This window comes from Grus americana, chromosome 11, assembly GCF_028858705.1.
Source record: "Grus americana isolate bGruAme1 chromosome 11, bGruAme1.mat, whole genome shotgun sequence".
NCBI lineage: Eukaryota > Metazoa > Chordata > Aves > Gruiformes > Gruidae > Grus > Grus americana.
Genome location: NC_072862.1, coordinates 8,353,441 through 8,475,336, shown reverse-complemented (window position 1 = coordinate 8,475,336; position 121,896 = coordinate 8,353,441). Strand labels below are relative to the sequence as shown.

Below are 121,896 nucleotides of genomic sequence, written 5' to 3'. Positions count from 1 at the left end.
CAGTGGTACTGAGCAATAACTGGCCCAGTGCTTCGAAGGCTGAAAATGTTGGAGCAGCACTGTGTCCGCTTCAGTGCGCTGGGAGGAAGCAGAGAGAGACACTTGCTGGCCTCAGGATGTCCCCACCTCATGTCGTGACAGAGGAATCATTGAAAGTTAAAGGAAAGTCCGCTACTCATTAACAAAAGGACTTCACTGAAATTTCCCCACAGCTTTTAAATAGGCAAGAAACACATCTTAATAAGCAAGAAGTAAAATAAAACCAAAAACCAAACCCTCCCTAAAACTTTAATTGCTGGTCTATAACTCTGGAACTGCCAGTCTCACTTTTAACGGGTCTGCTGTAGAGCTGGATTGTCAGCTACTGAAGATATTAGTTTATAATTACAATGCTGGCAGTTCCTTAATTATAGGCACCGCTACAAAATCATTCACCACTGCAATTGTTTGGCTTTCTGATGGGGAGCATGAGTAATTATTTTTCTTCAGGATCTTCAAGTAAAATATTTCTGGAAAGGATACGGTCATCATGTCAGTCTGCCGGCGGGTGGAACGTACCGTGTTGGTGCGATGCACGGCGTGAGTGCTCAGCAGGTGACTCTGCAGGCAAAACGGCTTCCAGAAATAAAAGATCGGGGTGAGGTTTTCGGCCACCCAGGCTGATGGCGGAGTAGGATATGACATGGTAAACGCTGGGGTTGCTCTCTCCCCTCGGCTGCTGGAAAGCTGGGGTGGCTGTGCTGATGGCAGGGAGGTAATAGTGCTGTCCAAGAGCCCGGTTCCCATCTCATGTGAACCCCCACCTCTTTATCTCTTATTTTGCTGCAAAAAAAATATGGAGTGCCATCAATAGAGGAGCTTTTTTTTAATCTGTTCGATGCTTTGTCTAAAGGATCATCAGCAGAATTGCACGCTGACTTCAGTGGCCAGATCCTGGCACATGAAGCCCCGGGGAGCGTGGCTGGGCTGGGGAGGGGCTGCCGAGGGAGGTCCCATCCTGCAACGCTGCTCAGCTCTGTGACAGAGCCCAGCTTGCCCCATGGCCACAAGGACCCAGGGCAACGGCACAATGGCTGGCAAGGGAACGTCAATTGGACAGCAAGGAATAAAAATTTCCCAATGGGAACGGTTAAGCGTTGGAACTGGGGCCCAGAGAGGCTGTGGGACCTCCATTTCTGGGGACCCTCAGATATTCGGGTCCAGGCTCCAAACATCACCTAAATCTGAAGCTGGCCCTGCTCTGAGCAGGAGGTTGGACTAAAGACCTCCAGAGATCCTTCACAGCCTAAATCACTGCATGATCCTGTATGGCCAGTTCAGGTACCTTACCTTTACCTGCGAGCTAAGAAAAGGCAAAGAGAAGCAGGTGACCTGGTGTGCAGGAGGGGACAGGAGGGACGTGCAGCATCCACGCGGTGCACCCACGCATGCCAGGTCCCTTGCGTGCACGCCAGGAGCTGCTCTGCTACGGAGCCCCAGGAACAGAGACACCTCAGAGCGATTCGTGATTCAGTGTCTGTCTGGCTTGAGCATACCGTCCAAGGAGCTTTACAGCATTTTAGCGAACACACGCAACCTGCTCCTGTTGGCACTCGCTGGGAATTGCTGCTGAAATTAATGAGCAGGAGAAAGACCAGGTGCTGAACCCGTCCCGCTGCAGCTGACACGGCTAATCGCAGGCACAGCAACAGGCAGGTAGCAATTTGGAGATAACACAACTGGGAATCTTTCTTGTCTCATTTGCACTGACGTATCCATGTAATCAGTTCATTTTGGTCGGTTACTATTATTTCTCTGTGAAATTGCTGCTCTCTGCTCTGTGTGCCTGGTCTCTTCCCCCGCCGTTCCCCTGAGAGATGAGTAATTGTAAAGCAAATGAGCGGAGGAAGTTTGACAATGGATAATAACAGGACAATGCGAAATAGCAAGGTAACCGAACTTTCCAGTGCTTCCTCAAGTGTCAAGACAAATAATAACGAGTATTTACTCCTCCACTGTGGCTCTGTGTTTGTATCTCTGGCAGAGGCGTGGGAGTGGAAGAAGCGGAGGGGGCTCTGGGCTGGCTCGATCGAGAAGCTGCGATAGCGATGGGTGTGAGGCTTTGAGCCACGGTCGGAGAAAATGTGAACCACTGAGATGTGTGTGTTGATTTAATCGGTTTAAGTTTCCAGAAGTGCTTTTGTACAGCGTACCTGGCAGTCTGCAAGGTTTCCAGTTGCAGGGATGTGTATGTATGTGTGCACATACGTGCACATACAGAGGCTAAAGATCTAGTCTGGGAGACAATAAGGCAGGGAGAATCAGCTCACACTTAATTTTCTTTGCTTTTCCTTTCTTTTTTGCTTCTTTTTTCTTATTTCAGTTCTTCTAAGAAAATAAATCCACTGGCTTGCATGTCTTATGTGGTCATTCCCTGCAGGCAATGTAGTGGTTTAATGCTACAGCCATTCTTTGAGCACTCTGTCCTGAGGATTTTTTATATTTTAGTTGTTTCTCCCTATGGAGCTGTGTCCCACGGTTTCCTTTTGCCTTCAGCCAGGCTTGGTTTGCAGCTGGCTGCACGCAGGTTACAAGGTTTTTGAAGTCCTCTGCTTGCTACTTGCATTAGCAGGAGAAAGTAAATATTCCCACTGCTCTTTAGCAATTCTCATCCTCAGGCGCTGTTAATGGCATAAACCATCAATCAGCTGGCAGCGGGCTATAGCGGGAATTGGCACACTTGAAAAACCCATGACATCGGATTAAAAAGCATCCACAGGCCAAGTAAACACTGGTGAAGCCCAGGCCTGTGGGAGTGGGGAGCAGGCAGCTCCGCGCAGACCCCGCGGTCCCTCGCTGCGTCGCCAGGGCTGGGCTTGCACAGCGTGGCCTTTCTCTGGTCCTGCGGTTGAAACTGGAAATGCTGCGCTGCCAAACAACCCGTTTGCTTTCCTTAGGATTTTGCCCTCAAACCACGCCGTGATGTTGTTCTTTCTCACTTGATATTTTTGTTTTATCTGAGTGGTTTTGCGATGTCCCTGCATGTTTTCAGCACAGCCCCTTTCCCAGATCACAGGAGCAATGTTGTTTCCCTCTTAAGACTTGCCACCTTTCTGTCCCCAAAGAGAAGGGCTTGTTGGGTGCTAGCTGCAGCTGTTATATGGTGTCTGGTGAATCAGCATCATCTGAGAGGACTGAAATACAGGCAAACCGGTTTGCTTTATTGCATATTGTATTATTTGGTGTAGGATGGTATAGGTATATCAGCGTTAGCTCATGCACTTGTAGGACTGGAGTCTGGGTTTAGTTCTGTCAAGCTTAGGATAGAGACATTTCTCTGTCTGCATCTTGAGAGATGTGGCAGTGGAACACAAATCCCCATTTTACATCTCTTTATATTAAATAAATATGCTGGCTATTTACTGTATTGGAGCAAGGAGATTACATGGGTTTTTTTTTCCTCGCGTGCCCTGGTTTCCTTTGTCACTGCTTGGTGTACTTAGTACAGCGGCTGGCAGGTTTGATGGGTTAGGCAGCAAGGAGGAGAAAGGGAGAGAACCTAAGCACACGTTAAATACAAATATAATCTGTCTATTCAAAGAGGGATTTGCTGTCTCTTACAGCAGCCTCCTGAATGACTACGACTGAAAAGTCAAACCCAAACACACCCCAAATACGCGGCTCTGCTCCCCCAGCTCTTCGGCACGGCCGTTACACCCAGGCAGGTCCTGCAGAGTGCTGCCCGTGCGGCCAGCCCGGCTCCCCGTCCCGCCTCGCTGCCACCCGCTGCCCCACGAACACAAGCAAAGGGACCCACGGGCATTGCCAGAGCCCACTCAATGTACGGGAAGAAATCTTCCCTTGGCTCTGCTGGATGTTACAGGGCTGGTCCTGGGGATTTGTTCTCTCCATCAATGTGCCAAGGAGTGCTGGGAAGAACCTGCTTTTGCATATGAGAAACAGAGTGAATATGTGCCCCTGACAGGATGAGTCCTCACATGCAGAGGTGTCTCATTCTTTCAGTGAATCCCACTGCTGTTACATACCACCAAATCCTTTTGATGCTCACATTTTATTTGACCGTGGCCCAGGTCTCCCAGGGAAGGTTTCTCTCATCAAGTCCATCGGTTTGCCTTCAATCATTTCTCAGGTCACCTCAACAAAATGTCACGCGGGTATGTCAGAAGGGCAGAGATCTCACACAGCTCTGCAAACTTTGAAAAATAACCAGCCACCCCAGGGAAAAGCTCCAGCGTAACCTGTCTCCCAACACCAGGGCATCTGCGGATGTCCAGTCAGTAGTGGATGCTCACGCTACAGATGTTCCCACTGAGGTTTTGCACCTTGCTGGGTACTGGGGACACTAATGACATGGATGGCAGGGGTGGTGGCCCCAGTGCTCCATGGCCCTTCCCGTCTCCAGCAGTCACTGTAACAGAGCGAAGCAGAATTTATCCGAAAGCTTTCTCTGAATTCATGCAGAATAATTCAAAAGATACTGATGCTAACAGGCACTAAAAAAGAAATCAAGACATTAATTATTTTTTTTCCAGGTTTCCTGTCAAATAAGTTAAAACATCTCCCCCTTCAAATTCCACCACGTTGTAAAAGTTTTCTGAATGTAACTGTGAGAAGCTGCTCTGGACAGTGGTGGTTGTTTCCATGTGTTGTGTCTGAACTTGTCTCTAGTGCTTGGTAAGCAACCAAATGCTTTTGGTTTCAGCTTTGAAGCTTAGTGCTATTTAGGAGTTTTTTCAGCAACAATATAACGCTTTAGGGAAAATATTTTGTTTGGAATAGGAACTAATACATGGGGATTTTGGTGCAAGTTCAATGTAAAGATGAATCTCACTTAGGTTGCTATAAGGAGATTCAAGTGCAATAATGCTTTATGTAAGAGTCATTGGAAAGGTGGCTGCAGACAGCTTGCCCTGCCAACTCGTAAATTATATGTTGTTTTTTGTTCCAAAAGGGCTGCTACTGGGGCCTATTTGTTGCCTGCAGTACACTGTTATTTCCAGCATGTACTTATGATGAAACTGTTTGTTGTTGACAAGAGCACGATCCTTTCCTCCTTGGAGATAAACCATCATTTTAAATTCTCTCAGTGGTGACTTTTTCATTGCAAGCAAACTGGCAAAGCATAAAAAAAGCTTGTTTAGTTGGTTTGGGTTTTATTTTTCCTTAATGTGAGAACAATTTTAAAATGCATGTGTCTGGGCTGCTGTCTATTTTAAGAATTCTCACGCAGTATAACGCTTTCAGCAAGCTTTTGCCAAGTTTCTCACCGTGATGCTGCAAATTCTGAGCATCCTGGTATGGAACGATCCTGAAACTGATCTCGCCTTGACCTCGGGCTGCCGGGGCCGGGTGTGCTGGAGGCAGGAGAGCCTTACACGCCAGATCCGGGGTGCTTGGCCCCTGCCGCAAGCACTGTCAGACTGCTCTTCGCATCCCTGCGTGGAAGAGGCAGCTTGGAGGGGTTTAGTAACTGGCTGCTCTTTAACATCAGTAGGAAAACGAAGTATTCATGTCATGAGCGTTGCAAAGCGCAAAGGTTTTGGCATTGCGCCCTTTACTCCTTGGCAGTGTTTTATGTATTTTTGGGCGGTTTAGTAGAGGCTTCAGGTGAGGCACTGAAAACCAAGCACAGGGGGTGAGCAGAGAAAACCCTCTGTGCTTTTTAACCACTCCAGACACGGGTGGGGCTGTCTGCACACGGAAAATTGAAACCTTTTTAAAAAAAAAAAAAAAAAAAAAAAAAAGGTTTCAAAAGGACTCGCAGCGCCGGGAAGCGATGAAAACACAAACACCCAGGCCGCCACCCGGGCCCTGAGCCCGCCCCGCCCGCAGCAGGGCCCAGCCCGCCCGCGGGGCCACCGTGCTCTGCTGCCCCCTGGCGCCCGGCCCGCAGCGCCGCGCCCGCTCCGGCCCCGGCGGGAGGGGGAGAGCCGCGCCCGGGGTGCCGCGGAGCGGGGAAGGTGCGTTCTGTGCCCGGCGGAAGGGAGGGGAATCGGGAGTGAGCGGTGTGCCGCTGGGGTGGGAGCGGGATGCTCCCTAACTCATCCTGCCTCTGCTGCGCCTCAGTGGTTGGTTGTCCGCGCAGCGATGAATCGTTTCGGGTGCGGGTTTCAGAGCTGTCGGTAAAGCCCACGGGGCGAAGCCTTGGGTGCTGGAAGGCAGCACAGCACCTCGCTGGCAGCTCCAGCTTGCCCGGCTCCCGGGAGCTGCCATAGTTTGTGTAATCCAGACGTGTGGTCCTACACAAAAGCTACACGAAACGCAAATGTATCAAATGGAGAAAAACAAGTTTGCTTCGGAGTTCCTTCCTCGTGGGTTCCTCAATTAATACCAGCTCCTGCCATTCCGCCAGCACCGACAGCGACTGCCCAACACAACCAGCTCTCTGCTTCCGGCGAGGACAGACTTAGAGCTCCTCCTTCTATGAAACAAGCCCTTCATCCTTTCATCCTGCAGAGAGACTGTCAGGCCCCTCATCCTTCCCTTCCGGACTGTTAACCTGGCACAGAGCATGCCATACTGCATCCCTGGCTTTAGGATTACTCTTGGAATACCTGGGAAGCTCCTCCATACGAGGATGCCGAGACTCCTCGGCAGGGATGCACCGGGTCCCAGCCCCAGCATCCCATTCCCCCGGTGCCTTTGCCGTGTAACCGAGCAGCCTCACGCAGCGATGCTGTGCCAGCTCCTGCTGGCTTCCTGCCCACTGCCAGCAGGCAGGTGAATCCCGCCAGGCCAGGGTGAACAACACGGGGTTTTGCGGGCACACTTGCGGTGCGAGCTCTGCTCAGGACACTCTGCTCTGAGCCTGGCTTTGCCTCCTGGCTGCTGCCCAGGACATGGGGGCAGGAACAGCCCTTTTGTTCTGCCTTTGCACAGTGCCTAGCAACACGTGGGCCCTGGGCTACCAGCGGAGCTTCCAGGGACTTCTGCAACACAGATAATAACATTTATTAAAATAGACTGGGGAAACGAAGGTAAGCCAGGAACACATCTGACAATCAGGATAAAGCATGAAAGGCAGAGCACTTCCCTAGTGCTAACTTGCTTTCCCTGGGGTCTGGTGTGTATTTATATTTTAAGTGGTTCACACACTAGTATAGTATTTCCCTAATGCACATATTCTAGAAAACAAAAATCACACAAGTTCCCAGAGCAAAACTAACAGTCCTTGCCTGTATTTCTGAATTTTTTAATTTTTTTTTTTAAACTTACCAAAAAAGGAGAACCTTCCGAGACCTGAGAAAAGAAGTGGGGAAACGGATGGTACAAGTCAGCTGTGACAGCTGGAAAACTTACATGGCAAGTTATCTACAATAATTCATAATTTCTGTCTCGTCAATCTTTGGGATATATTTTTCGCAATTTTCTTTGCTGGCAACAGCTGTCCTCAAATTACCATGGTTTCAGAGATATCCATCACTTGGCAGTGTGTCACCATGACCTTCTTTCTCCTCCTTCCATCCCTCCATGGAGCTCACTAAATCTCTCTTTCTGCCCAAGTTACCAATTTTATCCGACATTCCACTCTCCCTCTACTGCTCTCTTGTTTGGAGAGGACAGAAAAACAAGTTCTGGCATAGAAAATGTCAGCCTATCACTTCAGCACCTCTCTTTCTGCTTGTATTTTTGCATCCATATGACAATGGCATTAAGATGGAGGGAGCATTTAGGCATGTAATAATCTTTCAGCTCAAATAGGGACAAAGCAAATCCTAAGAACACGAAAGATTCCTTATTTAAGTAGTGTGGTTATTGAGATCTTGAGTTTATATATGTACAGATTTTTCTGTGTGTACGTTTAGAGTCAATGCAGGTAAGCAGCATCACAGCAGGACAGCTTTCCAGGCAGGGATGAAACAGTGACTATCATCTGTGCCTTGGAAATGTGACACAAAACTTCAGCAGAAGAATAAAGGAGATGCAGATACCTATTTTCAATACATGCATAGCAGAATCAAACCTGGACCTTGTGGCTTTGTAACAGAGCAGGTTAAATGATGTCTGGCATTAGCATTTAATTTGGCTTTGTTTCTCTTTTGGTACAAATCTAATGTTCAAGAGGTTAGAGGTATAAATATTGAAAAAAACAGGAGCAAAGATTTTGGATGTGCAACTGAGGTTGCACCTGCAATGCATGGATGTCACTTTTTTTGGTTGTTCTCCAAGGTGATACGGTGACATCACCCTCTTGCTGTCACACTGTGCTAAGGCAACTTGATTTCTAGGGCAGCAATTTCTTTTCAAGATTGCATCACTGTAATTCAAACTAGAATATACTCCTTACTTTGCGTGCGTTTGCATTGCTTCTCTTCTGTAGTTTTGTTTCTGCCTGTTTTCCTTACCAAAGGGATGGACTCACACATTGGTCAGGTTTCAGGTCAGCTTCTCTATGGAGCAGTGAAATTCTGGGATAAGATACTTGAGTGATCGAAGTAAAATTCCAAAGTACCAGGTAAAACAAAGATTAGAAAAATTTGAGGTTTTCATGACAATGCTGTTAGATACCATTTTTAGCTGGTAAATGTCATCCACCTCTGCACCAAAATACAATCCAGGTAGCTCATGGAGGGCCTTTCAATCACAAAAAAATGTTACTATGCTTTAAAAGTGTCTTGAGACTTTGTCATTTATGATCTTCATAATTCATACGTTCATGAAAGTGACTCCTCCCTGATTTGGCAACAATTTAGTATTGCTGCTTTACAAAATATTTTACTATTCACTGTTGTTAGGAGGGGAAAAACACAGAACAGTAAATACTTTTTGAGAGGGTATTTTTCGTATTAAATCCGTTTTGTTTGCTCACAACCCCCCCCAGTCTGCAAAATTTGTAGTGCAAGAGAAGCACTGCAAGTCTGCACAGGCTCTATCAGGCAGACCTGAGCTTCCCCTGTGTTCTGAGTTGACCAGCTGTGAACTGGAAGATTTTTGACAGCTTATTATTCCAGGGCTGCACTGAGCTACTGAAGTTGTATGACTTCTCGTTCAGCTGGCTTGCCTTTAGCAAACCTGGAATGCGAGCAAAACAAGCTCAGATATGTCTGTTCAGCCCAACACACACAGATCCACACTCACTGAGAGTGAGAATTATTCGGCATTTAGACTATAAAAGTCCAAAGTCACAATCTTGGAAATCCCCCTCAGCTGTCACCTAGTTTGAGGATGAGGCTCTATTCTGTATACCATCATTATTTTACTTCAACCACGTATGCTTATAACTCAGTCTGAGCGAGATCAAAAATGTGTTCCTTTACCCAAACCCCTGGAAGGCTTGATTTAACACGTTTTCAGAAAACGTGGCTAACAGGTTAATAATAATACAGGTTAATATTAAAAGTATCTGAGATTTTTTAACATTATGATTGCCGCTCTACTGCTTTGGTTTGTCATCATAAGAAAGGAAGGGTTCCACCATTTGTTTCAGGAACTATGATGTATTTCTTTATAGTCAATTGACAGATAAAATCCAGAAGCAGGTTACAAATGGTATCAGGATTAGATTCCTGGTTCTACAAGAACAAAGCTTTTACATTGCAGTTTTAAACGTGTCATTTCAAAATGTGACTTCTGATGTGGTTGTACAGAGCACAGACTAGCGAGGCTCAGATCACTGCAGTTCTTTGCATCACCTTATGAAAAAAAAAACCCAACAAAAAATCATACTATATTAGCTTTTACACCCCTTGACAAGCATTAATTCTATAGAAGTAATTTGTTTGATATGAAACTAGCAAATTCTAGTCTAGTCACAGGTAAGTTCTAAAATGGCAGCTACTTTGAAAAATTAAGACCCTACTTACTTCAGTTTTAGGTCCCATCTGGACTAGGGTATGGGAGCTGGGACTCATGCAAAGATGCAATGCCCTCAGTCCAACATCAAGTAAGAAAAGGAGCCCTTACTATTAGGCTCAATGCCTACTACAAAATTAAGAAACTCTTTGTAAACACCTTTTATTGGCAATGGTTTGCAAACACCTTAGTTTGCAAGTACTATGCAGAAGCTTCATCCTTTGTAAAACAAAATATATTTCTTGTCACAGATGTCAAAGTTTGTGGATTAACACAAAGTGTCTGTCTGCACAGATCTGGAACTGATTTCCCCTGAAGCATAAGCAGAACAAATATTTTTGTATAAAAATTCACAGAAGCAGTAGAAAACTATTTTTCGGCGCTCTCTTACTGTTGGTTTCAACATAAAGTGAAGATACTTGGGCATTCTTTAAAAGTATAGTCAGTCTTCATCTTACATCTACTGTTTGGTCTCTGTTTCCATCTGAGTTTCCTGAGATTCTTCAGCTTCTGAAAGTTTTTCATCATCTAAAATTCAGTATTACTGTTAGTCAAACATGCTTGGTTATATTTACAGACTATATTGCAGCGCTGTGTCCCACTTAAATGTTTCATGTTGATTGCCTAAAATGTGTAGTTGAATATCTCATTATACAAAATGCTATGTTCAAACAAAAAAAAAAATCCTTCAAAGTTTTCAAAGCTGTTATCTGTAACAGCAATTACCAGAAACATGGGGTAAATCCTATAGTATCAATTCAAGCACACAGTACTGGATTGCTTCAAATTACATGCCTTCTCTTTGCCTATTAATGGTTTATTTCAAACTGAAGCTGTGCCTTCCACTAAAAAGTTACTTCCTTCAAAAATCCTAAAGGCTGAAAGGTAATCTATACATTCATATGAAAATGTATTTTAGAGACTAATACTTAAGCAAGTCTTAGTAACACATAATAACAATAACCTTCTGCTAAAGTGCACCTTGGATTAACAGTTCATTCTTCTTAAGAAGATCTAGATGGTCTTAGAGAATGAAAGTCTGCTCTTATAGCCATCTATGTATGTTAATCAGGTCATGCTCAAAGGCTATACCAATTATTCTGTCTTTGAAAGACATGACAAATATCCAGAAAATAACATTTAAAACAATACTATCCATATTAGAGTATAGAAAGTAAGTGCTGATTTGAAAATATTAAGTATTTGTATCACAAAAGATGAGTGTGACTAAATTCCTGAATTTAGCTCGTGTATGACAGTTTTAGTCCCTGCTCTATTACAGACTCACTGTCTGAACAGACAAGTCATTTAGCTTTCCTGTATTCCAATTTTAGTAAAGCCTCAAATGATGCCATGTTCAAAACTACTGAAACTGGAATCATACAAATAAGTTTGGAAACAAGAATACTTGTCTGTAAAAAATACTTTCTCTGTTTAAAAAAAACCCAGCACAACACAATCTCAAATTGCTACTCTCCATCCCCACATTTGTAAGAAGTCTGTTGCCTACAGATTAATCTGAAGCTAGTCAGGAAACAACATAGTGGCTAGCTTGTAAAAGAAAAAAATTCTGAGCAGTCTCAGGACTACTACTAGGAAAAAAAATGCTGCTGATGCAAGAGGTCACCAACCTCAGTTGCACATAGCTAGCCCACTGCTGGAAGCTGTGATTCCTTTTGATCCCCTAAAACCCGACCCAGTTATATACATTTCCTAAGAACACCACTTACTTTCCAGGGTTTGCTGAAGCTCATGGATGGTGCTCAGGAGAACATGAAACTGCTTTCTTCTCAGCTCCAACTGGAACGATAAATATTTTAGGAAAAGGAGAGCACATACAGCCAAACAACCCACAGCAGATTCTCTGTTAATTATGTTCCTAATAAATCATTATGTAACAATCTCTATGAAAAACCTACCTTATCTTCAACATTTTCTTTAATGTGAGAAAGATGTTGCAGTTCTTTTCCCAAGGCTTCTAGCTGCCTGAAAAGAAATTATCATAGTATTTTTTAAAAGTTCTTTAAAATTCTTAGTTCAAATCTATTTTTCAAGTGGAGGAAAAAAACCCATTACATAAACAGCGTAGGTAAACAAAGCATAACACATGAAATGACATAGACATAAATGTTAAACTTTATGACATAAACTTGTAATTTCAGGACTTTTACAGAAAACAAGGCCTCTAAGCCTGAATACAGTTGTATACTCGGCATTTGGACTGTAACAATTCAGTCCTGCCACAAACATGTTATTTACTTGACATTACAATTAAAGTTAAATAAGTGGGTTACATTAAACACCCACGGCATTTTCATAGGCTTCACTACTTCACAGATTTCTTTATGTTTACATGAGTAGATTAAATAAAAACATAGCATCAGCATGGAGAAAATATTTGATAAACCTGCATACCCAAGATACAAACACAAGAATTCCCAGACACAACAACAGACCAAACACATAGTACCTTATCTCTGACAATGGCCTTATCAGAGTACTGGATAACACATGGAACAACATGATATAGATTATGTCCCAGCACACAGAATTTAGCACTGTGATCAATATAAATACTCATTTCCTTCTCAAATGTCAGTTTTTATTTTAATTGATTGCCCCGGTATTAAGAGATAAAGGAAACATGGAACACCCTATAATCTTCATCATTATTCATATCCTTTTGAAATATTTCATCTTTCAACACCTCTTCAGGATCTTTGTGCAAGCATTTGATTGTTTTCTATTCTCACTTAGACCCACCATGGACCACCACAATCCTTTTTGAGGTAGGGCAAAGAGTAACAGGTATCATAATGTACACTAGTTTTCAAACAAGGATGGAGCATGAACTGTTATACTCGAACTTTCAGTTTGCCCCTTCTACTTCTCCTCTAATGCGTACCATAGTTTATGCTCCATGTAATAAGAACAGTCTGTTTCTTTAAAAGTGAAGTGGATTGAGGCTGACCATCCCTGATTAATTAGCAGGCAGAGCCATATCAGGGTCAGCAAGGGAACAGAAGGGTTTTTTTCTGAAGCACTGACAGCTGCTGCAACTAATCTGGGCAGGGAACTGCAAAAAGGCCAAGTACCTCACAATGGCTGGGAAAAAGGTCTGTTTAGTGCTACCTGAGCGTGTTGCCTTCTTTTGAGCCAGTATGCTTGGCACCTTGAAGGGAATGCCTGAAAGAGGGTTGGGTGTGACATTATCCCTTCCTATAATGGAAACAGGCTGACAGCTTATAGGCTCATACAGTGATTTTGCTAGTATTTGGTTTCTAGTTTCTGAAAGACTTCTGTTTGGCCAAATCTTGCTGTTTATAGTGTGCTGTCAGGTATAAGCAGACTGTCAGACGACATGCATTTTTTTTCTAGTAACATGCTAGCTACATCTGGAATTTTACTTTTACTTTCCACTCCAGAGAATCTTTGCCTAGCCTTCTCATTTTTGTATCTCCTTTTCAAAGACTCAGTGTCATTTCTTGGTCCTCTTAACAGCTCTTCTGATACTGCATCTAATTACACTGTGGACACTGCCATTTAGTAGTTCAGCTTCTGTCACTTCCTGAATTGGCTCCTGTGCATTATTTGTGACTAAACCAATAACAGCTTCTCTTCTTCTGTGCTGTATGACTAGTTGTTCCAAGAAACAGTGTCTTAAAAGCAAAAAGTATTTTTCTAACTTTGTCCTGTTGTCCCATACGACCTGTGACAGCTATAAACGTTAACTCTTGCAATAAACCAGTGGTCGGGCACTGGAACAGGCTCCCCAGGGAAGTGGTCACAGCACCGAGCTTGACTGAGTTCAAGAAGCGTCTGGATAATGCTCTCAGTCATATGGTCTGATTTGGCTGGTCCTGTGCGGAGCCAGGAGTTGGACTTGATAATCCTTATGGGTCCCTTCCAACTCAGGACATTCTATGATTCCATGACATTTCTCCTCACAAGAATGCTAAAGTGTTTTTAGTGATTAAGAGTTCCATGAAAAGCATGATGTTGTTAGTGAGGCTTCCTCCATTCTGATTTAAGGGTGATCCTTCTTGGTTCATAGTACAATTTTCTGTATACTTTCCTCAAACTGGAAAGAAAGGAAGCCTTGTAATTAAAACATGGGATGAAAACTTCACCTAGTTCCTATATTTAAAGTCTATTCACTTGGAGAGGCTAGTACAGCTAAAATACCTATGAACCAAGCTCCCTTTAGAAATGCTCTATTCTGTTACTGTGTCCTATTTCCCCACCTGTAAAATGGGGGATCATACTCTGCTATAGTTCAAGTCTGTGTCTTTGACTACAGACAGGAAGGTCTAAAGACAAAAGGGCATATGCTGTAGCTGTTCTTCAAGTGGAGGAACACACTGGTATTTCTAACTGTAATATATTCTCCTAAAGAGATGATAAAATTGTTTAAGAAAACAAAAAATGCCAAATTTACTAGCTGTAACTTACTCCCATTTCTAGCTTTGCTCAAGAAACTTATGCTTGGATGTGTTAAGTGAAATTAGAACCACCCCTCCAAACCTGAACAACCTGGAATTCTCTAAGAAAAAAAAAAAAAGTATTATCATTTAGTTGTTTCCATTCTTAATCAATTGACTTAACTGAAAACCTTCACTTTTGATAATTCTCTCATTTGGTAAATGGTACATGCTGACTAATGAAGTAAGAAATAGCTAAGCCTCACGAGAATTGCCTGTAATAAACAAAGTTGTGGTAATGAAATCAAGGTACAAACCCCAAACATACAAGAGAGAAAGGTGTGAAATATTCTCAGTGGCTTATAGCTATAAAAATGCTATTATTAGGGTAATATAATCAAAAATCTTCCTTTTGCTATAAAAGACCATGGAATGTGAAAAGACAGCCTCCCTCTGCAATTTCCCTGAAAGCAAGCAACAAGATAGGCAGACACAAGCTGCATTTAAACAACAGTAGCCCCATGCTACATCTTTAATTAGGCTGGGAAGAACAAACTCATAGATGAAATGACTCCTGGAATGTTTCTGTGGCTTGACAGAAGTTAAAAATATTATCTCCCCACAGCTGCCCAAAATGACCCAAAAGCACAATGATCCAAATCCAACAATGACACAAGCGATACTGTAAATTACATGTAAGACAAGTTGGACAACAACTAGGTCTAACCTGCATGTCAGGGCAGGTTATATTGTGGTATACAACGTAGTAATTTATAACCGGGCATGCAGGAACAACTACTACAAGGAGAACATAAAAAAAACCCTAAAAGCTTTCTCCTGCTTTCTCTCATTCCACCTTACTTGCTTGTGTGCTATCTATTTTACATGACTACTGAATCCCTTGCTGGCACACTTTACAGCAGTTCCCCACTATCTCTCTTTTCTGAGCAATTCATCCCTGGTAAACTGACATTAGATGCGCATTTACATCTGAGTTCACTTATTCACCTTAACAATGGGAAAATTTCAAATGCAAAACAATTAGCAATGCTTCTGAACCCATACAAATGGAGATTAATCAAAGCAAGCTGATAAGGGCATAATTTTAAAAACAAAGCCAAGTTGTTCTTGTGTCAAAAGAAAAATGAGGAAAGGTCAAATGAAACCAAGGAAATGTCAAATCAGGTGACTTCTAGCTTACTGGCTTATAAATTAATGTAGTCTCCTACTTACTTCAATGTTTCATGTCTGTCTGGATGGTGTTGTATGACTTTGGCCAATGCATCGTATTCTGAAAGAAATTTAAATAGTCAGTCTAAATAATTCTGAAAGTATAGATTCAAGAACCACAAATCATGTACCACAGAACAGTACAGATTCTTTCTCCTTCTTGAAAAAACATTTTAACATTTTTCAAATTTGTACACAACACCTTACATGTATAAAAACGTGCCTGCAAATATCCATATTAAAAAAAATGTATATAATTTGTACCATGCTATAACATTTCAAAGTAGATGATTACATCAAAAGAGATTTTAAATAAACTTGAATATGACTGTAGGCCATTATCTACTCAAACTTATTCAGTACTAGTGATTTGTAAAGCATGAGGCCAGAAAACATGACCTTTAGATAGCTCTGCACTGCTGCACCCTTGGTCTTCTGTGTATGATTCATAAGCTTTGGTTTTAGATACAATCTAATGTATATGTACAGAAAATGGTGCTGATAAGATGTTACACATAAACATTTAAGATTTTTAGAAAAAGCTACCTGAGAAAAAACAGGTGTCTGGGGTTTTTTTTTTTGAACTGTATTACACATTAAGGACAATATTATGGTTGTACAGGCAACTAACATAGCCGTTTCCTGACAGTAAGATTGTACATATGCCAACTAGCTCATTCACATGGAAAAGTCTGTGTTGCAGGCTGGACAGAACATATCAAAAAGCAAACACTTCAGACCTATGTTTGTGAAGATGTAAGAACTCTAAATTTCTACTGGCTCCAGTTTTTTGAATTTCCAATTGAGTCTAAAATTATCCACAAAATTGATCAAATGGTTGTATTTAAAACCTTTCCTCTGTTATACTTTTGAACGTTGTCTTTTTGTATTTCATTTATCAAAACCCACCCAAATCCTTACTTCTCCTCAACTGCTAATCTTTTGATAAGACGGTGTTACAGGGAAATGCTTTAAATTTCAATTGAAATCATCAGCACATACTTTCAAGAGTAGGAAAAAATTAGCCCTCTCATACCAGGTATTCAGTAAGGACACAGAGTTGTTGGGTATGTAACCGGAACCACTGTCTCTACGTATGCCAAGACATTACCTTCCCTTAAGAGCAGAAGGAATATACTTGCATACTCTCCAGTGCTGGGTGTAAGTCTATTCAATTCTTGTCTCGCTGTTAATTATTTGCTTTAGTTCTTCTCAAGTCACCTGAATTGGGATGTGATGCTTTTGGGGTTTTTCTTTGGCCTGAAAACCTCTCTGAACCACTGTTTTAGGTTTTCCTGATGTTGCATGGCATTGAGATCTACTGGTTCAATCTTGCCTGCTGCAACCGCTAAAAACTTTCAGTGGTGGGTGTGGAACCCACCAGACTAAATATAGCATTCATGATGCCAGCATAGTCCCTTGCAATTCCAAAAATTTGGAATCTATTTTCCGTACAACATATTTTAAGAGGTAACAAAATAATGAAACCAAACAGTATAAATACAGATATTGCTCCTTACCCTGGCGATTTTTTCGAATCCTTTTTGCTTGCAGGATTTGTTTTTTGCATTCAGAAATCTTCTCATGTGCTGCAGTTATACTATTTTCTTAAAAAAAAAACAAAAAAAACCCCCAGAGTTATATTGAAATCAAACAATGCATGTAAACAAGCCACTGCTAAATCATAAAAACATAAAGAGTTGCTTGTGACATGGTGGCCTGCTAGCTCCATCAGTTTCAAAACTACATACACTTCAATAGGTTAAAAAAGCTTTTATTTGTATGTATTTTATATACCGTAAGATGCTTACAACATCTGTAAGAGTGCTATATATTAAGAAGAAAAAAAACCCAACCAAAACTCAAACTACTTATCATATGTATGCTCACCAGAACTGGTTCAAGCTTGCTCATAAGAGAAATCGTCAAACAGAAACCAGTAATATTTTCTCATCTTTACCTATATCCTTATAGATTTTTTCATAATTTTCCATTTCTCTCAGGTTCATATCATACACCAGAAGAGTTTTTCCCATTGAAAATTCACACTGTGATAAAGTACTCAGCATTCGTTGGTACTGGCTGTAACTGAAAAAGACAAGATATTTATTCTTAAGCAGCATAAAAATACCCCCTACCTTTACAAAACAAGAAAACAAAACCTGATGTGGCTTAAGGAACAGGTAAATAACAATTAGTAAAGAAATAAAATATTTAAAAGACTCAATGTATAATTTTTTGAAAGTGCAGCTAGAAACACTGCACCCATTAATTCTACCATCATGTCCTTAAAGGTACAAAGTGAGTGTTAAAGCAATGGGCAGCTTGATCCAGGGTTATAACCTCTCCATCTAAGGCTGGCTCTGTGATCATCGAGATAAGTATTTTAATACTGCAGTGCTTCTCTGTACACACAATCATTATATTGTGCCCTCCAGGAATTTATATCAAGTACTACTACGCACCCCACAGCAAAACACCTTGTTGTTGCTCATTCCTTACCACTTTAGCCTGTTTTTTAAAAGAAAAGAACTGCAGCAACAGAAGTACCAGCAGTACTACAGAAGAGAACCCTTCCCTAACAGAACAAATGCACAACTGCTAGCTAAAATGTTTGAGCCGTGATCCCCTTATAATAGCGGGACTCCTGGACGGATCACACAGCAGCATGACAATCCTGAGGGCGTTCGAGTGGCGCTGGCAGATCTCATGATACAGCCTACAGCCTTCAGTAATTTCTGACCCATCTCTAGTCCTCCTACCACAATGCTTGGCATTTGTACTGGAAATGCCCCAGAGCAACACTGAAAAGCAGATGTATACATTTTGACGTGGATCTTTTCAAAATGGATCAAGCCCAATTTTCCACTGAAATGCAAGCTAATCAGTTCAAAGACTAAAACCAAAACACAACAGAAAACAAATACCCTTCTTCTTGAGATCCGGAATTACACCACTTAATGAAACTCTTCACCAACAAATTGATCCGCCTGTCGTCACCAGCACCATCACCATCGATCAGAAGTCGCTTGCGGATAACTTCATCTGAGGAAAAACTCCTGTTTAATGGCAGCTGCATCCCAGAGCCGAGTGCGGGTTTCACCCCAGGCCTTCAGGGAACGATTCCCAGGGCTAAACCGGGAGGATCTGTTACACAGGAGGCGTCCCAGGGCCCCGGGCCGGAGCGCGGGGCTGAGGGACCCTGGGGCCCGGGCGGAGAAGGCCTGGGGGCGGGGGGCGCCCAAGGCCCGGGCGTGCCCCGGCATGAAGGTCCCGGGAGCGGGGCTGCGGGGTCGGGGCCAGGATGGAGGCCCGTCTGCGGGGTGAGAGGCCGGGGATCGGGCTCGGGGGGGCCGCGGGGCGAGGCCTAAGGCCGGGGAGCTCTTCCCCGGAGGGCGGCCCGGCGCTGAGGGGAGCCGAGCGGGGCGGGCCGGGCAGGGGTCGGGGCGCGGGGCAGCGGGCGCGGGAAGAAGGGAGGGAGGAAGGAGGGAGGGAGGTCTCACCGTCGGTCACGGCCCCCATGGCGGCGAGTGCCGGAGCCGGCGGGGCGGCGGCAGCAGCGAGTGAGGTCAGCTTCCCACAATGCAGCCGGCGAGAGCGGCGGCCATGGAGGGGGAGGCGGCAGCGGCGGCGGCTGGGGCCTGAGCCGGCTGGCGGCGGACGCGCGGCCCGGCGGCGGCTGCGGTGGGGAGGGCCGGCGGGCGAGGCCTGCGCCCCGTGTGGAACCGGCCCCCTGGCGAGGGGCGGCCCCGCCAGGTGAGGGGCCGACGGGGGAGGGAAGCGGCGGTCCCCGCGCCCGCAGCCAGGCTCCACCTCCCCGCCCCCGCCACCGCGCCCCCGGCCCCGCCGCCCCCCGCCCGGGCCGCCCCGCCATGCCCCCGGCACATGCTCCTTCGCTCTCGACGCGCCACGGCGGGGAGGCCGCTGGGCCGGGGTGCGCCTGGGCCACCCTCCCGCCACGCTCCTGCCTTAGAGCGTCCTCCCGGGGCCACCGTCACCATTGCCCTTGGTGGCCCCATCCTCCCCTCGCAGGGCTCCCTGGCCTCGGCCCTGTGAGGGCGGTGGCGACGGCACAGGGGAGCAGGCGGATGGTCCCTCCATGGTGCCCAGCACCGAGGCGACGATGCCATGAGGGCGGTGGGATGCACCGCAGTGGCTGGCCGGTCCCTGTGGCTGGAGGGAGCAGGAGTGCTGGCCCCTCGGTGCCCGCTCCTGGCTGGGGTGCAGATGTGCCCATGGCACAGGTGTGAGGGACCCAGACTGGCCTCCTGCGGGCCACCTTTGGGCTCATCCCCACTTGATGCTGGAAAGACAAGCAGCAGCGCCTGGGGTGTGCAAAAAATCATGATTCTGATAAGTTTCCTGCAGAGTTTGGCTATCGCAAGTGGATAGGAACAAACGTTGTTTCTTCCTACCCTGAAAAACTAAGCTGGCACTGGAAAAAAAGGCTAGAAGTGTCTGGAGAAAAGAGATATTAAGGTGTTGCTGGTAACAAGTGTTGAATTTCAGGCTTTTGGTCCGCAGACTTTGACACGTGGGCAGAGCTAAAGCTGGCAGTGTTATTGTAGTACATGTATTGGTGCATGCGACATGTGGCCAGGGCCTGACACCTTCATATCCCCTCTTCATTTTGGTTTGGACACTGAAGTAGTTTGTTGGGGTAGTAGAGAAAATCAGGGTAAGAAAAGAACAAAGCAGGTGTGTGCTGTAATCTGTGCTTTCCTGGTTTTAGAGCTGTGAGTGATTAGGAGGTGCTTTTTTGTTCTGGATAGCGGCATTTAACAGCTATTTATGGATTTGTAGATTGTTTCAAGCCAGTACTTTGTCTTCAGTAGGCAACTGGTCAGATTCTTTGGAAGGTGCTATTGGGAAGGCCTTGCAGGGAGCAGTCGTTAAAACTCCACCTGAACTTTTGAGAATAAAGAATTTCCAACATAGAAAACCTGGATAAGTGATTTCTGTTCTTGAAATTTTTATGTATTATTATATGATTTGTGAGTGATATAATTTTATGTGAAAACCTAACTCTGTATTCAGTTATGCAAAGTTTGGGCCAAAGAACAGACCATGAATTCATAAGCTATGTATGCGCTATTAAAAACCCTCACTTTTGTGAGCTCTGAATTTGTTGCCATTTAATATAGGTGGTTTGACAAAAACCTTTGGTTTTTCTAAGGCTTTGGTCACTGTGATACAGCCCTAGTGTTTTGGCACAGGGTGAGAAGACGACCTAGCTGAACTTCTCTGCACAAATTTTATACAGTGCGATTTGTTGCTGCCTTTCCCTCTTTACCCACTGATTGCCTCTTGCAAGTCTTAAGCATCTTGAAGCATCCAGTCGTATAAAGACTTAAAATTTTTCCTGCCCTTTTCTGAGCTCTTTCCATTTTCTGAGCCCTTTCCATTTCTACCACAGAGAGAAGTTGATCTGAACTGAAGACTATTGTAGGTGAAAATCCGCAATTTGTTTAGTCACATTAGAATACTTTTGTGTTATTTTCTGTCATTTAATCCAATATAATCATTTCTCACTTTTTGTTCAGCATTCCAGTATTGGTCAGATAGTCTTATTAAACTCTCCACAATGACAAATAGATAGTCCTTGAGTAATTAATTTAGAATACAGCAGTCCGTATTATTAGTTAATAATATTTAATGACTTTTGTGCTGTTCTTGTCTTCATATGTGTTACTAATTACAAGATTCTTACAAATTCTCTGTTCTGGGTCTTAGACTCATAAGAACAATTTAGAGAACAAAGCCATTATTTTTCTTTTTAAGACAGGCCTTTCAGGCATCATCAATGTTCATTAACTTTTCTCTTTTAGAATGGGAAGTAGAACTTCGTAAATATATCATCAAGCATCTCACTAAGGCTAGGTATTGATGTACTGTTCTCTTTTGCCATTTTAAACATCCACAAGACATTTTTGCCGAGGAAGTCAGTCCCAGCTTGCTAGGTTTCTATACACACTTGAGTATTCACAGTGTCTTGTCTCGATTTTCTCCATTTCCAAGTAAAGCTCTTCAATTTGTAAGTATGAGACAACCCTTGTTTCACACGTATGGAGTGTGTGTTGCACTGAGCTGTGTACAAGCATGTTTTTCCCATTAATTCAGTGTCATGTATGATGTAGATCTTCTGGAGTGGGGTCGACCTACTCTAATTTATTTGTCCTTCACCAGTTCGTGTATTCTGTGCAGATTCTGTCTGCTATAGTCTTTTATATAATCCTTCAGCTGACTGGCAGAAATATGGGTAGCATTGGACCTTCCTTAAGGCATCAGTGTTGGAGATTCGTGCAATAGGAAAAAATGTCCTGCACAGGGTATAGCACCTTACTCCGTGCCAGTTCTTTTGGAATAAGTACCTGTGCCTGCAAGCTTTCCACCAAGCTAAATGTGGTGTCGTTTCCCCTCTTTCCTTGAGTTCCTTTATGTGTGCCATATGGTAAGACCCTGAAGCAGGTTATACATAATAATTTATTGCACACCTGTCCTTGTCAAAAGTGTTAAATGATCCTCTGTAATGCTTCCAGGTGACTCTGGATACAAGAAGTATAAGTTAGGTAAGTTTAGTACTGCAAGATGTTACATGTGTGTGGAACTGGCTCAGATTTCTCATCAGTATCCTTTCTTTGCTGAAAAAGGGCTTTTAAGTACACCAGATTTTTATTTTTTTTATTGGGGAAATCTGTTAATGTTGATTTTCTTTCCTGAAAAAGAAAAAAAAAATCTATGAAAGGCAAAGTTTAAATTTACTTTATACCTCCTTCCCTTTTCTTTAACTGTTTTTATATATTTTTTTTCAACTGCAGAAAAAGTTAAAGGGGAAGAAGCTTTTTATAGTATTCCAGGCTGTAATGAGCTATGATTTTTAGAGCTAAGAAAACAGCTTTAACTATTGATGAGGTGGATTTTAAATATTTTTCCTAAGCCGCCCTAATAATTTATGAGATGGTTTTAGATTCCAGGTTTTCTTCATGTTGAATAACTTCTAAATCAGACTGTTGTGTGGCACTAAATCTTACAGAGATCTAAGTATAGTAGGTCAGAAACTACAAGGTATTTTTATCCAGTCCAACCTATATTCCTGTCAGAAAGCCATACCAAATTTATTTAGTGAGACCTATTTTCTGTAAGCCTATGTTTAGCATTACTTTTTACCACTGTCTTTTACTTCTTTGTTGATTGTGTACCATGATTTTGTGCAAGACAGATAGCAAGCTAACCTATTGGTGTCACCGTGTTTTCTGATTTTAAATTATGTTAGAATGTTATATTTTCTTTTCAGTCTTCTTTAGCCTGAAAACTAGCACCAGTGTTTCAAAAGCTTGTCATCTCATTCTGTAAAAATTCTTAGACACTGGCTGTCTAGTTCTGCAGATATTAAAATATTCACTTTTGGCAGATAAACCTGATTTTTTTCAATCCAGTGATTGGGATAAAAAAGTAGTAGGCTTGCTTTCTTTCTTTTTTTTCTTTTTTTTTTTTTTTAAGATACTGAGCAATGTGGTTCTTAGCCTTGTAAAAAGCTTTCCTAACATGGACCCTTGTGTTTCTGCAGAGCTAGCACATTTTCACAGAATTACAACATAACAAGAGAAGGGAGAGTGAAAATACTTGTTGCAACTGTAGTGACAATAACAATAATTTTAAAATGCAACATTTTATTATCTGAACAGTAATCAATTTTGCTGTCTACTGCCTGTGTTACCAAGATTGATTAAATGTACTGTTAATACCGTACTTTAAAAAGCAGGCTCCTATCAGATAATAATGTAACCACAAGTTGTGGGCCACAGGATTGTTTTTATTTCTTATTTTTCACTTTGTAACTGAAAGCAGCATGTAAAATTCCAGAATTTTTGACAGAAGCAGTTTGAAAAATACAAGTACTGGAAATGCTGTGTTTGTTATAAAGACATTTCATTACTACCACTTTTCTTGTGAAGGGAGACAAAAGCTTATCTTAGTAATTTAAAAAAAAATAGTGCTGTATGGCCCTTTTAAATAACTTTTTCCTAAGTAAGGGCTCTGTCTCTTGGTTAATCTAGATTGTACAGGTAACACTCTGATATTGCCCTTTTTCAGATATCTTCAGAGGAATTATGTAACAGCTTTCTGCATTTCATATCTGGATCCTACTGAATATTTATGAAGTTTGAAGATCAATTATTGTATATTTTAAGGTGATCTGTCACTAATTTATTAAAGCTTGTCAAACTCAAGTTGAAACTACATGATACTGGAAATTTAGGTATTCAGTGTAGAAAACTGAGTTTACAGGTGCGGGGATGCACCCAGCAAATAAAAGCATGCTTTGCATGCATGTCGAAAGGTGCTTTAATTGAGGCAGTGGAATTATGAGAAGTTGGAAGCAGTACACTGGGTCCTGATACCTATTCCCAGTGACTTGGTAGGTTCCCATTCGGCAAGAAAGTCAAGGCTTTTTAGCAGGTTTCTCATGAAACTCAGTGTCGTGGAACTGCTGCAGGATGCATTAGGTGGTTAGATTTTTCCTTTAATCTAGAAATCGTTAATGCAGTAGACTTCAGCTGGCTATGCGATGCCTCGGAGATCCCATGTAGTGTCTGCATTCTGTGATTTAAAATGACTGTTGGGTAATTTAATGGTGGCATTTCTTGTTTTGTATATTTTGTAAGGAAGCAGACATTTCTTCTTTTGGAATTGTTTTTGGCAGGATTAGTCAGTTGTCTAGTAGCCTCTTAGTTTGTTGGCAGGATGTTTTCAGTGTGGATTTCTTTATTTTTCTAAAAAAAAAAGCATATTTTTATTTTTCCTTCCCCAATCCTTCAATTCATGGGTTTGGTAGCATTGACATTGTGTCCTGAAGATCGTCAGTGGCATACCAGACCTTTCAGAGGAAGAGCTGGATGCTGAATGAAGTTTTAACACTGACTGAGAAGAATAATTCGTCTTTGTTGGCATCGGGCCAAATGGTAAATGTTTGTATTTAACTGTGGCTTGAAACATTGGATAAACAATAAGAGAGTTGTGAATATCATATTTACCCATATCATGTTTAAATAAATAACTGTTAGTGCTACCGAGGAAATTTTGCACAAAGATTACAAGGGAAAACAGGCATTTCCTCCTTTGGAAAGCAGCTCTTGTCCGACTTCAGATCGGTGTTTTCTGAATCACGTGGCCAAATGCTTTGACTTGGCTAGGAAAGCTGAATCAGAGCTATTGCGCAGCTTCTGAGTCAGCTTTTCAAAGTTTAATAAAAGTTGGTTGGTTGGATTTATTATTGTTTTTAAAAGAGGTCCAAATCTGTAAAAGAAGACCTAGAAATTTTACAAGGCTTTGAGCTTGGCCTCGTCACGGAGAGATGTTGGAAGAAATGCTTCTATCTCAGAAGATGAGGAAAGAGAGTATCAGGTCTATATAGATAAACATATGTTTCTCATTTTAAATTGGGTTTATATTTTGCTTTGGATTATTTTATGGTTTATTTTCTTTTAATAGAGTAACTCTGTCAGTGGGTAGTGTTTAAGCACAGCTACAATTTACAGTTCCCATAAAACATGATACACTGAAGCATGTTCTCACCTCTGATTTCTGAGCGAAGTACAAGCCTGAGCAGTGAAACAGAAATAATCGGAGGCATGGTCGCACGCTTTGGTGATGCCTGCTCACTTTTATGTTTTAATATGTCGTATGTTGAAGGAAAACACTGAGTCGGCCAAATGTGTCTTCTAAACTATTGCTTCAGTTGCCATCAAAGCAGATGGTTTAAACAACTGTTTCAAGAGGTGTATGAGGAGAAGGTAACTGGTCTTTTCCAGCAGAGACTAAGGTCCAGAAGGGGCAGATCCAGGTTATGGCATTCCCTGACGTTTCTCAGGCTGGTTGTACCAACAGAAGGTTGGTCTGGCTGAGGCCAGGTGGGTCGTGTTTCCATGAAGGCGGAGGGGGCCAAATGCTTTAGTAGTTGCTGGTGTTTCATTAAAATTATACTAACCAGAGCAGCTTGAAGAACATGATGAATCTGCACATTTTCTATGCAGTAGCCGAAGTAGGAATGTGCTTAAATTCTGCCTATATCCAGGGCTAAGCACCTTTCTCTAGGGAGCATTTTGGATTCACGCTCTCTTGAAATTAGGATCATAAGCCCTTTCTTTCAAAAAGAGAGCAAAGGTCAATCTTTGCTTTCAAAACCCAGGAGGTGGCAATGGTTCTGGTTCCTTTTTCGTCATTAGCAGAGCTGTTATCCGCTAGACTGCTCACCACATGTGTGGGAGACTTCAACCCAGCTATCCTCCTTCCTGAGGGGATTAATGCCCATAATTCTTTCCATCAGAGTGAATTTTGTAATCACCAGGCTGTTGACTAGTATGAGGTGGTGTTGCTGTCAGAAAGATAGACTAAACACAACGGTATAGCCCAACGCAGAAGATATTAGATGACTGAGGACTAACGCATTTAAGGAAATAATCCATAAAAGCAAACTAGTAGTTTCAGAAGTGCAAAAGAAAAATGTGCAAGTGTGGCAAAGATTACATTTGAACTGAAGATCAGATTCTGTTCAAAGTTGTATGAGTCCCTTCCTGCTGATTTCTGAATTTTATGTGCAAGCAGGGATAGAATTTGGACTTGAAAAGTATAGGCAAACAGAAAAAAAACAAATTGTGGGATAAAATAATCTGCTTCATAAACTATTGTGGTGAGTTGCAAAAGGTAAATAGAAAAATTAATGTCAAACATTGGTAAATATTGGACAAAAAATATGTTTCATATCAAGTGTGTGTATATACGTGTGTATTTATATATACATATAAATTTTCAGTTGAGATATGAAACTGGTTATATGTGTGCCCAGAACATTAAGCCCAAAATGTTATTAGTCTTAATAGTATTTACAAAACTCCCAAGGTAACTTGTCTTGTAATAATGTTTTAGTAGAGACTTGGTATAAACAAACATTCACCTTTGCTTGTTGTTGGGGGTTTTTTTTGCAAAATGTTAGTGCAGAATGCTTGAAACCCATGAGGCATTCCTTTTTGGTCCTCTGCCTTTTGCCTTTATTTTAATAAAAAAAATTAAATGTTGATTATACATGGAGAAAATTGAACTAATAAAAGAGGCAAGGCAGATAAATTGGATTTTATAACTTAAATGAATAAAGATTGGCTTGTAAGAGATGAGAGTAGAACAAAGCCATTCTAATAATAAGTATGCACCTGTGATTTTGTGGTTCATTGTAAATAATTTCACTTCAGTTTCATTCCAGTGTCGCTTTGGCAGTTATGGTTTGGTGGGTTTTTTTTCATATTTGAGATCTTCTTGTGGTTTTGGGGGGGGGGGGTGTATATGTAAAGTTAGGATGGTGTTGAACAATAACATATCCTGGAATAAAATTGTGTGCATGTATATTAAAACCTTTTTTTTTTTTAAATGTCATGAATTTGAAATTTAATCTTGAAAGTACCGAAACTGCACTTGAGCTGCAGCCACTTTGCCACGATTGGAATAGGAGGATATTTTCAGCCAGGTTTTCTAGTGAAGCTTTTCTTTCCTGTTGTTACATGAAAGACTTGCACAAACAGGAGCAACTGCCTGTAACTGTTGTTTATGTCATCAAACAAATGGAAGGAAATGGCTCAAGAGCTACTGTTTTCAAATGTATATGTTAAAGAAGTCTGTCCTGGTCTCGCAAGCTCTGGAAGGGATTTTGAACTTTACTAGTCCTCTCAAATGTTGGTGTAGACTTGTAATACGATGATAATACTGGTAACAAGTTTCCTAATGACTGTATTATTCTTATAAAATCTTCTTTATTTGTAAGTGCCACTTTATAGAGCCTGTTCCCCATTGTGTCTTTTCAGGACTGGCCTACTAAATTTGGCAAAGACAACCATTTTGCAATCTACATTTTCTTCTCTTTCTGCTAGTATCAGTGAGTATAATTGCTATTCTGCATCTTTTTTTCTGGTGGTGGTTCTCCTAGTTGCTCTTCTGTGTAAAGGGATGCTATCAGAATGTGTTGCTCGCTTGAAGAGGCCTTTTAAAATTATTCGGCAAGTATAGTTGTCTTTAAATAAGCAGTTGTTCTCTGTTGGCTTTTGTGCAGGTGATTGGTATCTTTTAAGCAGCTGCAATACTGTCATTGCTTGGGGAAAAATAATTAACGAATAGTCCTGGCACAAGACAGCTTCTAGTAGGTGTGGGTAGGGTAGAGGACTGTTTGTTGTGGTCAAGAAAAGTATTATAGCAATTCCTGTCAAAATGTGATTTTATTTTTTTTTTGACAAAGCTATAGAAATAGGAACATATTACATTAACTGGGTGTCACTGTAGTTAAGGAAGAATGATTTCTCCTAATCCAGTTGTCAGCAGGGCCCAGACTTTGCTAGGGTCCATTATCCTTTTTGTTAAGAAAGGAGGAAAGAGTCATTGGAAATTCAATGATCGTTTTTGCCAAAAATCATCTGATGTCAACTCAAAGATCTTCCCAGGCAAGTGTCTTCGTCAAGAGACACTGATATAGTTGTCTGTTGTTATCAGGGAGTTTAAAGTCTAAGAGTAGAATTTTCTTTAGAAATATAAATACTTCAAAACCAGAAAATGTAACTGTTGAGAGTTTATGCAGATAAATGTAATATTGGAGGATATATAAAAGAAAAAACTCACTTTTATGTGGTCATACTTTGTGAAGATTTGACACTTTCAGATTAATTTTTTACATTTTTTTTCCTTTCCATTTGGCAAGCATCTTTCTATGTTTCTAGTGCTTCACCAGCTCTTCTTTGTGCACCGTCTCTGATATCAACAGGAATGTGTGTAGTTTTGCTGCAGAGCAATGGGGCCAACCTCCTTTTTATGTCTGTGCTCACACCATAATAATGACATTTTATTATCTCAGGGACACGACTTGAATTTTTACAGTGATAGGAATATCACATGTACTTTTGCTTGGTTTATTTGTAACTACAAAACACTAAAATGGAAGGAGTGCCGAGCTTCCTAAACTTTGTTAGATAAAAAAAATACGTACACTATTAAGGATCCTGAGTTTTTGAAAGTCGGACTGTTCAGTCTCCTTTAGTTTTGAAATGAAGTTTGAATTAACTGCACACAGGCAGGATAACAGGATCTGTATTGAATGAAATTAGGTAAGAGGAAGTGTGGAGGCGCCAGTGCAATTGCTTAAAGGTCTGAAAAACGTGATGCATAAACAAGTGCCAAAAGAAGGCAATTCCTTAAGAGGAGACTGAGAGAATGAGAAAACAGATCTGTTGAGGAGCATTGCAAAGCGAGGGGGCAGGTAGGGGAAGAAATAGATCAAATTGCAACAATGATGATTCTGGATGGACAAACACGGTTTTCTAGTGGAAGTATTGAAAGGTTGGAGTAATCAGCTGGCAGGACAATGGCACTTCCATTGCCTGAGGTCTTTAAGAATAGGTTCGATTACCTGTATTGTTCCCACCAGATAGTTTAGTTATAGTGCCCTGGGGCTGCGTGACAGACTGTCTGACCTTTGGAGGTTCCTTCCATCCCTCCTTTGGTTAACTACACACTGCACAGGTTTTAGTAACATCAGAGTACAAGACTGATGCACGCTGAAACCCTTTTTCCACCTCTGTGACCTGTTTAGCAGTTCTGTTTCAACTGGAATTTATTAGATCTGTAAGAAAGGCTATGGTAGTTGTCAACTAAAAGTTATGTTTTTCAATGGGTCTGGGGTTTTGGGTGGTGTTTCTTGCATTTCATCCTCCAGGACAATGCTATAGTGAATACCTGTCCTCCTCCTGTTTAAATACGCTTCTCTGCTGTAATGTTGCATCCAGGTCAGATATAGAATTGTTATTCTACTTGGGAAAGCTCAGAGGATTCGTGGAGTGCCTTGTGGGGAGGAGGTGTGGCCTGAGTGTGGATCTGAATGAGCAGTTTTTCCAGCTCACCCTATGCATGCACGAGGTAGAAATTGGTGATTTCCATAGACTACAACTTGACATTTGGTTCATATGTAGGTTCAACAGCAAGCTTTGTAATCCCACTTATTTTATCTGTGAATATGTATCCCCTTAGGAAAAATTAATTTCTTAGTGGGACTAGCAGTAAGAGGAGGTATACCGTGTGACCTGGAGGTTGCATATCTATTACAATGATAAATGTGAGAAGAAATCGTGTGTTCTTACAATGCTTCATTACAAGTCTTCTTGACCATGAGCAGAAGAGTGAGGAAACTGGAGAATTAGTTTCTTCACTAGACATTATTAGCCATAGCTAATAAATGATTTTAATAACTAAAGAGTATGCTAGCACTTACACAGCTGTGGCTTCATATCAGTCTATGGTTTGCAGAGAGAAGGTAACTGGTACTGGGAATATGTTAAAATGCAAATTACTGTATTCTCCAGGTAAATAGCCACCAAAAAATCCTTCCTTTTATTCAGTTGAGGACCGTCTAGAGGTTGTTTGATTGATGCTTGACTATTGAGTGCCCTATTAATAGCTACGTAAGTAGCAGTAGTTAGAAAAAACCATTATTTTAATATAGTATAATAAATAGCTGTGAACTAATATAGTATATAAATATGTGTCAAATTTACAGTGTGTAAGAAATGTTGTTGGCCTGAGTGGGCTTTTGTAGATATTTAAGCCACTAGTATATTTGGGTCAGTGTGAATGTATTTCTTAAAATGAAAATGGTTTTTAAATTAAGTTTTAAATTAAGTTTCATGCCACTAGAAAGACATTTTTGCTCTCATTAGTATCACTGATGTCATTAATGTTAAAGCTTTGTCAGCATTTTTACACAGGTAGTCTTTGAAAGGTGACTGCTGCATCTTCCGCTAATGATGAAGTTTTGTATTTGGTTTCTTAGCATGGCCTAGCATGTTTCTTAGCAAACAATCTGAAACAAAGGATTTCCTTGAAAAGCAGTGTAGTGGTACTTTACATATATTTTCCCCACGTGTACAACTTGAGTGTTCGTAACAAAATGCAATTGCAGTTTTCAGAGAAAAGCAGGGAGGTGTGGGACAAATGCTCGTTAGTCAGAAGGCATGTTAAGAAGAGAAACCCAAACAATTTAATTTTTTAAGCTAGTCGTAGCTTTCTAGAATGTGAGTTCTTGGGTTTTTTTGAATGGGATTAACATTTCTCTCATTGCTCTAACATTTTTCTCCTTGTTACCAATACTGTGTTTCCTGTGAGGCAGTGTACTCTGTCTCTAGATGGCAGTCACTGGTAGGCAAAGGGAAGGATCATTCTGAGTTGCTTGGCTTGGACCCTGCAAGTCTCTGCACTAGTTGGCTTCTCTACTTGGAATTTTTATGGTGTTGCACAGCAATAAAAGTGTCACCTCAGCTTCTCCCCCTTCCAAACTGCAGCAGAGATACTATGAAGAAAGGAAAAAAGAAAAAAAAAGGGGCAAAGTAAGAGAAACTGAGAATATGTTGCAGTGAAACATTCACAAAGAGAGCTTTAGTAATGCTGACAATAGTGAAGAGATTTCTTTTATATCAGCAAGACTTTGTCCTAGATTAACAAAAATAAATTTGTTTATAATGGAAGAAATACCAGTTTCTCACTAAATTCTGTTTCAAAGAGTAAAATAGATTGACCAAGATGCAGCCAGGGATAATGGGAGTGGAGGGATGTGTGATTGTAATCTTATTTAATTGAATAAGGATTTTCTCACAGTCTCATGGGCACATGTTATTAGAGAAATAGTTCTCTTTTTGCTTAAGACATTGTGTCTTTTGCCTCCCCATCCTCCTTTGGCAGTGTCCATCCTCTCTTAGTTCCAAACTCCTTCCCATCATGTTATAGGTAATTTCTTTCCTTCATACTTGTTAGCAATCTGTCTCTTGACTCTCCCCTCTGTCTCATCTCTTTAAAGGAGGATGGGCTTTGAGTTTTTTCTCTCCCTTTCTTTGAATAGGTGTTGTTTGCCTTCCTAACTCGTCACTACTAAACAGTTTGATATACCATTGCAGTTAGAAAAGGCAGCAGCACTCAAGCAAAGGAATGACAGTTTCTCAGCCCTTGCTGTGTAGGGATGATTGCACCTCATGAGATGAATACTGCTTGATAAGAAAGCTATTGTTATAATAAATACAGTTCAAAACCAGGAATTAATCTATATGCTTTATTGATCTCTGGTTTCAAACGCAGTGCCAAATTACAGTCTTGTTTACGTATGTGCAAATCCCAAGAAACTCTTTGGAAAGGGCTGGAGTCATTCTGGATTTACAGAGGTATACTTAAGATCAAGTTTTGGCCTTCAGTTTCAATAATAAGAAAATGATTTACTGTTACATTGCATGTTGCATTAACTACCAGCATTAGCAAAGGGACTGTGATCCTGTAAGCTCTTTGCAAATGTTCTGCAGGACATTTTGCCACTAAAAAAGAGTAACTGAGAATCAGAAGATCTTGATTTTTGCTTAATACCATCCTAGCAACAAGCTTTTAATTTCTTAATGCACTAGTTTAACTGGAAAACTACTGATTTTTTTTGAAAGGAAAGGTTCTTTAATTGCAGAAGAATGAAAAAAGTGACCAAAGCTTTAATTAGTTCTTTATTTTTACATGTTTATAATGAAAAATACCATTGACATTTTCTGCCAAGTTTTACAACACACAATCAAGTGCATTTCCAGAGCCGGTTTGAGAAATGTGGACTATCTATCGTTTGTGAGGGAAAGCTTTCTGAGAGTTAGCAGTCATTTAGTACAGTTTTCTGTGTGAAGTTCATGTTCAAGACAAGATAGAGATAATTCTGGTATTATGTCAAGACTATATATTAGGATGACAGGTATCACAGTCCCTGATAGATTGCGCAGTACAGAGATAATGAAGAGTGATGCTTTCTGTTCCCAACCCTGCCTTGGGCCCGGTAGGTAACTGTGGGCAAATCACTCCTCCTTCCTCAATTTCTCTGGCTGTAAAAATGATGATAATGATGTGGATTATTTTGCGTTTCGTTTTGAGATCTAAAAAGAATACATAGAACTGAACCGGTAGGAACATGATGGGAAATGTAAGGTGGTAAAATAAGCATCTGTATTACAGACAGCTTTGTACTGGCAACTGATTATGAAATTATTGATTCTACTGTTCTTTCCTGTTGCGGGTAGTACTATGTACTTGTTCACAGGATTGTAGGAAAAAAAAGTCTTGCTGTTTCTTATGCTATCCCATCTTTCAGCTTCTTATTCAGAATTTACCATAAGGTTATTCTGCTTTTATTCTTGCCCATTCCCATCCCCATGAGGGACAGTTAAAGCTGTAGTTAATGGAGGGTAAGGACAGCAAAGGTCTGTCTGTCTTTCTTTTCTCTATCTCCTCCCTTTCTATCTCTCTGTCTCTCTTTGGCCATTGAAAATGTAGGTCATATTGCATCACCATAAAATGGAACAGTCAGAAAGGTGTTTGAAAAATGCTGACATCCTTAGCCTGGGGTGCATGGCAGTGTCCTTTGTTTACATTGAGAATAGTGGTGTACCTGTGTAAGAACCAGCATCTCTGTTAAGGTTAGTGATATGGTACCTAAATTATGAATCAGATTTTAAGATGACTTTCATCTGCCTGCAGTAATTTAAAATTAGACAGATAAAATGCAACCACTCACAATAATGATATACATGAGGAGCTAATTTGAAATCTTTAATCTGCAATAACCGTGACGGTGTAGTTTGAATAATATTACCTTTAACAGAGAAGCTCGGTAATAAATTTTGCAAATCTTGTTAATCATGTACTCTGCATTGTCTTGCTTAGCTGTGCCTTTCTGTCTTGAAAAGTATGTTTCTATTAGGCATTTGTATATTATTTTTAACATTACTGCTTTACTTCATGCACCCTTTTAAATGAGCCAGTCAGGATTTTATTTATTTAAAAAAATGGAAATCCTGATGTCCAGTGTCTTATTGCTTGCAACCAGTCTTTTATTGTTTGTGTTTCTGATGTAATACAAGTTGTAATTCGTATGAAATATTCCTATGGCATAAAATGCAGAACATATCTTTTTCTTCTCTACAGATGTATATAAATACCATTTTAAAAGAAATTTAGAAATATAATTTCAACTGTCCTTATTTATCTTAGCTTGCTACAGTAAGCTAATGTGTTTTATGGATTGAACTTTCAAACGGTGGTATAAATCATACTGCAAGATGCAGATGTTTTGAAATACAAGACAAGATACTTGCTTATAGAATAACGTTCATTATTTTTGAAACCAAGTGGTTTTTAACCTTTCTGTTCTATGCTTTGTGTGGTTGTACTTAAAGGATTGAAGTGCAATATGCAAAGGCTTCTTATGACTGTTAGTCTTACTGCTAAAGAAGACTTCTAAGTTAAAAGAGAAATTGTTGGAAGATAAAACTAAAATTAGTGACAACGTGGTTTGTTGAGGAAAATAATGAATGCAAATCTGTTCCTGTTGCCATTAAACAAAGGAAAATGACAGTAGTCAAAGTTAAGACCCCTCAAGTGCACTTTGCTGTGCGTAATTATTTTGCAATTTTTATCAATTTATTTAGAATAATCCAACAGGTGGTGTTGCTTCTCCATTGACTAAGATATTAGTTATTTAGTAACTAAGATATTAGTTTTTAACTTTGACCCTTCTCATTATCTATGAAAATACCTATGCATGTTTGAAGTAGTTTCAGAATAAGTTGTATCATTATTATATTTTGCACCAAATATTCTGTTGCATTTATGTTTGCACAAATAACAGTAAATATTTAGGTAATTCTGAGAAATATTTTATATTGATATACATAGGAACTATATGAAATCTTGAGATGCTGCAATTTTGCAATTGTTATTTACAGAAGTTTGGTATCTAATCTCTATTTGAAGCATGCGGCGGGTACTTATTTTTTAATCTGTGAAGAGGTAAAGAATTGTTTCTCCTGAGGGGCATAGAAGGGCCAATTATGTAATTGGTAGAGCTCAGTTCTTACACCATTTGACCCCCTGAGATTCTGTAGTTGGTGGGTCCTGAGTCAGTCTCCAGCACAAATGAGATAATTGCTCTGATTTACTCTTCCTAGCAGCCTCTAGCCTTCTGCTGCCCAGCTTGTGTTCCTGCAACACACACCTCCTGCACCCATTTTTCCAAGGGGCAGAATAAGACCTCATTAGGTTATCCCCATAAAGAAAATGTCTAAATGAAGCCCAGTATTGGGGTAATCATACCTAGCACGTCCAAATCTTTGTTTATATAAATCTAGACATTGTATTTCATCATAAATTTGGGTGTTTAGTAGATAACAAAGGAGAAAGAATGTTCCAAAATTTAGACGCGTTCTTCGGTGCCTGTTTCTGACAGCTGAAAAGAAAAAGAGTTAAAGGAGTTTGGTTAGCTGAGGCATTAGTTTTGATACTTTCAAAAGTTAAGGGTGCTTTATCACATGCATTTACATTTCCTTTATTTTAATGAATTGCTTTGCACATACAATTTTCATGTAAGTATGTTTCCCTTAAATGGATAATACACATTAGTCATCATAACTGTGCCTTTATTATATACGTCTGCATAGACACAATTTTGACTGGGATACAGCTTTTGCTCTGCCAGGCTGTGGTTTCCTGTCTTGCCTATCAGTAACTCCTCAAAGTATTAAATAGCAATTGCAACCAAGTTTCTTTGGTAGTTGGGCATGGACAATGACAGAATGCTAAGTCTGCTTTGTTGGTTTGACAATGCAGGCCTTTTTCCATTTTCTTGGATTACCGCTTTGACTATTTTTGTCATCTTTCCATCTTTCGATAGCTCTCCCTTTTCCAGGGTACCAAAGTGCTTACCTTCTGGAGAGAGATCCTCCTGGTTTACTCTCAATCATCCCATCCCTTCTTTGCATTACTCTTTGCTGACAGTTGTGGCTGTAATTGAACTGCTGTAAATTCTCAACAAGAATCATTCCTGTTCTTTGCCACCCATTATCCAGAGAAATACTTCTCTTTAAAGGGTCGTTAAGCTGTCACTTTACTCTTTTGAAACTTACTCTCTTAACTTCCTTCAAACTCAACTCCAGATGTAATCCCTACAGCAAAATTTGCAGGTGGTGACATAGTGTGCTCTGATCTCACATATCTAGGAATAAAATTTTTGCTGTTTCTTCCTTCACCCTCATCTGGTCCCTTTTTTGTACTTACCATTTACTTACTGCCCTGTTCCTAGTTTTTTAAGTATTTGGAGAAGTCTTCTGTTTTATAGATATTTTGTTTTCATTTTTGCATGAAGCAATGGAACTCATTTTTAATGTAACTCATAACATTTACATGAGGATGAAAGAAAGGGCATTTTCCATGTAGAGCTCCCATATCCCCTGAAGAAACTGGGGTAGAGATGGAGTGAGTTACTTCCACACCAGGGAGGACATATGCTTGAAGGGATTGGGACTTTGAGACTAAACATTGAACGATCTTCTGTAAAGGTGACTGTCCGTATATGTTCAGAGTCTCCTGTCCTAAGCAGATGGAGGGAAAAATATATTTTTGACAAACACTGCATTGCTTTTTCCAGTGAGCGGCAGCAAGAGTTGAAGAGAAAGCTTTATACTGTAGTATTCAATGAGATTTGTATATGTAACCAGGAAATACAATGTTTTCTGAGACTTCTACTAGCGTAGAAATTTGTTAACAATCATTTTTATTAACCGTAGAGCAGAACAATGACTGCAGAGGAAAGAGAGAAAATAATACTGGGCTTGCTCTTAAGTGTTGTTCACTGAAGACAAGAATATTCTGGATTTTATGGAGTAACTATAATTAAGCTCGGATGTGCTTCTTAGGATCAAGTATGTCATTGAGCAGAGTAAAGCTTAGAAATAGTAAATATATCTGTAGGTGATCTCAGTCAAGATAGTGTCAGCTGCTAAGCTGCAGTTTAAAAGTAAAAAAATAAAAGGGGGTTTATCCTCAGTGCATAAGAAGAATTTAAAGACATGAACTCAGTTTGCAGACAGCTTCCAGGAGGAGCAGCAGAAGCCAGGAAAAGCTTCGTTCTGCACCTTCCGCTGGGGCAGAGCCCTACAGCCTGTGGGACGGCTTGGATGCCCTCTTGGACTGCATTCCTCTTGTCTGGACTTTAATCCTTGGAGGGGAAAAAAATAGTTTTCTCTGAAGTGTCATCTGGTCCCCATGCAAGATTGGCTTATTTATATCTATCTTCATGACTTTTTAGTAGATGTAAAAAAATCACCAGTTTAATTTCAAAGCACTTACAGTAAAGATCAAATAACTGATTTTTATAACCTGTGCACAAGGCTGAGTGAATTTTTTTTAAGTTTTAACAGGACTTTGTTTTAGGTTTAACCAATTAGGCATTGGTTTATGCTAAACCAAAGCAAACCGTGCTTAAATTTGGTTTATATAAACAATAAGTTTGTAAGCATTAAATGAAAGGATTTTAAAAACCTGAGCTTGAGATGATAGAATTTCCTTTTGTGGGAAAGGCCTCAATCTGTGCATCTCTATTTTTTGTTAAATTCTTCATCAGCGATACAGTAATAGTCACTAATGACTATTACGTGAGGGATCATTTTTAGCTATCCGCGTTCTATGACATGGTGGTAAAAATGTCAATGACTGCGTAGTGAGAGGCCCTCTTGTTGGAGTCGTGCTATATTCTAGAAAAATCCTGTGTAGAAAATCCAGCGCTGTTGTGTTACCAGCTTGTGATACAGACACAACCGTCTGCTTGGAAATCTGGTCAGTAATAGTCGATGTAAGTGCAGTAACTGGGCTGAAGATTGAGATTTCATCCAATGCATACCTTTCTGGTAATGTCAGGCTGCCATTTAAAGAGCTGCTCTGTACATAAGAGTTCATAACAGCTCCCTGCTTACCTTTCAATTTTAAATCCATTGCAGAAACTGTATTTGTGAAATTGATAAAATACTGCGTATTAGTTTTTAAATAGATACATTTATAGTTATGAAAGGGAGATAAGGTTTTAAATATCTTACTGCTGTATTCTTTTTGTTGTCTTTCAGAATTAATCAGGTACAAGTTAGAAAAAGCTTCCAAAATCTGAACAGATGAAGATCAATTGATAAACCAACCCAGCGATTCACCATACTTTCAAGGTACTGTGACATGCTTACCCAAATATTTTCCTTAAGCATAATATTCACATACTTTAGATGTGAGAAGCGTGGAGAACAGGATATTAGCAGGGTTGCAAAGCAAGGCTGAAGTGTTACCAGATGCAGTGGGAAGACTTTTTTTAAAAAATGCAGGTGTTTAATATATGTTTCAGTGGGAAATAAGGTGACCTTAACCATCAACCTAAAGGGAGTTCAATGCATGGAATGGTCAAACTTAAAAAGATAAAAGTAAGTTGGATTATATATCTCAGTCACTTAGATGAAGTGATTTGGACAAGTAAGATGTGGCAGATGGGCATATAATCTTAATTTATTTATTATATCTTAGAAGATGTTAAACTTCTTTTTCCGAATAATTATTTTTGTCTATTTCCACGTTTCCATGATCGTTTAAAGCGTTTGAAGGCTGTTAGGCTCTGGTATATACCATATTTGTTATCTTACAAGTTCAGAAAGTAGAATTGTAAACTGAGGCAAAGACTGTGCAGTTGCCTAACACAGTGGGGTTCTTCTCCGTGACTGGCGTTCCTGGCAGAACGTTAGGAAAAAGAGAAAATTATGATAATAAATGGAAAATTTGGCTAAAAAGCTGCTAGTGCAGAGTATTTTATCAAGTACTGCTAATTGATTGAAATAATATGTTTCTTTCTCTGTTTCCTTTACATTTATCTCTACTCTTTGTTATCACATGCATTTCACCGTTTTGTATATTTTTGCTTCACATCACGAAAGAAAAGACTTCACTTTCAGTTTGCATTTTTCTTATGCACAGACTTGAAGAATCCAGTCTGTTACAGCCTGGCTAGTATTTGCTGTGCAAATCATCTTTTAATATATCTTAAAATAGATTGCAGAAGAAAAGGCCATTACGGTTAGCATGGAGCTGGTCTGCAGAACTTATTTAAGTGGCAGAGTTAATCTGGGCTCAAGAAGAGCAAGGAATGTTTGTTATGGTGTGGCTCTTGCAATTGGAAACTGTAATATTGGAGGTTTCTATAACAAAATGCTTCCCCTGGATTTTCCAGCAGCCTGAGAAGTGGCTATATTAGTGAACTCAGAGTGCCTGGGGTTGCAAACTAAAATTGGCATTGTTCTGATCTCTTTCCTTGCTCCTTGTCACTAAATAGGGCCACAACAGCTATCAGTCTTTCATATAATCATAGGAAAGTCCAGATTGGAAGAATCCTCTGGACATGATCTGGTCCAGCCTTCTGTTGAAAGCAGGTTATCTGAGGCCTGGTCAAGCCATGTGTTAAGTACTTCCAGCAAAGGACAGTCCACCATTTCTCTGGGAAACCTGTTCCAATATTTAGTTGTTCTTGGAGTGAATATTTTTTTCTTGTATCCAGACAGAACTTCTGAAGCAACTTGTGCCTGTTGCCTCTTGCCCTGTCACTGTGTTTCTTGTGAAGAGAGTACCTCCATCTTCTCTATAACTATCTTCCTTACTGGAAGACTGTGATTACGTCCCATCTGAACCTTCTCTTCTTTAGGCCAAAGAAACACAATTCTTTCTCATTTCTTCAGTAAGTTTTCCAACCTTCTAATCACTTTGGTGGCCCTCTCCTGGACCCTGTCCAGTTTTTTTTAACGTGTCTTGAACTGGCCCAGTGTTCTAGCCTGTCACGGTCTCTGTACATAGCGACCATTCTTTCCAGTGTATCTACCTGTCTTCCAAGTTTCGTGTTATATGCAGACTCGGTGAGGATGCATTTACTCCTATCATCCAGATCATTTTAAAAGGTGTTGAATAGGATTGAGCCCAGTGTCGACCCCCAAGGAACTCCGTGTGTGACTGATTGCTAGTTTGATTTTGAGCCATTACCACCCTTTGAGCACAGCAGTTCAGCCAGTTTGCCACCAATCTCATGGTCCACATCCATGACCTTTCAAACTAACTCCCTTAGCACCCTTGCATGCATCGTGTCAAGTCCCATAGACCTGTCCATGTCCAATTTGTATGCTATTTTGTTGCTAACGTGCTAAGCGCGTGGTCAGTGCAGGCAACACCAGCAAGCAGCAATCAGATGTGAGCAGAATGGTATAAATTTAAATTTCCTTGTGCCAGGCTTCTCAGGATCCTTGATTTGATGTTAATCAGTATGTCAAACTTCTGAGGGTACGAGGACTCGGGGAGCTTCACATCATAGATGGGCATCATTGTGGTCTCAAGGAACTCGAGTCCTGTGGGCTGTGCTTGGACCCAGAGTCTTCTGCCTCAATGAATTGCCAAGGAGCCAAGTAGACAAGCTGGCAAGAAACGAGGCAGAGTTATGAAACCTTGCGTGGTAGTTAGGTTCCATCGGAAAATCATTGATATCAGACTGTTCCCATTAAGTGCTTTGATTTCAACAAATGGAAATTCAGTGCTAATGTTTTGTTACAATTGACCTGAATAACTGTGTATTTTAGTCATTCTAAATTGTAATATCGTATTCTCTGTGTATAAATGAGAATTTAAAAGGTCAAACCCATTTCTGATTCCTCTGATTAAAATGATTCATCTGCATAGTTAGGTTGCCAAAATTGTGTTAACATTTCCAAATTCAAAAGGTGATTTCAATACCTTATGTAAAATAAATAAAGATTAGTTTGATTTCCAAATCGTTAACTGGATGTATTTTGTGTGGTTTTACCTATTTACCTTTAACACTTGAAAAATTTGTGTCACACTTCAGTGTTTTCTCTGTAAAAGTCTCTTCAAAAATTGACAGTATTTAGTGACAACTGAGCAGGGCAAGGATCTGTGTTCCTATATGCCTTATGCTCCTTATTCTGCTTAGATTGCTATGTCATCAATTCTTGCAGAAATTGACTTGCCTTTAAGACATATTTGATAGTTAAGTAAAGAAGGAAGCGGTTGCAATATTTCGTTAGATACTATAGATTTCATTAACACATGGCAATGACGTAGATTTATAATTTGGATGTAAAATATTGTTATCTTCAGTATAGTCATTGTGAAGTTTGGTGGCATCTATTGCACTCTCATCCTAATGCAGAATTCTTCTCAGATTTACTTACATTTATTAGCCTCCACTCCCCTATTCTTTCTTCTCAGAAAAGGGTACTTTTAAGTTAGTCTTCTAATCTTAACAATATTGTTCTTTCCCCTGATACAGGTGGTTTATAGTAGGTATCCACAATAATTTCATATTCCAGTATTTAAAGTAGCACTTATGAGCATCTTCAGCTTCCCCTTTGAAGTGTTGCTCATAAATAAAATTATACACATCAACCTGTTTCCAGGATCTGTGGGAAAAGCATAATAGACTGGCATGGATTGTTGTGTAATTTTTTATTGTGTTCTGCTCAGGATTATTATTCTGCAGGATCATGGCCCTGTGTATAGTTACAAAGGGAGAAATTGTTTGATTTCACTGGAGGTGAGGGTGAACAACAGATTACTATAATGCATTTTCCTTAATGTATTAATATTTTTCTATAGTGGGGCTTAAATGAAATGGTCTGTTTTGTTATGGCTGGATAGTTCTCTGATCGTCTGGACATGCTGATTTATATGAACGTTTAATCTCTTGCTTCGCTACTTGCCCAATTATATTCTTACACTCCTCATACTGGAGATATATTTTAAAGTGCACAAAATGAACTCCCTGCTCCACTGCTGTCAACAGGAGCAGACAGGAGGGTCGGGACTTCACTGCAGTGTATGAGCTACTCGAGTTGTCATTTCATCCTGAATCTCATCTACCAACAAGTCTTCGCTAATAATATTTCTTCTTAGTTTTTAAGCCCTTCTTTATTATTTCATACCTTTTGGCTAGAATTAACTTATTCGATTTCCTTTAGTGTCGTAATGCGCCTCCGATCTTTTCCTTGACAGACTTTTTTTGTGATTTCACTTTTTCTTTCTTCTGAGTACTGATAAAGTGACACCCTCGTAGGTTCTTCGTGTCTCTCCCTTTGCACTTCAGTTCTTGCATCCTTTCACTTTCATTGTGGAAAATCATGGGTGAACCGTATCATTGTACTTCTGTTCTTAAAGAGTTCGTCTGCAGATCCATCCTTCCTTTTTCATTCCAGTTAAGAATTATCATATCTCAGGTCCTATTCGGAGGCTGTCTTACAGATTCTAACTGAGCAGCTGAGGTAGGTGTTCCCTGTTTGAACGGCTTTCCCGGACCACCTGGCGAAAGAGTGAAACCTGCCGGTACAGGTGAAAAAATGCCTGCAGTGTCATGCCACAAAATAACAATCCTCTGCAGTTTTAAGCAGTTGCATGCTGTTTGTAGGCATACGTTTAATCATAGTATCACCAACCATGTTTAATATGTTGTTAAATCTTAGCTTTAAAGCTGTGGGTTTTCCTTTTTTGTATGCTTTGTTTCCTCTTCTTGACTCCTTTCTTTCTTTCCTTTTGCAGGCTGTGCTGTATTTTTGTTTATTTATGCTTTCTTCATTTCATTATTTGGCTGTTTTCCTTGCATCATCCACTGTTTTCTGCTGTTTTCCTGCCTCACGTTTTTCCCTCTCCACTTTCTATCTGAGCGTAACTTACTCCTCCATGGTTTTTCTCTCTATTCTCTGAATACCTGTTCTCATTCACACATACAAGCAGTCTATGGCTATTCACACACCGTCTCAGTCGCGATGCTGCTACTTGGGCTATTTTGCTTCCTCAGTTAAGCTCTTTGAATTGTAGCATTTCTGGACCACTTGTTGTTCTCTTAAAGGAGCATTGGCTTCTAGGCTTTCCACACTTCAGTGTTCTGCCCACTCCTGAGCAGATCCATCCCACTTAATTCTGGGTGCCTAATGAAGGTGCCCAATTTATGTGCGTGGTCATCCTTGCCTCCTTCTGTGGTCAGCGGGAAAAGAAATGCTTCTTCAAAAAATGCTTGGGACCAGAAGGGACCAAACTGATCCCAAAAGTATCCTTGGCTCTCTGCTGATTGCCAGGGGAGCTTTGGATGACCATACTCCTGACCTGGATGTCTCAGATATGTAATAGTCACCTGTGTTCGAAATCTACAGCTTGCACATGTGTTTTCAATTCTGATCTCCTCCTGACACGATGGCTTTTCAGGTTTTTCCCTACTTTTCCCTAAAATCATCAATGCATCCATGTATAGCACTACGGAAACAATTTAAGAGAATTGAACTCGTGTGCTTAAAAAAAGCCAACCACATATTCAGCCTAGTGAGTTTGTGGGAAAAGAAAATTCTCTCCACCTCCAGTCCTTGTAAAATTAGTTTTTCATCTGCCCCTATTCCTGTTCTCTGACTAATCCGTCTTGTGCATTGAACTGATGAACTGATCTTTCTGCTGCCACTTTCCTCCCTCTGCTGGAATACTGATGTATTCACGGCGTAGTGGGAAAATCTTTTACTAGTGGAACAAGGTTTCCTAAAGGACAGCCTGAGGCCCAGGCTGCAGAATCAGATCTTCAGTGGGAATATATAGGGGAAAAAAGAAAAGTTGTGAAAGAGGGAGGGGAAAAGTGCAACAAGCAGTTTGAAAGAGCAAAAAAGAACAAGAAAGGAGATAAAGATGTATGAAATAAAGGTGGTGTGCACTTTACCTGTTCGGATGGTACTTCCAAAGCAAGAGGCGCTTTTGAATAACTTGATGAGAGTCAACCTTAGAAACTGAAAAGTTGATAATGTATTGGTTTATTAAAGTAGTTAGCTAATCAATGTAATTTTGCCAAATTAAGACATTTTACTTTTGCATAATTTGACATAAATCCATCAGCACTATTAAAAGGTAGGCGTTGGTATTCTTTGGCTGTTTGGTCACCCATCACTATATTTGCTTTATGACCTATGTAAAATAAATAATAGCTAAAGCCTTTACAAATTTGATTGACACTCAGATGTATCAAGGATCTTTTTCAAACCGCAGCTGAGGCAGCTTTCTAACAGCTTCCTCCAGAACAAAGGAGAGCTGTATGAATGAAGTAAAGTTTGTAGTATAAGCCAGAATGTGAGACACAGAGAATATAATTCTGTCTGTAACTTGCCTTGTCCTATGGCTGGAGTTTGAATTCAGCTACAGATGTTCTATTAGACTCCGTTTGTGGAGTGCTTGAAGAACTAAGCTTAAAAGAAATCACTTAGATTTTTTTTTTTCCTATCTGACTTCCACACCACAGAAGCAGCTTAGGTTCTGTTCAGAAATTGTTTAGCACCCGACCGACATTTTTCTGTCACTGCTGTTCTTAGCTTTAATTATAAGTAGTTTTCTATATTATAAAGTATACTATTTGATAATTATTCAAATAATAATGCCCTCCATTCATCATTTATCTTTAGACTCTGTTCACATAAACACCTTTACTCATGCTCAGACCTAAGTTGTAAGAGTTGTTCCACTGCTTGGGGAAGCTACAGTACAGTTAGGAACATGTGTAACTCAAAGATCAGGGCCCCACTCAAGAAGTTGATAGCCTTTGTTAATTAATCCTGCTACGCATGTCTGCTGTAGAAGTCATTGTTGCTATCTTTATCTAAATCTCATGATGTTTGCCTTTATTTAACCAGTTAAATTAGTCTTACAGTGATCAAGAGGGGAGAAAAATCTCGCTAACTATTCTGTATTAATTTACAGTTTTACAAGATACATTCTGAATGTGACATAAATTATCAGCTAGGTGGAACACTGAAACTGTTCTTATAATTACAACCTATCCAATATGACGATTGTCTGATAAGCTTGTATTTATACATCTTTCAAATGCATAAATTGGGAAAGAAATATCTTTAGCTTGCATAGTTCCACACTTTAAATGAAAATAGCAAAGCATTAGTTAAACCCCTGCGTACTTACACCTCTGTAGTACTGGGGTCACGTAGTCTAAACACATTTATTTACAGTTTTGATTTCTGCTGTCTAGTTTTGCAAATACGCCTGTGGGATCTGTGAGCAGTTCCACTCGAGCGTACACGTGGGCTCAGTACCTATAGAGGAGGCAGTGGATCAGATTTATATACATTTATAGCTGTTCATTGAGGATGCTATTACTGACAGTGGCATCAAGTGCAGCCAGAAATCTCTGCAGATCATGGCCTGAAAGTTTAATTTTACATTGGTACTTGAATGTTTTAGTCGATTGGAGAGAAAACTCTGTAATAAATGGATTCTAAAAACAGATTTTTTTCTTTTTGTATCAAATAACTTGATTTTGCAGAGCTTAAACTTTATTACTAAGAGTTTTCAGGCACGATAGCATCCTTTAATCCTCGCTTTTAACACCGCTCAACGTCATCCCAAAGTTTAGGGAAAAAAAAAAAAGTTGGTTAAAAAAAAAAAAGCGGAATAACAATGACAAGACCGCCCCTGGGAGACAGGTTACGAGTATAACGAAGGCAGCAGCGAGCAGGAAACTCGCTCCGGGCGGGCGGCGTCCGTCCCCCCCCCCGCCCGCCCGAAGTCGGCGGGGGGGGGGGTGACGGACGCCGCCCGCCCGGAGCGAGTTTCCTGCTCGCCGCTGCGTTTAAGGAGGCACCGGGTTTAAGGTGGAACGGTGAGGAGGGGCGGGGCGCGTAAGTCCGGCTCCACCCCACCGCGTAGCGTCGCTGGTCCGTCCCCCTTCCCGGGGCAGCGGGTGCCAGGCGGGGTTGTGATGCGGCCGTTGTTTTTGTAGGGTCGCGGGCCGTGGTACGGAGAGAGAAAGGCGGCCCATGGAGCCGGGGAGCGCTTGGCGGGTGGCGTAGTCCTGCTCTTCTTCCCCCACACCCCCCCCGCGCCCGCCCCCTTCCGCTGCTTTGTTAGCGCAAACACACAAACGCGCCTCACCTACACGGTGAAGAGGAAGGGAGTGCTCCCCGTACAATAATGGGCACCCGGCTCCTGCCCCCCGGGCCGCCGCAGAGGTGAGTCGACACCGCCCCAGGGCCTCAGGTTCCCCCGCGGGGAGGAGAGCGAGCGGGCTGACAGCGCCGAGGCGCTTCCTTAAAAGCTCGGCGCCACCTTAAGCGCCCGATGACTTTTTCTCGTTACATTATAGCAGCGGAAAGAATGTCGGCGCGGGCCGTGGGTGACGTCAGAAAGGAGCAGCGCAGCGCGGCGGCGGCCAGGCAGCGGCAGCGGCGGCCCCGCCACGGCGAAGGAGGCGGAGGCGGAGGAGGCGGGAGCGGCGCCGGCCCCGCCGCCACCGCAGCGGCAATGGCGGCCGTCGGGGAGCGCAGGTCCCTGCCCAGCCCCGAGGCGATGCTGGGGCAGCCCTGGAGCCACTGGGTCGATGCTGCTAAACTTCACGGGAACGACGGTGAGCGGCCGCCCCCCCCCCCCCCCAACCTCCTCTACCGGCCCGGCCCCCGCTCCCCGCGGGGCTGGGGGTGCCCCGGGCGCGGCCCCGTCGCGGGAGGGACAGGGGGGCGCCGATACGACACGGCAGGGTGCCCGGCGGGAGGGCGCCGCGGGTCCCGCGCCCGTTGAGGAGGTTGGGTCCGTTCCCCCCCGCCCCCCCGCCTTTCCAACGTCGCGGCCGAGTTCGTTGTCCGGTACGCGGTTCCCGAGGCGGCGGCGCTCCCCGGCCGGGGAGTCAGGAGCGGCGCGGAGCGGGCAGCGCTTGCCCCAGTTCCTGTAATCCGGGACACGGTGCGAGGAGGTCTGAGCCAGTCCCCGGAGGCCGGCACCTCCTGCCCTGGATTCAGCCTGGGCTTGGGCCGGGGGGGAACGCCAGCTTCAGGTGAGGCGTCCCCCGGCGCTGACAGCGGCTCCCGCAGCCCCGGCCCCGCACCCGCTCCAGGGGACGGGACGGGACGGCAGGTCTCGCTCTGTCCAAGCTGTGTTTACTGCCGCAGCGATAGGAGCGCGTATCCCTGGTGTGCCGGGTTGTTCTCCTAGGGGAGTGGGTTACAGGTCAGTAGCAGGGGGTCAGCACTAGTCTCCGACTTTGGCGTTGATCGAGATCTTGTGGCTTTTCGGTTTTAGGAACAGCATTAGAAGAAAGTTTCAAGGAATACGGAAGAAACCGAGAAGCAATGCGACTTTGCCGAGAAGGTGAGTGCGATTCATTCTTGAAGAAAAGTGCGCAGAGAAGTTTTCCTGCTCATAACTAGTTATGAGAGGATGTGCATGAGAGAAAGAAAACTTATCTTCAATCCTATTGCTCTGGATTTGGGACTTGTGGCCTGTCAGTGAGTGGTGTTATTGGCCTTATTATTAAATTAATATATAATCTCAAAACTACAAGGTAGGGCATAGGTTACTTACTGTCTTTACTGTGTTTCTAGTTGGATTTTTTTTTAAGGCTATAAATAGTCCTAAGGAAGCTGTGTGACCAGCACTGATAACATCTTCTCTTGAGCTAAAATATTTTGATTCTTAATACAATCCATGTCAATATTTGAACACTGCTCCCTTTCTCTGTCTTGTCAATGTGTTATGTTTATTTCTTAGTGTACTGCCGAATGAGAGTGACCTTTCACCTGTGATTAGCAAAAGCCAGTTAACGGCCTAGGTCCTTTCAAGAGTAACAACGCTACTTGAAGTTGTAGCAAACGATGAATGAAAGCCACAGATTATTGGTAACTTTGTAACAGAGTGGACAAAAAACCAATGATGAGTCTGATTTGTGATGTTCAATTTGTTTGTTTTTCCAGTTTAACAATTGTTTTATAGCAGAGAAATGTTGTAAAACTTTCTTAATATTTTTGGCGCTAGCTCGGTTCTGTCGGAGTTTCTGTTTCTGAGAAGTAAGCCGTAGAATAAGCCTTACTGTTTTAAATACTAGATCAGTTAGACCTGAGTGATTTATTTGACACTGTTAGAAATGGAAGATGGAATTTGTAAACTTAGTTTACGATCACAGCAGGCAGGACTTGCCAGGACCTTAGGAGATGATCTGATTCAGTGCTTACTTACTCATGAGCTGCAAACAGCAAATGAGACCTAAAGCAGGGTGGCATGGGCTAGTAAGATTGTGAGGCAGTGATCCATATTGAGGCTGAACCAAAATGTCTATTTATTGTAGAATTCCTAGTGTTGCTAAAATTTGGAAAAAAAAAAAAAATTTCTAGGACCGGAGTCAGTGGTCACTGACCTGTAAGAAAGATGCATTAGGCAGCCATGCTGCAGCGTTCAGAATCACTTGTGCCATTTTGCCATCTTCTATGTGTATGTATAACTTCCTAGGCATTTTAAAAATCACTTTATTGCTTCATTGCCAAGTTACAATCTAACATTTGTGTTGGATACTTAATTTATTTCTGAATAGGCAAATCATTCACGTGCTAAAGCAGCATTTATAACAATAACCATACACATTTTTCTAGTAAAGATTTTACTGATAAGGATTTTCAAACATTCTTATTTGTACCTTTTAAAATGTGAGCATCTAAGGTTTCCAGATTTTAAAGATTAGCTGGCAGGGTGAAGAATAATCTCTCTTTTTTTTTTTTTTCCTCTGAAGAGAGATCATGAAACTGTTTTTTGCATGGGCTGACCACTGAAACACAGCTTCTCACTGACTCCAACTATATGAATGATTTGTAGGGTTATAAGTTGAAGGAAGTTCATAAAACACCTTGAGAATTAAAAGTGAAACTCAGTAGCTCTGTCAGGCTTCCAGAAATCTATTTATTTTGGTTGCTTTATGACATATGAATGAGACAGTGCCTTGGCATACACCTGTAGCTAGTCTGTAGGGAGCTTGGCCTTCTGCAAAATAAAGCAAAAGAAAAAGCAGTATTAATTAAAGTTTGCGCTTAAAGAACTAGAGGAGTAGCAAAACATGCCAGCATGTGTATGTGTGGTGTTATCAAATAAGATTTGGAGAACACTGTAACCGATTCCTTTTCCCAGGAAGAATTTTACATTCAGAATTGAGGACCAAACATTTATTAAGTAATTGGACTGTCTAAACTATGGATCTTATCACAGAAAGGTGAATCAAAGGTATAAATTTTGTCAAATCAACTCGAACCTCAAGATTTTTGTCGTGGTACCACACGGTATTTTAAATACGGCTAACAGCACAACTCGTCGTGTAAGAAAGTTCTTTCTCTACAGATTGGGAGTTGAGTCAGAGGCCCAACTTCACAAAAGGATTTCAAAGTTATTTAGGCTAATTTAACCTTGCATTGCAACTCTTCCAGTTTGCATAAAAGAATTAAATATTCATGGCCTGAAGAGGGAGTGAAGGAGGGAACATGACTTTACAGCCCACTTAAATAGTTCTTGATTTTGAACCCAATTCTATTTCTTTATTTAACAGTTGTCAGGTCAGGCTCCTGCCAGCCTGTGTACCTGTTCTGGGTTGTAGATCTTGCCTTTCCCAGATGCCGTTTTTCTGCGTCTTCTAGTGGGAATAGCTTCTTCATCAGCCTGCCTGGGGGCGAGAGGTGGATCTCAGGCTTGCAGGCACTGGAGTCTGGGTCTCCTGAATGAAGAGTGAGTGTTCCCATTGTCATAACACTGTATTAAAAAGGGGCTTAACATTCCCAGCTTCTCCTTTTATTATGCTTTAAAGGAAAAGAATGATGCCTGGTACTCTTTTAAAGGAATAAAAAAAGACATAAATGTGTAATTTCAGGACAGCATTTGCAAGCTGTGGAGAGAGGCCGGATTTCAGACACACCTTTGTCACTGGCATTTCCTATTTGCTGACCAGGCAGCTCCTCTCTCAGCGTGCAGGTGGTTGTGAAGCCTGATGAGTCCTTAATACCTGTCAGTGATGCTAGTTCCATGTAGGGATCAGGAAACTAAAATTAGTTCATAGTCTCAAACACTTTTTTTTCTGTATCTAACCTTTCTTGACATGACCAAGCTCACATTGAAGTAAGAACTAGAAATTGAATTTGGGCTTCCCAAGCTCCCAATGTTTCTCTCTCATTCTTCCCTGTTTCTTTTTCACTGTTCTTATATGCTTTCTATTCTGCTAATCCATAATATGCAATCATTCCTGCTGGGATCCTTGCAGGCCTTCACCAAAGCGAAAAACTTGCTGGATGCTTTCCTACATGTTGCTTTTTGAGGCAGTAACAGTCCGTACTGAGCTTTGATGTAGAAATTAGAGCTGCCGGAATAAGGTACGAGCCCAATGGACTTGGCTCGCTTTTGGTATGGAAAATCCCCAACAGATGGAAACAAGAAAGGAGCATCCTTAATCATGGGAAAAATTTATTTTAAAGTACCCTTTAAAATTGACTACGTACACCGAAGTTCTTGTGATGAGCAATACTATCGATGGCAGAGCATGTTAGAAGCAATTGTAATACAGTTATTTTCATATGTAGTTCACATGACAGAATCTTTTAGCTCATACAGTCACTTAGTTAGTTACTGCTTGTGAACCAGCAAAAGGTGTGATTCCCCTGCCGCACAGCTCTTGCTGTGACGAAGCAAGTATAGCATGTTGCATTATAATCTGTAAGTGCCTTCTGAAACAGCAAGGCAGAAAATCTAGTCCTCTTCATGCATTTTTTTCTTATATTTTAAAATGATGCTTTGCTGAAGTGCATCTTCTTTGAAACTTGTTTGTGTGATGCTGGAAGTGTGTGTCATCAGGTACAGCCATCGTGCTCACATATGCTCGGTTCATTTTGGAGATGCAGCAGGTCTCAAAAGGAGATTGATGTGTCTGTAGTATCTGATATTTTTAATTTGAAGAAAATGATTCTTAGTGTCAAATTTTGTAATCAATTCTTGGCAACATTTCAGCAAACAAGTTCATTTTTCAGGAGATTCTTGCTAACCTGTGTTGAATTTGGTTTGCTTTTAAAACTTTTTCTAGCCCATTATTGTTGTGAAGATGACATCTAAATAGAACCGTGCTTGTAAGCGCAGAGTTCATTCATGGTAACTTTGACAGGCTTCAACAGAGTGAACTTTTGCTTCTTGCAAAATTTGACGACAGGTTGGCATGTTTTGCTCTGTGGAAGAGTAGAGAAGCTCTGAGTAGAAATGACGAGGCCTTAAGCTCTTCGTTGGGACTGGGGGCTCAACCCTCCCTCACCCCCTCCACCCCCCCCGGTCCAGGAACTTTGATTCTCACTGCAGTAAATTTCCAGCTTTTACCAGTTATCTTGTACATTGTTTTAAATTAAACAAAACAAAAAAAAACCAAGCCACCACGACCCCTGACGCCGTATTGAAGAGACAGAGAGAAAGAACCTATCTGCTCTTAACAAAGATCATCGTTACTTGCAGTAATACTTGTTAATGTGTGCAACCCTTTTGAAGTGGTTGGGGTGAAAGTCTGTTAGATTCTTATATTGACTCATGAAATAATTTTGAAATATGTGTAAAAATGCAAAGGAATCTATAGCATCTCAGAATGGAAAATAAAAGTATGGAGAACAGAAGAGAGGTTTGCTTAGACAATTTAAAATTGTTTGGTTTTGATAGCTTACAGCATGCTGAAACCATGGGGTGTCTTTGCAAGAGCTCCAGCATCTCATCTTTTCAGTTACACACGCAGCGGTTTTTGGTTTTGGTTTTTTTTTTTTTTTTTTGGTGTGTGTTACATCCTTTGAGAGGTGAATCCCTTGGTGCTGCCTGTTCCAAACACTTCACTAGTACTGTCACCATAGTTTATAGCTAACTGGCAACAATGTATAGGAGGGTAGAACATTTGTAATGTGAGCCTTGAGTTCAATTTGATCAATTGTCATTGATCAAGATTATTGAATCTTGGCTAAAAAGAGGTCTTTGCCACCCTTACAGCATCCATACAGTCTGCCAGTGACTTTCTGACCATAGGAATCTATCAGGAGAGCAGGTGGGAGCAAATTCCGTTCAGCATCATGTTATCCGATAGCTGTTGAACTCCTGGTCTTGGACAGTTAGTATGTCCTGGGGCGGGGGGGAGAGAGACTCCATGAAGCTCTGCGGCATTCAGCAGAATCTAGGAGATTTGATTATATTAATTGTTATTAATGGAAGTTAGCAGAGCTGTGAGCATACTGAGAGCTACGCCATGAACCCTTGTTCTTCTTGAGCCCGTGCTGGGATTGAGCAGTGATGTCCAGGACGGGGCCAGGAGGGCTTGCTGGAAGCATCTTTATCACATAGACCCAAGGTCTAGAATTTTCCCAGCAGCAGGTTCAATAAATAATTAAAGCATTGCTGAAACTTGTGTTCCAATATTAAGTTGTAAATACAAGCAAGAGACAGCATCTTATTTCAAATTTAAATTTGTTTTTATTCAGCCTTGGGAGGTGCTCAATTGAGTTGATTTTTGTTGTGTTAAATCACGTCAAAGATGCTCAGAGGGCTCTGTAGTCCTAGGCTGCCTGCAAATACACTGTGAGAATTTTTAATAGATTGAAATAAATATTTTAAGGTAGCAGCACAAAGTGCCATGCTTCTTTTTTGACATTCTGCATAGCTTTTCTCAGTCTGTAATCAGACGAATCTCCATTTCATTGCATTTTAATTGGCTATTTACACAAAGCGTTTTAAGGATTTGTGGACTGGTTATCGTAAAACAATTACAAGGAGACTTTAAAAGTGCATTTAACTGTTTAAGAAAATTGTAGAGACTTTATGAGGTAGCTTGAAAAACATGCAGTTTGAAAGGATGCTACTTTTGAGATTATCTGCAGTGAGTGGCCCTCATTTTCTTCTTGTTGTGTTTTTTTCCCTTAAATCCAAGTTCTGTTTACAATATTTAATTATTTCTGGTGAGATGAGTCACATGTTATAAATAGAATATTGTGATGTTAGACTGCAAGTTAGAACTGTGTCATCTTTTATGCTTTGAACATACTTTACATGTTTTAGATATTACCATATTATTAGTGCGATATTGCAAGGCCTTTGGGACTTTCACTGGAACTGCAGCCACAAAACTGCCTCAGTCTATCCATAATATGTGAGGAAGCAGGATTTTTTTTTTTTTTTTACAGGAACCTTTGAAATAGTTGTCTATAGTTATACACAACAGTCAGGAATTCACTGTTTTCTAATGCTTTTTAAGTGGTATGTATGATTAGCTAGGTTATCCCTGTGCAGAAGAGGTGATATCTTGGTAGTACTTGATTAAATACTGGTTTTTGTGTAGTTTCTGTTCCACATCTAAGAACAAATGCTCAGTAAGAGAATAACAATGGGATAAAAATTATGTAGAAATATGCCTTTCACATGAGTTGATAACACTATCATCTAAGTAGAGCAGGAAAGAGAAAAAGGCTTAGTGAAGGGTACTTTTGAATAAATTGGGTTAAGAGGATGCAGATTACTTTCTCCGAGGTAACTATTTTAAAAGCGATTTCTTCTGTAAAAGAAAACACACGCAGTTCTCACACCTTGTCTGACTGTGCCTCGCCTGTGGCTGTAACTGCCAAAGGCCGGCTGGGGATGCGTGTGATCTGTTATCACTTACAAGACAGAAGAGATTTCATCTCTCACAAATCATTATAATATTTGATTTGTAATTAAGTATTCTAAATAGTCTATGAGATGCTTAAAATTTGTTTCTCTTCCCTTTTAATGAAGAAAATTACCATTGCTGTGGAGGTTGCCTGTATGTATGGTACTCAACATTATTTCCTAGATGTTCTTACAGTGCAGGTGACAGCACAGAGATGAATACAGCTTTGTACTTACACCTTAAGTTTTTAGCAGCAAGTGTTAAAATCTGGCAAAGGGAATTAAAAGTGTAAAGGAGCAGAATTTATTGTAATCGGTGTTCCTGTTGCTAGATGGCTTTGGACAGTCAAAAGTTCTCCCTGCTTGTGCAGGCTGTGTGCAGCTGTGAGCCAGGATGCAGTGGCTCTCAAACTGATTCTCGTGGTAAGTGGTAACCCCAGATACTATGGGGTATGACTTCATCAAAGTAAACTGCATGCACAGCTGCTCCCATGTCACTTGGAGTCATGATCGCTAGCTTTGGAAATGATCACTGTGATGGTAAATATTCTAGGTTATTGGCTCAAGTAGAGTATAAATACGCAAATGCTCAGTTATTTGTGTGTAAACGTTGCTTGTCAGCCCTTGTGAAATAAGCTATTTTGTGGTAACGTGTTTTCCCATGAGAAAGATTGCTTATTTACAAGCTCACCCTCACCCTGATTTCAACTTCCAATAGCTTCAGCATAGCCCATAGACAAATTTCATTGATAATAACAGGTGAAAGGGATAATTGGTTATGCCTGCCTTCTCTTCTGGTGGGATTATAACAGCCAGAAAACTTACGCAGTGTTCTTGATCTGCTTTTCTGTGGCTAAGCAGGACTTGCATCTTTCATCAGCTGTTTGTAGTGTAATAGAAAATGCAGTGTTCTCAACTGGCACTGAAAAAATGTGTACAAAGCAGCTGAAGGGCTAAAATCCAATAGGGAGCAACTTTGAGGTTGTAAGTCCGTGATGTGTGCTTTTGTTCTGAAATCTAGAGCTCTTACGGTTTTACTTGCAAGAAAGTTTGTTGGACAATTTCACGCTGATATAGTTGCCTGAAAGTCCTATAGCAGCTTGCATTCAGATGGAGTGTAGAAGCTTTAATGAGTTAAATTTGAAAAGCAAATAATACACTGAATACACAGTAAATTGGATGTTTGTTTTCCTTTAATGTCAAATTCTGTGGTATTTTGCCCTTCATAAATTCAGTTTTCTGCCTCCAAGTTTTTTTTCACTGACTGCGTAAATGACGTAGTAGATGTTGTCAGTGGGAGGATTGGAGTTCTGCCAGTTTATTAAGTGGTATCTGGGGATGTGAAGTCTTGTCGTGAGCCACTGCAGTCAACAAAGGTTTTGCTTGTGTCTGGAGGGAGGACGCGGGCTCAGGTCATGGGGCTCGGTGGGCGACAGCGTTGCATGTGCAAGACAGCCACGTTCACTACAACCTTGTGATCAGACAGCTGGCAGAGAGGTACTTCGCTATGCAAACATTTTGTCAGTCCCTAGATATTGTAGCCATTGCTTTATCAAGGTGTATATAGCCTAAATGACACCCTCTGGCTATTGTTTCAGGCTAAAACGCAGAAGAAAATCTGCATTGGTTTACACCTAGGGTGTGGTTCTAGGATCTCTTTCTTTTTTTTTTTTTTTTTTTTTCCCTCCCAGTAATGCTGGATTGAGCAGCTCCTCCATCTCTGCCGAGTGAAACATTTGTGAAATAGTGGTTGCATTCTGACTTTAAAGTTGTTTCTAAGACAAAGTGATGGTGAATTTTCCAGCATGTCTTTGGTCCGGTAATCCTAGAATCCATTGGGTCATACTCGCTTATTTCAGAGTGAATCTGATCTGATTTTTACGTGGCTACCTATGTGATCGTATGGTATAGTAGATCTTGTATCTTGGTTATCTCTAAGAGTGTTAGAGATGTCGTATCAGTGAGTAACCGTAGTATAAGTCAGGATCAGTTATAATAGGTAAGTGTATTGTGAAAAGTAAACAGCAAGTAAGAATTAGTTTATATTATTTAAAATATTGGTTAGGTTTTAAGTTTATTTTCAGTAATTAACCACGTTAGAAAACTAGGTAATAGAAATGAAAAGTTTATTTGCCTGCAGTTCCCGAGGTGGTTCCCAGTAACTCTGTGAACTGGAGAGAATGCTATATGAATCTGGGTTACTCTGCTGAGGAAGAGTTACAGCATAATTTATTTTTATCTCTATGGAGGGCTGTTGCAAACGATGCCAAAAGGAGTGAGAGGAATCATCTATACAGTACGCATAAATGTGAACCGTACTAAATATTCTTATTCTTCCTTCAGAACAAATCTGTAGTAGCGTGGAATATCCAGAGGCCTTGAACTCTGCAAAAATTTGGGTTAACTGGCTGTATTTTTGATGGATATTTCAAAGAAGCAAAATTGTTCCCAATAGTCAGACACTGTGGGTGTTGGATTATTGAGACAGTCATGTAAAATAATTTGGAAAGCAGCTTTCAAAATAATAAATTTTCCCAGGAATTTTCCCCCTTTTCCCAGGAAATGTTAAAATTGTTTCACTCCAGTTCAATTAGGATGACTCTAGAAATGTATTAAAGGAGTTTAACTTGCCTCTGACAACTAGATGGCTTTGGTTTGTAAGGAATATACTTTTCGGTTTTAGGAGGGTTTCTTCAGTTAGTTTTTTTTAAAATGAATAATCTCTATTTGAATGTGTCTGTTCTGCTCGGCTAGAAGAGATGGCAGCCATCCTGCTCTTGCTGGTACAAAATGGAAGTATTTGAGAGGAAAGGCTTAAATGAATTTCCTGATAGGCAGCATTTACTTCATAAAAGTACTTAAAGATGAATTTCAGAAGGCAATTTTGTTTTTCATTTCTGTGTAAGTCGTGTTACCCAAAGCAACTGTGTAGAAATCATACTTGTTGAGGAGCTTCTGTTCTGTATTGTAGTTCATAATTTACAGAGAAGTCTTGAACCAAATTCAATATATCTGTGTAATATGTGTTTATGTAATGGATTGCAAATTTTTGTCCTAAATGCTCTTTTTTGTGAGTGATTGAAGGAAGACTTCTATTACCAGTTATGTTCTGAGTCTTGAGGAGAAATACTGATGTCTGAACCATACCTGATAGAGTTTGACTGTGTCTTGTTTGTAGGCTGGGCAGAGCCCTCTCCTTATCTGTTGTTGCTTCTGTAGGACCTGCTTTGATAGCCAGCTGACTTGGTTTGCTTTGCCTGGCTATTTCAACACCGCTATTTCCATGGGGTGTTTGGAGAACTAGTCCAAAATGCATCAGCCCTTGTTTGGGAAATTATCTTCTCGTTCTGCCTGCCTGTCAGCCTATGCCCTGAAGTGCAGGGGCACGGACCACTGTGTCACTGCTGAAATAAAACTTGCGAGTCTCTTCTTTTGTTTTTGTGGCCTGAATTTAATGATCTGAAGTGTTGACTTGATAGCCTTGGAGATAAGAATGCTATTTTTATTTGTGGAGTAGGTAGAGCACAGGAGTAGAATCTTCAGTGCGCTGTCAGCGTGTCTCGTGTGAGGCTTGTTTACAACTGCTTGGGATGAGAAAGGGGTTCTCTGTGCAAGGCTGCAATTCTCCGTCATCCTGCTGACACCATCAAGAGTCATCGTGGATAACCTCGACCATGTGAAGGAAGGCCCCTGGACCAAAATCACAGTCCAGGTAGATGGTGCTCTGCATTGTAAAACTGGAAGACATGATGGGAAGGTGCAACATCAGCAGTTTTATTTATAGTTTAATCACGCTAAGAGTTTTCCTGCACTCCTACGAGTGGTGGTGTGAGATCAGGGCTTCACAGGAAGCACCGTGTCGTTCGTCGTCACGTTTGTGATTCAGGGTGATGTCACCAACTGACAGGAGCATTTGGGCTGTCCGTACTGTTATGGTGGCCCTGTGATACCCTTTCATGGACTCCTTTGGCATCTTTCCCCAAGTGCTCCGCATGTTGCTGGAAGCAAAAGCTTTTGAGCAGTTTCCAAACACAAAGCGGTGCATTGTGGGCCAGCACTGGGAAGACTGGCTCAACAAGTTTGGCAGCAGTGGCTTTGGCTTCCTGCCTACCCTGGATAGGCACCAGTAGAGATTGCCGTAGTCTTGGGGCGGGTTTGCACTGAAGACCTCAGCCTAGGTCCTGAAATCCATGCGCGTGCAACTGCTGCATCTGGCAAAGGATCCGCTTCTGTTGTAAACCACAGTTTTGTTATCCTAGATAAGTTTGCAGTAGTTATCTTTTGTCTACTTTAGGAAGGTGGATGTGTTATTTGTTTTCAGTGTCCTGGAGGGTGGTAAACTGTACAAATTTGTCATAATATCAAAAGATTCTGTTTACCTCTCAATTTTTTGTTACCTAGTTAATCTTAGTGCTGTCATCCTGAGTCATCTGGGGACAGTTAACTAGTGCTCCGAAATGTTCTTTTCCATGCTTTTTGTAAATACCGACTCCATATGTTCTTTGCTGTGTGTCTTGCTTAATACTCACTCCTTAAGTCTTCTGCAACATCTCCTCTATAGGCCTTTGCAAACAGGCCTGGTCTTGTAACACGGTGTGCCGGGACCATCGTTTGAGGTCTGTGGGTTTCTCGGGGGGTGCAGGACACTGCTTGCATGTGTGTCTTTGCACAGTCATACACCAGATATGTCTAATCTTTTATCTGCATAAGAATGATTCTCTCTGTCTCGCGGCTTGTATAATCAGGTTTATTCTTATGTCCTTTTTGACATGAGATATCTAAAAATTAAAATTTGTGCCCAATTCAGTACTTTTTTTCCCAAGAGCAGAGCATTTCTTGTCCTAGGGGGCCTACAAAAGGGAGAAAAGTTCGTTTTTTCTTCCCCCTCCCCCTGTGTATTTAGGTCCATTCATATGTCTTCATAAACCATCTTCCCAAAGTGACAAACACTGTTAGCTGCAGAGGGACCAGAGAAGAGGAGTAGTCTTAGAAGTGTCTGTCAAAAATGTGAGTTATACCAAATCAGTACATTAAGTATTCTGAGTAAATTCTTTTCTCCTTCCCTTTTGTTTTGTTATAGATATTACCTCCTGTGTACATCACAAGTGGGCTGGTGTTCCAGTTATGTTATAGAGGCCCAGACCATGAAAGAGCAGAAAAATTACTTGAAAGCATGTCAGCCCTTTCAGATCTTCCGTGTATATAATATGATCCAAGTGATCTTCATTTTTTTAATATATTTACATTTCAAAATATTAAAAGTTGCAGTCCTCCCCAACCTGTTTCTATTGAAGGGTGAAATGGGCACTTTCAGTAGCAGAGAACTAGTGCCAGATATGGAAGGATAATACCCGGTGCAGATTTGTTCACCCAGTGTTTTCAGAGTCTTTTTTCATTCTGTAACAGATATCATGTATTTTATGTATAATGTTTGGAGATGGAATTCTGGAAAATTTTTGTGAAGGCGGGCTCCTAAAATAAGGCAAATCACTCTTAACAGTGAAGAAATACATTTTGAAATAAGGATAGTGATGGGCTTATTCTAAAAGGGAGATGACATGCAAAGGCAAAACTTAAATTTCTTCTTCTTCAGAATTTAAAATTCCATAACAATAAAAAAAATTGCACTTCCATAAAGAGTTTTTAGGCTGAACTGGGTTTGTGTTGTATCACAAACAGTCAGCAGTGGAATTATTGACCTTATACTGTGAACAGGTAGCCTGATTTTCTTCAGTGCGTACCTACTTCATTGACATAACCATCTTGGAGGACAGCTCCTACTGGTTTGAAGCCTAACACTGGTTTGAATAGACAGATCCCCTCTTGGAAGAGAAGCTCTGACGACTGTAGCTCTGTATGTCCTGGAATATATCATTTATGAGAAGTAAAGCCTTACAGTTTACTGGTTCCTCAGCTATATAATTGAAATAGTCATATTTCTTTATCTAAAGGTATGCAGTGGCCAAGTTTATAATACTTTGTGACACCACTTGTGTGTTCAAATACATAAGAAGTGGGTTAGCTCTTTTACTGCACTATAACAACAAAAACATTGTTTTATTTTCCACTTTATCTTTTAATCTTATTAAATATCACAGTACTGTTGGAGGGGTTGTTTTTGCTATAGTACATTTATATGCCTGTTGCTGTGCAATTTTTTTTATTGTATCAAATCAACTGCTAGTAAATCTGTAAAGCAAAGGAAGTAAAATTTAATGGAAAAACTAATAGTGCCTGCCAAATTGAGGGGTGCAGAATGTAAGTTGGTATGTGAAAATTGACAGGCATGTTTCCTTATAGCTATATTAGACATGATTGAAACAGTCTTATTTTTGAAGTGGATGTTCCAGTGCATGGAGAATGGGAGTGGCAGGGGTGGGGTGGTTTTAGGTAGTTGGGTTGCCTAAGAAAAGAAAATACTGAAATAGAATTCAGTTGACAGGTCGCCTGTATTATTTTCCTTAGGTTTTTTTTTTTTTTTTTTTTTTGCACGTGCTGATTTGCTCCCTCGGATATCAGGTGCATGATATAAAAATGTATGCAGTGTGTTCTTGGTGCAAAGATGCTTTGTCTTTGCACAATTACAGAATAATGCTGCGCTGCTGTCGCGCAGGAGTTGGGGCCGTGGTCAGCAGGGAAGAGGGTAGGAGAGGTTCAAAGACGAGAGTTACACATGTCCTATATAGCGGGGAAAACAATGTGTTAACTGATGTTGCTTTTAATATGAGGATTGCAGTAATGCCATTGTGCAAGAGATTTTGACGAAGTTTTTATTTTTAAGGCTATTGACTGCGGTGTTTCTGATGTCACTTTCTTGTTTATTATTTTTTAATGTTATTCTGTGTCTTGTTGTTATTCTCTGTCACAAAAGTTATATAGTCATTGGTACGTTCTGTTCCTCTAGTTCTCTCTTAGTAAGAAAACGTGTAAATCTTAAAGCGAATAGTTGCTATCCCTCTACTTCCTTGGTTACTGAGCGCCGAGGTACAGCCAGCACCCGGTTGGGTTGCTGTGACATGGACAGTTACATAGGGAAAGATGGCAATAACCATACATGCCAATTTTTTTTTTCCTCAAAAGCGTAGATACGAGATGAGAAAGGGTGAGGAGATTGGAACACGTTCGCCATTTGCAGTCACGATGTATCAAAATACTTCTGCAATGAGCAGTTTTTATGTAAACTGCGAGTTTAGATTTAAATAAAACTTCCTTTTTCCTACTACGAAAGTACAGCTGCTGCAAAGTACACAGAGTGCTGTGTGTGTAAGAGGAGAAAAGTACCAAACCTGCTGATGTTAAAACAATTCATAACAGTAGCATGCTTTGGGGTGTATGACTTAAGATACAATTCGGAATATTCTCTGGATGATATAGTTAATTTTAATTGAGGCTAGGATTGTGACTAGTTGCTTGGCCAGAACTCTTTCCTCCCCCCTTCATAATGGACCCTGTTTTTCTGCATAATAATTGAAGTGTTTCTATGTACCCTTTCATATTAAATTACCCCAGATTTTAATATTACTGTGTAAACCTCAAGTTTATTTCCTGAATTCTTTTTAATTTCTGTGTCATAACTGCAAAATTAAACTCAACATTGAGGGCTCCTTAAGGTATTTTAGGATTGGGTATCTAACAAATAGGGGCTTTGCCACAAAACCAGAAATAATAATTTGTTGGCTAAAATATAGCAATGGCATGATGAGGTCATGTCACCTAAAAATAAAGCATGACTTTGAAGATTTCTTATATGACAAATTGTATGTTCAGCATTTATGTAACATTATACACATTGCCTGGAGAAATTGAAAATATCTTCAACTCTGAAAACTAATTAATGAGTAAATGGGAATAGTTTTTGCAGATGACTGACTTCATTCAAATTGCTGATGAAAACCTGATGTTAGAGAATACAAAGTGCATGGCAAAAATTTTTCATCTGTTGTAAAGCTTTGAATATAATACTTGTGTTTTATTGAGAAATTTATTAATCAGTCTTTCTAAAGACAATCTTCTGTAAGCTTGCTCACTGAGATTTTGTATTATTATGTATAATAAACTTAGCAAAACTGCTTAATGGTTTTGAATGAACAATTTGACGTACATTTGTGTTAGATATTCTGAAAAATTAACTGTGTGTAGCAGAATTTGTATACAAAGAATTTAACTACTTAGATGTCCGCTTTAATATGCGTTTGATATATAATTACAGGAACATTCAAATCTTGGGAGCCTAAAATTAGAACTCCCAGCTGCACGCTAGGCTGCAGGTGCACGTGTGCATGACACACTTCCCTTTGGTATCTGCTGCTCAGTATTTATCAGTGGGCACGACACAGAAATTTCCCAAGACTGTTAAATTTTAGAGAACAGGAGATGTAGCGACTGTCAGTGTTGCGTTCTGCATCCTTGCAGAGAGAAGGAGAAAAGACTACAGGAGACTGACAGCGATCATACACTCGTAGCCTGGCAAAAGGACTGGTGTTTGGGTTTGCTGCTTGGGTATGCACGGAGGAGTGTCGCTGCCTGCAGCATGTGGCAAACCTTTTTGCTGGAGGTGGCGGTGCAGGGAATGGGATTTTGGAAATGCAGTGTGGCTGAACCCACGGAAAATGTGAGCTGGGAGAGGTAGGTCCTCCTTCACCCTTTTAGGTTTCACTGGGCAAGATTCCACCTTGAATTTGGGAGAGCAGAATAAAAACTACAGAATTGTAGTTTTGGAAAAATAGACTGTCTTGAGTTTTGAAAGGAGGCTGGATAGAGGAGTCTGCTTTTAGAGGTAGAGCATTCTTGCACTAGTAAAGATGTACGACAGTGATCAAATCTCATAATGCAGCTCCTGTGTCTAGATCAACTAAGTTGTGGGGGGTTTTGGTCTTGAAGTGAATGTCATTTCTCTGAGCCAAAACTTTGAGGTTTGGGTATTCTTAGGACTTTAATAAAATGCTGTGTAATTGCTATATTTGCCAAAGTGGAAAATGCAGTAAAAATTAATCAAGTCTTCAGCTGTGCCTTCCTTGATCCGATCGATCAGCAACTGCACAGTGAAACAAAGTTCATGCACTTGTGCTCAGAACCCAGGGAGAGCTGCACCTTTCAAATGTCTCCTCAAATAGCTGGGCTTTCAAAGCTGTACACGCAAAAAAAAAAAAAGAAGTTACTTTATGTACAGACCAGAGTTGGCAAGGTATTGAAAAAACAGATAGCCTTGCAGAAAATACTTTAGCAATGCTTCCCTCTGAGCCTAAATTAAACAGCTTGAGTATGGGAATGTCCATTTTTTTTGCTTTATTTTGTATTAAAAGGTTCTTTTGTATCTGAGGGAACATTAGCACAAACATTATGGGATAGATTTTTTAAAAAGAAAGTGTTTCTGTATGTAAATTTTATCATTTTATGTTCAGTTTGTTGGATTATGCATATGTTCTTTGCAGGCACAAATTTGTTATGCCTGCACATATGGTTCATAAAATACTTGTGTTCTATTAATACGTAAATGTTCGTTGCTTGAGATTTTGCAGAAAACAGTCGAGTATGTATATTTTACTAGAATCTCTTATTTTGTTTTAAAACTTGTGTAAACCAGAGCATTCTGAATATTATGTGTGTTTAGTTATTTTGCTCACAATATCTGTTTAGGAATATTCTTTTTTATTATCATCTTGCATAGTACATTTTGCCAGTACAATCTGTCAGTAGTTTAATTTCATTTCATTAATTTCATTTCAACATTGATAAGTATACAAAAATACATGTGTGTTCATGAATGAGAAGCACTTGAGTGTTTCTGGAAAATATTTTGGAAAAGTATTGTGTAGAAAATAATATTTTAGTTGCAAAAAGGTAAGTTTTGAGATGCTAACTTAGATCAATCACTTTTTTTAAAGATTCACATCAATTAAAATAAGGGACTATATGATTTAGAGTTGATGGGAGCTGTACTTAGGATAGCCAAGTTAGTTAAGATACCTTGTAGTGCTGTTTGTGCAGAAAGCTCGCTGCCTCAGGCTTACATCTAAGATTCTCCCTGCACCTGAAAATTACTTGTTATTGACACCTAATGTCAGCAATAGATCCAGCAGGTCTCACCCGGTGTGCAGCTTTCTTGGCAGGATTTTAGCTTTTTGGGCTGACTATAAGCTGTTAGTTAGTCTGGTTGTAACCAAGCTCAGCTTTCTACCTGAAATCTGCCCGGGTTTGGGGCAGGCTGTTTGATGTGGTTCTAAATGCTGGTTAGTCACCTTCCTTCTCCCTCCTTGTGCCTCTCTCCACCAAATCACAAGCTCTTAAAAATAGTAATTTGGGAAGTTTTTTCTGCTTTCAGATATTAAAATGACATTCATGTTCTCCACAGGCATAAAGGGTAAAGAAAATAGAAACATTATTATTACTTTAACAGGATCTGACAGTAGTTGGGACAAGTGTTATAAGCAAATTACAGGAGGTGGCACAAAACTTTTTTCCTTCAAGATGTCAACTAGTTTCAAGTTACCGCAGCTGTGGGTTTTTTCCTCCCCTTTTTTGAATTTTTTTCAGATGCTACTGAAGAGCTATGTTATCTTAAAGAAAAGTTCTAATAAAAGCACGCCTTTAAAGAAAGAGATCTACCAGTTAAGTCAAGTTAAAACAAGGTGTACTCACATATTTTTTACCTTAGTATGATCAAGACTAATTCTCTTCTAATGAGAAGAGAAAACACAGCTAGTATGGAGTAAATGTATTCAAGATAGCGCTTGTGGACACTATTTGAACTTCGTTGGTCCACGAAGTAAATAGTTTAAACAATCCAGATTTGGCAATATTTCAAAATTCTGCAATATATTTACAATTTCCTTATATAGTACCTTCAAAACAGTTCCCTGATGTCTTAATGGAAAGCCTAGTAAATTGATAAAAGCTGGTACGTTTACTTAGGGTGGATTTGGATCGGGCCCCAGTAAAAAGAAAAATAAATTCTGTGTTTGGGGAGTTGTAAAGATAATAGTGAGTTATATCTATTGTGAGTGTAAAGCTAATAGTCTAGGGCATCATGTTTTAATGCATCTAATATTAACTATAGTGATTAAAAATATTATGGAAGTATAATCAGGTTGGTGGTGTGCTGAAGGCACGTTATGCTATGCCGTGGGGATCTTTGTAGTCAAAACATTTTACTGTTCACATTGGGTATCAGCATGAAATACCCATTGTCAAATTACACTAAATGGCAAGCAGTACAAACATATTTCTGATAAATCAGATTTGGACTTGTAAAAATGATCTTAATAAGCAGATGCTTATGCTGAGAATGGATAGGGAAGACGTGAGCATTTACAGTGTTCTGGATTAAAAGATTGCTGCAGTACTTTTACATATTCTTGTCACTAACTCTATCAAAGTTTTTTATTCTTTTTACCTTAACTCTGCTAGAGTTTGTTCTTTGCCCTTTCACTTCTGCCCTTGCTAGTTTTGCTTTCTCTTCCTCTGTTTCAGTTTTCACTCTCCTCCTTGTTTTTTCAGTCATGGTGAGCAGGCTTCTGCAAAATAGGAAACTTGTGTTCTGGTCTCTGCAAACAGCCAGGAGTAGGGCTCCTTTTACCCTCTTCCTCTAGAGTTTGCTGTCCTGGAGAGGATTTTTTTTGTGTGTGTGTGATATTTCATTTCATTTCTAGAAGAGCTGCTGTCTTAGATGCTAGGATAGACGGACTGTGAAACGATCCCAGTCTGAAAAGGGACAAGATGATTTGTAGGAAATTTGATAAATTTGTGTGTGGGTGGGTGTGTTTAAAAAATCCCATAAAAAATGCAGTGGAGCTGTGGTAGTCATTGAATCTAGTGGCTCAATAAATGCAAACTATCATCCTGTTCTCTAGCTGTGTGATTTTTAGCCTGTTTTATTTGTTCTGTGGTCCGTGATGTTAAGTAATAGAATTGAGAATACCCAGACACAGTTGCTTTCAATGACCACAAGCATGAGTTTCTGTAGTGTAACTGTCCTTAAAGAGAATGCTGGAAATACTAAGAAATTACTATATGACTTATGTGCTTCTCCATCCCTCTGGAGAAGAGGAGATGGCAGCTCAGTTTCAGAAAGTTTTTCAGAATAGGCAAGCTGAGCTCCGTGTTTCTTGATGTGAGGTATGCCAGATTGTCCATGATTGTTTTTCCTTTTTTATTAGAAAAGATGCTATATTGGTCTTTTCCAAATAAGAAGCATTTTTCTTATTACATACTCAACAAATAATGCGGTTAAGGTATCTCAGAATTGCTTGTAAGGCAGCCTTGTTCTAGTCTTGAAGAGTACAGCAATATATTATTTGAAGTTACCTTTTTAAAAACACTGCAACTAAGTTACAGTTGAAAGGAGAAGTGAATCCTAGAGGTCACAGTGTTCAGAGGTTTCATAATATGGAGGTAGTTTTTCTTTGTGGTGTCAATAGTAACTAGCAGCTCCCATAACAGTATTTGTATGTTGATACCATATAAATACTGCATTTATGGAAAAATAAATGGAAAAGTTTAAGGTCTTGGTTTAAATTTTTAATTTGACCTTGAAAAACATTCCCAGATGGAGAGAGTTAAATGAGCCCGGCTTTGAAAGAGGAACATATGAATCACGGTTGCTAGGCTCTTCCTGGAGAGGCACAGGCTTTACATTTACAGTGAAGTATTTCAAAAAGTAATCTTTAAACGCAGAGGAACAGTGCATTTGAAATGACACTCGTGAAATACTATAAACTTCATTAGACTTTTAAATAGAGAATATGCATGTCACTAAATGAAATAGTATAAACGTTTAGATGTTAGAATATCAACTGCAAGACTTGCGAACTTTCGTAAGTGGTGGAGGGGGGGACAGAAAAATTAGGTGTCCATCTCCTACTGTTGGTACGTACTTCTTATGTAAGTTCTGTTAAACTATTCTGTATATTATTCTCTAACATTTGCATGGTCTAATTTGTCTTGTCATTCTCATAACAGTGCCGCATAGGTGTTTGCCCTGTTGGAACCCAGAAATAAGATTTCTCTAAAACCTGCTCTTGCTCTGCTCAACTAAAATGACGGTGAAGCACATGAAACACGTGGGAGCTTGCCTGCCGAAGGCTGAGGCTCCTGGGTTGGGAAGTGTGGATTCGGGTCTCTTCCAGTTATCTTAGCTGATTTGGTTGGGTCATACTCCTTACAGTTTCGAATTGGTTGTTAAAACTAATGTTCAGGTCTCTGTGCAGCATTGACACTACTTTTTGGCTGCCGGTATCTGGTCTGTGGCCCTTATGGGCTGGCCTCGCGTGTTCGTGCAGTGCTCCGTGTAGTTGGGTTCCAGTCGTCTTTGGGGCCCCATGGCTTACTCTAACCAAAGGATTTGATTGTATCTATTTTAAACAGATGCTTTGATAATATAAAGCTATAGTTTATTTTATCTCATATGAAAAAACAAAAGGAATTGCGTTTAGGACTCTAACCTTCACTGCTCCCTCATTCCGTTTAGGTGCTGCTCTGTTATCAGTGCTGTAGGAGAGTACTGCGGGGGGAGAAGATCTTTTATGTTCATCTGTGTGATCTGGCTGGAGTCTTGCGCGTGACTTCCTTTGAAATCATGGTTGTGATTTTGGGTGTCCAGCAATTTTTTTTTTTTTTTCCCCTTGGTGTCAGCTGGTTTTACTCTTAGAACGGTTCTTTATGAGTTTGTTTATTTCCTGGTGTTTTGGCATCGCTTTCTGTCACTTGGAGCTTTGGTTTTAAAACTCGGAAGGTGTGCTCCACAGTGTAAAGGACGCTCATAAATTATTCAGATTTCTTGGGATCCCCAAACTGAAATAGGAAAATGTTTTTGTTTACATCAGTTTCTGCCAATTTATTTCACTTGTAGTTTAAAATTGCAGCTCTGTATTGCCAGCAAATATTCATAAAAGGGTACTTAAAGTGAGCGTAATATCTCGGACTAGTGCCTTGCAAGAGACAGAGAAGTAGGCAATCCTTTCCTCCTGTTAATGATTTCCCCCCTGCATTCTGTACAAGCTGGTGTAAAGTCTGTGAATCCAGTGTTGTCTGAAAGGTACGGTTATGAGAACAGGTTACAGGGTGTGGATTTACAGTTCGTTAGACATTGTACAGTAGTAGCCTGTCTGTGTGCTATTAACAGTGTAAATAGCAGGCAGTGCGCGCTGTTATTGTCCCATTCATCGTGGTGTATTAGTAGTCAAATGGAAGTGACCCTGGAATATTTGCTTGCCGCGTGGAAACTTTTTTTATGCAGGCATACCCAAAGAGCTCCTGCATGAAATATTAGCAATGACGTTTAAGTTTATACTTTTCTCCTTAACTAGCTTAATATTACATCACAGAAAGTAGATAGTGAAAAATAGAAGTTTATTATTCCTATTTGATTTTTCTCTCCAGCATATATTTACTCAGTTTTGCCTAGTTTGCACTGTTAGGTGTGCCTGAGGTCTTAATACTTTTTTAAAAATAAATATCATATAAATAAATAAACAAGAGTCAGTCCTTAATGAAGTGCAAATCAGTTTATAATTTATTTATTTCATGTAACATCAGTTGCAACAAACTGCCTGTGATTTAGATAAGTGTAGCCCTGATCTATCACAGCCACATCAGATGTCCGTGGTCATTGTATTTGCATCCAACTACAAAATCCAGTTGCAGCTGTTATTGCAGGTATCATGCTTAATGTAGCACTAACAAGGTTTTTGGAAGACCTGTCATAGACCTTATTTTGTAAAGAAAGGTAATTAGTTTTTTATGATAAAGATACTTACTATAGAGGGACCCTTAATTCTGGAAGCTGTTTGGTGTGGATACGTTCTTTTGTCTGCGAGAAACGAAGTGAAGTTCATGAGGCTCTACAGGGCTGACAGCATCACCCTGCCAGCGGTTACCTTGGCACATTTGCTCTTAAAATGCAGCCCACTCAATTTATTTCGTAATTGGTGTTCTGCTAATGAACAAAATCATGGGTGGTGTTAAAAATACACCTAGGTAAATTAGTAGCTTTAAAACAAAACTCTGGGGTCCGTTCTAGCACAGAGGTAAATAAGTTTAACATCGTAATTAAGTTACTGTTAAGATAAATCTATTACTTTTTTTTTTAAGAAAATAAGTTTTCTTATATCAGTTTTAAACCTTTAAATAGTATTATAGATCCCTTAGCCATGTGTTTGGCGATAATGAATTTATACTATTATGTTTGCAGTTTCCTATTTTTTGTCTTCTAATGATTGAATAACATTTTTAGTTCTATAAATGTAATATACCTTTGAGTTGTGTAGTAAATGTTGTATTTAATGCTCCAGTAGAGTCTGAATGCAGTTTTAACTGTTAAACTATGTTCTTAAGAAACTGTATTCTTAAAAACAAAATTGTAGAAACTAATTTTATTAGTAAAAGTCTGCAAGTATGTGTGTTATCTCTGAAATCCACACATGCTCTGACATACTGTTATCTCTATTTTTCTCTCTTATATAGCTGTTACACAGATCTCTGGCAGCAGATGGCTGGACTATAATGCACTGTTAAACAAATAAAACCATTAGGCATGTAATACTGCCTGGTAAACGACTGTGTGTTTAAAATGGTTTAAAAAATTAAATAGGAAATAAAGTTCATTTTTAAATTCATTTAATGAAATTGGAATAAAATCCAAACCCCTTTCAGAATACATAAACTATCCCCTCTTATGTTGTGGTTGTCATTTGAAGTCAGTCTTTTTTTATTACATTCTTGCATCTGGTATAAGATAATCAGTCCTAAATCAGTTTTCTAATAGATGTTTTCTAGACATAATCGCTCATTTTACATTTATCTTTGTAGGAAGATTTTTTGCTTTTGTAATACTCCAGCACGAAATTATCTATTGCATTATATGCTCTTTTTTCCTCATTTTCAAATTTGATACAAATGTATTAAAATTATGATTCAACACTAGTGTCATGGCTCTGTAATTAAACTGTTTTTCAATAATTGTCAGCAGCTGAGAGATGCCATTTTGTCTTTTTGTTTTTAGATATGCCAATATTTGGTCTTTGCCCGGCTCATGATGATTTCTATTTGGTGATGTGTAACCACTGTAATCAGGTCGTAAAACCACAGGCATTTCAATCACATTATGGTAAGTGCTTAACTATTTTTAATAATTAAGGGTGAGGTTAAATCAGGATTAAGCCTGGCAATTTTTTTTTTTAAATTGATGGTACATAGATCATTACATTATAAATAATGTCAAAGAATATAACCTGTGTTTAACCATTTTATATACATTGTAATGCAGTTACATAAAGATCTTGTTCCTTTTAATTTTTTAATGCCTTCTTGAAATGCTGCATACATACAGTTCAATTCTGAAATAACAGATATATAGTGTATTTCACAGACAGTATGTGTAGTGTGTTTGTGTATGTGTGTGTGTCATTTCTCCTTGTGTATTTATACAGATTATTTTTACACTGGTTCTGTTACAGTGTGAACCGTGAACTTCAGCTAAAAGCCAAACTTAGAAATTTTGTTGTAAAACATAGTATGCTTCCACCAGCCACTAAGCTTGCTTATTTATTTTCAGAAGTATTAATTTGTATTTGTTTTACTGGTCTGATGGTTTTGTATATAAACTATGCTAGGAAGCTCTTGTTGTGTTGGTTGGTGTTAGCCAGCGTTTATAGAGGACTGAGAAAATGTGAAGTGCTACGCAAGTTCAAGTGCTCAGTTACTTCCTACAAACCGAACTGGGGGAGGTTGGCAGTTCTTCTTTCTCATACTCCTCTCAAGACTAGAAATTAATCTCAAACAATTTCATGCTAATATTTGGATAGGAGGTTTTGGGCATTCAGCTTTTTGTTTCTTGAGAAATTCAGGAAATGTTTTCTAACCAAATGCTAATAAAAAAAGACAGGCAGGGCATCTTCTGAACTACTCCTTCTTCCTTCTCTGTGTGCGTATTTGTGTGTTCCCTTTTTTCCTAGCCCAGTGCACCTACTGATTGCATCGGTGCTTAAAAGAATAGAAAATGCTGGATACAGGTGGGGAGGCTCTTCTAGTGTTGAGAACAAAGGATAACTTGTATTGCATCTTAAATACTCTGGCCCCTTGGCAAGAAGTGGCATACTTGCTTCTGCTGCTTCCCAGAGACTAGGAAAGGGTCTTCCTACGCTGTGCAGAGGGTGAACTTCTTATGTTTTCCACCTCTCACTTGGGAATTTTCATGTTATAATGCCGTATGAATTATACCCCTACCCTTGCTGCTGGATTGTTGCAGCCACGTCGCACAGAATGTCTTGGAGAAGAATCTGATAGGTCTTGTGACATAATTCTTACTAGTTTGGTGGTTGTTCTGTGGATGGCAGCAGTAATAGAATTTTTAAAAACTCCACAGTTTTGTGGAGGTAAGTCTCCAGAGGTTTAGGGAGCCAGAAGAACAGAGTGGCATCAGCTTTTCTTACTCTGGTTGCCTTTGTATCAGCTGAGAGCCAGTCTACCTCTTGCCAGCCTGATTCCTCACCTGTTGCTGAATATCAGGTTGGGATGTCCAATAAGTCCTCCTAAAACATCATATTAAATTGATTCTGACAGTTAAAAATAAATTTATGTGGGAGGATTGGATGGTTCCTAGTTCCAAGTGTTGGCATGTTGAATCTTCCATCTTGAGGTCAGTTATATGGAACTGGCTCAGGTTGGTAGTGATGGACAGCTGCGGGTATCTGCAGACACTTTGGGTTGTCTTTGTGCAAGGAGCAGGTGATCTCCAAATACCATCTGACAAACGGGTATCTGTACTGTAGGAACCAGTATTGTAGTTGTTGGCATGACAGCCTTGTGGGCAGATTGAAGAAGCAGTTCAAGACCTGAATAGGTACGGCCTTGCTGCTTGGCCATGGACATGAAAACGTGGGGTGTTGTAATGCTGCTTGTACCAGTCTTAAACTTGTTAGGAGAAGTCAAGTCAAACTCTTCTGTAAGCACTACCTCCAATTTAAAAGGAACAGAGTGAAGAGGGAACTACAAAATGAAGGTATGGAAAATATTTAAAAAAAAAAAAAAGAATAAATACTAATGTGATGTTCCCATTCTGTATCACACTGTAGGAGCATGATCTCTAAACATGAAACTTTCTCTAATGTAAGCCTTACATCAATGGCAGACTGATACACTGAGAGAAATGTAGGAGGGGATGGAAATGATGAGGTTATTATTAGTATTTCTTAAGCCCATTCTGAACAATGAAGACGCTCACAAGGGCTGCGGCATGCGGAGGAAACAGGCGGGGCCATTCTGATGAGAAAAACAGGCTTGGGTGGGGTGAACGTCATTAAATGACCTTAGTTTGCCAAACTAATAGCCTCAGAAAGGTAAGAAGGCTGACTGGGTGATTTTGTGTAGAGCTAGTGCTCTCCTCGCTTCTTATCAGCCTTCATGTTCTTGAAATCCTTATGCAGTTCTCTCTCATTTTAGCAAATTGAATGTGAAAGCTGATAAATATGGCAGATGATTGATTACCAGGCAATGGTGTATTTTTATTTTTAACACGGTGTTTTTATTTTTAACACTGCATACTTCAGGAGAAAGAAATTGCTGAAGTCCTCAAAATATACAGTTCTTCTAAAGCAAAAAGTATGCTGTCGTGATAACAAGAAAATAAAACACTCTGGATTCGTTAATTTGTGGCATTGTTTCAGGGATTGATAAAGGAGAAATTACTTCAAGTTCTGAAAAATTACAGTGCATCAATGAAACCGTACCTTTGTGATGTTTTTAGATTTTTTTTTTTTAAAGTTAATTTTAATTGTTACCAGAGAAGTAGTGATCTCTTAAAATATTTTACAACCTGTGGTGGTATGTGTCGCTTGTACTTGGTGTTCTTTGAAATTCGTCACATGGGATTTTGTTTTCTGAAGTAGAATATGCTCTTTTAAAATGTCACTTTTGTCAAAGGAAGGCTAAACAAACTATTAGCTAAACCTAATGAGCTAATTAATTTCTTCCAAAGCATATTTGTGATAAACTACTTAACTCAGTAGGCTGAAAGTGCATTGCAGGGCACATGCTGGCTCTTTTCCCTGGACCACAAGTAGTCAGAAACAAGTTAAATGTAACCTTGTTCATCAGAATATTTGATCTTTTAAGTAAAACACTTTATTGATACAAATCACAGATTTCTGTACGTAACTTTTATATTTCTGTATGACAGTTTTATATTTCATGGGTTTGACTAGAAGAGATACTAATTCAAAATTCTACTTTTTGAGGCAATCTAAGCATGCATTTGGAGTATGAATTGCCATTTTAATAATTTATTCTATACGGTTGGTATATAGACTGTCATTGATTTGTAAAATTCGGTGATGTATTTGGTATGCACAACACCACGTGTGGATTAGATTTTCAAAAGCAATCTAATGTATTGAGACATCTGAAGTCTGCTTGTGGTATTTCTTTAGCCTGTGTACAGCAGCTGACTGTCAGTACACTCAAATGGTTTTACCCCCTTGGCGTAGGGCAGCAGCGATGCTGGGGATCTGGTGGGGCAGGAGCAGGCCGGCCAGCCAGCCAAGGAGAAGTTGTTTCAAGACAAATCCTCTGTTCTCTCGGATCTCAGCTGCTTCATTTGTGGGGCTGGACAAGGGATTTAAGTTCTTTATTGCTAATATCCTTGCTGCTGCTGCTTTTTGAATGGTTACGCTTTCGTGGTATCGACATCTTCCTTGGATGGCTCAAGATCAGTTTGGAGCTGAAAGATGGAAAAAAGGTATAACGTTTAGGTGTTCAGTCCTGTGGGTGAAGCACCTGAGATAGCTTATCATGATGACCTATTCTGAGAAAACACAGTATTTGATCGTGTGCCAGCCTCCCCAACTTCCATACTACACAGACCCTCCCCCTGTACTTAAATCAGGTATGTTTTTTAAGTCCCTGCACAATTTCCTCTCTTAAAATATAAATTCTTACAGTAAAAATTACTTTGCGCTCTGTCAAATTGCTAACCGTCACGTTCCTCAAGAATGCCCCCTTGGCAGACAGCAGGACGTTCCTGTATCACTTGTATTTCTTCTGTCTCCTTCCCATGAAAACGTGCTAGATACAGTTTCTGTGCTGCACTGAAAGGTTGCTCTTTGAGGAAGCCACTGTGACAGTTATTTCAGGTTGTTCGTGGAAACCCTGAAGTGACGTGGTTTTCGGGCCGCATGACCTTTCATTGGTGTTTCAGCCGTTCCACGGGTTTATCACATCTCCCTGTGGTTATCAGCCTCCTGTCTGAGGAGAGCTGCTTCTCTGCACCATCTGGGCTGCTTTGTGGCTCAGAGATGATAGCGCAGCAGAGTGGAAGTAGCATCAGTGTAGAGATGTGGGGTTTTTTTCCTTCTAATTTTTCATAGGTTTATTGCACAATTGTTTCCTCTGTGCCTTAGTCTCCGTAAATATAAAGTGGAGTTAAGCTTTCAGCAAGAATAATGAAGGCTACCTTTGAAACTTAAACTGAGAGTGCTTGTGAGTCATGTAGTAATTGTGAAAACCATTAATACAGTACATATTGGAAACACATGATAATAGTGTGTCGGGCTGTTGAGTCATTAAAAAGCTATGCCCAGTGTTTTGATTAACTTCCACCGGTTTGGCATGTGGTGGCAAAGGCGAGCGATACTGTGAGCTCTGCTTGCTGTTGCTCTGAGTGCTGGTGGGGAATCACTTAAGCATTTCAGTTTCCGATCAGTGCATGTCTAAACTTGAAGCATTAGGATTCAGAACTGGGATGATACTACAGACTTGTCCACCTTCCGTGATTTCTAGGAGGTCATGGATTTGAATAGAGAAGGTCATCACACAACCTTATACGCAGGCTGGGGAGACTCAGAGGGCAGATCCTGGCAGCAGAGGGATGTTCACCTGTGTTACTTAGTTGGGTCCATCCCGCAAGTCAGTGTGACGTCTCTTGTGAATCTCCTTCGTCTAACTGTATAACCGTGCTCCTTCCTCCCTCAGGTCTCACACCCCCATTAGTTAGCAGGTTTACTACTTGGGCTGGTCATAAGGGGGTTTTGGTGTTGGTGTTAAGTGCTTGGATTGGGAGAGAACATGTGATACTTGTTGTGATTTTAATTGGGATAAATGATCTGTTAACTATCCCTGCCAATATGCTGTTGTATTTCAGATGTTATATCATATGTAACTTAAGTATTACAGTCCCTGCAGCATTAGGTATTTGGGTTCTTCTGACATACTGTGGATTGAATATAAATTTGTCCTACCATCTTTATTACCTCAAATTTGGCAGCAACTAAGTGTTCTGAAAAATCTGACATCAGTATTTAATATTTTTAAGTTTTATTTTTTGAAGTTCTGCAGAAGTTACTTGTTTAGAATAAAGTGTTTAGCATGGATTACAAAGTCAAAGTGTCTGTACAAGACAGCATTTGAAGCAGATAGGAAAAGAAAGGAATGTACCGGCTATTGTTCCAAAGCCATTGGACCTGAGGATTGTTGGGGGGTGGGTGGGGTGAGTGGGTTGTTGTTTGGTGGGGTTTTTCTTGTTTTGTGGGTTTTTGGGTTTTGCTTTTTTCCTCGTAGGAGATTGCCTGAGCTCATCTGCATTTGGGAGCAATAGGCCTTCATTATGGCCCCCATACGTTTTGCAGCAAGCAATTTGTTTCAGTAATTAAGTGTCCACTGTTCGCTAAAGTAGTATGACAACGTTTTTTTATAAATTGTAGGAATTTTCTTGGGTATCAGTAATCTTCTGTAGTAGTCTAATAACCAAAATAAAACTTGACTATTATGTAGTGTGTCACAGATGTGCTGGCGTAATCTGCCAAGCATATTGCCAAGTGTGCACAGGTGGCATTTGGCATGTTATAGCTTGAGTTAATGTATATGATTTAACAAATTATCGTTGGCAGCTTCAGCAGCTTCTGTTTAAATACACAGTCCTCTCACAGTAGTTCGCACAGTCCAGATTCCAGCAGTTGGATCTTAGTGTCTGGGTCCAGCAACAACTAGTTTAATTTCTTTTTGGCAGAGATTTGAGAAATTCTGTAGCTTTTGCAAGAATCATCTTGGCATATTCCCAGAATGGAATGGGCTCAGAGGTCAGTACAGAATTCACTTCAGAAAACAACATTTCAGCTGATTATTTAGTTATTTTTAAATAATGCATCGCTAAATAAGAAAGTGACCACCTGGAAAGAAACTCTGTAAATATATTTCGGGCTTTGAAATGCATACCCCAAAGCCATTAGCTGAATACCAAATGTGCTAGTTGGGATTTATAGTCACAAACAAGTTCTGCCATGCAGATTTTAAGGAGTGATGAAGTTAGGCACTGCGGTTAATTGTAACATCGCGAATGCTTCACGTGCAGAAAGTTATTTTTGTAAGCGTCATGGCTGTGGTGCTTGTTCATTACATGAAAGCATAGGGAGTCTGTTTGAGAAGTTGATGGCAGTTTTCTAGTAAAACTTCCTCCTTTTTCATGGGTACATGGATTTGTCAAGCTGTGGTTGAAGGCATAAAGCAATTTTAAGTATCAGCTATCAAAAAAAAGGTGAGGTTCAGCTTCAGATTTAAAAAGGAAATTCAGTGTACTGCTTGCCACGTAACTCATGTTACTCTACCTACACCATGTGTGTGCTAAAATATTACAAACTCTAAGATGCTTTGATGTGCTTTTGGCTTTTCTTACCTTTTGTTAGCGTGAATTGAATTTCATGTTATTCTGCCATAGCAGAAGACCTACATGTAGAAATCCTTTTTTTATTATTAGCTTGGTTTATTATTAGCTGGATAGAGAATATCTTTTTTTTTTTATTCCACTCTTACTAACATGTTGAAGTATTTTGAAACCAGGCTGATATACAAAATTATACAAGGGTTCCATGAAAACCCTTTTCTTTTATGGTGATCTCCTTGCTAGGTATTTGGAGACTGGGACCAACTGCTCCCTTTTCAAAGTAAACACTGACAGGGGAAGAACAAGTGGAAAGAAAGAAAGAAAACAAAGATATTTATCATTGTGGGAAAAGAGGAAGCAGTGCCGCATTCACTGTCACTTACAGAAATAGTTGCTCAGCAAGGGGGAGAAAGTGTATTAATCAATAGATGTGAGTAAGATCTAAAAAGAACAAGTAGTTCTAATAAAAAGTAGCTGTTGAGTATATTTGACTACCGCTTCACTTTGGAAGAAGGCAGCTGGAATAGTCGCAACAGAGCTACGATTAAAAATGATTGACAATGAGAGAGTTAACCCATCTCAAAGTCACTGTTAAGTTTCACCATTCAAAATCCATTTTGAGTGATGAAACGGCACATGGAGCAGAACGCAGCTCTCGTAACCATCATTTCAGATTTTCTGCGGGTTCGGGGAAGGCCGTTCTACGTGCTCCACATCCTTGGAAGGTTTCCTTCGCAGCTAAAAGGGCTCTTTCTAATGCCTAGGCCACTCCTGCAGGCTGGAGCTCGGCCAGAGGAGGTGGCACGCATTGCGAGGGCAGGCCACGGGCACGCAGGGCCTGGCACGCAGCCTGAAGCTGAGTGCAGAAGAATGAAGCTGCAACCTGTTTAAGAGCTGGGGAGGTGGGAGAAGCCTGAATCAGAGTGTTAAAAAAAAAAAAAAAAAAAAAAAAGGCAGGATTTCTGCTGTCGTGGGGGAGAGCTGGGAACATGTCAGAGCCATCAAGATGTGAACTTGGTGTTGGAGGGTGGGGTTAGAAGTAGTTCAATTCTAAAAGCTAACCACATGCAGATCAATTATTTATAAGGACTTCCTCATTTATTCTGGGGGGAGAAATATGTGTTCTCATGAACTGTGTGGATTGTTCCAAGAACTGCAAACCTCAGACAAACACCACAGTGCTTTGTGATTCCAGGGAGAAATTTTCTGGGAAGCTTGTAAAATAATGTTGAGTATTGAACCATTATGAAGAAAAGAGTTTGGGTTGTTTTTTGTTGGTGTTTTTGTGATGGTGGGTTTTTTTTTTTTATGGAAGCAGATAGTTTCAAGTTGCACACACCGTACCCTCTGATCCTATCAGCCAACTCTCAAACTGCTGCTGCATTTGGGAGAGAGAGGATTTGCACATCGTCTCTTTTTCTCTGTGAGCACAGCTACAAAGAGAAGATAGGAAATCTGAGCAGTAACCATCAATTACATTAATTTTTTTTTTTTTGCCAAGGTACTGCTGGTCCCAGCGCAGAGCTGTGCAGTGCCCGGCTGGGGCAGCAGCGGCCAGCTAGTGTGGGCAGGAGGACGGCAACTTTGGCAGGGCTGGTTCAGCACAGCTAGAATTAAGTGGTTTGCAGTCTGGGTGGGTGTGTGTCTGAGGAGGGGGGAGAGGACATGGGGGGGGGAATAGCTAAAAAAGGGAAATGGAAAACAAAGAACTTAAGTAAAATATATATAAAAAGAAATAGATGAAGGCAATAAGGAGGAAGCTAAATAAGGAAAGTAGGAGAAAATGACCTTGCAGGAGGGAGAATGAAGTAGGTACGCGCTGGTGTTATTACTCTGTATTGAGGGGGAAAACTGAAAGAGAGGAGGAGAGGTTTAACAGGGCAAAACAAACAAAAGCTTTTTCACTAGTTTTTCCTCTCTTAATGTTTTGCCAGCTATGCTATTAGTGTGGTTTGTGTAACATCATGGCGTTCTTAGGTTTTGCACGTTTTGGGGGAGGGAAGGGAGGAACAACAGCATGTCCTACTTGAGACACCTCTCCCAGCTTTATCAGGCACTGATAGTCAAGGAAAGAGATTAATTTATGCATGTGAGTGCACTTATTAATAGGTCATCTTCTGTTTGTTTTCCTGTACATCCCTTTTACTGTTTCTTTCTGGACTTCTTTAGTTTATGTAAAAATTTCTCACTTTCAGTACTCTAAATAGTTTTGGGATTTTTTTTTTAAGAGAGTAGGAGGTGCATAGAATGTACTTATAGCTTTTGCAGGAAGTTGAATGCCCACCACTTCTCCACAAGTGGAGAGGAAAGGAGGCAGTATATTAGATGGAAGAAAGTTACCCACGCTGGACCTACATAAAAGTTGTGTTTTGTAGGAACTTCTTCATCTGCTGCCTCAGGAGAAATAAGCAGTGTTCTGAAAACTCTATTCTTACCTACAGCACTAGTACACCCAATGGTAATCATTGGTCACGCTTTCCGAAAAGCTTGAGACAATATTATTCTTATCAAATTAAAAGGAATCTGTAACACCTTGTTTTTAGGCACAGCTACAAAGTAGATAGCCTGCTACCTACATTGCTTAGGCATTATGTCAGGTAATTTTAACCTGATAGTTATTTACTCATTTTTGATCATCAGTTTGCTGCCTTTTTAAAAACAAACTTCCAGGTATTGACATGATACTGTTTTGTTGGTTTTTATTTTTTCTTCCAGGCAATAAGATACACTTAAAATCTAACATTTGATACACATAAAGTCTAGAAACTGTGTTTTTAAGATATTGCCAGAAGAGGGAGTGTATAACACTTTGTATACAGTGAAACCTGTAAGTTTATTGATGAATAGCAATCAATAACCACATGATATATGTAATAAGTTTAAAAAAATAATAAATACAGGATGAAATTCACTTTCAAAAGAGCACAATTAATGCCAATTCTTTAAGCTCATTAAGCCTAAGTCAGTTAAACACTGAATAATTATATCCAAGTAATGTAAATGGCCTTGAAGTCAATTCAGATTCTTAAATGTTGTGCTGTGTCTACCTGTAACAGAGATTCAAACAGCTTTTTCAATAGCAGTCTTGGATTAGCTCTTGCAGTACCCAGCTCTATAAGAGCTCCCTAACAATATGAAACTTGAAAACAAATATCTTTCTAAAATGTAGAAAATAACAAACAGAAATAGATAAATATGATACGAAATTTTACATAAGTCTCTGATACCATTATTGACTAAATAGGCCATCATTAGCTATCTCAGGCAGTAACAGCCAAAATACTTCCAAACCCTATTATCTGCTATTGATGAAACAAAAACATAATGTAGTGCTTGTATAGAAAATCAATATTTTTACTCTATAATTTATGTATATATTCCTCCAGTTGTCGTGCAGCAGGGCAACAGGTTAATCCTTTGAACAATAGCAAAATTATGTAGGAAAAAATCCATCAGTGTGTCTAATATGTAAACTCCTAATAAACTTCACCTATTCTGCTGCCTTATACAACTTCTGCAATATCTGAGAGCGCTGCTGGCCACGAAGATTGCAATTACATTTTAACTTGTTCCCTCGGGTTGTATTAGAGAAAGAAGAGCCATCATCAAGAGATTCTTGTTCTCTTTTCTGTTCTCTGTTCCCCAAATAATGAGTTACCCATGTCGGTATGAAACTCTCGCTCTTTACACTAGTTTGTAAAGGATGCAATTAGACCAGGCTCCTGGAGAGTTGAAGCAGTTCCTACATAACTGATTTTTTCCTTGTTGTTTGGCAAGACTGTAAGAAAATCTTTAACTCACAATTTTATATAGAGTAGCTTTTCAAAAGGAAGCCTTCATTTTTAGCCTTCTTATGTTTTTACCCCATAGGATTTTCTTCCTCTGCCAAGCAGAGGCTGTATTGTGCCATGTCCTCTATGTGTGACCCCGCGGGTTGCAGAGAACCTGTTTGTCGTGTCCAGCGGTGGGAAAGCCCTAGTTTCTGCGGTGCATTGCGGCTAATTCTGTGGGTTAGGTAGAAAGTGTACCCCCTTTTCCGTGCGCCCTTCCACCTTTAAGCCTGAAACTTTCAGATGTTTGTGGGTTATTTGTGGAGCTGGATTTGAGCTGATCAGAAGTTTTGTGTGATATACTTTGATAGTTTTAAGAGCTGTTCGTTATTGTCCGTAGATATTCACGTGGAATTCATGGCTCCCCTCCTTGCTAAGAGGAAAATTGGCTGTGTCTCCTTTGTTACTATGTGGCTGAAGTCTTATTTGAGTTGGTAGGCTAAGCATTTTGATGTTCTGCTGTATTAGAGTGGACTTAGTGAAGTAATTGTTTCCATTTCTTTCACTTTTCTAGATCATAATAAGAAGCCTTACAGTACTCTGTAAGACTCTAGCCCTTCTCATCATTGGTGTGGGACTAGCTAGCACTCATTTTCTTCAGTTTCATTTTGGCTTACAGCCTCTGACAAGCCACATGTAACCATGTATGAGCCTGGAAACGTGCCATGTTGGCCCTCTCCTGGCCTCTAAGGTCAAAGGAAAGGTTTTTAAACTGCTACAGTTCAGTCCCTCCCCATCATAGTGCCATGTACTCTTTGACCAAAGGTCACCATGTGGGTCCCAAAGCTATCCACCAGCCAGCTTCTAAAAATACCTGTAACTGCTTTGATAGCCTTAGAAATTATAGAAACTTATATATGTGTGTAGTATCACAAGGCTTGATGCTCACATCTTGTCATGGATTGAGAATGATGGCTAGTGTCATTTAACTTTGATAGCGGCCACTTCCTCTCTGTCTAGCTCACTCTCCATAGGATCGATCGGTGTTCAGAATGAGGATGGGTACTGACCTTTAGGACCATACCCATCACCTTTTTCTGCGATCACAAGAATGTACCCAGGGAGGCTTGCTAGATAGTTAGGACGTGCTGAAAGCCCTGATGAGCTCCAGGGCTGCTTGCTATTTCCTCTGCCCTGTCCCAGTTGTCCAGGTGGCAATGGTCCACAATAGCTGTGGCTGTACGCTTGAAATCTAAGGTACTGTCTTCGTCTGGTTTTAGCCCCTGAAAATGGCATAGGTCCATATAGAAGCCTTCGTGCTCTGTGTGTACACATGTGCTATATGGGTAGCAGTTGTTTTGTATTTCTGGTGTAAACAAGCATGTTGTGTAAGTGGAGTTGATACTGTGACATTAAATGCTGTCACTTGATTGTGAACCAGGAAGCCTGTCAAGTTGTTCCTCTGTACTCAGTTATCCGTTTTATTTTGGACTCACTCCACTTTTCTGAAACCCGAGGAACTTCTATGCATGTCCACTTGGAAAAGAAAACACAGAAATCTTGCCTGATATGTTTGTGTTTTCTGTAGCACGTAAGACATTCTCCAAAGTGGCAGCTGCTAGAGAGAAGAATCCACTGATTTCAAAATCCATTGCCCTGTGGTTCTGAAGGCTCTGGAAATTTCATTCAGGGTGGTACTTTGGAGTACTGGTTTCCAGCTTTGGGGAAAAAAAGATACACAAGGCTTTAAATACAAGTCAGTAGCACTACTTTTTGTATGATTTTGCTGCTCCCTTCACTAAGGCTGGTTTCGTGGTGTCACATAGCACATGGCAGGGTTCTTTCTGTGCGCCCCCAAAGCAGCAAAGTTGGTTTTCCATGTAACTACGCTGGAGTTCATGAATGATCAACTTTAAGAAATTTGGTGTTGGCTCAAGGCCCATCATTCTCTTCCTTCCAGGAAGAATAATAATAGTAGCCAGTAACCAAACAATCTCTTTAAAGCAAAATATTTACAACAAAATCATTTCAGACGGTACTAAATGTAAACATAAGCAGGCTGCAGTGTAAGCAAGCCCAGCTTATGCAGCGTTGATATCAATCAGATTAAATTCCTTGGAAGTCTAAATTTTTTTTATGTACCCCTCAAAACATCTAGGAATGGGCAAATTAATCATTACGGCAGCTCACAAGCCAGTTCTTTGTCATCCCCAGTTGCTTAGGCCTCCAGCCCGTTCCCTGGGATCAAGCCACACTTTAATTCTTGCTAGTCCTCGCTCAGTTAATTGCTAGCTTTGGCACAAGAAGGCTTGCGGTTTGTGAGACTGTCAGGTCTTTGAACGGATGGGTTTGCTCTTTGTTACGGAGAGAGCAGATGGTGCGAAGGCTCGGACTGAGCGGTCAGGATTGGGGGAGAGGGCAGGAATGCTTTTTGCTGTGGCAGTAGTCGCTTGCACCAGCCAGCTTAAAGTGATTGTGAAATAGGTGCCCAAGATTGTTGAATTTTGAGAAAGGATAAATGAGTTGCTTCATGTGCAGTGGAGATAATGAAGCCTGGTCGTCTGTGGCTTTGTCCTGTGTGTTTTACCATCTCTCTCCCTCCCGTTGCAATGCCTCCCGCTCTGTGCACATACATAGCTTCAGGTTTCACATCATTTTTTGCCTTTTTTTTTTTTTTTTTTTTTTTTTGCCTGCCAGTCTAATAAGACATATGCATGCTACAGCTAGGCTGGAGTGTGCACGTGTTGACTGGCCAGTGAAGGGTCTTCCTGCCTGCCTTCCACAGGAGCACTGAGAGGTCCTACCTTTGCTGTCTGAATGCTGATTTTTATGCTGATGATAAACCCTGGTATCTTTAGGACCTTTGTTGGTGGAGGGGGTGGGAGGGCACTCCACCTCAAATCCAGCTCTCCCGTTTACTTGAAATTAACCTATCATTTCAAAATACAGAACACTAAAATGTAGACAAGTGCAAGGAGATACGGTAGGGCTGCATTTATCTCACTTCACAAAACCAGACAAGAAAATAAAATGTAAATAAAAGATTAAAAATTCTCTAGCTAATCTTAAAAACAATTTTCTTGGCAATGCAAAACGCGCAGAATCCTTCAGGTTGTAGAATGGTGTGGGTTTGGGTTTTTTTGTTTGTTTTTAGCATTTCGTAGTATCCTGCAATACTCATTCATACCAGGGAGCTACTGTATGTGTGTGCATAGTGATAGCATCACACACGATATAAATATCTTTTCTTGTTACATGTGCTCAGTCAGGAAATGAAGAAAGGAGGGGGTTGATGCTGTTCTTTACATTATCTTGAGTACTGGGGAGCAAACTTTCTTCTACTGTAATGGCTTCAATACAATTCAAGTTGTCATCCTCAGATGGTTTTGCCACACCAAAGACCTAGAAATTAGGTTGTGTACAGTGATGCATGTGGAACTGCTTCTGGCCCGTCTGCCCTGCCTGTGCTGGCCTTTGGGCAGGAGTCTCGTCACTCCAGCCTCGTTCCGTGGGAACAAGCAGTGTGCACACATGTATGTATCTGCACAAAGTATTATCACAGCTTGTAAGGCTAATTTTAGGCCTCAGAACTTGAGTATTAACTCATGATATAAGTGTAATGTTGCTAGAAAATAAAACCTCTTGTGATATTTAGTACCAGAAAAAGAACTTCATAATTTCATTGCCTTATGTAACAGTTTGTTTTTACTACGTCAAGTAAAATTGCTTTTGCGTTTGTCAGAGTATAGTTGCAGCATGTGATTTAACTGTGGCACATGCATCAATTCATTTCAAGGTGATACCCCATGAATATTTACTGTATGAAGTTACTTGAAAGCCTTTAGTCATTGGAAAATAGTAAATAAAAACAAAAGCAGATTTGACATATCAGACAGTTGACATATATGCTGCTACTATACCATAAGCAAGCATAAAATCCTGTGGCATTCTCCCTTGGCCATTGTGTGCCTTCCCATGGGCCATTTTCTCCCCGTGTGAATGTACCGTCATGCCTCTCCCTTCCATTCCAGCTCCTGCCTTGATGCCCAGCTGCCAGGGTTTCTTAGCGGTTGGATTCTTTGTCCTCTCTCTTACTCAGAAAGAAGACAGCTTTCTGTATTGTTCCACGTAGGAATTAAATTGCCCGATCTTGGTCAGTTTATTTGTGGAACAAGCAACAAAATAGAAGTTACTTGCCCTCTTGGTCCTAAAATAAGAGTAGGCCAAATCAAAGACTAAAGAAGGATAAATTCTAGCTTTTAAGACAACAAATACATCAGTGCTGGTTCCACACATAGTAGTTTAAAGTCAAGAATTTTGTGAACCACTAAAATGTGTTGGAGACTTACCCAGTTTTAATTATGGGTGTCAAGTAGAAGAGTGTACAATAGAAACAAATCTTCCAAAAACATGCATGCCTCTGGTACTAATTTTAGCGATGGAAGGAGATGCGTTTTAAAAACAGCATAATCCAAGGAAATGTCTTTGTATTCCTGAGTTGTCCGTAACAATTAATGAGTAGGTGACAGGAGCTGTCAACTTCTCTTGAAATTCAGAGCAAAAGAGGAACTGGTTGCTGTCTCGTATTCTGAGCGCACAGACACGGGAAACTTAGTATTTACTATTTGTGGTTTAGGATTTAGCGTTCATTTCTAAGCTTGTTAATGGCAGCAGTAGTCTCCAGGTTTCTGTATGTTCCTTTAAAAAAAGAAAACCCAAACAAAACTCAATCTGCTGAAATGGTTCTTAATGAAAAGTAATATGCTATCACACGGATACTAATACACAAAGGCGTTTGTACAAGCCAACTGCTTTTCCTCTTGGCAAACTTTTTATTATCGTGAAAAAGCGATGTGCTTGGTTTTTAAAATGAATTTGGGTGTAATTTGATAACTGAGGAAAGACCAGAAATTTCAACTTTGATTATGGTAATTTAAAACGAGCAAAAGCCACAAGCAGTTTCTTCCTATTCTCTTTTGTCAACAGATACACTGTAATTTTTGAGTGAATGCTTAGGAAATGATCCAGAAATCAGTAATTTGATAAAAATTAGATTTTAGTATCCATGCGCTGACTTTGGATGGAAATCAGACCTTGATGTTTGGACCTCAAAATATGTAAATTTAGGATGTCGAGACCCATTTGGAAGATCAGGAAGGTAAATACTGGAGTGAATTTGTGCTGCCAGGGAAGCACACCAGACACTCTGCTGGGGCAGCAGGGGCCATGTCCCCCCCAGCCACCAACAGCCAAGGGAGCCGCAGCTCTGGGGGTGCTGGGTGTCCCCAGGCTGGGCGACGCAGCCGCAGGGGAGCCGTCCCAACGCGGGGTGATGAGCATGTTCACTGGAGGAACTGACCCAGCGCCGCTGGCACGGGCCTGGCAGCTCACCGCGGGAATCATCGAGGGGATTAACCTCCATCCGCGCGGCCTGCCGCCATGGCTGTGTCTGACTGGTGCCGATGCTGCCTTGTAGGTAAAGCTGAGGCTGGCCAGAGGCCCGGGGCAGCTGTTTGCCACAGGGTGCCTGCCTAGAGCCCCAGCACCGTTGGCGAGGCGGCCGGTGGCATTGCCCACGGGTGTTGCGGGGCCTTGGCGGACAATCTCCCAGCCAGGGATTCTGTGCTGCGAGCGGCCGGCGCGAGCCCTTCTGAAATGTCACCAGAGCGGTCTGGCCCGGCTCCAAAAGCAGGCAGGTGGCGAGTTGGCCACGAGCGGGGGCAAAGCCATGAGCTCTGCTCCGTGCCGCACAGCCCCTGCCAAGGGCTCTTTCTTCAGAGCCAGCTGGGCGAGGGCCTGCCCCGGGGCTGCTCCCGAGTTGTTTCCCCACAGAAACTTGAAAATCCCCCCGAAGTGCTCTGAAGGCACAGCTCTGATGGGGAGAAAAGAGCAATAAAAACTTAGCCAATTGCAGTGCTGTCAGGCCTCTAGATAAATTGGTGGCTGTTAATCAAAATGTTAATTAAAGAACGAAACTATTAAGAGTGTGTTCGTTTTTTAGCTTGTTTTCCTGAGTGTGCTCATCCGTGTAATTTATAAATCAGAGGGCAAATACATTCCTTGTTGCGGCTCTGGGGATGGCTGGCTGTGGGCAGGACGGTCTGTGCCGTGTATCTCCGTTTCGGAGGAACAGGAAATGCAGAGACAGCCTGGATGTGTCAAGTGCCGTTGTGTTTTTATTTAAAAGGTTGAACTTGCACAAACATTTCAGTTAGCACATCCTAATTACAGCATTGCTTGGTTCTTTCAAAGTGAAATGTGAAAAGGCTGGTTTATTTAATTTGAAAGACATTATTGTGCAAGCACAGTAGGTTCGTGCCCTTGTTTGACTGTATTAGTGATTTCTGTGAGACTTTGCTGTGCTAATGCTGCTGTAAAATTTTAATTAGTGTATAGTTAACATGGTCAGTGTTTTTAAACATGAAAACAGTTGTTTCATGCCAGTTGTGATTGACCAGTGTTAATGAAATAAGCTGTAATGATCCTTTTTGTAATTGAAAAATGACTAATGCCTAAAAACCTTAAATCAGTGTAAAAGAATGTAAGGCTCTGATTTAAAGCAACAAACCAAAATATTTATTCTCTGTTTTCTATTGATGTTGCAGAGTATTTATGTTCCAAGAGATTTCAAATTTTAAAAAGTTACTTGAGTCTTGAAACATCTTTTAAAAATACTGCAATTTGCCCTACCACAAGTTTGCTTCCCGTCTTCATTTTCCATCCTGAAAAAGTTCAACATTTCTTGTGTTTAAAGACTTGGACAGAAAATGGGGTGTTAGCCTTGCAGGCAGAACCCCAGCCTGGATCCCTCACGCTGTTCTCGTTTCTCCGCTGTGGCTAGTTCTCAGTAGCCATGTACATGTTTATGTTTTGTTAAACTTACAAAGCTTGCATATTGTGTGGCAGTGGATGTTGCTAGTTAGTCATGCATTACATAAGAAAAAGATATGTGCTCAATGTCTTTTTATCCTGTCGTTTCTTAATGACAAATTCAAAGAATGCGATTTACCTAGCTGGCACTACTATTATTTTTTTATATATCCTGTGATATTTCCTCTTATTCTCCTGCTCAAAACAAAGTCAAATCACTCTTCTAGATCTCTTTCCACATGGAGAGCTTTCCATTTCAATGGAACCCATCTCCAGAACTTCACCAGTTAGCCCATACCCCCCTTTGTATTTTGGGTCACTAACAGCTTCTAAGCAAGTTTTCACCACCCGTGCTTTTTTTTTTTTTTCTTTTTTTTTCTTTTTTTTTTTTTTTTTTGTAGCAGAGCTGAGTCTGACAGTCACTGTACAACAATTAAAGTTTGCTACATGTAAAGAAATAGCTACAGGGGAAAACATTAAAATTCCTGATTGTGGCGTGAATAGAAGCGTTAGCAAGATGAAAGCTGGATAGGCATTTGGATATGTGAACTCATCTGAATACATTACCCAATGTTATAATATTAGGCGATAAGGTCTTCAGAGGAGTGTTGTTGATGCTGAAGGGGAAGAACATGGTGTTAAAGGTGTAAACCTGATTTCCGGGTAGAAAATGGTCAGAGAGAGAGGAAATCAGGTGGTGGTTCTTCCCTTAATTCTTTATTCCCATGCTTTCAGCACACAGTTCTTTATTAAGCTTCTGTTTACTCAACTTTTTATTAAACTTTGGAATAATGTGGGGTTTTATTTTTAATTTGCTTTAGGCTTGTTTTGAACAACTGAAGCTGTTCTTTAATGTCATTCAGAGTAAGCATATATGAGACAACAGTTTTCCAGCTGTATTTTTGAGGAAGCTGACCCATACTGCATCTTGGTACGCTGCTGATCTGTATTGGTTACCTTTGATGATTTTGTTTATTATCACTGTGACTTCTCCACAGTTTTTTCCAAATAATAAATTTTTTTAATAGCAAAAAAATTATTTATATAATACCTTCTTTTTAATCAGACAGTGCAGGTACTGACATGTCATCAACAGGCTACACAGAGATTAGTGCTCATAATGTGGACATTATAATCTCTCCGTGGCCCGATTACCATCTAAGACACTCTACTGTCCTTCGTAATAACTTTGCAATTTATATTCCAGCGCTTGACAGATTTACAAGACAGCTACTGACCGAAAGTTCCAGGGCCAGTTCCCCCGTGAGAAATCTGGCCTTTCCTCTACCTCTTGGCAAGTTAGTTGGGAAAGTGTACCAGAAGTTTGATCTTGGATATTTTTTTGAGATGTTAAAGCCCTCGTGTTTGGCTTACCTGAGGAAAGAGGGGGATGGAGAAAGATGGGGAAAACATCCTCCTCTGGGTGAGAGAGGGGACCTGCCAACAGTCGGTCTCCCTGGCTCCACTTCGCTTGTGGTTCTGCCCCATGAATAATTTAATGTCCTGCCTCTGTGAGTTTTCCCATGTTGCCCTTGAGAGTTTTACTGGTCTCCCCAGGGCTCTGAATAGCTGAAACAAACCTGATGGGAGCATCCCTAATTCCAGTTTACCACTGCACGAGGGAGCCGCACAACACAGCGAAACCCTGGTCTGTCTGCAGGCTTGGGGCAGCAGTATGTGTGGGTTGATGCTTCAAAGGTTATTTTGCATCTCTCAGGGGCAAACCCCGGGTATTTTAAAGAGGAATGTTAAATCCTGTGGAAATTGATTACAAAACTACTTGTGTGTGCTGAATACAAGGGGTTTTGGAAGGATTAGTAACAAATATGGAAAAATGGAAAAACTGGCTTCAGTAACGTACATAATTGTAGAGAGGCAGCAGTGGAGAAAGGGATGTACTTGAAGGTTATTTATTTAAATACATTTTAGTGTTGCTATTTTTTTGCTACATTCTTAATAACTCTGCAGTCTGCTCCTTGCTCTCCCTTTTTGGGGTGGTAATCTTGGAGATCAGGGGAGGCGTGCTGGGTTTGGGGCTGTTTTGCAGCAGTTACCATAGTGGCTATTCCTGCCCGGTTAGTGTTGTGCTATTAGAGAATTGCAACACTGTGCTGGCTATACTGTAGTTGTACCATTTTTAAAAGCATCATTTACGGGATCATCTCCTTTTTGAAATACGATTTTAAAGTATCGAAGTTGGCATTCAGAGTCTTACTAGTGAAAATGATCTTTTTCCACTCCTCCCTCTGTTTTCTTCAATGCAGCAACAAAACTGTGACCCTCCTTACCCAGAATTTCACACTCCTTTATCTAACGTATTCTGCACAGTGATTGCTTGTGAGTGGATTTCGGTTCTCGATAGTAAATCTCTAGGAAAATTATAAACATACATATTTAGAAATCAGAAGTTCAGTAATTGGCTTTACAGTTTTGAAAGTAGCCAGTGCTTCTCTATAACCAGTGTAATGAAATGGACAAAATAATAATAGCTAACGTTTGCATTCTGTTTCTCTTCAAAGGGATGTGGTTAACTAACTAACCCTCATAACACCTCTTGGGAGTTGAGCAAATAATTTGCAAATTTGCAAATATTCAAATTTAAATGTTAGGAAACTTGAGAGGGTTGAAGTGGCACAGCTAGTGCAGTGCAGTGAGGCTGGGGAAGACAAAAGCCAGAGAATGTTTTCCGATTCCCAACTTCGCTTGCATTTTCTCTGTTAAATGCTCTGGTAAACCTGCTTTTAAAAACAAACCAAAGTGAAAGCTGAGCTAAAATCGGTCACTCTGGGACTACTGGACTGACAGGAAGTAGGTTACGTGAAACTTTTAGTTAAAGTAGCTATTACAAACACATCATTCAAAATGATTGGTGGCTTTTGATTGCATTGAAGTTTGGATTTCATGAGGAAGATTAATTAAGTGTGCCGGACCATCGTAAACATCAGATACATTTTATTTACATGTCTTAAATCGGTGTGAATTACTGTGGAGGGATTTTGTAACTGAAATGATAGACTGAAACCCAAGTACGTGTATATATGAGAGCTTTGGGTTCTGAATTGAGTGTTTGTAACCAAAGCATATCTTAAGAAAAAATTTCTTCTCTATGAGTTTTCTTAATATATCAGTGCACCCTAGTTAAAGCATAGCCAGATTTTATATGCTTTTTAGAGAAACTTGTAATGTGTGTTTTGGAGACGATTGACAAGGGAATGGTGCAGGAATTAGTACCTGGAAGAGTGAGCGGGACCTTTGCCCTGACGAGGAGTGCTGGACAGCAGAGCACCAACGCTGCTGTTAAACAAAGATGCAGAAAACGGATATGTAAAGCTTAGCGGTGATACAGCCCTCATTTGAGAAGTAAAAATGTCCTAGGAACTCTCACAGAATTTTGGAGCATATCCAGTCAGCAAATAGAAAGGTCTTGATACATTTACTTTATTTGTCTGTTGGTTTCAGCAAAGGATTTTGAGAGGAAAGTAATTTTCTGAGTTCTCATTGTGGGAGAGCATAAATGTTTCATGGTGCTTACCAAGCTGAAACCTCCACAAATTGCTTTAATGTGAAAGAACATTTTAAAGGGATTTTTAAAAATCATTGATCTCTGCAGTTATGTTTTGCTCTATAATGTATGACTTCAATTTAAATTCTATTTTTTGCCCCTAAGAAGGTAATTTTGTCATCTTAGGTATTAACCGTCTCAGTGTAAGTGTAAGAATGTCTTTGAACAACGCTGTAGCACATATGTGGTGAAGGTGTGATGTAAAAATACAAAGCAGCACATTTTAAATCTCAGCTAGGCAAAGCAAACATTTGGCTATGGTAATGTAACAAGTTCTGGAGGTGAACCCTGGGTCTTAAAACATACTCTTCAAAATTGGCTAGGTATCGCATTTTAATGGATTTTTGAGAAGAGACTCATTTTAAGTAAAGTTCTATCTGCCTCTTTACAGGATGGTATCTACACAGGCAATAGAAACATTGTGTACTGCAAATGCGCTCAATATTTTTAAAGTGAGGAAGTGCAGGATGTTAGGCTGTGTCAGTATTGCTAACTTGGCCATAGTCTGTATAAAAGATATTATATAAACCTATTAGATAAATAGTTTATACCTATTACTATTTATTTATAATATTGAGGAACTCTGGTCAAAATAAGGAAGACCATTGTAGTAAGTGATGTAAATACATAAAGCAACATAATGCTTATGTATGTGCCACCCTGACTTGCATTTGGTATGCTGCAATATAAATTACATACTTCCTTTTTTTTTTTCTTTCTTTCTCTTCTGCTAAAGTGTTATTTTTCTGTGAATGGAGTGCCATAAGCACAGTATGACTATCAGTCAGATTCTCTTTGTGGTTTTGCTAACACTGAGTGATAAACAATAATATCATCTGCTGGTTGCAAAGCAACGGTTTGGTTTTTGGTGTTTTTTTTTAAAAATGACGTAGAAGAATTCTCTGTAGAGACCTGACAGATTGTATTGGGGTCAATCAGGCCTTGGCAGTCTGTCTTACTGATAGCTTGGACTCCATAAATGTTGTTTTCTGTAACTTTCTTGCTGGAGTGAAAAATACAACTTTGTTTAGGTGCTGTGTGCTGTTCAGCTAATAGTGTAAGTTTAAACACTGCACAATGGAAGACGGAGTGACCTCATCCTGATTTACAGTGCAAACAGAACTGATGGGATGATTAAAGGGACATGAGTGGAAGATTAAGGCAAGATCCTTGGTATCTAGGCCCCGTGATTAGAGCGGGATAATCAAGCAGCAATGAGTGAGTGAGCAGCAGATCAAGATCCCGCACAGGCGATTGCCCCCAAGGAGCTGCACGGCACCAGGGTGGCATCAAAGGAAGAGTAATTTGCCTGCTGTGCCCATGATTGTTTTAGCTGCTGAGCTTCCCCTGCAAAATCCTCACGGATCTAACTTTTTTCCTTTTTTCTTTGTCATGGTAAGGTCAGAGTGATGGTGGATCAGAGCCCAACACAGGTATTTGGCTTAGAGCTGCAAAAGGGATTTCAGTTGGTTGCTGAGTAAAATCTATAGTTAGTGAGGTGTCCTTCCAGAGCAGTGTCCTGTCGTGTCATGAATCTGATCCTTCTGGAGAAATTAGAAGACCAAGTAAATTAGCTCTCCACAATTACTCTAGAAATGTAACAGTCATACTGAGAGAATATAAATGTTATCCTCAGGTAAAAGATGTCCGTTTTAATACGGCTGTACTAAATCATTTCTCAAATGACAAGTCAAACAGTAGCTCAGTGTGATGGAAAAAAAGATGTTTGGTTTATGTAGCGCTTTTATCATGCTTATACTTTCAGTGAGACAGATATATGAAATAATAATTACTTAAACATAAACTTATCTTTATGCTTTGTTTCAATATACACATTTAATTCTGTAGTCTGAATCATACTCTTACACTTAGGTTAACCTATGTTAAAACTGTTTTTTTTAAACGGTAACTGAAGTTGTGACGTATTTCACTGAATTAAACTTGTGTGTGTTCAAATGGGTGTGCTTCATTTTTAATGCTGGCTCTGCTAGCACTGGCACAGGTCACTTTGACTTTTTGCCCAGTACTTATGTAAGAAGGCAGTATAAAAAAAAAAGCGTTTATGAAATTTGATCTGTACATCTTGTATTTGCTGCCCAAAGCTATTAATTGATGCCCAGAGAGAATGAACAGCATAAACCACTTCCTAAATTTTCGGAGCTAAGTGTAGACCTGGAACATTTTGAAGACATTTAAGAGTATTGTTACTCTTAAGTTTTGGGGTTTTTTGTTAAGCATACAGCAAAGAAAGTAGCATTTAATGAGAAACAGAATATTTTTCTCCATAAAAGGATATCTTTTAATGTAGAAATAAAGTTATAAATCACAGTAAGTCCAAGTGTTTACCCACTGAGGAATAAGAAGCCAAACATGGAGAGAAGCTTTCTTCTTTTTTTTTTTTCTTTCCTCTCTTTTCCTTTCCAGGTTACATTTTTTGCATTTTTGTCAGAAATTATTGTGTGTTTAGTAGGAAATTTACAATGGAAAATAAGATTTTTAAACCCAAGAAAATTAGCAGTCAGACTAAAGGCCAAGTGAAGCGGTTTAATTTTTTTTTTTTAAAGCTCTTGAAGAGATTTAAGTTATCAATATCTGTTTATCAGGAAGTCCTGTGTGCTTTGGCAGTACACGTATATAATTCTTGCTCAACCGTAAGTCCAGTAGCACACAAACTGTTGCTGTATTTTTCCAAATTGATAGTTAATAGATATCCCAGTCGCTGAGCAGAGACAACCTTTGCTGGGATGCTGCCTCCTTTTCACAGTTTTCTAACTCTCTGTACAGCCGTTCTCCTTAGGGGGGGTCACAGAGATGTTCTGTAAATGCAAGGATATTTAGGGAGGAGTTTTATCTGTTAAGGTTTAGTGTTGAATGCAGCTTTCATCTCAGGTCAGATTCTACCCAGTGCTGTAGGATTAAGGAAGACTTTCTGGTTCCTTGTCCAAAGCCAAAACTTAAATCTTTTGGATGTTTAAAAAAACAAAACAAAAATCAAGCAACAACAGAAAAGCCCAAACAAAAAAACAAAACAAAAAAAGAATCCTTCCCCCAAATTTCAGAGTTTAGAATTGTGTTCAACAGGTACAGTATTTGAAATGCTACTTTAATGTGTTATAGAAGCAATCAAGACATTAAAAAAAAAAAACTTATGTGAAGGGAAGGGATGGAGTGCTAACTTCTAAAATTTGAAAACTGAACACCTGGAGATAATTATATTTTTAAATGTTTTCAGGCTGAGTCAGAGTTAATGGCAAATGGGAACCATATTAGATTGGAAGATGATTAGTAGAATTTATCATTATAATATGCTTAGCATAATAAGCATGGTGGTCTTGATTATTTAGTGACAGTTTGTGTAGCAATTTTTCCATTAAAAGACTATGTCAGTCTGTCAAATACATTCATTAGATCAAATATGCCATGCTTAACGCATGCCTGGTTTCAAAAATAATATTAGTTTTCTCTGATAAGATGAGACTATCAGTAGTCTTCACGTGGTTTACAAAACAGACCTTAAGAAGGTTTCACTTAAGAACATGAATTTTATAAAAAGACTGAAACTTTAAATATAAGCAAATCCTAGCAGCAGCCCTACCTCTACTTGTACATAAGCCAACATGAAATGGGTCCAGGCAGGTTACAAAAAATTAGCTGAAAAGTCTTCTCATTTTGTTGATAAACTACACAAGTCATGTTTACATACAGGAGGAGCGAGTGAAGGTTTCACAGACTTAGAATGTTATAATATCTCTTTCAGAAATTGTCCCAAAATTCTAGAAAAAGCTCATTTGGCTTTTTTTGTGTGTTCTAAATCATATGTCTGTCTGTAGAATGGAAATTTTCTCTGACAGGTAGACAGTAATGCTGGTGTGTGATCAGCCATTAGCCTTAGTTCTCTTAGATCAATTTTTTTTAAATTATTATCATCAGCAGTTTAAACCACTTTTTTTTATATTAACTCACTTGTATTGAGACTGGTGCTATGAAACATTCACGCGAACAGTAGTCAGTGACATCTCAGTTCAGTACCAGCACAGTACCAGTTAAAGTTACCAGAAAAGAAGTGTTCGTATCATTTGGATTAATAGCTCAGGTAAGTAGTCTGTCTAGTTTGTTCCTAATGATGGGATGCAAGGAAATACTCAGTCTTGTTCTAGTCCCTTTCTCTTCTCGTCTGCCAGGTTTTCTCCAAGGAAGTAACACCCTCTCTTCCTTCAGAAAGAAAAAAAAAAAATCAAAACAAACTTGCTAAGATTGCATTAGTCATCCACTGGTTTATTAGAGATTATTTCTAACTGTGATAAGAACTTGGACTTTGAATTTTCTAAATATACAGAAGGTGGAAGAGTATTGAGCAATTTTTCTTACTATCTCGCAGAGTAATCTCACAGGGTGTAGCATTGCTGAACTAATGGCCCTCAAATAGTGACTTATCGGAGCTGCTCAGGGATTCTTGCCATTGCTATAAAAAGACATTTGGCAATAAACAGTATGTCATCTTAGAAGCACAGCCATTTACTAGAACATAAATGTGCTAACATACTTCACTTACAAATTTTTCAATGGTATCTGGTTCTAGAAAATGAAGTAGACGATTTTCAACTAGTTGTTCTAAATAATATAATTTTAAAGCAGCTGTTTCTTGAGGTGGGTAATAAATTACTGCATTTGTTATGTATTTCTGTTGGGCATTTCACCAGACCTCTCAGAGCTTTTGCATAAATATTAATTAATAAGCAATGACTCTTTAGCAGAAGGTTTGTTAGGTAGTTTGCACCTGTTTTGCAGTTAAACAGAAAAACGCACATCACTTGGTTCTGTCTCAGAGATAAGTTCTTGACTGGAGTTTCCTAGTCTGAGCTCAATGCTTTTTCATTATCTTTTGGGTTGTTTCTTTGTTTCTTTTTTTTCTTTCTTTTTTCCTCTTGACCTAATGAACATATTTAAAATGCTGCTTCCCCACCTCTGTAAGAAATCAGCTTGCCAGGTGTTACTCCCATGTCTTCCTCTTGCAGTGCTGGAGCAGCTTGACTTTTTTCCCCTGGTTATTGCTGTTGCATGCTGTTACAGTCTTGCAGGAGCCGTGCAGTGGGTGATGAGCCTGACGACATCAGTGCAGGATTGATGCTGTCTTGTGTGATGGCTTCCAGCTACAAATGGAGTCCTGGCTGGTCATCACCTGAGTGGCATATGATTGCTGCATGTAGGATTGAGGTAGAAACAGGTCATATAAGGAGAACACAGATGTATTAATTTACATTTTCCAGAGCGTTACAGGTTGCATGCTGGACTTGACTTTCACTCTTGGCTGTAGTTGTTGTAACTTCATGAGTAGCCTGCGTCTTTCACAGTTTAAGTACTTAAGTCAAAATCTGTAAGCTGATCCTGGGATTGATCGGTGGTGGATTTGGGCACCTTTAGCAATACTTGGCTGAGAAAAAGGTGTTACTGCTGTGGTGGAGAAAGGTGCCTTTCCATTCCCCTGACAGACCTGCTCATTCTTGGTTTTCTCTTAGATTTGTGGTTTGCATATACTTGATTGCCAGATATGTCTCTTAAGCAGGTGTTGATTACACCGATCACCGAGGAATCACAGGTGTCCAAGTATCAGTTGAGCAAATGGTCAAATAATGTCTCTGTGTGTAGGCAGAGCTGGGTACTCCCTGAAGCTGTCAGGTGTTTTGTGACTCAGAATTCATTGTTCCAAAGAACTACCTTTATAATACACGCTATTTTAACTGAAATGGTCCTAACAATATATTCACGTTAGTGGCTTAATGTTAATTAAATAATTTCCAACACATTCATTGATGGAACCTGACCACTCAATTCAGATGTTCATTTTTTGGAGGTTTTTTTGTAGAAGAATATCTGTTGCTCCTTTTGATGTTGTTCCTAAATAGAAATCTTACAGAGTTAATAAGAGGAAAACAAAACAAAACAAATCCCACAACACCCCAAAACCCAAGGTAGGTCAATACTTGGGTTGCTGTTCTCAGGGATGTCCACACTGAAGGTCTAGTAGACCGTACCAGAAGGTTGTCATGAAGTGGAAGTTAAAATGTTGGCTCCAATGTAATTTTGACCATTGGGAGGCATACTTACAGACGTTCTCCTTTGAGGAAATACGATATTTAAGCTTGCTTGGCCTGAGGATAGGGGTGTCTCTGCTTTGTGTGTCTGAGGTTTAGGTCTGATTCTCCCTTTCTTGTTCTTGAAGGTGGAGAGAGTGGACAGTGTTATTAAAAGCTAAACTTTTAGTGGCTGAGGAATGTAGCCGCCAAATTTCAAAGAGACTCCCATAACCATCTGGGGACCAGCAATGAGTGGAGCCTCATGGATTTCAGTGAGGCTCTGTGTGTGGCAGGGGACCTCCCAAGCCAATCAAGGAAGACTGTCAGCAGAGTAAATGACAATATGTAGTATTTAAGAATTGTTTCTGTATGGGAGCTTAAAACCCCTTTTTCCCCCTCCTTTTCAGAAAGAAGACACAGCTCCTCCAGCAAGCCGCCTTTGACTCCACCTTCCTCTTCAGTATTTTCCCTCATTTCATCTTTCCCTTCAAAAAACAAAGGTAGCAGTGGAAGTGGGAGCAATCGTTCATCCAGCGGAGGTACTAGTACATCATCATCAAATTCCAAGTTGTTGAAATCACCCAAAGACAAGCTGCAGATCAGCGGAAACAACAGATTAATGCATTCGGTACAGCATAGCAAAGTTCCCCATGATAAAATGTGAGTATGTGTTTTGACAAAGAATTAAATGTTATTACTTGCATAGTCACTGCTACATCAGTAGAATTTCTTTTTGTTTCAGAGGGGTTTTGGTTTAAGAGATAATCACTTTAAACTCCTCCAGATCTTTTCTGGCAGTCTAAGATTATAGATAATACTCATGACTCTGTTGAACAAGAACTCTTGCAAAGCTGCATCTTAAATCACTATAAATAACGGTCATTTTACTAGGGGTTCTTAATTCTTTCATCTAATCTGCATACTTTGATCATAAGGGAGTTTTAGCTCAGTTTCAGGTGATTTTTGACCTGCATGTGTGAGATTGCAGAACTGATAATACAATTTGCTGTCACAGAACGGGGCGTTTCTTACTGGACATAACAGGCCCATTGCAGTTGCTTTGGTGATACACCGTACCTGTGAATCCAAATAACAGTTTCTGAAGTCCGTGATGACTCTCTGAAATACTTACAAGGAAATGGGGAACAGAGGACAGAAGAGATAATGGGCATAATAAAAAATGTGAAAATAAAAAATGGAAATAAAGGAGGAAGGTCTACATTTGCATTGTGAACAGATCAGAGTATTGTTGAGTACTAACATATTTTAAGTACTTTTTATAACTTTTGACTATAATTTTCAATTTCTGCCCTTTGTTTTTCATAAATAATAGTATGACTCCATCTGTCAAAGTGGAAAAGATTCATCCAAAGATAGATGGTGCCCAACTGAAAGCTGCTGTTGGTCCAACTTGTTCTACTACTGTGAGTTCCTCAATAAAGACTGGCCTTAATTGTCCCTCAATACCAAAGCCACCCTTGCCTTCCCCTGGACAGATACTGAATGGTAAAGGTCTTCTCTCTGTGCCTCCATTTTTGGAAAAGAAACCTGAAGAAAATACAAATAATAGGAAATTTTTACATAAAAGATTGTCAGGTAATTGTTTTTCATTATTGTTTCCTATATTCCTCTTAGTAGTGTATCTGCAGAAATACATATAGAATATATAGAAATCAATTTCAAAAGTAAAACGCGTTTATAACACTAACTTGTAATTGGGTACATTTTATATACTAGAATTTAAATCTATAACTTGATGTACTCTTAAAGGACGCAAACAACTTGAAACATGGCTGTTGCTTTCAGAAACCATACAGACCTCAAGGGCCTGTCAGTTCTTAGAGTTTTAAAATTACACTCTTCTACTATCTCTAAAGATTTTCTTTTCCTTCTTTCTATATAGAAGGTCTAAGTGTACATGGAAAATGGAACAATCAACATCTCATAAACTCAGAAATGTGAACCTAATCTGCTCTTTACACTTGTTAAACACAATAACTTTGTTAGTAGAATGGTAGAAAAGTTCTTAACACCAAAACCACCAACAAAAAGGCACCATTTGTTTGTCACAGTTCATACTGATGGCGACCTCTAATCCCAACATGCAGGATCTGCCCCTCCTTTGGGGTCCCTTACAGCTCTGAACTTCCCTGTTCTGTTTGTAGGCTTGAGATCTGTATTTCAGCACACCATAAACTTGCTGAGAGTGTGTACAATTTTATTGTGCATTTTCACTTGTACGTTTGCCTGTGTTATAGTTGAAAACAGTTTCCAATATGGTTAATTGTTATAATGAAAATAAATGTTAGTATTTCAAAATGTCTCTTGATAACTTTTCAAAACTGTGTACCTTTTGACAGAGAGAGAATTTGATCCTGATATATACTGTGGTGTCATTGATGTGGAAACCAGGAAACCTTGTACTAGGTCTTTGACATGCAAGGTAGGATATCTTAATCAGAATAAGATTATGTAAAGTTTTAATTCAATTTCCTGAGGAATATGACAGAAAATTACAAATTTTTGCTGTCCATAATTACGACCGTAAATGGTACCTCTCAAAACATGTTGCCCAGAACCAAGAAGGAATTGTTTTCAAAGTTCAGTTAATTATTTGTTCAAGAACATATTTCTTAAAGTAACCTGGAGATTTGTATTTTTGTATAAACCCTTTAAACATGATGGGACAGATTAGTTTAATCCATGTGTAGGTAATAGGAGGCCAGAATTATGTTCTTTTCTGGGGATAATCTTTGGTCATAGATCATGAATTTTAAAATTCCTCATAAGCATTAAAAGTATTATTTGTTTATGCAGGATTTCAATAAATCGAGCTCTCACACCCCCTCCTAGGAGGTATTTGTGTAAATGCTACTTGATGTACAGCTACGGCCAACTCAGAAATGAGTCTTCCAAAAAAGCCTAGGGGTCAAACCCTAAATTAAACAATCCATGAAGACTTTTAGTTAAATGAATGTCCTCTGGCCCAAAAATCTTGGGAGAGAGAGGGGTATCACTTAGTCCCGAGGAACCAAAAATCCAGATCCCCTGCAATTGTGTAATATTTCGCTACTTCCTTGCAAAGCAGCTAAACTGTCGGTAGGGGAAGCATCTGGTAAATAAACCACCTACAGCACAAAGGTAAATGAAGCTGATACTAATGACCCAGGGGAACTGAACTTGAACACGTTGCCCTTTTGGAATTACAGGGGGGGGAGGCAATTGTTTCGCTAGTAGAGGAGGGAAAAGCTTCAAGATTTTACAAGAGAACTAGGCAAATCAAAAGTGTAAAAGAGGAAAGAAATGTTTCTCAGCAATTCCTTATATTATACCTACTCAGAAAATATTTTTTCAGAATTGCTATTTGAGTCTGAATTATGTGATGATAATTTGTACCTGCTGAAATCAACCCAGTAAAACCTTTTATGCCATATGGAAAAAAGGTATTGTATGTGACTTTAACAATTCAGAAAAATAACTTCCATCTATTTCACTGTAAATAGAATTTGTGCCATATATACACAGGTGCATCTTTCTATTCAGGACACTCAAAGGACTTTGAGTTCTGTCTGACTATGGATTCTACTGTATTTTTTTGCATTCCTTAATATCTATTTGATTACATTAGTTTTCATTGAATATATCAGTATTTAGAAGGAGGCAAAGTGGTTTTATAAATATTTTTCATGTCTCCCATTAAAAGTCTGATTTTAAACATTATTGTGATAAATATTTTCGTAAGTGAAATTAAATATTTAGTATTTTTGGTTGTGCACTAGTTGGCAATTAAAGTAGCGACGTAAAAAATATTTATCAATTCTAGTCTTAACCTTATAAGAACTTTCAAATTTCTTTTTAAAAAAGAAACTGCCAAAGAAGCCTTTTACTCAATTGTTGGTTTTTGTTATTTTGTATCATAGGGATATAATCATCCACCAGGCAGTTTTAAAGTTTGTTTTCTAAGTCATTCTTCCATTTGTTTACTAAACATGAATGTGGTGATTTTCTCTGTTTTAGAGCTCTAGACATGTGTTTTGAGTGTTCGATTTCCACAAATCTAATAGCCTGAGATTAATGATTTATTTGTGGTTTTGCAGACACATTCCTTAACCCAGCGGAGGGCTGTACAGGGTCGAAGAAAACGATTTGATGTGTTACTAGCCGAGCACAAAAGCAAAACCAGGGAAAAGGAACTTCTTCGACATTCGGATCATCATCAGCAGATGCCCCCTCTCAGGGAACCACATCCCTCACCTACTAAATCTTCCCAGGAGCTGCACCAAAATTCTCATGGAGTTACTCTTACAGAATCAAAGCCTTTATTACCTAATAAACCCAAACCTCATCCCCCCAGTCTTCCAAGGTAAGGAAAATCTGCACATCTAATGGTATGAAATTAATACTGGTACCTTCAGCAAGTGGATTTTGAAAGAGTGATATGGATCTGTTGGACGGGGCAGTAGTTTTGCTCTAGGCCTGGTGACTGTATGTCCGCAATTAGCAATTGCGCGCTGAGCTGTAACTCCTAGTGAGGAGGGTTTGCTGTTTGAAGTAGCAAAAGCTGACTCACATCAATGAAAGCGGTTCAGCAACGATTGGGCAATGCTGCTTTTCCAGGGGTACCATCCCTCCTATCCTTCCCCTCGGTAGATGCGTTATGAGACTGTGAAAAATATCAGAAATCTGTCAACGTAGATTTCCTTCTGTCAGGAATTTAAGCTTTTTAACTAGACTTAGTTCAGTAACACCTTTACCGCTTGCCTTGCCCAGGCCTCCAGGCTGTCCAGCCCAGCACAGTGGAAATGCCCCTAGCGAGACTCCGTCTGTCCACGAGTCTCCGCACCCTCCCTTGCCTGCAGCTGAGCCAGCATCTCGGTTATCCAGTGATGAGGGAGAATGTGATGAAAAAGAAGAGCCTGTTGAAAAACTGGATTGTCATTATTCAGGTCATCATCCTCAACCAGCCGCTGTACGTTCCAAGTAAAAGTTAACCTTGGTCTTTTGCTGGCTTTGAACTTGTAAACAAATTACTTGGGGGTTTTAAGGGTGATTTCTTATTGGATATGTGACTTTTTTGTCCTAGATTTTAAGAAAATTATTTTGTTGTTTAGTAGGCAGTGAAGGTTTAACTGTAGTTGCAAAGTAAATATGCTAAAGAAATCTGTTTGGAGCTCACTTCCCCATCAAAAAGACATCAAAATGCCAAAATACAGAAGGTGAAATTGGTAACTGCTCTAAAGGGCTGTGGTTTCAGAATAAGGACACATGCCTTTTTGGTGAAATTTTGTTAGTGGACTTTTCCACACACGCATGCGCATTTTTTTACTCCGGTGCCAATCATCACAGTAAAGGTAGCAGTAATGTATTGTTTTAATATTTAAAACTTGACAAAAGCTAGTTAGTCTAAGAAAAACCACAAGGTCTATTGCCTAGCCTGTATATCAAATTTCTCCCCACCCTTTTTTTTTTTTTAAAACAGACTACAAGCAGATAACTGATAGCTCCTCAGAAGTAGATGTTACATATATATATTATGGTTTTATACACACACACACACACTATTGTCCTTCCTTGTTTAATCGGAGGGATTCAAATTTGACCACTGCTTTTGGCCATAAGTATGGGAATATCAGATGGGAAGACAATGATCCCAATATACCAAAGCCAAAAATTTAAAATAAAATAGTTCTTATACCATAGAAATAAATATTCTAATATATATATTTTTATCATTGATATAAACATCTAAAGGCATATTAATTTTGCAATATTTTTTATAAACAAGTGCATTGTTATTCAGAGTTGTTATTGAAAGTAGAAAACACCAATAAAATCTGTCTTTTTCAGTTTTGCACATTTGGTAGTCGGCAAATTGGAAGAGGTTATTACGTGTTTGACAAGCGATGGAACCATATTCGATGTGCACTTGACTTCATGTTGGAGAAGCATCTTAATTCACAGATGTGGAAGTGAGTAGAAGTGAAAGAGTTCTTATTCTTCTTGGTATTTGTAGAAATACATGAAGCCTGTGATTCTAGTTAAAGAGCAGTAATCTTGTGTTCAGATTAATCAGATCAAAAGTTGATAGCCTATGCTTTACATTTTTTGCAACAATTAATTTAATAAAATATTTTAGTGGCATTAACCAACCTCAAGATACAATCACTTTAATGTAGCATTATTAGACTGGGTATTATTCCAGAGAATGGTAGCTACGTAGGTTTTTGTTTGTTTTTCTGTTCACCTGCAGGAAAATTCCTCCAGCATCTAGTAACACAGCATCAGTTCGTGCACCACATCGGACAAACTCAATGCCTGCTTCACAGTACGGTGTCAGTGCAGCAGGTTTCCCCTTACCCACCACGGTTATGTCATCGCCAGCATTGGTATCTCCTTCCTGTGTGTCTCTAAATAATAAATCGGTACCATCACATGGAACGACACTAAATGCCAATCCTGCTACTTTGGGTGCAGTGGATCCTGTCTGCAGTATGCAATCAAGACAAGTGTCTTCATCCCCTTCAACACCTACAGTGCTTTCCTCTGTACCTTCACCTATGCCCAGCAAACCTCAGAAAATGAAATCCAGCAAATCTTTTAAACCTAAGGAATCTTCTGCTGGCAGTGGCACCTGTAACAGTACCGGCAGCGTCAGTAGCAGCAGCGGCTCAGGAAAGAAGCGTAAAAACAGTTCCGCACTGCTAGCACCTTCTCATTCCACAGAGTCCTTTAGAAAAAACTGTGTGGTTAACTCTGGAAACTCTGGGACCTCCTATCATCCATCGGTGACAGCTTCGTCCCACAGCATTGGCCTCAACTGTATGACTAGCAAAGCTAACTCCGTTAGCCTCAAACATGACCAATCAGGGAGGGGTCCTCCGACTGGAAGCCCTGCAGAATCGATAAAGAGAATGAGTGTGATGATGAACAGCAGCGACTCCACGCTCTCCTTAGGGCCGTTCGTTCATCAGTCCAGCGAGCTGACTGTGAATTCACACAGTGGTTTTTCACATTCGCATACTTCCCTTGACAAATTTATGGGAAAGAAAAGAAAGTGCTCACCTGGTTCAAGCAGCATAAACAGCAGCAGCAGCAGCAGCAAATCAAACAAAGTTGCCAAATTGACATCGGTGAACAATGTTCATGCAAAACACACTGGTGCAATCCCAGGGACGCAAGGGCTGATGAACAATTCTCTTTTTCATCAGGTATGAAATTTTGTCTCGAACTAAGCCAATATGAACGTGCCTCTTCACGTGCATATATTACCTGTGTTCTCTTAATTATTATCTAGCCAATTCGAGATCCGATTCAAGTAAAAGATAGTTCTCTTATTTGTCCACTACTTGTTTTGAGTGTTTTTATAGTACATTTACACAAGATTTTTATAAACACTCTCATAAAGTGTAGCTTTTTTTTTTAAAGTAACCTTAAATATGACATTCCAAGTTCCTTAGATGTTGCCTGTGAACTGCTCTCAGATGAAATTCAGTCTTCACAATTAAAAAAAATAATTTTGAAAGTAAATCTTGCCAGCCAGCCATGGAACTGAGCTGCATCTTTCAGCCTGACTTCTTGTTTCTGTGTCAGTAATAAACATTCTATGAAGTGGAACATAGCGATGCTGATAACAGAACTGTGATACTGTGATAAAATAAGCCTATTATCCCAAGGTGTCATTGACTAACTTCTTAGTAATAACGAGATTAAATGTTATAAATAAGATAGAAACCTTTTTAGTTGGTAAAGCAAACAGATTTACTATAAAGGAAGCAGATCTCACTTTAAAAATTAGATTGGGGAGTTATTTTTTTTTTAAATAAATCGCACTGGAAAAGTAGTGTATTGGGAGAGAAAGTTCTTGATAAGTTAGGATGAGAGATAATTTAGAAACTGGTAGCTCAGACTTCTTAATAATACTATTCAAATTGACTTGGAGGATCACTTGGAGGGGTAAAAATAATTTGCTGCAGCTCAATGAGAGTATAGAAGATGGCATTTTAGAGAGTAGCTTTAGAACTAGATTTTTCGAGATTGAAAATCCAAGAAATTTTTTGTTTCCTCTGGTGCCAATAACCTAAAATCTGTGTACCTGAAGAGCTGGGAGGTCAGTAAGAGCTTTTCCAGAATGGTTTCTTAATTTTGAGTTTCAGCCATAGAGGAAGGTTTTCACCATTGTGTTGTTTACTGTAACAAAAAAAAGCATTGAGATAGCGGAATTTATTTTTTGGCTTATCTACTAGTTACTATTTTGACTATGGGATATAAATACAGGAGAAATATAATTTGAGCGAATTAAGGAAGAGAATAATGTCTAAAACCATTATAACTTTAAAGAGCTTTAGCTTGAGAATTGCCAAGTCTCAGAGAAGCCAACCGCATGTTAGTGGTGTCACACTGTGCCTGCTGATTCTCCCCAAAATAGGCTCTCGTTATCCAGAAAATGTCTTTTAAGGGCATCTGCTGTAACGGCCTCGCTCACTCGTCCTTCTCTTTCTTTTGCTTGCTCAAAAGCCAAAGGCACGTCCCTGATAGCTGAACGCACCATGGTGAGAAATGAACTGGACAATTTTCACTACAAGCAAAACCTCCATCTGGATTTCTGGACTCCAAGATGCCTTGAGTTTTCCCAACTTCCCATGGTCCTCAGGTGTGGAAATCTACTGGACTGTCACTTAAACAAGGAATTTCCCTGAAGCCATGTCTGTAGCAGCGAATATACTAGAAATGGACACTGGATGAAGTTCAGCCACATAATTGCTCTTTATCAGTGTTAACGGTGGTCTGGACTGTTTGCTACGAACCTGTGAGATTTTACTTACAGGAGTACATCATCTTGCCACTATTTGACATAGATTGGCTGGGCAAACGAATGTTTTTCTGGGGGGGAAATAAACGTTACTGTGGACTTATTTTTATACTGATGGTGTCTTTTGTAGGTGATAGCTAACCAGACAGACACCCTCAATGGAGAGGACCCCGCGACAAGGGGGGAAAAAAATGTGTGAGGCACAATGGAAAGAAGCCCTCAAGAAGGGAATATGGCTTTAGTGTTTTTATAGCAATGTTCCTTTAATGGAATATAAAAATAGCACAATTCAAAAAATAGTCTGTGTTTTGCCCAGCCTTTTGCAAGTAATTTGGGATAAGAAGCTATCAGGAGTTTAAAAAACAATACAAACCCAACAAAAAAAACCCAGAAAAACTTGTTTGAGGCCATCGCTCAGAAAACAAGTATAAAAAATGTCGTATTTGCATGATACAAAACCTATTTTCTATTCTTTTGAATAAGATATGATTGCAGAAGAAAAGTTAATTTTGTTTAAAAAAAATTCAAGAAGATCAAACAGACAAAGGCAAATAACCTCTAAAACTATATGCCCAAAGAACGTATTTATTGACCTATACTGTATACCGTAGGCCTTTGTTATTTAAAAAAAATAACAACTTTATTGGTTAAATTAGGCTGGATTTGCCTTCCAGCTGGTAAAAATAGCCCTTTTAAAACTAAGTATTTAAATAATTTCTAAAAAAACCCCATAAAAGTCAGTTTCTGCCTTGTTTGTATAACTAAATTGTTAACTGTTACACTTTCAACCACTCAGATTTCTTTTTTTTTTCCAAAATTCTGGAATAAATTTAGAGCAGAGTTCACCGTAAAGTGCAGATGTGTGCATCACAGTCATCCCATACCTACCCAGGCTTTATGAATAACGGGGGCTTTACACGGTTTTATATAGTCCAGTCAATTTTTATGAAATATTTTGTCTTGCTTCAAAACACCTCAAAAGTGAATTCTGCTAAAGGGCTTTATTGTACTATGATTTGATTAATCTGGGTGTTTTTGTTAAGTTTTTAAACATCAGGTAAAGTCTCAAAACTGACTAAACTTTTATTAAGGGGCAAAGCAAAGGAAAACAAATTCCTAACCGAGAAGATATTTTATTTTTCTGCCTTAAAGGGGCACCAGCTGTTGCTGAGAAGAGACAATCTGAGCCTGTCTAACTGTTCGCGTAGCCCAGCCTTCTCCCCAGTTCTGGTGGCAAGTAGTACATCAGGGAATCCAAAGCCACTCTGAGTAGCAGTTGCTTAGTTGTTTACCTACCGATGCTTTCAGTTTAACCTGAACTTGCTACAAAATCGTTGTTATACAGCAAAACAACAAGAAGCCTCTATGCAGACACTTTAGCTTTGAATTGATACGAAAGATCACATTGAGAAAGCAACGTACTAGAGACACTTATTATGCAAACTCTTTTTTTTAAAAAAAAAAAGACAACTTTTCAGGAACAAAAGGATTTGTATTTAATAAGATGCCCTGTTGAAAGGATTGTTTGGAACTGCGATTGGCTTAACGTAAAAGGAACCAAAGTGATATGCCACAAAGAGAAATCAAAGCGTATTAAATCCTGCACGTTTGGAGTGAAATCCACGCTCTGATGAAGTCCATGGGGCAGAGCTTCCACTTCAGGATAGCGCCAGTCACAAGTGCAATTTGACTCTCGATAGACACAAAGGTAAAGGAAACGAAAACTGGGCGAGATTGAACGCTAGTGAGTTTGTGATCGAACTCTCCTCTGTTTTTAAGGTTCTGTTGATCTGAAAGCATAAATGGCAAATCCGTGCTCCTTCGGTCGCGTGCAGATGTGATGAAAAGTGAATTCCTGATCGCTGCTCGTACCGAGCCAGTGTCCGCAGTCACCTGCGTCGTGCGATTGTAAGCCATTGGGAGTAAAGAGTTAGAACATTGTAAATTCTGTCTGCCCTCGAGCATAGACCTGCTTAAATACTATGTTTTAGATCTCGGTTCTAGGCAGAACATTGTTCCTGAAGCTTTTATTGTCACATAGTTCTTACTGTAAATATTAAGGAAGCTTAAAATTAATTTTCCTCGCAAAATTGAATTTGCAGTGGCTGGGTTGTTTCTAGACAGATTTTGGTATTAATTTAAGAGATACAGTTTTTATAGTCTTTCCAACTTCTCGTTATGACTCCTGCAGTTTTCTTAACCTAAAAAATTGCTGCAATGATGAACAAAGAGTTATACAAGAAAAAAAAAAACATACTTTTGTATCTTTATTTTGGAATTTCTTGTTCTATTATAAATATTGAAGTATCCCTATTTCAGAAGACATATTTTGTTAATTGATTGTACATATTTAAATATGTATTTTTGCACAGGTCTTTTTTTCTTATATCCAGTTTTGGTACAATTGAGATCATCTAGTATTTATTTATTAATTAATTAAAAAAAAAAAGCAAATACCTTTTTATAATTTGAAGTGGTTCACTGCCAAGCCAATAGTTAACATGCCTACTTTGCAACTTAAGGGATGCCTCCGTTTTGTGAAAGCTGTGTCCCTTTTCATGTCTCGGGAGTGGATACACGCAAAAAATATTGCCTGGGTCGTGCGGTCGGGTTCTGCCGTGGGAACCCGAGCGCAGGATCGGAGCCGAAATGGTGGATAACGGCATTGCTTATCAGTTGCCTGATTCCCAGAAGACTACATTTAGTTAAGTGACACACTGCTTCTCTTTTTTTAGTGTTCGTGTGCGTGTGTGTGCGTGCGCATTCGTGTGGGTCTCATGTGGTTTAAAACTAACGGAAAAACTGAAAGTGCCTGATATAACTAGTTTTAAGCTTGGACTGTTTAGACAGCTTCTCCTTAAAAGACTTGAATGTTCAGTTGAAATGTTGGAGCTTGCTTTTTCCACCTATATACAGTATATGTGTGCGTATGTATATGTATGTGTGCGTGTGTAGATATGTACACACATACATATATATTTTCTGAAATCAATGAGATGGGTTGACAAAAGAAAGCGAATGATGCTGGTAACTTTTGTAAAATCTTTTAATTAGAATACCTTGTGTTGGCACAATCCCATTGATAACTCATATTTAATATAATGCCGAGGAGTTTGAAATATGGTTTTAACCAGCAGTTTATTTAACTGTCTCATTTTAGGTGGGGAGGGACAGGGGGTTATTAATTCATAAATGAAATAATTTAGAAAATGTTTAAAATAGTTGGCATTCCAGGAAAACAAAGCAAACAAAAAACCCCACAAGTAAGTACCTCTTAAACCCATTAAAAAATAAAGATGTGATTTCCAAGTGACATTTCTAAGGCAGTTGTCTTCCTGTCAGAGTTCTCTTGCCAAGGAATCTCTCTCTTGTCTTTCACTCGTTCTGTCCTGGAGGAGGGAATTGGGCTTAGAAAGATTCTGAAATGTTTCACCGTTCAGCAGAAAATAATCATTTTTACCTTTTGTGCAAGATATTTTACGTTTTAAAGATAACTTTAAAATGAGCACTACATAATGTCAATGTGAATGTAGGCCTTGAAAGCATCTTGCTCGGTGTTGAGCCTGGTTCTAAAAGCAATCTCCTGTGTAAAATGTGTGAATAGTTTGATAATTTGTATACATAATCAAGAGCATCTGATCAGCTGAACTCTGTGTTGGCTGCTGTATAGTACATGAACAAATGTCATGGGATAGAAAAATTACTTTGGATATTTAAAAGAAAAATAAATATATAGTCTATTTGTTTTGTAACAAGTTTCTGTAAATAAAATAATTTATACTATTTATAAGAAAAAGTTGTGCTTTGCTTCATGAAAAAGATTAGTTTGTTGAACAAACATGTTACTAAACAAGGCAATAAAATTAGGACTTTTCAATAAATGAGGTTGGTTGCATGGAATACATGATATGTTTCTGCTTCATTATAAAATCATTCACCATTAAAGGAAAACGTTACCTGTATCGGTGCCTACGTGAACTAATTTCAGAGAATTGGATGTGCCAGGTTCTGGCCCTGGCCCTCAGCGTGGCGAGAGTGGCTGCCCCGGCAGGTCGGACCTTTATGTCCCCCGGGGTTCGAGAGGTGCCTGTGTCAACGCCGCGGTATTTGGCTGGTATAAAGGACGGTTTGTTACTCAAGGTTCTCGCTTCATTGTTTTCTGAATAGAATAATGAGAAGCAGCTTTTACAGCCCCAAATGTGGTATGTTGAATGGTCATGTTTCTGTTTGGGTTTTTTTTCCTCCCGTTGCTTCCAAAAGAGCATCCTCCATACCTTCAGAGTTCAAAGCCCCAGTGTGTGAGAATTCAGCAGGTGAAATACTCTTGCCGGCTTTTCTCTGCATGCGACTTGGGACTCGCATCTGGTGAATGACATCTGAGGAGTGGTTGGTAAAACCGATAAAACGCCTGTTAGTAGGATAGGAATTCATAGTTACATCCATGGCAATGCCTCCTTTATTCCCTTTCTCTTCTCTTTCTTTTCCTCTCAGAACAAACTTCTCCTTAGTATTTGGAATAAAAGCTGCAAGATAAAAATGGGGTTCAGGCAACAAGCAGCTTCTGCTTTGTCTTTTCGTGACGAGTACTTCTAATATTTCTACATTTACCTTTTGTGTTGACTGAAGATTTTTATTTATTTTCTTATCTCGCCTTCCTGAGAATATCTTTCTTTCCTAGTACAATTCCTAACGTCTGTGCCATCCTGTTAAGCTGCTGGCACTGAAGCTGATTGTGCTGGGCTGTACAAGCGACGGCAGCACGGAGCGTGCAGGAGACAGGAGACCGCAGAGCAGAGCTCTCTGCTTGTCATCGCGTTCAGGCAAGTTCGTGACTCTGAGCAGTCTGCGCCTGCGTCAAGCTGAAGGATTAACTGCGTTTAACTGCGTTTAATGCAAGGTTCGGTATGCTCTAAAACAGGTGAGGAAAGAGGAAAACGAGTGCGTTTATCCTGTATAACCCTGAGCTCTTTGAGGTGTCTCGGAGCTCTGCAGGTTTGGAGTGTCCTCCCTCTCCCCCTCCTTTGCTGCGCCAGGCACCGGCACCCTGCAGCACCAGGGAGCCCTGACCCAGGGCAGAGCTGCTCCGTGGGTTATCGCTGCTCTGTGGGTTATCGCTGCTCCTAGCGACTCCCTCAGTGCAGCAAAGGCGTTGGTCGTGAAAAATGCCTTCTGAGCAGGTGCTAGCGTAGAGCCCCCGAACACAGACCTCCCTGAAGTGGGTAGAAGGCCGTTTCTCTCCTGTCACTGATTGTCGCATAGGAAAATACTCCAGTTTATATCCAGGAAGAGTTACCTGGTGGTGTAGGAGCTCAGGCTGTGTGTGTGCAATGCAAATCCGAGTGTCGGAGGTTCTCTGTGCGTGTGCTTTTGTGTGCATGCGCACATTGCCGATACCCTTTGCGCTCAGAATGGAAGCTGGCGATGTGTCCTTTGAACCCAAAGGTGTCAGGCGTCGCTTCTCCCGGTGGGGACGTGTTGGGCTCAAAGGCTACAACCTGCCTTTGGGAGGAAAACTCCTAAATCCTGGTCCTGCATCTGCAGCACGTGCAGCTCTGGAGGCAGGGGTGCGAAGCTGGCCCCTCGCTGCGTACAGCGCGGCCGACAGCGAATGGCCCCGGCACCCGTTGCCTTTGTAGGCTGAAGCGCTCCGTGGCCACCGTTAGTTACACCAACTACCGAAACAACCAGTACAAGGGCTTGCTGCTGGCTTTATTTAAATGCAAATTCCTGTTGGTCCATTATTATCACGTTCTGCTGCAACAAATAATCAAACACACGTGGCTCGTAGATTCCAGCATGGGACTCTTAATTTGGCTGAATGCTTTTCTCAGTGCTTTGGCTCAGAACTGCGCTAGCTGCTGGATTTGTTCCTAACAAGCAGCATGGGATCTTTGTCGCAGAAAAATGGCATGTGCTTGTTTTGGTTTTGTTTTTCTGGCCTGCCAAACTTCAGAAAAGGTTTTTGAGATTCTCCTGAAGTTGTTCAAACTAACCTGGAGTCAAACTGCATTGCAAAGGATGAAAACTGGCCTGAGAGATGCAGTCAAAAAGCTGCCTCCAAGCCCACGGAGAATGGCTGGAGTTGACGTCTGTAGCCAAATTGGTACAAAAGCTTTCTTCAGTGTCAGCAGGGACACTGTGCTGCTGCTCGGGTTAGCTGCTCTCCAGCACAGTGCTGGACACTTTATCCTCCATTTTTGCAGTTGGGCTCCCTTCACCGGTGTCCCTTCCAGTCCACAGCAGGTGACTTTTCTCCAGGAATGAATCCCTTGTCTCTTGTCTGCAAAGCTACACCTTCAAGTGGAGCCCAGTGAGAAGAAATGGAGCCGTCTGGCAGGTCAGCAGACGGGTGAGCCATAAAACATTTGCACGCAAACCAATCTCAACCATTTTGTAGCAGAACTTCTCTTGACAACCCCCCACAACACCCTGTCTCCCATCCTTCCCTGCCACCTTCCCGCAGCCTAACGGCAGCGCAAGGTGGAACGTGTCCCTGTGGCGTGGCTGTATCGTGAGAGCTGCGGCCGGTTCTGGCCACCTCGTTGCTAGTATGAAGCCAGCCTTCCAAAGCGAAATTGGAGAATGGCGTTAGTTCAAGGAACTGCGTGAGCTTAAATTACAAGAGAGAATGTACAACTTTGGCATGTGGACTATAAATCCATGGAAAGGTGTCAAGACCGAGGCATGAACGGCTGTGTCTGCAGTGCCATTCACAGTCGGTTGAGTAAATGGAAATCACAAGGTGAGATAAACCACAGGTAACACTGATGTGATCACGGGATGTGAAAGGTCGCTTGATGTTACTTCAGGGTTTAAGGCAAGCAAAAGCCTACAGCTGCTGATCTGATGCGGCTGTTGAAGTAGGCAGTTAAAAATGATAGAATAGAAAAACTTATAAAAAAAATATCAGCACAAGGCCTGACCACCCTGGACCCCTCAGCATTCCCACTCTTTGGAAAGCCTGTGTACCAGATTGCTTTGTGTTTTTTCAGGAAGGCAATAAAGAGCTGCTCTGGCTGTGCTGTGCACTTCAGGAGGCGATGCTTTTCCCTGCCACTGCCCGGGATTTTATCTCACCACCGTTTGGCACGGCTGAGAGGCTGAACTGCTGCTGAAAGCCTTAAAACTGTTCAGGTAAAATTGTCGATGCTTTCTCGCCAGGCCTGGCCCAACAAGCTTTGTCAAGAAGCTCTGCAGGTTCCTCCCGGATCCTCCTTCGCAGGACATCAGCCGAGATCAGGAAACGAGCAAGGCAAGTCACGATCTTTACAGAATGGCTTTAGAATTGTCTCTAGTGCAATTAGCATTTTTCTAGACAATGCTGACATTTTGGCAAAGATTCATACGAGAATTAATTTATTGGCAGTGCAATGAAAATGAATTCTCACTTCGGTAGGATAGGTGCACTTCTGTTTCGAGCATTCTGGTTTTTCACCTGCCTGAGCAGAAAACAGCAGATTCTGAAACGCTTGGCTCCCACAGGACGATCGTGATGGTTGGAATAAAATAAAAAAAGAAAGCTCTGCAAATATCTTACAGCACACTAAGAATCTTTAGTAATACTTTTATTTTCCTCAAAGTAGACATTTCTGGGGTTTTATTCTGTTGCTCTTACCTATGCTAAAAGAGCAGCAAGATTTCTCTTGAGTGGATGAAGCCAACATTAGCCTAGCTTTCTCGATTAAGTTTCTGTTCCCTTCAACTTACAGTTAAAAATATATATGGTAATACATAAGCTGAATGGAAATCCGGAGATTTATTATTTCATGAAGCTTTGATACAGTTAATTAAGGCCAGTTCAAGTACAAATACTTTGGAAAATTCATCTGTGCACCAGAAATGAAATCCCCCAATTCAGTGAAGCCTACGGCCTGTGCTGTCTGTAGTACAATCTTCTGATACATTTGGCCTTTGCATGGATGGAAGGTGGAAAAGATGTTACCAAAAGGCAGCCAGAACTAAAGTCTTCCTAGCTAGCTATACTTTATCTGGTATGGAACAGATCTAGAAAAACCGAGAGATGCTACTGCAGCTCTGAAAAGTCTGAATATTGGCCTAAATTAATTAAAACTTTGTAAGAATTTATATGTGTGTGAACACACAAAATATAGAATTAGTAACTGACCACATGATAAACAAACCAGGGTTCTCTTTTATTACTCTCACTGTTCTAAGGAAAGCAAAGATCAGAATTTTCTTCTAATTAGTACTGTCTGAAACATACATCTCTAGCTAAATAGCTGCTCCTTGGAAAAAAAAACAACACAGCTTCTAGTAAGTAGTAAAAGAGAACCAAAAATCATTGGGTTGTATTTTGGGTTTCAGAACAGTTCAACAGAATATTGTTGAAGACCCTTAACATCGCAGCAGCAGTTCAAAGCCGGGAGATCCTCCATGACCTGCCCGCAAGAGGAGCGGGGATGTGCGGTTCCACGCTGTCCTGGCTGTTGCAGAGTACCTCCCACACGTCAGGATCGCTCTGTGGGTCAATCTACCTGTGGGGTTACTTCAGGCAGTAAAGTTGCAATGAACACAGGCAGTAAATGGATTCTGTTGCTAAGTGCAGTGGCATCAAACAGCTACAGAACTTAAGTCACAGGCTTTCTTTGGGAGGAAAAAAGAAACCTCAAGGCAAGCCAGGCAGGGTAAACAGCTGCTGCTGTAGGCTCTGCCACAGCCAGAACCCATGTGTCATCAGTATGGCAGCAGCTGACTTGAAACATTTATTCCTCAGCAGCTGTGAAGAAGGAAATCGTAACCCCCTACAGCTCTGGATCAGCTGTGTCAGACTGCTGTAGTACCTTCCACTGCTCCTACCATCATTTTGACATCTGTAAATCTAACAGAGGAAGTAATTACAAGTGTAATGCTTTGCCAATGTGCTGACTTTCTTTTTGACAGCTGGCAAAAATGTTGTTTTAAGGGAGAGGCTACTTCAGTTAAAGATATTCCCAAAATTACAGTCCTTACAGTTCTCATGGTTAGATTATTGCTTCACCACAGTCATTTTCATCCTTCTCCTTCTCCCTTAAGCTGTAATCCTCTCATAACAAGAGTTCGTCCTGCCCGGACAGTGCACAATCTCAACTAAAATTTTTGGCTACTTTACTATTATGCAACTGATTCTTTTCACCTTTGAGTCAAATACAGAAGCCTTAAAAAAGCAAGCATAGGATCGCCATTAGTTCTCTCTTCACAGATCTCGACCCTGCTTTGTTATTAAATAGTGAACACTGTATACACAGTCAAGTAAAGGAACACAGTATATACATTACAAGAGATCACCAACTGTATCATACATTTAATAAATGAACTGGGATCCATACACCAAAAGAGAACATTGTTTACACAATGAAGTGGAAAGTAAAAACACTACCTCTCTCGCTAGTTGTTCTTTTTACCTGCAGTTTACCAAGTTATACAATATATTTATAGGTTACTTCCAAAATGTTTTAAACATCTAAATTTTGCATTCCCTTGCATTAAAAAATTACATATTAATTACTCTGGAAAGTTTCTGAACTCTGTTTAGCAGCAAATCTCCTTTCTTGATGGTTTCTTGGTACTGCCAATTCTTGCTATCAGGCCTAGGAATTGTGGGGAAAAAAAAAAGATTTAGAAGTGAGAATATGTTTTACACCAAGCCACTTACATTTCTGTAGTAAGTGTCATCAAAATGTACAGAATTCAACTGGGCTGTCAAAAACAATTTCTAGGAATTGATAACATACCTGTTAGTTTCTACAATCTCATTTACTTTGTCTATCTTGCAGTGTAACCGCCCAGCTGCAATAAATCTTGAAAGCTCCCTAAGAAACAAACAAACAAACAAACAAAGTTGGTTAAATCACATTTCACCAAGGCCTTGTAGACTGGGCTGTACTGAACCTTCTACTACAACACAACATTGTCACCACGCTCTATTTCTGGAGCAACAGCCTATATATTTTCATAAGGTATCTTATGCATCATCTTATTAAAGCTTGGACATTACACACAAGAATCATCATTCTTGCAATCTGAATACAAAATGTCTCAGTATTTTCTTCTCAGGCCAAAGGGTTGTACTTGAGTTAGTGAAATTTATCACTTGGCTTAGCACCAACTACTCTTCGAATTCAAAGGTGGCAGCCATGTAGTGTGCCTATTCGGAATTTATGCTGATGTAAATATCTTCAAGCCAGTCAATTCATTAGAAAAGTCTCTTCAGAGTTCCCTACTCTCTAGTAGCTCTAAACATGCTGCTTTTTAAAATTATCATTATTTTGCTTAATCAACTGGTGGTCTACAGCACACTACTGATGGCAGAAGAAAATGTTTCTGTGATCAACAGTAAAACAAGTTACAACTAATAATAAATTACTGGGAAGCATAAGAACTAGTATGACTTTACAATGTTTACCTTTGAATCGAATGGTGTTTGGTTTCTCTTGAAACACCTATTAATTAATATCTGAATATTTCAAGCAGTATTCATATTTCTGTACCACTTTTCTGTATTAGAAAATATGGAACTTCTCTATGAAAGAAGAACAACTCTTGTGAAGGCATTTGAAACAAAGTGTTTCCTGTACAAAGAGTAAAAGTCAATTTCTCACTTCACGTTAGTTCTCATCATGAAAAGAATTGCAAAATGAGACTGCAGTGTATGTTTCATTTAAGTGAAAAACAGCGTATCCTGTCCATGCACCAGAAAGCAAGCTAAACTAAATAAGGAGACTTTGTAGGGTATGTAAAATGCGCGGATCCCCAAAATAGTAACAGTTGAGTTTTTGCATAGCTGTGAACTAAATCATCCCCTAAAAATCTTAAGTTTCATAGTTTATGATGGTCCATAGAAATAGCATTATAAAGAACAAAGTTATTAATAAAAGAGTAGTTTCTCATACAGCATGCAGAGCGAAAGAAATACTGGATAAGTTGTCATAAGTGATTGCAATCAAATTATCTTCTTTAGTGAAACATAAGGTTCACTTAAATTTAGCCAAGCTCTTTCATAGAAACATAACTTGGCATGTTTAGAATCAAAGTAGAACAAAGATTTTTATTCATAATGGGATCATTATAAACAATTAAACAGTGTAAAGTGAGACCTTTATGAACTTAAAAAGCCAAATAACTTACTGATCTATGAATTCTACACTGACTCCAAATGCTTCTGCCATGTATCCTAATGTCAATGACCGGTAGGACTCCAGGAGCTGGCTATATGCGTGAATTCTCATTTCCCGTACATAGTATCGATAATGAGGTGCAAACAGCCAATCTTTTTTCATCTCTTGCTCTACAATAGCTGAAAGAAAAAAAGAAGAAAAAGAAAATGACTCAGTAATATCTAAGAAATGTAAAGTATCAGTTATGTAAATAAAACACACACCACCAGTTAAGAAATAGTCAGTGTGAACCCAACTGTATTGTATTCTTGCATACTTCAGGATATGAAAGGTATTCTACACTGAAGAGAAGTTCATATAATGTCTCAGTTCTGGAAGCAGAAGCAGTAACGACATGCAAACAATATTGTGGCAAAGCTAACAACCCTGTTTGTCAGCACAGAATCCCTTTCAGGGTGTCAGCCAGTCCCCCTCCGATGCAGGGGGATGACCTCACTACAGACACGTGCTGGGACCTGCTGTCACACAGGAGCAAAGCAGAGCTGGGAAACAGTTGGTACTTGGTGGGTAACTACTGGAAGAAACATCGTTACCTGGGTAAGGAAATAAGATCAACTTGCTGGTACTAGCTCTCAAATTAGGATTTCTAGGCACTGAAGCGACTTTTTCTCCTGCCAGATTTAGTTCTCAGCCAGCAATAAGGCCAGCAATAGAAAAACGTTGCCCTTAGCTCTTAATCTCATCAGGCCTAGTCTTCCACAAAATGAGGGGTTCTTTTTTGCTTTTTCTAATTTCTTATTTTCTTGTATTCTAAGTCTCACAGAAGGAAAACAAGCAGTCTGAGAACTGGTGAGAATGAGATTTTTCTGAAAAGCTTTTCTTCAGTGTCACCCTTTTACACAGAAACCAGAGCAGAAAGCCAGTGGTAACAAAAACAGTGAAAACCTTCTGTGTAATATCTTTTACAGGTTGAGATTTCAGGGCCTTAAGACTACAAGCCTCATAACTTCTTTCAAAGGTGAAACCTTTCAAAGCTTTCTTGTCTGACCTGGCTCTTCAGGTAAGACAGCGCTCCATAGCCATTTGAAAATGCTTTTCCACCTAATCAGGTGGGACCTTTCAAAAAGCTCACTGTATGCAAAGGTTGGTTTGTTTGTTTTAAAAATCAAACAGCAGCAAATTTTAGGTCACTGTTTAAAAAACCAAAATCTTACTTCTTTTCTGCATAAAGTAGCTCTAGTTCTAGACTGTAGCTACTCCACAAAAGCTGTGCACAATCTGAAACAAATAATTGAAACACCTGAAACAGTGTTGTAGGAGAAAACCACAGCCTTACCTAAGGACTGGAAAAAGGCTGCATAACGGCATTCATACAGAGAAAAGAGATACTGTCGTACAGCTGGCAAACTGTGTAACACTTCCAGAATCTCTGCTCCTTTAATAACCTGAAAGCAAACAAACAACATGTCTAAATACCACCACTTTCCACCTGGAGATAAACAAGTTAAAGACAGGCTGTGTCTGTTAGAACTGGTGTTTTCATCTGCTTTCCTTACCTTTTCCCTAAGGTCAGGCCTGTCTAGTGCAATCATGCTGACATAGACCGTGTATGTTACAAATGTTTTGTAATCCATAAGTTCATAGGATGTAAACGTCGAAACTGTATCAAGGAAGAGCTCTGCTGCTTGTTTGAAATCTCGAATAGCTACACAGTAAAGGCCCTGGTACACTTTGAGACGATTTCTCCTGTCCCAGTCTCCTCCTTCTTCTATTAGACTTAAAAGAGAACAAAAAGAAATATTTACTTATGTAAATGTATTATGTAATGTTATATGAAAGTAGTACAGTAAATCAACTGATACCATGTGATTAGAGAAAGAATAACTTGTTTTATGTTACAATTTTTGAAACTGTCCAGGTTTTGTACATCTGTCAGGGGGAGGAAAGTGACCTTCTTGGGGCAGGAGAGGCCAGATGCTTTTGCACAGTGTATGTTTCAACTGAAAGTTAAAGTTTATAGCCTCTAAAGTCGTGACAACAGTCTTCTGAGATGTACATGCAAATATTACTGCCAACCTTAGCTGTGGCAATATATTTCCACTGCCTGTGCTGCTAAAATCAAAGCCATCCAACTAGCAGCATAGAAAAAATTTAAAAGTTGCCACTTTTCAAGTCATAGTAACACAAAATTGATGTGGCTATAAGCAGGACCACAGACAAAATCGGCTGAGAAGGCAACACAAAAAAATCATTGCCCAAGGAACATGGTAACTGGGAAGACACCCCTCATAGCACCAGCAAAGAGACTGGAAACTGCAGCTTGCTACAGGAACCCCTGAAGTTCAAAATGCTGGGAGCATGGAGACACTGGAGACAGCAGTGGGCTACAAATTAAAATCAAGTCAGCTGCTAGAAAATAGCTCACTCAAAATATTAACCTTTCTTTTCTCTTCCCCCTCATAAAAAAAAGCCAGGAACAGGAAGGTTTTAGTACAAGGTAACACCCACCCATCACTCGGTGATTATGTCTCACAACCAGTCTTAGTCATTTCTTGACAGAAAGGTATTTATCTTCCCTTTCTTTTGTTACAGTTTGTCTCAAAAGTGCTGTCAGTGCACTCAAACAACCCACGCAGTACCTTTTTGCCTTTTCAATGTTCCGTGTGATGAGGTCATTATCCATATAAAACAAGCCAATCCTTAGAAGATAGAACACGATATCCAGACGATGTCCTAGTGCCACAGTTTTGTCGTAAGTCTTGCGGAACGCAGTCAGAGCTCCCTCCTAGCAAGACAGTATTTTCTACTATAAGAATGTTAAAAGCACCTAGAATGTTTACAAAACATCTGTCGGAAGTACACGTGTTGTCTTCCATTGACAGTCGTGACTTTTAGTTTCTCACAGAACTTTAATATTATACATTCTGAATAATCTTGAAGAATCAAAGTTTAAATCCAGTTAAAAGAGCCGATCCTCATGTATCTTTTAAATCTAAGGACTATGAAAATCTACTCTGTAATCTGAAATTAAGATGCACTATGTAAATAGCTTAGAAAAGTCTACAGACATAAGGAAAGTGGAAAAATAACATCTGCAAAAGGAAAATAACCTTTTCAAGAAAAGAGTGTTTTAAGGCCTGCTTGGTTTTTTTCTAAGTAATTTAAATTTCAGTAACACTCTCCCCTATCTCCCACCCATGTCTGAGTTCTGCCATAGAGAAAACGTACTGCAAGTCACGCAGCTTCGTCCCTACGAACAGCACTCACTGGAACCTGCCTAGCTAAGAGGATTACAATGCAGTGTTTTTAGTATGAGTCCATAAAGCCTCTGCCATGAACCAACCTTGTCCCCAATCCTGCACAGGTACTCAGCTTTGGCCATCATTGCATCTCGGATTTCACTCTCTCCCAAAATCTTTTCCGCATCTTCTAATTCATTGTCGAGACGTTTCAGTTCCTCCTCGTTAGCTTTCTTCATCTTGTTCAACAGATCCACATCTATCTGCCATTCAAGAGACTTGCACAGTGCTTCATAATACGGAGCCATATCTGAAAGAAAAGCAGGAAGGCTTCTGCTACTAATTGCTGCAACAAGTGTATGCATGAGCACTGAAGGACAACACAACTGAACGTCAATGCCAGCTACGTCCTTTCTACACTCAGGTACCCATTAAACCCGGACATTACAGAGCCAGAGTTTCAGCAGGCCTTGCCTGTCATGCTTTTTGCTCTCTTTACACCTCTCCTGCTTGTGCTTTCCTTACTCTCTGTCCCTGAGTGCAGCGGACCCCGGTGCTTAACTCGTGCCTTTCAGAACACCAGCACGATGTAGCAGGGGCCAAAGCTGGGGCCAAGGCACCACACTGATGTGTCCAAACCTCCCTTCCCCTTCTCCACCCCCCCCCGGACTGCCCACGCCCCAGGGGCAGACTGATGCCCTCCAGCTGGGAAAAGCGTACACACGTCCGGGGGAAGGGAGAGGCTCCCCTGCAGCGGCAGGGACGGACACACACCCCCCCGCTCCCCTCGCACCAGGCCGCACTCACTGTGGAGCCGCACGGCCGCCATCAGCTCGTCGCGCGCGGCGGGGTCGGGCGCGCGGGGCCGAAGGCTGAGGAGGAAGCGGAGCTGGGCGATGCGGAGGTCGGGGTTCTTGGGCAGCCCCTCCTCCTCCAGGTTCTCCAGCGGCATGGCGACGGGACGGGACGGGGCAGGACGGCTCGGCTCCGGGCGGCGGCGGGCGGGCGGCGGCGCGGCCCAGTGACTCAGCTGCGACGGGCGGAAACGGCGGCGCTCTTCCGCCTCGCAGCGCCCCCTACCGGACCGGAGGCCTCCGAGCGCTGGGCCGCGGGGTCCACGAGCGGGGGAGTGCGCATGCGCGGGGCGGTGCCTGCGAGTCTGCGGAGGGTGGTACGCGCCGCGAGTGCGCGCATGCGCGGGACAGCCATAGGGCGAGGCGCGCGGCGGCTGTAGGTGTTGCGGGCAGCACGCGCGCTCTGGGGCTGCCGAGGCCGTGCGCAGTGTGGCTGTACGGGCTGGGCGGCTGCGTAACAGCTGTGCAGGCTATAGGGGCCGGGCACGCGCGGTCTATAGGCCGTGCAGATGCACAGTGCGCTCTGCCCCGCTCCCTCGGGCGGCCAGGGGCGCGGCTCTCCCTGCCCGGAGTGCCCCCAAGCACCCCGGTGTCTGCACGGCGTGCCGAGCCGTGCCGAGCCGTGCCCGGGGCCCGCCTGCCTTCCCCCGTGCCCGGGTTTGCTTTGCTGGGCTTTCCTGAAAGGGCTGCTCCGTGTCGGGTGCTTTGAGCACGGGGGGGGGAGGGGTACTGGAACGGCGTCTCGGCTCGTCCTGTGAAAAGAAACAGCAAGCGTAGGTTGGTAGCCTTCGTAGTTGTAGAAAAAAAGCTGGGGTGTGTTACCCAAAAGCGTGCCTGTGGCTCAAAAAAGGCAGAAGGCAAATAAAAGGGGCTTTAAAAACCCCGTGTTTTGGTTGTGTATCGTGGGTTGGGGGTAAAGCGTCCCTCCTGCCTTCTGCCCCACGTTCCCATGTACTTTTCATCCAGCTTTTCTTAACATTTCTCCATCTCTTTATTGAACATCCTTAGTTTTGTCTTTTCTGACCTCACACAACGCACACTGCTGGTACCAGGGGCTGCAGCGTGTTCCTGGCAAGTGCCCTCTCCCTTGGCCATGGCCAGCCAAGGTGGGTGGGTGGGTGGGTGGGTGGCAGCTGTGGGAGGTCGGGTGCTCCCCCATGCGTCACCCCACCCCATCAGCCCACTGGGGGCTGCCTGCAAATTGTGCCAAATGTTACCGATGGGGCATGTGAGCACAGCGTTGTACATGTCTTCATGAATTTCCACGTGTGGAGTTGTTGAGGTTCAGCCCTGCCCAGTACCCAAAGTCAGTCAAAGCCCCTTTTATCCTGTAAGACGCTGTATCGGCCCCTGTTTTCCCTTGCGCGTTTGTCATTTGTAATGACATCACAACGCAGCTGGTGCTGGTGGAGCGGCGCTGGGCCAGCTGTTGTCACTGCAGTGCTGGCTGGCGGGTCGTTCCCCCGCCTGGGCACTGCTGGAGGAGTGGGGCCGCCCGAGCTGGGTGGCGGGGTGCTTGGCTCCTGCAAAGGGCGTTTTTGGGTGCCCAGGGCTGTCCTGTGAGATGCAGGATCCCACCCGGCCCAGCCTGGACCGCGCTTGCCTGCCCAGCTGAGATCCTGCGGACACTTTTTGGTTTTAAATGATGTCCTTTGCTGGAATTGGGTTTTAAACACAATGCTTTTTGCCAGCACCTCTATTTTGGGGTTGGGTTTTTCATCTAGGTCATGGGAGAAACTGTTCCCTCAACTGTTTTGGCACAGTGTGTTCCTAAGATTGGCTTCTTGATATTGCATGTGAATTATTTAGAAGTTTGCTGGAAGGAACTGTTGTCTGCTGCATTGTTGATAAGTGCTAATATTTGTTATGTTGATTCTGATTTTTTTCCCCCTTCATTCAAGTCATTGGCTTGTAGTTCTAGTGTGTTAGAATAACATAAAGGAGAATCTGTTTTAGGTTGGGCAGCTCCTTTGTTTCTTTAGGAGCAGGGGGTTTTTCTGTGTTCTGTTTTGTCTTTTTTTTAGTTGCAATCTCTTTTGTATTGATTGCACAATAAGGAATTGCTTTGATGCTTTGCAGAGAACTGCACGTAGATCTTTTTGCAGCAATGTTTATGTTATTTGCCTGTTGGCC

General features: G+C 40.4%; 3 protein-coding genes across 16 annotated transcripts; 1 reads left to right on the top strand and 2 right to left on the bottom strand.

Annotated features, from left to right (window-relative positions):
• Positions 1–9,417: 9,417 nt before the first annotated feature.
• Positions 9,418–19,272, bottom strand: THOC7 (THO complex subunit 7). Of its 2 annotated transcripts, XM_054837760.1 has the most exons (9): positions 18,947–19,192; positions 18,371–18,488; positions 17,404–17,531; positions 16,964–17,050; positions 15,447–15,504; positions 11,712–11,778; positions 11,523–11,592; positions 10,251–10,320; positions 9,418–9,632 (listed from the first exon to the last, which is right to left on the bottom strand). In XM_054837760.1, the coding sequence occupies exons 1-8, from the start codon at positions 18,963–18,965 to the stop codon at positions 10,253–10,255; spliced, it is 615 nt and encodes a 204-aa protein (XP_054693735.1). In that variant the 5' UTR covers positions 18,966–19,192; the 3' UTR covers positions 9,418–9,632; positions 10,251–10,252. The 2 variants fall into 2 exon arrangements, with proteins under 2 accessions (XP_054693735.1, XP_054693734.1); XM_054837759.1 differs by having other exon boundaries at positions 9,418–10,320; positions 18,947–19,272.
• Positions 19,061–111,431, top strand: ATXN7 (ataxin 7). Of its 13 annotated transcripts, none has more exons than XM_054837745.1 (16): positions 19,062–19,199; positions 24,280–24,406; positions 27,296–27,366; positions 37,433–37,525; positions 45,154–45,382; positions 45,517–45,777; positions 46,446–46,514; positions 68,824–68,928; positions 96,155–96,407; positions 97,081–97,343; positions 98,108–98,190; positions 99,845–100,110; positions 100,518–100,716; positions 101,595–101,716; positions 101,998–102,955; positions 104,262–111,431. In XM_054837745.1, the coding sequence occupies exons 6-16, from the start codon at positions 45,528–45,530 to the stop codon at positions 104,277–104,279; spliced, it is 2,586 nt and encodes an 861-aa protein (XP_054693720.1). In that variant the 5' UTR covers positions 19,062–19,199; positions 24,280–24,406; positions 27,296–27,366; positions 37,433–37,525; positions 45,154–45,382; positions 45,517–45,527; the 3' UTR covers positions 104,280–111,431. The 13 variants fall into 13 exon arrangements, with proteins under 13 accessions (XP_054693721.1, XP_054693724.1, XP_054693720.1 ...); XM_054837747.1 differs by lacking the exon at positions 19,062–19,199 and adding an exon at positions 23,564–23,635; XM_054837750.1 differs by lacking the exon at positions 24,280–24,406 and having other exon boundaries at positions 45,520–45,777.
• Positions 111,432–113,825: 2,394 nt separating this feature from the next.
• PSMD6 (proteasome 26S subunit, non-ATPase 6) lies at positions 113,826–119,990 on the bottom strand. The gene is made up of 8 exons (XM_054837758.1): positions 119,717–119,990; positions 119,014–119,219; positions 118,310–118,455; positions 117,227–117,446; positions 117,007–117,115; positions 115,681–115,849; positions 114,288–114,365; positions 113,826–114,143 (listed from the first exon to the last, which is right to left on the bottom strand). Exons 1-8 carry the CDS (start codon positions 119,859–119,861, stop codon positions 114,047–114,049), a joined length of 1,170 nt encoding a protein of 389 aa, XP_054693733.1. The 5' UTR covers positions 119,862–119,990; the 3' UTR covers positions 113,826–114,046.
• Positions 119,991–121,896: the final 1,906 nt, after the last annotated feature.

Excerpts from the sequence above, each read along its gene's own strand:
- ATXN7 (XM_054837749.1), top strand. The coding sequence starts at position 45,528 with ATGTCGGCGCGGGCCGTGGGTGACGTCAGAAAGGAGCAGCGCAGCGCG. Across the intron at positions 68,929-96,154 it reads GGCATTTCAATCACATTATG|AAAGAAGACACAGCTCCTCC; the intron begins GTAAGTGCTTAA and ends CCTCCTTTTCAG. Across the intron at positions 96,408-97,080 it reads AAAGTTCCCCATGATAAAAT|TATGACTCCATCTGTCAAAG; the intron begins GTGAGTATGTGT and ends CATAAATAATAG.
- THOC7 (XM_054837759.1), bottom strand. Across the intron at positions 15,505-16,963 it reads GATTCGAAAAAATCGCCAGG|AATACGATGCATTGGCCAAA; the intron begins GTAAGGAGCAAT and ends AATTTCTTTCAG. Across the intron at positions 10,321-11,522 it reads GCTTCAGCAAACCCTGGAAA|ATGATGAAAAACTTTCAGAA; the intron begins GTAAGTGGTGTT and ends ACTGAATTTTAG.
- PSMD6 (XM_054837758.1), bottom strand. The coding sequence starts at position 119,861 with ATGCCGCTGGAGAACCTGGAGGAGGAGGGGCTGCCCAAGAACCCCGAC. Across the intron at positions 117,447-118,309 it reads AACATTGAAAAGGCAAAAAG|TCTAATAGAAGAAGGAGGAG; the intron begins GTACTGCGTGGG and ends TTCTCTTTTAAG. Across the intron at positions 114,144-114,287 it reads GAGATTGTAGAAACTAACAG|GCCTGATAGCAAGAATTGGC; the intron begins GTATGTTATCAA and ends CACAATTCCTAG.